The following is a 143,827-nucleotide window of genomic DNA, read 5'->3' as shown; positions in this document are numbered from 1 at the left end:
CCCCACCTATTCGGCGTGTATGACCTTGAGAGCTTCAGTCAACGCTTGAATTTTGCAGGGATAACATCCGGTTTGCTCTCTCAAGACTGATCATATTTTATCTTCAAAAGAGATCAAGGGGAAAAAATATTGCCCCGGCGAAGATTCGAACTCTCGACCTCGAGACTTCGTGTCTCATGTCCTAACCACTAGGCTACTGCGCCAATTGAGAAAAAGAAGGAAAAACATTGATATAAATTCATGTTATGTTATTCTTGAAGCAGCATGATTTATATCTCTATCCGCCCATTGTTCAGAAGTGAATACATGTATAACTATTTCTTAGATGTCTGTTTTCAACTGCACAGAGCTTTGGAGAGATTCAATTACTGTTCTTGTAATTTTTCTTGCATGTTGTAAATAGAGATATCGCAGCTATTTGCATGGCGCGAATGTCGTGTAGCATGACGGTGTAAACATGTACTGCGATTCCGTGAAACATGTTTGCAAATAAAGGCAAATTTTAATGGCAATTTTGACGTTTTTGCAACGCATGAATGGTAATTCAAGTGTAGAATGATATAAAATTAAAAAAAATTTTTTAATCTTTGACAACACTGGTGAAGTGGCCTAGCGGTTAAGACATCGGCCCCGACATTTCGAGGCCCCGAGGCCTTCGAGTTCGAATCCCTGCCAAGTCGTTTATTTTTTCTGCTCGATCCTTCTTGACAAATATGCTCAGCTCTGAGAGAGCAAACCGGATGTTACCACTGCAAAATTCAAGCGTTGACTGAAGCTCTCAAGGGCATACACGCAGTATAGTGGGGTTTCGGGTAGCATTTGCTGCACAGAATTCTGTACTTGATTTTATCCCTATTTTTCAACCTCGTAGCCCCGGAAAGTCATAAATAGACCACAGCTTTAACGGTGCAAGAAGCCCGCCCTTGGTAATATGGGGTGGGACATGGATTTTTGATCGAGACTTCATGTAAATCTCAAACACCATAGATCCTTCATAACGACCGATTTTTGAAGAATTATTCCGTAAATAAACAAATAAATAGTGACGTCATTTGAACTACACAGTCTATATGTGGTGGGTTTTAGACGACCCACTATTGAATTAAAGAAGGCATTTTACTTTGTTTATTTCTATTTGGATGGCGTGGGTTGTGTAGAAGGATACTTTTTATGTTGAATATTTCTTTAGAAAGTATGGGCCGTTCATGAGTAATATCATTGGTACTGTGAAGGTTAAGTGACGCAAAAGTGTGTACGTCATTTACTTTGGAAAGAGGCAGTAATGAGTTACTTCCCTTCGGGTCTCGTTCTATCACTGACAGCATGCGAACATGCGTTGGATGCTTACTGGATTTGCTCTGCCTGTTTGTCCGGGTTTCAGGTGTTTGTTTGTCTACCATGTCACCTTGTGTAAAGAGCTTGGTCAAATTTGTTTAATTAATTAATTATTAATTTTTATTTTTTTATTTTTTTATTAATTCTGTCTAAAATTTATTTATTTACTTTAATTTTTTTATTATAATTTATTCATTAAAAAAAAAATCTCCCTCCCTCTGTCTGTCTGTCTCCGTGTCCCACCCCCATATTACCAAGGGCGGCTTCTTGACCCCGTTAAGGTCAAAACTTGTTTGTTTTGTTTTTATATTTAGTCAAGTTTTGACTAAATATTTTAACATCGAGGGGGAATCGAAACGAGGGTCGTGGTGTATGTGCGTGTGTGTGTGTGTGTGTGTGTGTGTGTGTGTGTGTGTGTGTGTGTGTGTGTAGAGCGATTCAGACTAAACTACTGGACCGATCTTTATGAAATTTGACATGAGAGTTTCTGGGTATGAAATCCCCATACGTTTTTTTCATTTTTTTTGATAAATGTCTTTGATGACGTCATATCCGGCTTTTCGTGAAAGTTGAGGCGGCACTGTCACGCCCTCATTTTTCAACCAAATTGGTTGAAATTTTGGTCAAGTAATCTTCGACGAAGCCCGGGGTTCGGTATTGCATTTCAGCTTGGTGGCTTAAAAATTAATTAATGACTTTGGTCATTAAAAATCTGAAAATTGTAAAAAAAAATAAAAATTTATTAAACGATCCAAATTTACGTTTATCTTATTCTTCATCATTTGCTGATTCCAAAAACATATAAATATGTTATATTCGGATTAAAAACAAGCTCTGAAAATTAAATATATAAAAATTATTATCAAAATTAAATTGTCCAAATCAATTTAAAATTACTTTCATCTTATTCCTTGTCGGTTCCTGATTCCAAAAACATATAGATATGATATGTTTGGATTAAAAACACGCTCAGAAAGTTAAAACAAAGAGAGGTACAGAAAAGCGTGCTATCCTTCTTAGCGCAACTACTACCCCGCTCTTCTTGTCAATTTCACTGCCTTTGCCATGAGCGGTGGACTGACGATGCTACGAGTATACGGTCTTGCTGAAAAATGGCAGCTACTTGACTAAATATTGTATTTTCGCCTTACGCGACTTGTTTATTTTGTTTCTCTGTTTGTTTGTTTCTCTGTTTGTCTACGGATTAGACTTGTATCTCTGGGGTCAATTGAGCTCAAATTTGTTGAGTAGCTTGGAATTGTGAGGCATATAGTGGGTGCACAAAATGAGGTTCCTAATGGTAGTCAAACGGAATATATTGTCTTTACACGCCTTTACGCATCCAGCCAGGGGACAACCAAAACAAATTATAGGTTTCACATGAGGATGCGCGTCTAGTTGATTTCAAAGACGTTTTCTATTTAATGTGAACGTGTACGTCAACTCATCATTTTCACACACAAAATTGACAAATAGTAGACAACAATGTCTATCATATGGCTTTATAAACAAAGATCTTGTTTTAATGCAAAAAATATCAAATTTTTTGGAACAATTACATTCATTTATGTCATATGAACAATCGGCAACCAATGATTTTTTTGCAACGCAGTCAATGACCAATGTTTCTGTATTCCAGCAAAGGGCAGAAGCTGGGAACTACCAATTTTTAGAGATTAAATGCACCTGTCAATCCGACCTCAGCATCGCTAATTTTTACATTTAGTCAAGTTTTGACTAAATGTTTTAACGTAGAGGGGGGAATCGAGACGAGGGTCGTGGTGTATGTGCGTGTGTGTGTGTGTGTATGTGTGTGTGTGTGTGTGTGTGTGTGTGTGTGTGTGTGTGTGTGTGTGTGTGTGTGGAGCGATTCAGAGTAAACTACAGGACCGATCTTCATGAAACTTTACATGAGAGTTCCTGGGAATGATATCCTCAGACGTGTTTTTTTTCGATAAATATCTTTGATGACGTCATATCCTGTTATTTGTAAAAGTTGAGGCGGCACTGTATTGATTGAAATTTTGGCCAAGCAATCTTCGACAAAGCCCGGACTTTGGTATTGCATTTGAGCTTGGACGCTTACAAATTAATTTATGAGGTTTGGTCATTGAAAATCTGAAAAGTGTAATTAAATTGTTTTTGTTATAAAACGATTCGAAAATAATTTCATTTTATTCTTCATCTTTATCTGATTTCAAAAACATATAAATATGTCATATTCGGATTAGAAACAAGCTCAGAAAATGAAAAATATAAAAATTATGATTAAAATTAAATGTCCGAAATCGACATGAAAATAATGTCATCTTATTCTTTGTCGGTTCCTGATTCTAAAAACATATAGATAAGATATGTTTGAATTACAAACAAGCTCAGAAAGTTAAAAAGAACAGACATACAGAAAAGCGTGCTATCCAGCTCAGCGCAACCACTATCGCGCTATTCTGACTAGTTGATTTCACTGCCTTTGCCACGAGCGGTGGACTAACGATGCTACGGGTATACGGTCTTGGTGAAAAAGACATGCAGTGCGTTCAGTTTCATTGTGTGAGCACGACAGCTTGACTAAATGTTGTATTTTTGCCTTACGCGACTTGTTTTCTTTGATCTTCCCCTCGATCTCTGTCGGTGACTCTCTCTCTCTCTCTGTCTCTGTCTCTCTCTGTCTCTCTCTGTCTCTCTCTCTGTCTCTCTCTCTCTCTGGAAGAACAAAATTTCTTCCATCAGTTTCAATCCGGTTTTCGGTCCAAGCATTCTTGCCACACAGCTCTTACGTCTCCCTGTGAAGCTTGGCTGTCAGCAATGAATAAGTCTGAAGTTACAGGAGCATTGTTTTTGGATTTTAAGAAAGCATTTGACTTAGTCGATCATTCCATATTGTTGAAAAAATTACACTATTATTTGAGAAACGATTCGGTCTGTGACTTCTTTAAATCGTATCTTGCTGACCGGACACAATATGTCACTCTACAATGCCAGAATTCGTCTACTGCACTAGTAAAACATGGCGTCCCTCAAGGGTCTGTATTAGGACCTATTCTCTTTTGTATTTACGTTAATGATTTGCCTTTACATGTATCGGATGATAAAGTCAAATGCGAGTTTTTTTGCAGACGATTCGTCTATTCATACCAGTAACACCTCGTTGGAATCAGTAAATTCTTCCCTGAAGAACACTTTGGACGAAGTTGCGAAATGGTGCACATCAAATGCCATGATACTGCACCCAGAAAAAACTAAAAACATTGTTATTACCACAAGACAAAAGCATCAGATAAGTCCTCTTAAATTACAACTATCCTTAGGTACAACTCAAATACAGCAAGTTAAAGAACATCGCATAGATGAAGAAATGAAATGGCAAACACACATAAGCAACCTCTGCAAAGTGTTATCAAGGAATTTGTATTTGTTGTCAAAACTCAAACATTATGCGAAGTCTGAAACATTAAAAATGTTCGTTCATGCTCATATAATGCCTCATATTAATTTTGCTTCCACATTGTGGGATGGCTGCAGTGATGTTCACTTATTGAAACTCAATTCTTTGTACTGTCGTGCTGCAAAACTTATCCTGTATGAATCGCACATGTCTACAGAAATGAAGTTAAACAGCCTTAATTTCCTTCCCCTAAAAACCCACCTTGCATACAATAAGGCTGTCTTTATGTATAAATTAGTTCATGGTGATGTGCCCAGTTATGTGCAATCCTATTTTACACATGTTACGAAGAGGTATGGGTCTCAAAATTTACTTCCTCCAATTCCTCGTATAGATCTTTATAAATCCAGCTTAGCTTTTTCAGGATCATCTCTGTGGAATTCTTTGCCAATAGAAATCAAACGATCCGCATCCTTAAAGGCCTTTAAAAGGCAGTTGCACACACATTTGATCACACTATAAACTGCCCCTGATGTTTAGTTTCCATTGTGTACTCGGATAATGTATGCAATGCTCTTAAGTGTTTGTTTGTTTTTTAAATATTGTATATGTAGTTAATCTGAATGTGTAATCCCTCGTCCCCCTCCCCCTTCTTCTTGAAACTTTAGCTGCCTGTATATGGCCCTGTTCGGCAATACATTGCTGTACTTTTTTAAGAAATTAAAAAAAACATTTACGTTTGTTTGTGTCTGGTTTTGTTTTATATGACTTTGTGAGTCCAATATTTTTACATTTAGTCAAGTTTTGACTAAATATTTTAACATCGAGGGGGAATCGAAACGAGGGTCGTGGTGTATGTGCGTGCGTGTGTGCGTGTGTGCGTGCGTGTGTGTGTGTGTGTAGAGCGATTCAGACTAAACTACTGGACCGATCTTTATGAAATTTGACATGAGAGTTCCTGGGTATGAAATCCCCGAACGTTTTTTTCATTTTTTTGATAAATGTCTTTGATGACGTCATATCCGGCTTTTCGTGAAAGTTGAGGCGGCACTGTCACGCCCTCATTTTTCAACCAAATTGGTTCAAATTTTGGTCAAGTAATCTTCGACGAAGCCCGGGATTCGGTATTGCATTTCAGCTTGGTGGCTTAAAAATTAATTAATAACTTTGGTCATTAAAAATCTGAAAATTGTAAAAAAAAATTAAAATTTATAAAACGATCCAAATTTACGTTTATCTTATTCTCCATCATTTGCTGATTCCAAAAACATATAAATATGTTATATTTGGATTAAAAACAAGCTCTGAAAATTAAATATATAAAAATTATTATCAAAATTAAATTGTCGAAATCAATTTAAAAACACTTTCATCTTATTCCTTGTCGGTTCCTGATTCCAAAAACATATAGATATGATATGTTTGGATTAAAAACACGCTCAGAAAGTTCAAACAAAGAGAGGTACAGAAAAGCGTGCTATCCTTCTTAGCGCAACTACTACCCCGCTCTTCTTGTCAATTTCACTGCCTTTGCCATGAGCGGTGGCCTGACGATGCTACGAGTAAAATGGCATTGCGTTCAGTTTCATTCTGTGAGTTCGACAGCTACTTGTATTTTCGCCTTACGCGACTTGTTTTTAATTCTAACTGTGCACAGGATGCGGTCAAAAAGTAGACTCAAAAACAAAGAGACTGCCAACGTTCCAAAATATATTGTATTTTATCAAATATATTATGAAATATCAAATATATTGTGAATGTATTGTTTTGTCAATAACAAACGTTCCAACAACCTACCTGTCTTGTTTTATTTATTCAAAAAGTAGATTGTTTTTCTATGTAGCCATACAAGTAGGGGGATGGTCTTATCCCAAATAAAAGACTGGGCAGATATAAGATAATAAGCACAGCAGTTTTCACGGGAAAGACTGTGTCTTTAAGACGTTTCTGTCACTGACGCCTGTAAGGGGCTCCGCTCCCCTATGTAACTTCAGCAGGACCGACGACGCACTGCAGATTATCCCAGCCCGCTACACGTTGCATTAAAGGAAAACAGGCCAAGTATTCATCATAATCCCTAAGAATAGGCCGTGCGTCGTCTGTGCCGCTGAAACTGCGCAGGTATATTCTGCCCATAAGCTGACTGAGGTTAATGCCACATGATATCGATCTCAAGTCATCATGCAGTATTTGCCGTCTAAAACGGACTCGTTTCTGCCCACAGCCCAAGCTATTATCACACAAAAATTGCTATTTATGACAGCTAAGACCGTATTTGTTACATTTTAGCAGTTTTGTTCCGGAGTTTCTACTGCAAACAAAAAATAATTGCACAGTTTCTTTCCCCATCACCCTGTGTGCGTTCCTCCGCCCTCTTCCTATGATTGTCTATGTCCCTCCCTGTCCTTAGCGATAAACTTTTAGTATAATTGGATTGTGTGTTTGTGTGTGTGTGTGTGTGAGTGTTTGGTTGTGTGTGTGTGTGTGTGGGTGTGTGTGTGTGTGTGTGTGTGTGTGTGTTCAAGAACAGATTGTAAGAAAAGGCCAAGCCTTAAATTTCTCTGTGGTTTTTATATTCAGTCAAGTTTTGACAAAATATTTTAACATCGAGGGGGAATCGAAACGAGGGTCGTGGTGTATGTGCGTGTGTGTGTCTGTCTGTCTGTCTGTGTGTGTGCGTAGAGCGATTCAGACTAAACTACTGGACCGATCTTTATGAAATTTGACATGAAAGTTCCTGGGTATGAAATCCCCGAACGTTTTTTTCATTTTTTTGATAAATGTCTTTGATGACGTCATATCCGGCTTTTCGTGAAAGTTGAGGCGGCACTGTCACGCCCTCATTTTTCAACCAAATTGGTTCAAATTTTGGTCAAGTACCGGTAATCTTCGACGAAGCCCGGGGTTCGGTATTGCATTTCAGCTTGGTGGCTTAAAAATTAATTAATGACTTTGGTCATTAAAAATCTGAAAATTGGAGAAAAAAAATTAAAATTTATAAAACGATCCAAATTTACGTTTATCTTATTCTCCATCATTTGCTGATTCCAAAAACATATAAATATGTTATATTCGGATTAAAAACAAGCTCTGAAAATTAAATATATAAAAATTATTATCAAAATTAAATTGTCCAAATCAATTTAAAAACACTTTCATCTTATTCCTTGTCGGTTCCTGATTCCAAAACCATATAGATATGATATGTTTGGATTAAAAACACGCTCAGAAAGTTAAAACAAAGAGAGGTACAGAAAAGCGTGCTATCCTTCTTAGCGCAACTACTACCCCGCTCTTCTTGTCAATTTCACTGCCTTTGCCATGAGCGGTGGACTGACGATGCTACGAAACGAGGGTCGTGGTGTATGTGCGTGCTGAAAAATGGCAGCTACTTGACTAAATATTGTATTTTCGCCTTACGCGACTTGTTTATGTTTATACTCGACCATTATTTTGATGTTTTATTAGTTTAATACTTTGATGAGGTATGTGCGCAGTCTTTGCTTTTGTTTACAATTATTCTCTGTATATGTTCCAAGGACAGGTTGGAAGATTAGGCTAAGCCTAAAACCTTTATCCTTATGTAATAAAGTTCTGAGTTTTGAGTTCTGAACTCTCCCTATCTTTATTATCTCTCTCTGTCTCTCTGTCTCTCTCTGTCTCTCTCTCTCACTTTCTCTCTCTCTCTCACAGTATGGTTTGAAACAGTTTTGCGTGACTTAAGGTCGCGGATTGGAATCCGGCCGGGTTGGACACGGGTCAACTGTTTGTGCAGATCCAGAGACGGTATCCATGTCTCACACCCGTGTCACCACGAGACGGCTTTCTTGAACACCGTTTAAGGTCAATGCTTGTTTAATATTTAGTTTTCATAGATACCCATTCTTCAAAGCAGATTAAAACCGTTCGAATGAGGCGGGGCTAAAACGCTTCGCATAACAGACAAGGAACTTAGTCGATAAATATCGACAGGGGGCGGACAAATGGTTTACATGTGAAATGTGTGTATATGGGTGTGGGTCTGAAACAAACAAACAAACAAACAAACCATGTGAACCCCCCCCCCCCTCCCACCGCTCGCGGGCTGAACGACTGACGTCACATGTCGCTTCGGTCTTTTCCAGAAGAACACCGCGTGTACATAATACACAATTCGATCGCGTAGCACTGCCATGCCCTTTTTCGCAACGAAAACCGTGCTGCTGTTTCTTGTGTGTTAAATCTGAAAGCAATATAAGTGAACGAACAATTGAAAACTGATATCACGTTACTAAACTCCCAAAAGTAATAAATTACTTCTGACTGCGGTACACAATACATTTTCAAAGCAATTTTTATTATTTTCAAGACATAAAAAATACAACGGAAGAAAAATGCAAGCAATAACAATTTTTTTAAAGTACAGAAATACTGAAGCTCTCTATTTCTCTTTAGTATGTTGGATTCAGGTGTACTTACTCACAGTTGCAGACAGATACAGATTCAAACACGTGTCGAGCGTGAAACAAAAAGTGAAACTAGAGAATAACATGAACCTGAACACTTTTAAAATATTTGTACCCAGCACCAAATGAGATTATTGTAAAAAAACCATGTAATACAAAGTGTGTGTGTTCTACATAAGACAGGAGAATTTACATAGCAACAGAAAACATGCTTGTAAATCACTGAGCACCAATGTAGCTAACTTTGTCCGTCTCACACCTTGTTAATGTTAGTGTCACTGGCACGCAACCTGTTCTTCATGCTCTACTCTTTCCACCCGCGGTGCACTTTGTCCATCATTGACATTGTCCTCAGCTTGTGGTGAACTCGGATTTAAAAAACAAGTCGCGTAAGGCGAAAATACAATATTTAGTCAAGTAGCTGCCATTTTTCAGCACGCACATACACCACGACCCTCGTTTCGTAGCATCGTCAGTCCACCGCTCATGGCAAAGGCAGTGAAATTGACAAGAAGAGCGGGGTAGTAGTTGCGCTAAGAAGGATAGCACGCTTTTCTGTACCTCTCTTTGTTTTAACTTTCTGAGCGTGTTTTTAATCCAAACATATCATATCTATATGGTTTTGGAATCAGGAACCGACAAGGAATAAGATGAAAGTGTTTTTAAATTGATTTGGACAATTTAATTTTGATAATAATTTTTATATATTTAATTTTCAGAGCTTGTTTTTAATCCGAATATAACATATTTATATGTTTTTGGAATCAGCAAATGATGGAGAATAAGATAAACGTAAATTTGGATCGTTTTATAAATTTTAAGTTTTTTTTTACAATTTTCAGATTTTTAATGACCAAAGTCATTAATTAAATTTTAAGCCACCAAGCTAAAATGCAATACCGAACCCCGGGCTTCGTTGAAGATTACTTGACCAAAATTTGAACCAATTTGGTTGAAAAATGAGGGCGTGACAGTGCCGCCTCAACTTTCACGAAAAGCCGGATATGACGTCATCAAAGACATTTATCAAAAAAATGAAAAAAACGTTCGGGGATTTCATACCCAGGAACTTTCATGTCAAATTTCATAAAGATCGGTCCAGTAGTTTAGTCTGAATCGCTCTACGCACACACACAGACAGACAGACAGACACACACACGCACATACACCACGACCCTCGTTTCGATTCCCCCTCGATGTTAAAATATTTAGTCAAAACTTGACTAAATATAAAAACCACAGAGAAATTTAAGGCTTGGCCTTTTCTTACAATCTGTTCTTGAACACACACACACACACACACACACACACACACACACACACACACACACACACACACACACACACACACACACAAACACACAATCCAATTATACTAAAAGTTTATCACTAAGGACAGGGAGGGACATAGACAATCATAGGAAGAGGGCGGAGGAACGCACACAGGGTGATGGGGAAAGAAACTGTGCAATTATTTTTTGTTTGCAGTAGAAACTCCGGAACAAAACTGCTAAAATGTAACAAATACGGTCTTAGCTGTCATAAATAGCAATTTTTGTGTGATAATAGCTTGGGCTGTGGGCAGAAACGAGTCCGTTTTAGACGGCAAATACTGCATGATGACTTGAGATCGATATATGTGGCATTAACCTCAGTCAGCTTATGGGCAGAATATACCTGCGCAGTTTCCGCGGCACAGACGACGCACGGCCTATTATTTATGCCGCGATATGGATTATGATGAATACTTGGCCTGTTTTCCTTTCATGCAACGTGTAGCGGGCAGGGATAAGCTGCAGTGCGTCGTCGGTCCTGCTGAAGTTACATAGGTGAGCGGAGCCCCTTACAGGCGTCAGTGACAGAAACGTCTTAAAGACACAGTCTTTCCCATGAAAACTGCTGTGCTTATTATCTTATATCTGCCCAGTCTTTTATTTGGGATAAGACCATCCCCCTACTTGTATGGCTACATAGAAAAACAATCTACTTTTTGAATAAAAAAAACAAGACAGGTAGGTTGTTGGAACGTTTGTTATTGACAAAACAATACATTCACAATATATTTGATATTTCATAATATATTTGATAAAATGCAATATATTTTGGAACGTTGGCAGTCTCTTTGTTTTTGAGTCTACTTTTTGACCGCATCCTGTGCACAGTTTGAATTAAAAACAAGTCGCGTAAGGCGAAAATACAAGTAGCTGTCGAACTCACAGAATGAAACTGAACGCAATGCCATTTTACTCGTAGCATCGTCAGGCCACCGCTCATGGCAAAGGCAGTGAAATTGACAAGAAGAGCGGGGTAGTAGTTGCGCTAAGAAGGATAGCACGCTTTTCTGTACCTCTCTTTGTTTGAACTTTCTGAGCGTGTTTTTAATCCAAACATATCATATCTATATGTTTTTGGAATCAGGAACCGACAAGGAATAAGATGAAAGTGTTTTTAAATTGATTTCGACAATTTAATTTTGATAATAATTTTTATATATTTAATTTTCAGAGCTTGTTTTTAATCCAAATATAACATATTTATATGTTTTTGGAATCAGCAAATGATGGAGAATAAGATAAACGTAAATTTGGATCGTTTTATAAATTTTAATTTTTTTTTACAATTTTAAGATTTTTAATGACCAAAGTTATTAATTAATTTTTAAGCCACCAAGCTGAAATGCAATACCGAATCCCGGGCTTCGTCGAAGATTACTTGACCAAAATTTGAACCAATTTGGTTGAAAAATGAGGGCGTGACAGTGCCGCCTCAACTTTCACGAAAAGCCGGATATGACGTCATCAAAGACATTTATCAAAAAAATGAAAAAAACGTTCGGGGATTTCATACCCAGGAACTCTCATGTCAAATTTCATAAAGATCGGTCCAGTAGTTTAGTCTGAATCGCTCTACACACACACACACACGCACGCACACACGCACACACGCACGCACATACACCACGACCCTCGTCTCGATTCCCCCCTCGATGTTAAAACATTTAGTCATAACTTGACTAAATGTAAAAAGCAGGACAGCATTTTCGAAAACATCTTCTTGCACTTTCAAAGAAATGTCAAATGCATAAACTGTGTCATAAAAAAGCACAGGCACTGTATCATTGGTTTGGCACTGTTGCAGAAAGTCCTTGTCATCAGCTTTCATTTTGGCAGAGCAAGCGACACCCACAGTCCGACGAAAAATGTCCTGCATGTCAAGGAACATTTGCACAATGTTGTCTTTGACAAATGTCAGTCCTCCTCGGTTAAGCACCGTTGTCATGTCAGTTGAAGAATCACAATCACTTTCTGACAGCTCACTGAACCTCAGTGCTTCTAAACAGCGCAGTTTCTCGTATCTGTATGCACCTTTCTTGAGGCCCCAAACTTTCTTTTTTAGTTTCTTCACCACACTCCCAGCAACATACCTGATCACATCCTTCCTCACACACTGGCACCGGTCGGTCATTCGCGTTGTCTTCCTGTTTGCACCCATAGGTTGCTTCGACCAGCCTTTCAAACATCCTGAGGCAAATGGAAGCTGATGCATGAGTCGACTTGGTGACCTCTGTAATGCTTGCATGGCTTGCGTAGTACAATGAGTGAGCCTTTTCCTTGGCCGCGTTCCGGAACTTCCCTCGTAGACCAAGGCATGACTCAAACACCTGAAGTTTGTCCCGAAGAACAGCACCTGTCAAACAGACCACAAAGTCTTACACTTGAACACATACAATAGAACCACCTTTGTATTACCTCAAACAATCTGAGAAAGCGGGTCTTTAAAAGGAGGCAGTCTTAAAATGAAGGAAAATTTACAGAAGTTATGCACAGACAAACCGACAAAATAAGGTCTTAAAAAGGGAGGGATTATCAAATTGGGGGGGGGGGGGGGTGGTCCACTGTATATATATATATATATATACAATAAGATTTTTATTAGTCCATATCTTGGGATAATTCCCTGCCTTGTATAACACAAAGGCAAACACACACACCATTGTATCCAAAAAGAACACTTGCACATTGACAAGCTTCATATTGATTGATTGAAGTCTGGAATGTGTACGCGAATGATCAACAATAATTACACGTATGCCATACAGGGAGCACTGCTTACTATATATGACAGCTTATTCTCAGCGTAACTGAATAACTTGAAATTTAAACTTGAAATTGTTTTACATTATAAGCAAAAGTGAAAACACTACTCCAACAAAATTGTATTCATTCTAAACACTTACAGTCCAAGGTTTTAACATGGCTTCACAGATCAGCTGACAGGCATTCATTTTCTGCAATCTCACTGCACACCTCTTCCAAAAGTGGAACTGTCACCTGTTGACATTTAAAAACACATGTAAATGTACACACAGTGACACAATAAAAAATCATGCGTAATGAGAATTATCCAAAAATATTATATGATGCACTGGTGTCAAATGTGTTATGGTATTTTATGTTATCACAGAATCTAAGTCTTGAAAAATACACATGTTCACACAAAAATATGGCAAATACCACATGAGACTGAAATATACACAAATCTGCAGTAACTTGACTGAGAAATCACAAGCGGGTGTAGTTGTAGGCATCACAATCACAAGACAAACACATTCTGCCTTTATGTTTAATATTTTTTAACAATAAATGTTGCAAATGTAACGAATAACTTCTCACCTTTTGTGAAATAGTACTTTGAGCTTGACACACTTCTGACAAAAGTGGTGCTTGCTTCCTGAAACAAAATTATTCAATGATGAAAAGAACTGAATGTGGCAGTGTTCAAAGTGATATTCAAACTTGTATGTAACTATCAGTACCTATACTGTAAAACGAGAAGGCTATTGGCATGCTCGTCAATCAGTATGTGTCATTCAGTGTTTTGTGCTGTAACAATGAAATGCAATCAATGCAAGTTCGTGCAGTCTAGAAATAAATACAACAATAATTTCAATTGAAACCACAAACTAGTCAAATAAATTGTGTAAATAGTTGGACAAAGAGATGCTTATTAACCCAGGGAAATAACAGGATTTCTTAGCAAAACTTTCCCAACCCATTTACCTGATTCAGTCCGGCTTTTCTGCTTTTAACACTTACTTTCAGTTTCACTAGAATATATCACAACTACAAGAATAACAATGGAACAGGAATGAGATTTTGTTTTGTTTTTGTAAACTACATCAGGATTTAACTAGTTTGGAAGCTCTGCTTACATACAAAATACAGACAGTGACGTTCAATCGTGGTGGCTGATCATGCAGTGCACTGACTGAGACGGACGATTCGATTTGATCGCTTCACCACGCCTTTCCAACTATGTGCTCCCATACACACACCCCTGACTCTCTTCCCACACTGTGTTAAGAAAATTTTCTTCCCGACGCTTCCGTCATCTGCTTCAGGGGAAATTCAAAGAGGTTGGTGAAGCTATTTATCTCTATAAATGAAGTATTACGAAGTGTTGCACATCGAGATAGGTCAGGTTAGTTCTGTTAGTGTCTATACTTAATGCCAATGGGTTTTTCGGGTTTGTATTTCGCGTATTTTACCCGTGAATCGGCCGAATGACGGACCCGTCGCTGCACAGCTGCAAAGTTTGTCGCTTCGAGCGCAAAATCGTGAGGAAAACGCGTCTTGTAAGTAATGCTAATACATTCTACCAAAACCTAAACATGTCTGCACCAATCCTGCCAAGTGTCGTAGTTGTAGTCCCCCGCAAACAGCTGTAATCGTAAGAAGAATGTGATCATTCCTGCAGATTTGTGTGTCGTGCACCCGATTTGACCGAATTTTAGCGTGTCGTACACCCGCTGTGACGTTTTTCACGTCGTGACGTCCACCCGATGCTCACGTTCTGTGTCGTCTCTCCGATCGTGCACTAACCTTTTGCACATGACCTTTCTCACTTGTTACATTGTGTCATCCCCCATACATAAACACGAATTACATGTATAGCTTTGTTCTTTTGTATTCTGACTGGCATGGAGTCATTTTCAGACACAGTCATGGAGATGACAATAGCCGGATCTTACCACCAATGTGGATAAAGACACCTTGGTAAGTACTCTTAGTCTCGCTTACCTTTCAACCATTGCAAAGGGGTGTTGGGGCAGGAATAAAGTTATCTTCCATCACAGTACAGAACATAGAAGAACAACTGGCTTGAATTTGTTTTTTTAATGCTCTAACAATGTACAAACAAATAAAAAAAACTGGAAACATGAAACTGTATATAGTGAACAAAATAACCATTTATTTATGTAATCTCTGTATCCGCAAGCTGCTTTTGCAGTATAATCATAAACTCACGATGACCACGTCGGAAAATCAGCAACAAAAGGGAATCTGGGGTTTAAAATTCGCAACTTTGTATAGGCATAAAAACTGTATGTACTCTCTATCTGCAAGCTGCTTTTGCAGTACAATCATAAACTGTTGATGAACACTGACGTCGGAAAATCAGCAACAGATTTTTTTGGAGGGGGCGGGGGGGGGGGGGGGGAGGTAACATTTGCAACTTTGCATCTAGGCATATGTCACACTTGGGGCAGTATGTGTGTGCATACTCAAGTAGATGCAGACATTGGACAGCCTTTCGCCACATGGCGGCGTAGCTGTTCACGGTGCTTGAAGTGTGCAAAACACACCTTACAAGAACACCCTGCCCGTGTGTGATGGTAACGGACATGGTCACTCAGAAACCTTTTTAGTGCAAAGGTCTTGCCACACTGGGTGCAGGCCACCTCTTTTGGTTTCCCTTTGCACACATGCTTTGAGGGGTACAAGCTTTTAGGACTTGCATAAGATCTGCCGCATGAATCACATGAATAAGGCTTAATCTTGTCATGCTTCACGTTGCGGTGTGACGTCAGATCATTTTTTTGTGTGAACTTTTTGTCACATATGGTGCATTCATGATTTGTTTTTCCTTCACCAGGATCAAAGCGCTGATGAGCCCACAAGGTGCAGTAATGCTTGTACGTTTTACCACACTCGTGGCACTGGTGCACTGACTTGTCAGCCGAGGCCTCCATCTTCTTCTACAATACAATACAATACAGTACAATACAATAACTTTATTAATCTCTAAAAGAGAAATTGCATTGCTGAGCTTCTTCATGGGTGTCTTCTTCTTCTTGGGCGACTTTGGCTTCTCTGTCGAAGGCCCAGCACCATCGTCAGCAGCTGTCCACATACAACAAGATACAAAAAGCTTGTGTTAGTCTAACCAGATCGAATGTATATAAACATTATTCAGGTACAATAGTCCGTTGTTGCATTGTAAAACTATAACTATAACATGATCAGTACGCTTTCATATTATCATAATCAAGCGTTGCCAATACCTTCACACGGACAACAGCTACAGTCAACTGGTGGTAATGGATGGCTCACACGTTAATCCTTATTGTCAAAAAACGATAACAATGTTGTAGCTATAACCTATTGACATGAGGTGCAGCCAATCGCTGCTTTCAGCTGTCAGTTCAATAGGTTTACAGCTACATCATTGTTGTCGCTAAACCTGAATCGACGTGTGCAAGAATCCACGTGTGAGCGGCCCATAAACATGATCCTGCACAGGCTTACATAATAATAAAATATAACTTACATGTCGATTTCTCTTTGGGTGTCGATGTTTCTTTGGGTGTCACCTTTGCCTCCTTTTCTGGAGTTTGGACTATGTCCAGGTAACTATCCATAAATTCAGCGGATAACTCCGCTTCTTCTTCTTCCACAACTTCCATGACCTGATCCATGTTGTCCCTGAAAAATCACTCCAAGACGATCAGAATACAAACAAACAAGGTCATGTGCAAAAGGTAAGTGCACGATCGGAGAGACGACACAGAACGTGAGCATCGGGTGGACGTCACGACGTGCAAAACGCCACAGCGGGTGTACGACACGCTAAAATTCGGTCAAATCGGGTGCACGACACACAAATCTGCAGGAATGATCACATTCTTCTTACGATTACAGCTGTTTGCGGGGGACTACAACTACGACACTTGGCAGGATTGGTGCAGACATGTTTAGGTTTTGGTAGAATGTATTAGCATTACTTACAAGACGCGTTTTCCTCACGATTTTGCGCTCGAAGCGACAAACTTTGCAGCTGTGCAGCGACGGGCCCGTCATTCGGCCGATTCACGGGTAAAATACGCGAAATACAAACCCGAAAAACCCATTGGCATTAAGTATAGACACTAACAGAACTAACCTGACCTATCTCGATGTGCAACACTTCGTAATACTTCATTGATAGAGATAAATAGCTTCACCAACCTCTTTGAATTTCCCCTGAAGCAGATGACGGAAGCGTCGGGAAGAAAATTTTCTTAACACAGTGTGGGAAGAGAGTCAGGGGTGTGATACAGTTTTGGTAGATACATGCTTGTGCAAGTATGTTATTAGTATTACCAATATGAATCTTATTTTCCTTTCGATGGTCAGTTTTACTCACCTCTGTAACGGCAGTCACCTCTGCGAATGCTGTCGAAGAATCTAACCGAAAGTAAACATTCTGGGAATCTACGCGCATCGGCCTTGACGCAAGTCAATGAGCGCGGCGCGGCGAAGTTGACCTCAATCTTCCCGCACCGTAGACCAGATTAGTAGGTGCTTGATTTTGGTATTTTGATTTTACATAACATTAAACCTTTCTTGGGGTTCATGGTCATGGCAACAGCCATAATAATATTATATCATGTATAATATTACATTTCAGCATATTTGAATTACATGTCATCATACCAAACTGTCATACATTTTTATTCCCACATCATTCTGATTGATCTTCTTCTGCGTTCGTGGGCTGAAACTCCCACGTACACTCGTGTTTTTGCACGAGTGGAATTTTACGTGTATGACCGTTTTTACCTCGCCATTTAGGCAGCCATACGCCGCTTTCGGAGGAAGCATGCTGGGTATTTTCGTGTTTCTATAACCCACCGAACTCTGACATGGATTACAGGATCTTTTCCGTGCGCACTTGGTCTTGTGCTTGCGTGTACACACGAAGGGGGTTAAGTCACTAGCAGGTCTGCACATAAGTTGACCTGGGAGATCGGAAAAATCTCCACTCTTAACCCACCAGGCGGCAGCGACCGGGATTCGAACTCACGACCTTCCGATTAGGAGGCCGACGTCTTACCACCACGCCACTACGCCCGTCATTCTGATTGATCACAACCAAACCTACTATCAGTGAGGGCCCCAAAGGGGGGGTTTCATCACGATCACGGGAAGGGAAATTTTAGCTTTCACGATCACAGTTACCTTGATTTTTGTTTTCACGATCACGAACACCAGTGGCAAATCACGGTCACGGTAAAAGTTGCAGGTACAGAAAGCACGTGTCAAAGTAAACACAACCACACAGTTATTCGCTCCTCTGGATCTATTGTTTATTCAACACAAAGTGACAACTGTTGCACTTTTTTATTATTTTTTTTTAATTCTGTTTCATTCACATACATATCATGATTTGTAATCAGTAACAATTACAAGAATGTTGTTTTCATTGTTTTTTCTCTCGCTCTCTCTCTCTCTCTCATACAGACACTCACAGGAATATACACTCCAGGGGCGGAGCAGTTAAGCAGGGGGGGGGGGGTTACAACCTGGGGTCCAGGGGTAGACCTTGTGAGGTACATGGGCAAGGCTCCGTTTGGGGGGTCTGGGGGGCTCCCAGAAGCTGAAGAGTTTATTTTATGAACAATTTATGGCTTATCCTTTATTTTAAACATGATCAACTGGTGTCAGCAGCCACTCGTTATTTCTTTTAAAGTTAGTATTAATTTTTTTATTTGACAGCCAGGGGGGGGGGGGCGGTTCCGGAACCCCTGTAACCCCTCCCCCCTAATCCGCCCCTGCACTTATACACATTCAACTCCCACACCCTCACTCACACACATGAATATATATACTTGCACAATTTCACATTTCCAGAGCTAAATCTTTTAAACCCATTTTCTCAAAAACTATTGGGTGGATTGAAATTAAAGTACATGTATGTGTGATGGTAGAGTCTATAATCCTGACTAACGGTCAGTCTAGGGATCATGAAGGTGGGTGAAGGAATATACACTCATACACATTCAACTCCCACACCCTCACTCACACACATGAATATATACTTGCACAATTTCACATCTCCAGAGCTAAATCTTTTAAACCCATTTTCTCAAAAAGTATTGGGTGGATTGAAATTAAAGTACATGTATGTGTGATGGTAGAGTCTATGATAACAAAATCCCCAACGAACATGACTTTGATCGACTTTGACATGAGGATCAAGTGACCCAAACTGGCACGTCTCCCCGCCATAGTTCCTGAATTTAACCCATTGTTGATAAGTTTACAGCCGCTAAAATAAATCCAAGCTTAATGCAAAGAAGCGACAATTAGAATCTATGCCAAGCGTGTCCACGTTGCTGCATCTGGATCATCATCAAATCCGAGGAGAAATCGCACCTCTCACCCCCTTTCGAAAGACATTTTTCTTCAACGATTTTTGTGATGAAAAGTATGAGTCCTTACAATCTCAATTCTTCTTCATTGCCTATACAGCTTGCTGTCGAATTTACCTTTTTCGTTCAAGGAGAGGCTTCCTTTCCCTCCAGAAACATCAAAAAACGTTCAGCTTCAAGGGGGCTTTGCCCCCTTGCAACCCCCACCAAGGGGGCTTCACCCCCTGGACCCCCACCAAGGGGCTTCGCCCCCTGGACCTCCATCTGTAACCCCCCACCTTGTACTTACCTAGTCCGGCCCTGAATAGATCAACATACCTTGACATTTCGTCTTCGGAAAGACGGACCCGTAGCCGGACCTTTCCATCAAGGAAGGCATTCTCGCCGCATGCTTTGGTCTGGCTTGAATCCATAAAATATAACAGAAGTTTGATGACAGTACCGCTGCACGCCATTTTTGATCTTCGAATTCGAATTTGACTGAATGCACTCAAAACTTTAGTACGAAGCCCTTCCATTGGATGAAGTTTGGGAGACTTTTGCAATTCGCCTTCTGATTGGATCTCTTTTTGTGTGTGATTGGTTCTCTTAAAGGGAAGCAATCGCTGTCAAAATCATATTTCTGAATGTGTTGTTGCTTCCCTTCAATCGGGATTGGCTCCTTGACGAATAGAGGATCATAGAGTGATACAGCTGTGAAAAATGTACTTTGAAAATAAAATGCTTTGCAATAATGCCCATCACGATCACGAAAACAAATGACGATCACGATCACGAGACTTGATTTTTTTTGTCATCACGGATCACGAGCAAAGTCCCATCGCGATCACAGAAATGGAAATTTCGGCAATCACGGTCACAGAAAGGTCAAAAAACGCCAATCACGATCACGATTTTAAACCCTTTGGGGCCCTCATCAGTGGACACATCCAAATGTAAGCGCCTGTTCTTGACAACTTTTAATCGATCTAAAAATAGCAACTTGCTGGGTCATTTGCCGCCAACAGACACTGTTTGGCCTGTAGGTAAAATGTACAATGTATTTTCTGATTTGTGCACAAAAGCTTTTTTTCTTTTTTCTTTTTTTTTAACATAACAATGTTTAATGTCACTGTATGTTTAAAAGACCATGGTCATATTTGTAAAAAAAATTTTAAATTAGAAAATAAATAACATTTTGGTTCATGATTTTTCCTACACCTGTGCTGAAAATAAGAAATAAAAATGTCGGTATATAAGTCGCTCAAATACAACTAGGTATGAATGGCTCGGTTTGAGTTTGTTGCAGTTGACCCTGCACAATACGACCTATCATGTTTTTGCGATTTTGCCGTCACCCCTCCCATAGGGTGACGTATTTCACAACTTCCTGTGTTACACAAACTCTGTGGTGACCAAATTTGCCTTCACTCCTCCCATAGGGTGACGGATTTCACAACTTTCTACAGATGAACAATGTTGCCTCCACCCCTCCCATAGGGTGACGGATGTCACAACTTCCTGTGTACACAAACTGATGACGTATTTCACAACAAAATGGCGCTGCCCATGGTCAACCTCGAAACTATCCGTATAGAATGGGGGCGTCCTCGCCCCCATAAAAACAAGTCGCGTAAGGCAAAAATACAACATTTAGTCAAGCTGTCGAACTCACAGAATGAAACTGAACGCAATGCAATTTTTCAGCAAGACCGTATACTCGTATAAGGGCGGATCAATTAACTTTGGAGGGGGGGGGGGGTTACCAAATGACTGCGAAGATACAAGTTGACGGCGCCGAAGGCGCCTAAGCCTTTAGGGGGGTCCGGGGGCATGCCCCCCCGGAATTTTTTTTATCCAAAGAAGCAAAATAGAGCTATCTGGTGCATCCTGAGCCAATAAATTACCTCTTTTTTTGGGGGGTGGGGGGTGGTTACGTAACCCGTGTAACCACCCCCCCCCCCAGATCCGCCCTTGTCGTAGCATCGTCAGTCCACCGCTAATGGCAAAGGCAGTGAAATTGACAAGAAGAGCGGTTTAGCAGTTGCGCTGAGAAGGATAGCACGCCTTTCTGTACCTCTCTTCGTTTTAACTTTCTGAGCGTGTTTTTAATCCAAACATATCATATCTATATGTTTTTGGAATCAGAAACCGACAAGGAATAAGATGAAAGTGTTTTTAAATTGATTTCGAAAATTTAATTTTGATTATAATTTTTATATTTTTAATTTTCAGAGCTTGTTTTTAATCCAAATATAACATATTTATATGTTTTTGGAATCAGAAAATGATGAAGAATAAGATGAACGTAAATTTGGATCGTTTAAAAAAAACATTTTTTTTTTTACAATTTTCAGATTTTTAATGACCAAAGTCATTAATTAATTTTTAAGCCACCAAGCTGAAATGCAATACCAAAGTCCGGCCTTTGTCGAAGATTGCTTGGCCAAAATGTCAATCAATTTGATTGAAAAATGAGGGTGTGACAGTGCCGCCTCAACTTTTACAAAAAGCCGGATATGACGTCATCAAAGGTATTTATCGAAAAAAAGAAAAAAACGTCCGGGGATATCATTCCCAGAAACTCTCATGTAAAATTTCATAAAGATCGGTCCAGTAGTTTGGTCTGAATCGCTCTACACACACACACACGCACACACACACACACACACACACACACACACACACACACACACACACACACACACACACACACACACATACACACACCACGACCCTCGTCTCGATTCCCTTCTATGTTAAAACATTTAGTCAAAACTTGACTAAATGTAAAAACCATAAAGACCGTTGAAGAATATCACGGTCTGAAATGACTACCAAACACAGCCTTCAGATTTAAAAAATAGAACGCTCAAACACTCATTCTCAGACTTTTCTCGTGTGTGTTGTCATGTATTCAACACCCAAAACAAACTCTGTAGCTCTCGGCTCAATTTCAAATATGTATCTCCAGGAATTGCGCATGAAATACTCATGCAGGGTCGAAAGGTAGGACGAAGATTATGACTGGCGCAAAGAGAAGTCACAATGAGAATTACAGTCTGGGATTCCCACTCAAAACACAGGCGTTTTTGATTTGAGTAACTCAGCCCTGAAACTTTTATTTTAATGCATTCCCTGTGTGTGGTTACATAATTGCAGCCACAGCTTTAACTGTTTAGCTCTTGGGGCGATGAGAGTCAGTTTTCTTGTCAGATATAATCACTTTAATTTATACCTACGAATTTATCTTAGTTTCCTCTCCTTCTGTACTGAAGAGATCAATATGCTATATACATTAGATATACCCAGTGGGTTGAAAAAGAATCGATATGATAAAAATAAACAGTTATGTCGAGAACAATTGTGTAATCTTAACATTTTCAAGACTACATGTTTTCGAGAAATCTGTTGAACAAAATATTGTTCATTGACCTATTTCCGTGCTACACGTGCTAAGTATAAGTAGTAACTTCCGTGTTAGTTGCCGATTGACTAGTCGCTTTCAATAAATACAGTACACATTCAATACAGCTGAATGCTGAATCCTTCAGCTAAATTTCTGATAAAAATGAAAGAGACTGGCTTCTATGTGCACAGCTAAAGTGCAAAATCCATCCAAGCCAAAATCTTTGAAAATAATCACTATCCTTTTCCTGTGAGGCAATAAGATCACAGGGAAGGGGTTCAAGAGGGTTGTCCTCTGCTACACAGCGTGCTTTTCCGGTAACAGGAAATACCGTCGTTGAGTGATTGTGCTTTTGTATTTAACACACACAAAATGCTCTGCGAACAATACCAAAAGGGTGACAGTTGTTAGAACGTCGATTGAAAACTTCTGGGCCCGTATGCTTATGGGGGAAGTTCGCGACAACTCCCGAAGTTTTGAGTGACATCGGAAGTACTTGCCTCACTTTCGTATGCATGGGCCGGAAAAAGGGTTTACCTCGAAGCAAAGCGAGGAAGTAACTCAGGGTATTTTGCGACTACTTCTAAAGTTTTGAGTGACATCGGAAGTACATCCTCACTTTCGCATGCATGGGACGAAAAAAGAGTTTACTTTGGAAGCTAACGAGGAAGTAAATGAGGGTAAATGTACTACAGCCAGACCCAGTAGTAAACACGCTACTTCCACAGTTTCTCAGTGCAAAAAGGCAGGGCTTTTCTTCAGTTTTTCATGTCAAACCGAGCTGACGCTCCCAAAGAGAGAAAATAGAGGGAAAAGTCGTATCTTCTGCATGCATTTCGTGCAAATTTCCCAGAATACAAACCTGAGTTGCCAGCTTTGACTTTTGTTTGTTCTGGGTCATTGGCCACCACTCTTTCATTCCCGCTTATACGAGGGGGTTACTGTGTTTCTATGAAAATGGGCGTCGTTGTGTGCATGTGTGAGTGTGTGTGTGTGTGTGTTTGTGTGCGTGCGTGCGTGTGTTTGTGTGCGTGTGCGTGTGTGTGTGTGTGTGTGTGTGTGTGTGTGTGTGTGTGTTCGAGTGTTGAAGTGTAAGTTTCTGCTATTTTTTTTGTCATTGCTTTATCTGTGTGTGTGTGTGTGTGTGTGTGTGTGTGTGTGTGTGTGTGTGTGTGTGTGTGTGTGTGTGTGTATGTATTTGTGCGAGTGCCTGTCTGCCTGTGTGTGCGTGCGTGCGGGTATAATTGTGCGTCTGTTCCTTCATACGTTTGTTTGCGTGTTCGCGCGTGCCGTGTGTGTGTGTGTGTGTGTGTTTGTGTGTGTGTTTGTGTGTGTGTGTGTGTGTTTGTGTGTGTGTGTGTGTGTGTGTGTGTGTGTTTTTTCGATGTTATGTGTGTGTTCGACGGTGTGTGTGTGTTCGACGGTGTGTGTGTGTGTGTGTGTGTGTGTGTGTGTGTGTGTGTGTGTGTGTGTGTGTGTGTGTGTGTTCGACGTTATGTGTGTGTTCGACGGTGTGTGTGTGTGTGTGTGTGTATGTGTGTGTGTGTGTGTGTGTGTGTGTGTGTACCCACTCCCCACACTATGATGAGCTGACTATATTTGCGCCTTGATATTTTATTCATGTTCTTACGTTTTATCCTGTTTATTGTGATTCACCACACCCGAGTTTATCGTAATTGAGATAATAAAGTGTTCTTTGTCTATGTATTATGTCTAATACACATGTACACATGCACGTAGGCTACAAAAATCCAATCTTGACTTTGAACTTTATATAAACATACATCCTCTTCACAATTAACGAGGACAAACGTAATTTACAAACACCTAAGTACAACAATTTTTCTGTTTTAAAAATCCGGACACACATTTTCTCAAATAAAATGAAATTCGCTGAACTTATCTTCTTTTCACTACACCTTATATCTTGATTCCCAAAAAATGGAGTTCTGCCTTTTTAAATTTACCAGTAACACAAACATTCGCTCTGACCAAACTATTTTTGTCCAGCAGTTTTACCGATACACAATCATTAAAAAAACACTACAAAAAGAGTTTTAAGTTAACCGACTTCGCTACCACATAAACAACCTTTTTTTTATTGTCCCCAACATTCTGATCAACGAAATCATTATTATAGACAGTCATTCTATTTAAGGACAATTATCATAGCTTTCGTTCAACCAGTTAAAAACAACAATTATAGTAAAAGCTACAGCGCGATCAACGTTTGCCCATTTACGAACTCGCGATGAGATTTGTTTCTTCTGGTCACCAAGCCTACCGTTTACAAACGCATGCGCACTAATTGGGATTCCCCCAATTTTCTCGACCTTGACCTCAGAACTCTCGAAGCCACTACTTCGGCGTTCAATTTAGCTCGTGCATACCGAGTAGCTGGCAACTTTGCTTTCGAAGTTCCCACTTCCAATGTCAAGGGCCTCTCGCTTGACATAATTATACGACGATATCGCATCTCAAGGGTCCTTACCCATCCAAAAGAAACCTCCAGCGCATACTACAATTGCAGGACATTCCGTTTTTAAAGGCAGCTCATTGGGAAATTATCTCAGACACAATATCGAAGACGTGAAATGCGTCAATCGAGCAACTGTCGTAACTTGGCTACCTTGCACCATAGACACGGACTGTGACATTCTTGTTTAATTTAGGTGAAATGCTTAAAACAGAGTGACTCAAAAGCGACAGTTCGATCAGTTACTGACCGAAAAAAACGTGCTCGAGTCATTCGGCGAAGGTGGCGAGCTTTCAAACCAGCACGACTGAATAACTCAGAATGCCTTTTTTCATCATGCCTCTATTCTACACGAGTAACATAGTGCAGTGGTAACGGTTCCGGACTCTCGTTCATTTGCTCCGGGTTTAAAGGCAGAGTAAGCCTCCCGTAAACCATCACAGATACGGTCAGGCTTTTACACACAGTACAAACACCATTTCATTTAAACACTCACCAATTGAGAACATCCTAGGTGCCCTCCGTAAAGAGCGAACAATTTTCAAAGAATTTATTTTTGCGTGGTTTATCTTACCCCTGAGCCATCGTGAACCCGTGTGATCCAGTTTTCCCTTTTCACAATGCAGTCGTCATAGTTAGTCATTTGAATGCCACTCGACGTGAGCTTATCTACAATAGCACGTTTTTTTTATGCACGAAACAACGGCTGTGGTTCACAAGAACTCTAGCGATGGCTTTTGACTGTTGAGAGGAACGGCGATTTGCACTGATAAACCGGCCGTCGTCTGCTACGACCCTTGCGTGACCCTGCTTCCGGGCTTTTCTTTTTTTAAACTTTCACAACTTCGAATTGTTCTGATCTTGTCTTGATGAAAAACGAATTCTTTTATGATTAAAGAATGTTTGTGTAACAAGCTGTCAATTTATTATTTAGATTTTAAAAGTTAGGTCTAGCGCAAAAACGAGGCGCCGTTGTTGTTAACGGAACAAGTCTACGAAAATAAATTCTTTGAAAATGTCTCACGCTCGACAGAAAGCAGCCAGGATGTTCCCGTTCGGTGAGCGTTCAAATGGAAGTATGCTTGTACTGTATTTAGACGCTCGGGGAGCTCTGTGATGGTTTACGGGAGGCTTACTGTGCCTTTAAGTTCCGCCGGGAGCTATATATTTTTTTATTAATCTTTTCCTTTTTAGGCCTCGGCAATTGCATTCCGGCTGCAAAAACCGGGTTTTGCCTCTGTGTTAATTTTATTCATTTGCAAAAGAAACCTTCCTATGCTTTGAAAAAATAATATCATGTCTTGACTTTCAACTGTACGCGCGTGTGTATATGTGTGTCACTACGGTGAGTATGTGTGTGTGTGTGTGTGTGTGTATGTGTGTGTGTGTGTGTGTGTGTGTGTGTGTGTGTGTGACTTGTCACTTGTGTCATCATAGTTTCAGTGTGTGTATGAGTGTAGATTGAGAGAGAATGAGAGAAAGTGAGAGAGAGTGAGTGTGTGGTTATTTGTTTGTGACTGTGTGCGTGCGTGTATGGGTGCGTGTGTGTGTATATGTGTGCGCGCGAGCGCGCGCGTGTGTGTGTGTGGTGTGTGTGTGTCGGTTTATGTGTGCCGTCAGTGTCAGTCACTTGTGTCATAGTGTCAGTATGTGCATGAGTGTACGTTTGTCTGTGTGTGCGTGTGTCGTAAGAGAGAGAGAGAGAGAGAGAGAGAGAGAGAGAGAGAGAGAGAGAGAGAGAGAGAGAGAGAGAGAGAGAGAGAGCGACACTTCTTTGGCAATTTTGGACCAGACAGCGTCTTTATGTTTAACAGTTAGACTGTTCTGAAATTTGGACAGAATAACCGTTCTTTCGTAAAACACTTCTGTCAAGAGTACAGCAATTTCACCATCTGAAAAAGGCGCAGAACGCCCCTCTGTGTCTACTTTCTTTTTGAGCGGCACACGTGCCTTGCCATTTTCGTTGACTGCCATGTTGATAGAAACGTGCGCATGCGTATTAGTAGGGATTCCCCCAATTTCCCCGACCTTGACCTTAATACTCTCGCTGTCACTACTTTGGCGTTCAAGTCAGTTCATGCATTGTGAACAGTTAGAAAGTTGACTTCGGGAGTTCCCACTTCGAAAAGAGGCCTCTACTTCCAGTGTTTCTTACTTCTAGTTCATGCATACGGGCCCTGGTGTAAACCCCTAGCGGAAAATGAACACTTGAGTGCAAATTGCCGATATAATGACAATAATCATGAAAGCTTACAAATCGCGATAACCACAGAATAATGTCATGCTCTTCGCGCTTTACAATATTACTACTAACTATACACCATTACAATACTTATCTTTATTAACAGCTATTGTGTTTTCAGCGTAGCAATAGGGTCCGATATTTAGACGAGACAAGTATAATGCCCACGAGTCAAAGATGAAAACACAATAGCGTTTATGTATTGCTATTCTGACATAATATTCTGTGTTGAAAACATATTTTTGTCAGCAACAACTGCCAGAATGGTCCATGTTGTTTATTGCAGACGACGGTTTAATGCGCATATCCTTTGCGCATGTATCAACGGAAATCACCGAACATTGAAAAACTCACGGAATTGTATTACGGAGAAGACACGAGATAACCGGATGTTTGGCATAACGTCAATATACCAGGTTCCATATAACGTCACGTAGCATGCTTGCTTATGTATAAGTCTATTTATTGTTCGAAAGTCCACGAAGTCCAACTCCTGCTGCGGATAGTGATTGTGCGTATGATGACTGTGGTAAATCTATGGATGGTAAGAGAACAAGGATTGTTTTAGAAGGAAGTCAACGACTAAAGGTTTCAGACTGGTAACTTAATTTCTGGATTTTTACACGGAATGTATTTCATGTACGGTAGGAAAAACAAATGTGCAAATTGCATCGTCTGTCGACCAGTCACAGAAGTCACAGAAGCAAACTTGGTCAGGTTTGCGTGTACTTCATACAAGTCGAAGAAACCGGAAACATGCGTCTTTGTTTTTGCAAATATGAAAAGGATATTCAGCAACTTCCTGCGGAATTACAAATCCAAATCCGCGATGGTTCCACACATCAAACAATCAGCCTGATTGGCTTTTACTTTGACAATCCACGTTTCGCCTGAAAGCTCAAACCACATCACCACCTCGATTTGTTACATGGAGAACAGTATGAGTTGTTTGATGGGTTGTTGACAGACCAGCTTTTTTGTCTGTCCGAGGGGGAGCATATCGTCTTTTGTTTCATATTTATTGACCAAGGCCGAAGGCCGCGGTCAATAAATATGAAACAAAAGTCGATATGCCCCCCGAGGACCGACAAAAAAGCTGGTCTGTCAACAAACCATCAAACATCGTTTTTGTCATCATTTTGGTAGTGAGAAAACAAGTGCACAATCAACCCAGGGAGCCATGCTTTGAAACACGGGTCCCGTGCTGATAACCACACGGGTCCCGGTTTGATAACCACTGGCAATCAAAGATGGCGTGTGAAAGCAACTTTCTGTGTTTTTGAGTTCATTAAATGAGTTGGGATGAATATGTCAGGTTTGAGGATGCACATTTCTGTAGGTTCATCTCGGTATTCCACCCCTCGGCTTTCTGTTGTAAATATTAAGCTGAGCACGGTGATCGAATGTGGAAGCTACGTTTGGTCAAAGGTCACAGAAGATTTGCGTCGTGCAGCGAAGGAAAGAATCGCGATCTTGTTTCCGACTCGGTACCTCTTTGTTTTTCATTAGACCTGTCATTCTGCTTGCTCGGCTTTGTTAGATGTTTGCATATCGTGTTGTTATTTTCTTTGCTTTTATTATTGTTTCTTACTTGTGCTTCGTTTATCGATACAACGTCTTGTGCACGGGTCAAAATGTGTGTGTCAGGTGTCGTTTTACTTGAACTTGACGTTCGTGTTTCTCCGAACGTCTGTGTATCGAAACACAGATACACACACTCCGTGACTTTGTAAGAAGACATAACATATCGGTAGGTTTCATTTGTTTGTGACGAATTTATTGAAGTAGTTTTGTTTTTTTGTTTACTTTTGCCAGTTTGCCAGTTGGTTTTTGGAACTTTGCAAAGCAGTGTCTTGTCGTCTGTTTAGGTCTGGGGAAACGCCAATGAAAAGAGCCGAAGAATCCTCGAGCGTTTCTATTGGGTTTGCTTTTGATTATCCATGTAATAGGGTTTCCTGCAACTATGGTAACCGGGGATTTATTCCCCGGGGAACATGAGATTTATTTCCCAGGTGCTTGTGAATGAAAACTCGTGAAAATGATGACAATATTATTTATTCCCCAGCTGGTTATGAATGAAAATTCGTGAAAATAATGACAAATATATTTATTTATTTTTGTACTTTATCAAGCCCATGACCGTGGGGCGTTTAAGACAATTTCATATTTCACATCGCAGTCCTTGATCCAGATCGTTTTGTCTTTAGGTATATTTCGTTTTCCTACACGAAGAAAGTTTTTTTTTGTTCTCAGCAGTTGAGGGGTGTTTTCGTTTATCGTTCAAATCCACCCTTAAATAATTGTGCACGGAAGTAGTTTCGCCCAATGTGTATCAACTGGTATAGTAATAGGCCCAACCGACCGGTCGCTGGTTTAGGCTTACTTCCCTGTATTTTCATACTTAAAACGATAAGATAATAACAGAACAAAGCTGTTTGAGAACACAATCCCTGGTTATAATCTTACAGTTAAACAGCTTTGGTCTTTTTGTAACTAACTGACAGTCGCTGATTTTATGTGATAATGAACGCCTTCTTACAAATGAAACCTTATGGCGTTTTGAAATTAAATCTTATGGCGTATTGAAATTAAACCGTATGGCGTAAATATGCCATAAAAAAAAGAACTGACACGCAAGCAAAAAGCACTGATAGTTATTACATTTTGTTATACTACCTTCGCTTGACGGACGCGGCGGAGGGAGCACTAGATTAGTTTCAGCTGTAGCCATCTTCAGGTCTTTCCACCATACGACACGACACAGTAGACAGCTGTTGCTTTTGGTGGCTTGTTTGTGTGTACTTAAAGGCACAGTAAGCCTCCCGTAAACCATTAAAGTTAATAGCGAGTGCTCTGGATATTTTCCCAGTTTGTGTGGAGTTAGACAAGGGGAAAACCTGTCACCGCTGTTTTTTGCTCTATTTTTAAATGATCTAAAGCCTTTTCTGTTGGAAAAGAATAATGGTCTACAATCCATGTCAAGAGAGGCTATTGTGATTGGAATGGATGATACTGATGTAAATGCTTTGTTTCAAATGTTTTTATTACTGTATGCGGATGATACTGTGATCTGCTCAGAGTCAGAAAAAAACCTGCAAGAATGTTTAAACAAAATGCACGAATACTGTTTAAAATGGCGTCTAAATATTAATGTAAACAAAACGAAAGTTATAGTTTTTTCCAGAGGTAAAATTAGAAATAAACCATTGTTTACGTATAATGGCAATTTAATCGAAGTAGTGTTTGATGTAATGTACTTGGGCATTAAGATTAATTATAATAATACATTTTCAGTCGCACAGAAGAATCTATATGATCGTGCCTCAAGGGCAATGTTTGTTCTTTTGCGTACTTGTAGACAATTGTCACTGCCTGTGGACATACAAGTTGACCTGTTTGATAAAATGATTGCTCCAATTTTATTATACGGATGTGAAGTATGGGGTTTTGGTTCCTGTGAACTTGCTATTAAACTTCAATTGCGTTTTTATAAAATTGTTTTCAAACTAAAAAAATCAACTCCAAATGCTATGATATTTGGTGAACTTGGAAGATATCCACTAGATGTTAATATGAAATGTAGAATGCTTTGCTATTGGTATAAACTGATTAGTCCTATTCATAAAAATAAATTTTCAAGTATTGTGTATTGCTTTACTTATAAATTGTATATCAACAAGATGATTGAATCTAATTATTTATGTTTTATTGAAAAAACCTTAAATGAAATTGGTCTCTCTGGCCTTTGGACTTTTCAAGAAAATGTTCAATACTCAAGCGCATGGTTTAAACAGAAAGTAACAAGTCGCGTAAGGCGAAAATACAACATTTAGTCAAGTAGCTGTCGAACTCACAGAATGAAACTGAACGCAATGCCATTTTTCAGCAAGACCGTATACTCGTAGCATCGTCAGTTCACCGCTCATGGCAAAGGCAGTGAAATTGACAAGAAGAGCGGGGTAGTAGTTGCGCTAAGAAGGATAGCACGCTTTTCTGTACCTCTCTTTGTTTTAACTTTCTGAGCGTGTTTTTAATCCAAACATATCATATCTATATGTTTTTGGAATCAGGAACCGACAAGGAATAAGATGAAAGTGTTTTTAAATTGATTTTGATAATTTAATTTTGATAGTAATTTTTATATATATTTAATTTTCAGAGCTTGTTTTTAATCCAAATATAACATATTTATATGTTTTTGGAATCAGAATATGATGAAAAATAAGATGAACGTAAATTTGGATCGTTTTATAAAAATAATTTTTTTTTTTTACATTTTTCAGATTTTTAATGACCAAAGTCATAAATTAATTTTTAAGCCACCAAGCTGAAATGCAATACCGAAGTCCGGGCTTCGTCGAACAGTACTTGACCAAAATTTCAACCAATTTGGTTGAAAAATGAGGGCGTGACAGTGCCGCCTCAACTTTTACGAAAAGCCGGATATGACGTCATCAAAGACATTTATCAAAAAAATGAAAAAAACGTCTGGGGATTTCATACCCAGGAACTCTCATGTCAAATTTCATAAAGATCGGTCCAGTAGTTTAGTCTGAATCGCTCTACACACACACAGAGACAGACACACACACACACACACACACACACACACACATACACACACACACACACACACACACGCACATACACCTCGACTCTCGTCTCGATTCCCCCCTCTACGTTAATACATTTAGTCAAAACTTGACTAAATGTAAAAAGAAGCTTGTATGACCAGTATATCCATAAATGGTTCACAGAAATTGGAACAAAAAATATGTTTTGGAATTATCGAATGTTTAAAGATACTTTTGCATGTGAAGACTATGTCACACTCCTGCCATATCACCAATGTGTTTCAATGATGAAGTTTAGAACATTAAACAACAATTTGCCTGTACAGAAAGAACGTTATCTTAACATCCCGAGATCAGAAAGAACTTGCACCAAATGTGTATCACAAGACATAGGTGATGAATTCCATTATTTATTTGTCTGTGATTTTTTCAAAGAAGAAAGAGCTGAGTTGTTACCACCTTACTATTGGAAAAAACCTAATGCACTTAAAATTTAAAAAGTTGTTTGCTACGAAGAAAAAGAAATTGCTAAAGAATATTTTGGACTTTGTTGATAGAATTTGTAACAGCTTTTCATAATTTTTTTTATTTTTTTTTATTTTTTATTTTTTTATTTACTACATTAGCATATATTGATTGTATTGATTGTATTTATTGTTCAAAATGCCCCCATGGGTTATGGACCAATAAAACTTTGAACTTTGTAAAAGCCTGACCGTATCTGTGATGGTTTACGGGAGGCTTACTGTGCCTTTAATGTCACGGGTTATTATCGCAGTGGAATCGACGAACTGCTGATCACGACAATCTGACATCAGTAATAAGCGATTGGATCGATTGTTTTTGATTGGCTGATCGCTTGTTCGCTCCTATCGACCGAACGATATGCAGACTAAACCTGATTGGCTGTCGTTGCGATAGCTGCGATCGTTACCAGTAGTATCCCCTGGGGGGTAGGGTGTGTTGCTGAACCTGCTGCGCAGCAGGAGATAGTTACGAGTTGACTCCGACAGTAGCGGTGTGCAATGCAGGGCCGGACCAAATGAGTTGTAAGGGGGGGGGGGGGGGTTCCTCCTTTTTGGGGGGGGGGCAAATCAACGAAGTGGCGAAGCCACAAGCGCGCGCCTGAACTAGGGGGGTCCGGGGGCATGCTCCCCCCGGAAATTTTTTGAAAAACGGTTAAAATCTGTGCAATCTGGTGCATTCTGGGCCTTGTTGTGAGGGTTAAGAGCAGCATTGTTTTGGTTGTTAGAGACACACACACAATTTATTAAAAAAAAAAAACCAAAAAAAAAATCACTCAAAGCAAGGTACATGCTTTTTCCAGGGGTGGGGTTCCGGAACCCCTGGAACCCCCCCCCCCCCCCCCCCCCCCCTGGGTCCGGGGGAAGTGAATGTTGTAAGTTAAAGGCACAGTACGCCTCCCGTAAACCATCACAGATACTGTCAGGCTTTTACACACAGTACAAACACCTTTCCATTTGAACACGCACCGAACGGGAACATCCTAGGTGCCCTACGTAAAGAGCGAGCAATTTTCAAAGAATTAATTTTTCGGATTGAGACCATATCAATCGGACCCATCCTGAACTCAGGTCAAAAATGAGTTACTTCCCTTCAACTGGCGATAGCCGTTGAGCGCTGATTGTGCATTTTGGCGCTAGACCTAACTTTTAAAATCTAAATAATAAATTGACAGCTTGTTACACAAACATTATTATATCATAAAAGAATTATTTTTTCATCAAGACAAGATCAGTACAATTCGAAGTTTTGAAAGTTTGAAAAAAGAAAAGCCCGGACGTCACGCAAGGTCGTGGTTTTCGTAGCAGACGATGGTTTATAGGCAGTCAAAAGCCATCGCTCGAGTTCTTATGAACCACATTCGTTTGTTTCGTGAAAAGTCAGAGGTACATAATAACGTGTTATTGAAGATAAGCTCACAGCGAGCCGCATTCAAATTACAAACTGACGACTGCATTGTGAAAAAGGGAAAATGGATCACACGGGTTCACGATGGCTCAGGGGTAAGATAAACCACGCAAAAATAAATTCTTTGAAAATTGCTCGCTCTTTACGTAGGGCACCTAGGATGTTCCCGTTTGGTGAGCGTTCAAATGGAAGGGTGTTTGTACTGTGTGTAAAAGCCTGACAGTACCTGTGATGGTTTACGGGAGGCTTACTGTGCCTTTAATGTTAATGGTTTATTTTTTCCTCTGTTGATTTCTTCCTTCTGAGTTGATCGCTTATCATTCAAACAAGACCATCAGATAGCAAGGGTGGATCCAGGAAAGGGGGGCACACCCAAACTGTTTTTCACGAACTTGAAGGCGCGAAGCCTGAATTGAGGGTGCAAAGCGCCCGAAAATGCCAGGGTGGGTCGGGTGCATGACCCCCCCCCCCCCTGAATCTCTCTCTCTTTCCCTATAGGGGGGGGGGGGGTCCGGGCCCCCTTCCCCGCCCCCCTCCTAAATCCACCACTGGAGAGTACCTCAGTTGCTTCTCAAAATGGACTGTGAATAGTGTGTTGACTGTGTTGACCGTCAGAATTCTTTTAAGAACCAGTCAGTTGACATGTTTGCATAATGTAGGATTCCCATGCATGCTGCATAGGTAAAGTAGCTTGTATAACCCGACTATTCAGTATCAAAACACTGTTTTTATTTGTGTAGGTTGTAGTCATCACAACTAATCGTATTTTGCCTTTTATTTCAGAAAGGAGGATAAGCTACAACAAGATCGACGCTATGTCAGATATGCCTCAGCCACATGACGACTTCTGAATTTAGATCCACTCGGCATGGTGACAAGTCTTGATGAAAAGTATATGACTGAGGACAGCAGTGGAAAAAGTGACCACATGGCAGGTACCTATTGCTTAGTGTATATTTCCAAATGAACACAGCACCCGCAGATCTACTGCTGATTTACGACGGGCAAGCTACAATCCAGGGCAGAGAACACTGCAGCGTTGTAATCCAACTCTTCATTTGTTTCAGGAAAGCACGTCCTTACAAATGAACATTACAACTCTCTGATACAAAGACATAGTGTACAGGAACATTCCGATAATTGAGTGGGACAGGATTAAACAAATTCCCAGGGCTGCAATGAGTAAGCACACGGTTTTTCTGTCATTGACCTTAATAGCTTTCACACAGCCAGTATATAATGGTTTTCTTGGTGACCGTTCATGCCCAAGCACGTGGAGCTGGTTGCCAGCAGGACAATGTGTCACTGAATAATATCAGAGACTTCGGAGTGCGAGGACCAGGGCAAATAACCTCATGTGAACCTGTCTGAGTGTGACCATCGTGACGCCCATATCATTAAATCTTAGTCGTATGACAATTCCAAGAATATATACACAAGCTCTAGAGTAAGTTAATGAGTGTAGATAAGCTTTGCCATGATAATTATGATGCAGTTTAAAAGTGTGTGTGTGTGTGTGTGTGTGTGTGTGTGTGTGTGTGTGTGTGCAGGGCCGGACTACCGGGGGGGGGGGGGGGTATTGGGGTTGCGCAACCCCCTCCCCCCCCCTAGCCTAAACATGTACCTCACTTATTTAAAACATTTTTTATTATTGTTTATTTTATGCCGTTTCATGCAAGGAGCGACCATTTTCCTATCTCAGATATTATGACCTGCCCATCAGCTTCAGGGGGCGAAGCCCCCTGACCCCCACCCTTAACCCCGCCAGGAGAACATCCCCCTGGACCACCACTGGCAACCCCCCCTCCTCTTAGCCTAGTCCGGCCCTGGGGTGTGTGTGTGTGTGTGTGTGTGTGTGTGTGTGTGAGAGAGAGAGACTGAGAGAGGATTGCACAAGATCTCCTTCAGGGACAACTACACCAACAACAAATACACAGTCATTTTATCTGTTTGACTTCTTTTAAAATATACATGGAGTAAATATGATGCGTTAGTTTTAACTCTGAGTGTGTGGTGTGTGTGTGTTGTGTGTGTGCATGTGCGTGTGACGGAGTGATTTGAGCTTGTGTTACTGTTTGTCGATTTCATAAGGCCCGTCCATACACTCCCGTCCGACCCTGTCCACATTTGACTTATGCTCAAAACGGCCCACGTGGGAGCGCCGTAGCGTGCTATGATCGCGAAGCGTTATTTGCAGAAGAATAGCGCGTGTTCTAATTTCTATGACACAGACATAGAACGACGGAAATTTGACCAATCAGAGCAAACCAGAGCGATGACGTCAGCTGCTCGCGGCGCGGCAGTCGAATGCAACTGAACTTTCTTGTCAGGAGACCCGCTCCACTGTGATACCGCGTTGTGAAAAAAATCGTCGATGTGTGGCCACTCGGCAATTCCCGCGCGACGCACAAAACGGCCTGCGGCGCATAGAGCGTAAAACGGCGTCCAAATGTGGTCCCCGCTTTACGGGAGCCTTGAAGGCTTCGCCTCTTGTCGACGAAAATACAGTTTAACGACCTCTCTGCTTAGAGCAATTTGGGTCAAAGATATCAGAGCCGAAGCTCTACGATGTGTGCCTGGGTGAAGATGAGCAACAACAACAACAAAAAACAAAAAACAAAAAAAACCTTTTACTTTCCGTAATGGAAATGCTGGAAGAACAGGATTTAAAATCAATTCCTTGCAGGAGATACACGATTGTAGAGTTTTATTCTTTCATTCCGAGGCAGAAATGCTTTTGTATTCAAGAAACGTGGAACGTTGCTATTCCGGAAGGGAATTGATTTGATTTGTTGGTACTTTAGAATAAAATTGTGAAAAGTGGCATCCGACTGATCATGGCAAAGGAGTGAGTGTCAGACCAAGGAGGGTCGTGGTGGAGAAGCTGAGGCACCCTCTACGTACTTGTGGATTCGGCGGCTAGTCAACTGGCGAAAAGCCAACCCGGTCCTCCCTAGGACCTATACTGGCCGGTTAAAAACATATGTACAGGGCTGCGACTTTATGTCGGTTTATTCATCAACGCCTTTATGGCACCCTCTGTCTACAGAGGCATGGGAAGGGGATCAGGTGAGGAGGCCAGAGATGTGTCTCTGTAACCCCCTCTGGGGTGGGGGTGAGAAAAAGAGGATAGGCTATTTACACTGTCATACACAGTCGTCCGCATACTCTCGCACAGCTACAAAGGCCACCCTCTTCCTCCCAAAAGAGACGGACGTCTCAGATATGGTAGGCAGAGGCTGGCTGTCTAATCTAATATATACACCTAAGGTGACACATGGAATATATGAATGTAACGTGGCATTAACTGTAAGCCTAGCGCACGGGACACACGCGACCTCGGCCCCGCCGGCGGAAACACGGCAGGTGGGCGAGTGCAGCGAAGGAAATGATTTGTTCATAATAAAAATAATAGTAATAACAATAATAATAATAATAGTAAATAATTAAAGAGTAAGGAATAACTTACAAGTGCACGGGCCACACGCGATTTCGGCCCCGTCGGCGGAAAACACGGCAGGTGGGCAGGTGCAGCGAAGGAAGTGGTTGGTTCATAATAATAATAATAATAATAGCAATAATAATAGTAATAGCAAATAATTTGTAGCTTAATGAAGTAAGATGTGCTATGCCGAGATCATCCAGCTAGATTAATATGTAGACCTAAGATACACTCATAATACATGTAACGTAGAACATTTACTAACAATAAACACATAGACATTTACTATTGATATAAACATAGATACACATAGTTTAATATGGGGAACCTTAGATGGTTGTGGTACGAGGGAGAAGAAGAAAAAAAAAAAAAAAAAAAAAAAAAAAAAAAACATGGGGCACAGGGCCGGGAACCTTCCCCCTTCCATGGACACGGCTCAACTGGCAGGTTGCCAGGTTCCGTGCCTGTCCAGAGGCTAGGCTCGACCGGCCTGTGCAAGATAGAGGGTCGGGAACCCTGTCCTTTCCTGGGCCAAGGCTCTACCAACAGACCTCTGGGTTCCTTGTCCTTTCGACGGTTGGCAGCAGGAGGGAGGATTGGGGGGAGGTCCTTCTAAAGTCTGAACTGGATCTGGCTGGGCCTATGCCTCCAGCAACCTCAGAGCCATTTGGCCACAGACGATTTCAGGAATGGGGGTGGGCCTGACAGGATGGGGTGTTTGGGGGTATCCTTCGAAAGTCTGAACTGGTTCTGGCTGGGCCTGCATCTCCAGCATCCTCAGAACCATTTGGCAACAGACGATTTCAGGATGGAACGGGTCAAGGTTCTCATCGGTATCAGGCCGAGGGACTGATGAGGTCGGAGGAAGTCGTGTAGACTTAGTCCGTGGGAAGTCCTGTACTGGGAGAGTGTTGCCATCTCCGGGGTCAGAGGTTGGCAACCTGCGAAGAGGTGGTGGAAGTCTAGGGCCATTCCACATTCGCAGCGGGGGAAGGTGAAGGAGTAGTAGGAGCTCACGGTGCGAATGCGCCGGAGCAACTGCATCTCCTTCAGGGGGAACGGGTGATGGTGGCCCTTTCTGTCCGGAGGCAGCGCTAGCCATCCGTGCTTTGCGCATCTTTCCTTGAGGGTCTCGCCATACCCTTTTCTCACAGCCTTAGCCAGTTTGCCTTTCGCTTCTGTGACCGAATATTTCAGGTCTAGGACCGGGCCCTCGGAGAGGGCCGCGGCTTTTGCTGCCCTGTCAGCCAGGTCATTGCCCCTGATGCCTGTGTGGGATGGTAACCACATGAGAACGAGGTCGGTGCCCCGAACCATAATTTGGTGACATAGAGCCTGGATTTCCATGCGGAGTTCTGGTCTGTTGCCTGTCTCGCTTGCCAGCGCTTGCAAGGAGGATTTCGAGTCTGAGAGGATTGCCACTCCCATGGGTATGGCCATGTTGTCGTTCACGTGGGAGCAGGCCATGAGAATGGCATACATCTCCGCCGTGAAGATACTGACCCCCTCGTTTAGTTTATATTTTCGCACCAAGTTGAACTCTGGGATCGCAAAAGCACAACCCACCTCGCCGTTGTCCAGGACAGAGCCGTCCGTGTAGACTTTGAGGTAGTTGCGGAGCCTGCCGTCCAGAATCTCCCTGGCCATGGTCGCTAGGAGGAGTGGGTTCTCCTTTTTTTTTTTTTTTTTTTTTCGCCTCTTGTTATTCAGTTACAACTTTATATAGCTATTCTGATGAACACGTGGGGGAATTCGGGGGCTGTGATTGGCTGGTCTCTTCCGATCATCAAAGCATAATGCGGCGGAAGTCGGCCATTTTACTCAATACACCAGTTAACAGTTCCGCGGCCATTTTAGATCTCGCACATGCGCACTTCTCTTATTGCGAGTTCCGGGTGATGCGCACATCGTTTTTCGGCATGTTTATGTCTTTTTCCTTTTCCAGTTGATTTCACCGCATGCGCAGATCGTGTTATTCGCCCACGTTTCTACGCAAGGGACACTACTCCGGCGCACTACTCCACCCGTTGAAAGGGGGAAACATTTTCTTCAGTACAAGTGGTCTTTATGAATAAACAATTAACAAGAAGGACGTTGTAAATTCATTCAATGCAGATAAAATAAGAAATATGTTTGACGAAATTGTTCTGTTCTTATTCACATGGCAAAATATGTGAAGATCGAGAGATGTTATTAAAAAACCGTGTTCCAGGCAACTCGCAAACAGATAACCGCTGTGTAATTCACCACAACCCAACGCAAAGGAAACATGACAAACTACTATTTGGCATACCTTTTTGCATTCATTGACTGGTACCTGCGTAATCTGCCTGTGTTTGTGTTCGTGTGTGTGTGTCGCTGTGCATGTAGATGTCGAGCATAATTGTTGGTTCCAGACCAGTGCCAATAGCGTAATTCTTAAGTGAGAATGGTGGTTCCAGATCGGTGCCGGAGTGAGAATGGTGCCAGAGTGACAGTGGTGCAGCAAGAGTTAATGTGGTGGTTCCAGACCGGCGCCAGAGTGGAAATGGTGGTGCCAGAGTTAGTGGTAATGGAAGAGTGAGAGTGGGGGTGCCAGAGTGAGAAAGAGTGAGAATGAGGTGCCACAGTGACAGTGACAGTGATGATGCCAGAGTGAGTTCCCGACCGGTGTTAGAATGAGAGTGGTGGTGCGATAGTGACAGTGGTGAATGCATGAGTGACATCAGTCGTAGCCTTTGTGTGTGTGTGTGTGTGTGTGTGTGTGTGTGTGTGTGTGTCACGTGTGTGTGAGTGTGAGAGAGAGAGTGAGTTCTAGTGCCAGACCGGTGCTGGATAAAAATTGGTTGTGTGTGTGTGTGTGTGTGTGTGTGTGTGTGTGTGTGTGTGTGAGAGAGAGAGAGATCTAGTGCCTGACCGGTGCTAAATAGAGATTGGTTGCGTGTGTGTGTGCGTGTGTGTGTGTGTGTTCTAGTGCCGGACCGGTGCTAGATAGAGATTGACAGGTACCAAGGTGAAAATGGTGGTGCCAGAGTGACAGTGGTGATGCCAGAGTGAGAGTGGGTGTACCAGAGTGAGAAAGAGTGAGAATGAGGTGCCACAGTGACAGTGACAGTGATGATGCCAGAGTGAGTTCCCGACCGGTGTTAGCATGAGAGTGGTGGTGCGATAGTGACAGTGGTGAATGCATGAGTGACATCAGTCGTAGCCTCTGTGTGTGTGTGTGTGTGTGTGTGTGTGTGTGTGTGTGTGTGTGTGTGTGAGAGTGAGTTCTAGTGCCAGACCGGTGCTGGATAAAAATTGGTTGTGTGTGTGTGTGTGTGTGTGAGAGACAGAGATCTAGTGCCTGACCGGTGCTAAATAGAGATTGGTTGTGTGTGTGTGTTGTAGTGCCAGACCGGTGCTAGATAGAGATTGGTTGTGTGTGTGTGTGTGTGTGTGTGAGTCAGTTCTAGTGCCAGACCGGTGCTTGGAGGGTGTGTGTGTGTGTGTGTGTGTACATGACTGTGTAAAGCAGTTCGCAGAAAACTACAAGACAGATCTTTCATGAAACTTTACATATGAAATTTGTGTCATGCTATCTCATATCCGCCCGTTTAAAGAAGTTAAAGGCAGAGTAAGCCTCCCGTAAACCATCACAGATACGGTCAGGCTTTTACACACAGTACAAACACCATTTCATTTAAACACTCACCAATTGAGAACATCCTAGGTGCCCTCCGTAAAGAGCGAACAATTTTCAAAGAATTTATTTTTGCGTGGTTTATCTTACCCCTGAGCCATCGTGAACCCGTGTGATCCAGTTTTCCCTTTTCACAATGCAGTCGTCATAGTTAGTCATTTGAATGCGACTCGACGTGAGCTTATCTACAATAGCACGTTTTTTTTTATGCACGAAACAACGGCTGTGGTTCACAAGAACTCTAGCGATGGCTTTTGACTGTTGAGAGGAACGGCGATTTGCACTGATAAACCGGCCGTCGTCTGCTACGACCCTTGCGTGACCCTGCTTCCGGGCTTTTCTTTTTTTTAAACTTTCACAACTTCGAATTGTTCTGATCTTGTCTTGATGAAAAACGAATTCTTTTATGATTAAAGAATGTTTGTGTAACAAGCTGTCAATATATTATTTAGATTTTAAAAGTTAGGTCTAGCGCAAAAACGAGGCGCCGTTGTTGTTAACGGAACAAGTCTACGAAAATAAATTCTTTGAAAATGTCTCACGCTCGACAGAAAGCAGCCAGGATGTTCCCGTTCGGTGAGCGTTCAAATGGAAGTATGCTTGTACTGTATTTAGACGCTCGGGGAGCTCTGTGATGGTTTACGGGAGGCTTACTGTGCCTTTAAGGCCGAACTGTGGCGACTATTTTTTCAAGAAATTCCATTGTCAAACTATCCTTGACCCCGTTCGGACTATGGAATTGCATTTTAGACTTGAAGCTTAAAAAAAAAAAAAAAGCAAACTGTTTTGGTACATCCCTGTTGGGGTTTGTTTTGTGTGCAACGGTCCATATAAAGTGTTATTGTTTCTTTTTTTCCAAATTGCAGATATAAGATTCATAATTATAAGAACTTTGGCCACTTCAGTCATGGCTAGAGAAACATTGGTTGCTCGATGAATTCATATTTTACTTTCTCATTTTTTTTTCAGCGGGTTCTGGATAGTCCAAATATAAAACTCTTAGTTCACTGCTCTGGACTCTTCCGTCTCTGGGGGACTTTGATTTCGTTTGCGCGCGCACACACACGCACACACACAGAGAAACACGCTCGCGCTCTCGCACGCACGTACGTACGCTCATCATCACTAAACAAAAAAGAGAAGAAACAAGTCGCGTAAGGCGAAAATACAACATTTAGTCAAGTAGCTGTCGAACTCACAGAATGAAACTGAACGCAATGCAATGTTTCAGCAAGACCGTATACTCGTAGCATCGTCAGTCCACCGCTCATGGCGATGGCAGTGAAATTGACAAGAAGAGCGGGGTAGTAGTTGCGCTGAGAAGGATAGCACGCTTTTCTGTACCTCTCTTCGTTTTAACTTTCTGAGCGTGTTTTGAATCCAAACATATCATATCTATATGTTTTTGGAATCAGGAACCGACAAGGAATAAGATGAAAGTGTTTTTAAATTGATTTCGAAAAAAAAAATTTGATAATAATTTTTATATATTTAATTTTCAGAGCTTGTTTTTAATCCAAATATAACATATGTATATGTTTTTGGAATCAGCAAATGATGGAGAATAAGATGAATGTAAATTTGGATTGTTCTAGAAATTTTTTTTTTTTTTTACAATTTTCAGATTTTTAATGACCAAAGTCATTAATTAATTTGTAAGCCACCAAGCTGAAATGCAATACCGAAGTCCGGGCTTCGTCGAAGACTACCTGACAAAATTTCAACCAATTTAGTTGAAAAATGAGAGCGTGACAGTGCCGCCTCAACTTTCACGAAAAGCCGGATATGACGTCATCAAAGACATTTATCAAAAAAATGAAAAAAACGTTCGGGGATATCATACCCAGGAACTCTCATGTCAAATTTCATAAAGATCGGTCCAGTAGTTTGGTCTGAATCGCTCTACACGCACGCACGCACGCACGCACACACGCACGCACACACGCACACACATACACCACGACCCTCGTTTCGATTCCCCCTCGATGTTAAAACATTTAGTCAAAACTTGACTAAATGTAAAAAGTACGTATAAGATAAAATTACGGTGAACCCGGAAAACAAAATTCCGCAGTTTGTACATGTACCCCAGCAATGGTTGAATTTAATGACAATAGGATGTAAAGACAAAGACCATGTTTTAAAGTCGCAGAATATACATCAGATGTGAGAACTGCATAAACGAATTTGCGATAGTGGCACTGCTTTTATTGTATCCGCTGCACACGCACGCAGACACACAGACACAAACAAACACTACTTTGATGACGCCTCAAATTACCTGGCCGAAGTCGACATCGCAAAGTCTATTCTGCGAAGCTTGCTGCACGAAGCTTTTGCACTGCATGCATGTACTGACATTCTTGGTAAAAAAAACACTTCGCGAAGTCTTCGCAAAGTCTTCGCGAAGTCGACTTCGGGTTCAAATAAGGATCGCAAAACAGAAAATGGAGGTTGTCAAACTGCAACCGACTTCCCTGATACAGTGAAAAAAAAACAAAAAAAACTAAAATCCACTTTTAAAAGTAAACACCGGCACAATACCATCAACAAACGTAGGTACAGACAAATCAATCAAGCATTTACAAAGACAAGAGGCGAAGCCTTCAAGGCTCACGTAAGAAATAGACAAACAGTAACACAAACTCAATCATTCCGTCACACATACACACCCACACACACAGTAAGCTTAGGTGACCCTGTGCAAGAAAGAGAGACACTAGATCTAGATCTGTCTGTCTGCATGTAGCCTACTTACAGGGACACGACTGCCAAATAGTCTCGGCCCGCTCAAAATAACAATGACCGAGACCACACACACCACGCGAGAGAGAAAGACTACAGGGAGGCATGCCGTCATGATGCATTAATTGACGTCAAACACTTTTGACCGTGACGTAATCTTATGCGAGCTTTATCCATAGTCTTGGATAACCACTCACACATAGACTCGGAAATGTTAAAGTTTCTACCACAGACATACACACGCACACACACACACACACACACACACGCACAAACGCACAGACAGACAAAGTTACGATCGCATAGGCTACACTTCGTGAGCCAAAAAGCACACACCTCACCACCCATACGGTAACTCAAGGTTTAAAAGTAAACACATGCACGGCGCCTTCAGTGTACGCAGGAACGAACACTTCATTGTAGCCATCACCATCAACGTCGGCACACGATATTCCGCCCACTGTGCCCGTCCCTACGTCAAGGAACTTGGACTGCTGGTAGGACCAATCAGAAACGCCGTTACTTGCGGGCTTGATGAGATACGCCTGGCCATCGTCATCACCTGAGACGAGTATGAGGGGTTTCCTGAAATGAAAGAGAGAACGGTAATGATCAAAACGTTATCAATAGTGGGGGTGGAAGGATGGAGGGAAGAAGGGATGGGTGGAAGGATGGAGAAAGAGGTTGACAGGCAAACATATTTTTATGTAAATAATGCGTTGTTGTTTTTCTCTTGTTTGGAAAGAGTAACAATAAAGAAGTTAATAATTCCAATGTCACTGTTTTATCACAAACAGCCCAGTAACTTTTGCATTCGTGCCAGTGTCTGAGTGCGCCACAGCGTGCCCTTCGCGGCTCGCTATGGAGGCCGAAGATAATCGCTGCTGTCAAAGCTACAAGTGACAGTCTTGTCAGTTACGAAACAGGTCAAATAAATTATATGGCGGAACCCTCCGACAACCACCCCCCACCACCACCAACACCGTCAAAAGGTAATCAATCGTTGTGGAAGGAGCGATTTGCACTCTGAGAGGAATCCAGTTACACGTCATACGCCAGATCTATACATGTTGTCATTAATATCTATGACGTAATACTCACTGTGACGCAGTGTGTGACGATTTAGGATAGACGACGACAGCAGAGCCGGGAGCACCGTGCCCTTGACCGCTGGTACGACTTGTGAAGCCGGTGGCTAGCGTACGTCGTGGGAAATGATCTTTCCTGTGATATGGAAATGGAAGAAATAAATTCATCGCCACCATTTGCAGCAGAAAAGCAGCGATGTAGGGGAAGGGCTCCTAATATGGACCGGCTCCTAATATGGACCACCTTCTGTTCTGACAAACTAACGACGCTAGAGCGCTCAAAAAAGTTTTATTCGCTGTATTCACCCTCTGTGGATAACTTGCACATGTCAAAACAGTTGCAGAAACAGAAATCTCAAAACCGTTAGGCTTTTTCTCTTTTTTTCACTTTTGGCAGCGTTCACTCTAAATTTGCCGCCTAAAACGGACTCGTTTCTGTCCACAGCCAAAGCTTTTATCACACAAAAATTGCTATATATGACAGCTAAGACCGTATTTGTTACATGTTAGCAGTTTTGACCCCGAGTTTCTTCTGCAAACAAAAGATAATAGCAAAATCTCAAAGTATGTGTGAGTCCCCTAATATGGACCACCTTCAACAAATCGAAGAAAATAAAAGCTAAAGGCTATTATCATTAATTCATTAGGAAGCTTGCTGAAAATAATCTATAACTAGCCCTCGAGATTTTTGTGGAAGTTGATAATTTCACTTATTTTTACTCTGTTTTTGATATGCTTCTTTAGTTTCCTGGTGTGCTTCAAATAATGGTCTCATCAACCCGAAACAGATAAATCTAAAGCATATTTGAATTTGTCTGACTTGCACACTAAGTTGTATCATGTTATTTTGAAGTATAGGGGGCTTTTGACAGTGATTCGTGAAGGCCGCTTCACTGGTCCATATTAGGAGCCTGGGCGCCTAATATGGACCATTTGTGATTTTTTCTGTATTTAATTTTTGCTGAATGTCTATCATAGCTTCTTCTTCTTCTTCTTGGCGTTCGCAGAGGTTACACAATCAGTCCAGCACTGGTGATAAATGTTGTCGTTTTCTCCAACTCCTGTCGACTGCCGTATAGTTTGGTCTGCAAGGGAGTTGGTGACGGCCACACTTCTTTTCGTTCCTCATCTAGTAAGGGACATCGCTGTAAGATGTGTTCCGCTGTTTGGTCCTCTTGACCGCAGACACAGGTTGGTGATGGCGCCAGCTTGAACTTTCGGTTCATGTGAGCATTGAGCCTGTTGTGGCCAGTACGCAGCCTAATGAGGTTGACTTGCTGCTCTCTGGACATTGTGTGGTAGTCATCTCTGTTTGTCCTTGGCCTCATCAATGCCTTGATGATTGTCTTCTGCTCACTAAAGCTGACACTGTTTTCAGGTTGGTCTTCCACGGCTCCTTCTTTTGCCAGCTCATCTGCCCTTTCATTTCCTGGTATCCCACAGTGTGCTGGTATCCACTGGAGGACAACTCTTCTGGTTTGTCTGACCATCTGTAATGCTTTGGCCAGCTGTGGGAGTTTGTCGTTCTCTAGGGCCTGAAGGACTGAAAGGGCGTCCGAGAGGAAGACAACTTGGTAGCAAGGGTCTGCGGAGTCCTGAACGAAGGAGGCGGCCTGCATGAGAGCTTCTGCTTCTGCTTTATAGTTTGTGCAGTGTTTGCCAGTGGCAACGCTGGATGTAGCTGTATGTCCCCCAGGGAACTGGATGAGAATGCCTGCACCTCCATTGAGCACGGCGTTAGTTGCTGATCCATCGGTGTATACATGGATCCACGCCTCTTTTGGGTACTGTTCGTCGATCAGGGCTAAGGTGAGTGCCTGTCGAGCTGTGTCATTCTGATCTTCTCCTGAGGTAACATGTGGAACACTGGTGCAGATCTGGATGCCTGGTTTCTCTGTTGCCTTGGGGGTTTCCTCTTCTTCTTGAGTCAGAGGTAGAGTGTTCTGTGGAAGGACTTCCCTGTACTGTCGAGAAAGTCTCTTGCTCTCGTGTACAAAACTGCTCCGTTTAAGCCGGTTCTTGGTGAGGTTGCTCAGTCTGTGCTTCATGGGGTGGTCGGGTAGGCACTTGAGCTTCTCGGCCTGTACCATTGTCTTGGCTTCTCTTCTCTGACAGAGGGGTTGGATGGTGGTAAGCTTCTCCATTTCCTTGATGGGCGTGGATTTCATTGCACCGGTGATGAGTCGGAGGGCCTGGTTTTGCACACGGTCAAGGGTCTGCAGGTTTGTCTTGGCTGAGGTTGACCACGCTGTGGAGCCGTACTCGAGGTGGGGTCTGATTGTTCCCTGGTATACTGTCTTCAGTATCTTCTCGTTCGCTCCCCAGGTGGTACCTGCCAGCTTCCTGAGTATGGCTAGCTTGCGCCGGGCCTTTGTCTCTGCCTGTGCAATGTGTGGTTTCCAGGTCTGCCGTCTATCAAAGGTGACACCAAGGTACGTTGCTTCTTCATCCTCTCTCAGAGGAGTTCCACCAAGCCTAATGGTTCCGGCTTTCTGCTTTGGCGACAGTGTGAATAGGGTGGTGGAGGATTTCTCCTTGTTGATGGAGACGCACCAATCTTCTGCCCATGCGTTCAGCCTATCTGCCGCTTGCTGCATTCTGTAGGTGGCAGTACTTGCGTGCTCCTCCTTGCACCAGATCACAAGGTCGTCTGCGTAGAGAGCAGCTTTGATCCCCTTGGGCATCTCAGACACCAGATCGTCGATGAAGAGAAGGAAGAGTGTGGGGGAGAGGACTCCGCCCTGAGGGACGCCATGACGAAGGAGGAACTTCTTGCTTTTGGTCTGGTCGACGTTAACTCTTGCCCTGCGGTTATAGAGGTAAGAGCGAATCCACTGGTACATGTTGCTGGACACGCCTTTCCTCAGCAGTTTTACAAGGAGTCCATCTTTCCAGACCTTGTCAAAGGCTTTCTGAAGATCTATCCAGGTGACGAAGACCAGCTTCTGTTCCTGAAAGGCATCTTCAACTTCTTGCGCCAGGTAAGTGACCTGATCTTCAGTGCTGCGGAACTGTCGGAATCCAGCTTGTTCAGGGGCGAGGAGGTTCCTGGATTCCAGGTACCACCTGAGGCGCTCGTTCACAATTCTCTCCAGGGTCTTCACAACACAGCTGGTGAGGCTGATTGGGCGATAGCTGGTGGCCTTCTTTGGATCCTTCCCTTTTTTTAAGATGGGGATCATGATCGCTTCTCGCCAGAGTTGTGGTAGCGATCCTTCTTGCCAGCTGCTGTTGAAGACCTCGAGTAGCTTGTTCTCTGCTGCACTACCAAGGTGGGTTAGCATCTCGTTGGTGATGCCGTCTGGGCCAGGGGACTTCTTCGCCTTTGACTTTTTCAGAGCTGAGTGCAGCTCGTGGAGTGTGAGTAGTTGACTCATGGCGTCCACTGTCGACTGTCTGGCAGGTCTCTCTCTTTTCTCTCTTCTTGCTTCTCTCTGTTTCTCGGGGCTAACATGGAGGTTGCTCTCAGCTGCATAGCTTTCAGCAAATTGGTTGGCAGCATGCTTTCCAGTTAGCACCTTCCCGTTCTCTTCTAATGTGATCTTTCCTCTGCTGGTGTTCTCATCATTCAACTGCTTGGTGAGCCTCCAGAGCTTTCTGCCATCCTTCTCAAGGTTCAGAGAGCTTGTTTTCTCTTGCCAGCTTCTCCGTCTTGCCTGTAGCTTCTTTTTGAGAAATTTGGCTTTGGCTTCCTGGAGGCGGATGTTGTTGTTTTGTGACGGGTTGACTTCTGCTTCCCTTCTGGCGTCTGCCAGATCATCATCCAGTTCCTGCAATTCATTGCTCCAGTAGGGCTTATAGTCTCTCCTGGCACCCCTGGGAATGGACTCACGCGCTGCTCTGAGGATGCTCATGTTGAAGTCCTTCGCCACCATGTTGATGTCTCGACCCTCGACTCTGATGTCTTTGGTGAGTTCGCTGGTGCGGTGTCTAAAGAGGAACCAGTTCGCTCTTTTGTAGTTCCACCGAGGGAAGGAAGCTTCAGTGCAGGACTCCATGCCCAGGGTCAAAAAGACTGGCCGATGGTCACTTCCACCTAGCTGTTCTCCGACCTCTCTGCTGGTTAGCTGGTGCATGTCTTCCGTGCAGAAGGCTAGGTCAGGAGTTGATGTAGTGTGCCATCTTCTGGAGTAGAATGTAGGGCAGTCAAAGGGACTGTTCAAAAGGATGAGACCTTTGTCGTCCTGCCAGTTCTCCACCTCTTCTCCTCTCCGATCCAGGTGGTCATATCCCCAACTCTGTGAATGACTGTTGAAGTCACCCACCACGATGAAGTTGGAGGCCTTTGCGGGGATCGTGTCAAGGGCGAGATGTCTATCATTGGGGCAGTAGAAGTTGACAAGATGGAATTCTGATGTCTTCGTCTGGATTCGAATCACCTGATATTCGGAGTCCTCCATGTGCGTTTCTATCAAACAGGCATTGATGTTGTTCCTGATGAGGGTCAGGATTCCTCCTTTGCTTCGGTCTGTTCTGTCGGACCTAAGGCATTGGTAGCCTCTCACTTTGAAGGACTTTTGGGGTGTCAGGTGCGTCTCCTGAATACAGCAGATGTTGATGTTCTTCTCATGCAGGATATGCTCCAACTCTGTCTTCTTGTTCAGGATACTTTCTGCGTTCCAGTGCATGACCTGGAAAGGTCGCTGCTGACTGGGTTTCTTCCTAGTTGTGGTGGTGCCAGTCACTTTCCTCCCGCGTCCCCTGGCGTGACAAGACGGACGGGAGGGACCTCCAGTAGTTGGGGCTGGGTCCCTTTGAGGCATGGGACCCGACGCTGCTCCACCCTGCTCCTCAATGGGCGAGCGCCATTTCCGTCTGTGCTGGTTGATTGTGTCATCATTTGCGTAAGTGCGTGTACCCGTGGTTTGTTAGAATGCGCCGTGCGGCCCGGGTCCTCCGTCTTCAGCATTCGGGGTTTTCTGTCGGGGTTACCTCACCCTTAGCTCATGGCCCGTACGTCCTACCCTGAGAGCACAGGGGGGAGGATTTTCCGGGATCCCACCCGGAGCCAGTTTGGTCCGCGGCCGCAAGCGGCTGATCTCCATATCTGAAGACCGTTCCCCTATCCGCCACCCGGGGACGCGCTGGGTTGGGGGTGGTCGCCCCACTGAAAATCCCACACTGGGTTAAGAAAGATCAGCCTGTCCCAGCTATCAAAGCTATTTCACGCTAATTTGGCCTAACGATTAACCTAAGAGAGAAGGACTACCAAACACAAAATGAAACTTCTTCGCAAGAAAACAAGCTAGTTATCACCATGAAACAAAAATTGGTCCATATTAGGAGCCCTTTCCCTACAGAATTTTGCCGACGGAAAGGTTTCTATTATTGCAAAACATTGTGGATACGTCATTGTGTACATTTTGCGGTAGAGATGAAGAAACCCTTATACATATGTTTTGGAAGTGTGATGAAGTGCAGACTTTTTGGATATAATATGTAAATTGGTTAAAGGTGAACTGCACCCTTTGTGTCAAGGTAAAACTTTCCAAATAACTGGTTCTGTTTGGAGTGGCGAGCAATGTAGTCATCGATAAAGTTTTTGATGTGTTAGTAATGTGTGCCAAATATCACATCTATATTTTCAAAACAAAACAAAAAGGTCCCATTTTCAGACATTTAGTAGAAATATTAAGCAAAGATTTGTTTGTGAAAAGTATAACGCAGCTAGAAATAATTTGTTGGAGAAATTGAATAAGGACTGGCGCTTGTATATATGCATTTTTTTTTTATATATATAACCCTTAGATGATCATATGACATATAATATGACAACTAATATGAGAAACTGAAGATCGGGTCTGTATGGCAGGAAGCAACATTTTCTTCATGTTCACTGTTGCTGTTTTCTTTTCTTCTTGTGGACAATACTCTTGATACTAGGTGGTGGGTTCAAGTGCTAGTCTTTCGGATGAGACGAAAAACCGAGGTCCCTTCGTGTACACTACATTGGGGTGTGCACGTTAAAGATCCCACGATTGACAAAAGGATCTTTCCTGGCAAAATTGTATAGGCATAGATAAAAATGTCCACCAAAATACCCGTGTGACTTGGAATAATAGGCCGTGAAAAGTAGGATATGCGCCGAAATGGCTGCGATCTGCTGGCCGATGTGAATGCGTGATGTATTGTGTAAAACATTCCATCTCACACGGCATAAATAAATCCCTGCGCCTTGAATATGTGCGCGATATAAATTGCATAAAAAAAAATTTTTTAAAAAAATTAAATCCCTGCGCTGAGAACTGTACCCACGGAATACGCGCGATATAAGCCTCATATTGATTGATACTGCGACCACCGAGCCATGACCACCACCCCACCCTCCCCACCCTCTGTGTGGTGTAATTGTCCAACGTGTGTTTTCTTTTGTGTTTTGCTCCCATGTCTGTGCCCTGTAATGCAAAGCCTTTACTTGTGTAAAAATACAAAATGAAGAACAGAAGAAAAAAAGGAAAAAAGAGCGGGTCCCAAGACACACTAAATATCCTATCTAACATCATGCATACCATGATTTCTGTTTTCAAAAAACGTTCTGCCAGATCTTTACTGATGCAAGTTTAGGGAGGTAATCTAACCCATATGAGCACAATAATTATTTTTGTAAAGGCTCAGAGTTTTTTGTTTTTTTTAAAGTCGGTATTACTTTGACATGAGCACTTTCAGGTGGGTCATGTGTCGGCGAAGAATGTGCCTTCCAAAAGCTCCTTGAAACTCCTTGTCTTCGGACCTTCTAAAGTTCCCCTGGGGGGGTGGGGGGTGTCCTTGCACCCCCTACAAATTAAAATGTGGGGTCCTCTGGGCTGAGCGTCCGTGGGGAACCCTATTAAATAACACATGCAGCCAATGGATTGACATAACTTGGTACAAATGGCCGCCGTGTGAACAGACAAGCGCGGCTTCAAAAATTCAAAACAATGTAGGCTAATGTCAACCTAGAAAAAGGAATGAAATAGTTGTTTCCACGCGGCCGCCAGTCGGTCTGATTGTACACAATCATTATATGTTTGTTTCAATATTCTGTATGCCCCCCAAAAATTGAATACAGTGGCGAAACGAACGACAACAAACAATGTTCTTGTCCAACTGAGCGTTCAGAAAACAAGATGCCGGCTGCATATGAATCTCCTTGGTCTCGGCCATGTTACCTTAAACCACAACTGTTGTTGTTGTTTTGTTGTTGTTGTTGTTGCTGTTTTTGTTGTTGTTGTTGCTGTTGTTGTTGTTATTGTTATTGTTGTTGTTGTTGCTGTTGCTGTTTTTGTTGTTGTTGTTGTTGTTGTTGTTGTTGTTGTTGTTGTTGTTGTTGTTGTTGCTGTTTTGTTGTTGCCGTTGCTGTTTTTGTTGTTGTTGTTGCTGTTGTTGTTGTTATTGTTGTTGTTGTTGCTGTTGCTGTTTTTGTTGTTGTTATTGTTGTTATTGTTATTGTTGTTGTTTTGTTGTTGCTGTTGCTGTTTTTGTTGTTGTTGTTGTTGCTGTTGTTGTTGTTATTGTTATTGTTGTTGTTGTTGCTGTTGCTGTTTTTGTTGTTGTTGTTGTTGTTATTGTTGTTGTTGCTGTTGTTGTTGTTGTTGGCCTAAGCAAGTGATGTGCACTACTGACCTGAAATCTGAGGGCACAGTGTAAGCAAAGAGAGACGCGTCCTTCAAGGCGTTGTTGGTGACCAGCAGGTCCAGCGTCCCGTCCTGGTTGAGGTCCACCACTGATACGTCAAACACGTTGCCAATTGTGTTGTCGATCACTCGTTTTTCGATCTGATAATAAAAATTGAATGAAGCTAATAAATGCCGTTTTCGTTCTTAAAGTGACTGCTGGCTCATGTTGATATTCATTTTTGTTGGACGTGGCTGTTGTTATTTGCTGACAGTGAGTATATCATAAATATTTCATAATTGTGAATGGCATACATGCGCTTGCTGCTGGTTCATGTTGATATTCTTCTTTTTTTTTTTTACATGTCTGTTGTCATGTGTTAACAGTGAGGATATTATAAATATTTTATAATAGCGAATGGCATACATGTGCTTGCTTCGGGTGTCCATCAAACATGTTTGGCAAAAGCCGAAAACGAAAGGAAGAATAAAACATTTATCCATATGATATGGCAGGAAAAAAACCGTCCCTGTCTAAAACCCTCAAGTTAAAACGCAGGGTGCAAAATAAGCGTCGGCCGTTGAGGGTTCTTCACTCGCAGAGTCTTGATAAAAGTCATCAAAATGAATATCCTTGCACATGTCAAGGTTTTTACTATACAGTAGAACCCCCTTTTTAAGACCTTGCTTTTAAAGACTTTCTGTTCATAACCTCTGGAAATTTACCTCCATTTTAAGACTCCCTCCTTTTTAAGACTCCCTCCATTTTAAGACTCCCTCCATTTTAAGACTCCCTCCTTTTTAAGACCTCATTTTCTCAGAATTTTGGAGTTCTTAAAAGGGGGTTCCACTGTACCCATATTTCAACTGAAAATGAAGTGACAGAGAACTGACCTTTGAAGCGTCATCCCATCGCCCCTGTGTCTGAGTGCTCCAGTACACGTTGAGACTGGTGGAGAAATAGCCAGCAGTGATGATGCAGTCCACCTTACCGTGAGGCGTAGGCAATGACGTCACGATGAAAAAAGAGTCCGGGCCGTTGGCAGCGATGACGTGTGAGTTCCAGGTAGAGGAGAGAGCGTTTTGCTTGGGGTGCTCAAACCACACAAGCTGCCCTTGTGCGGATCCTGAATAAAAGTAGGTCGGAGTTATACGTGACTTGAGGGTGATCACGAATCTGTTTGCGCTAAATAATAGTACAAACAAAGCTAAAAGCGGCCTATTTAAGTTTTGGAAAAGATCTGTGGTCAATACATTAGGCATTACAATATTCAATAATAAAACAAAGCACTTTCCAGGAAAGGCGGAGTTAAATAAACATCACTGCGTCCAGTTCGATATATCTGAGCTACCAAACCACCCATTCGCCCTCTCTCCCGTGGGATGTGGTGCACGAAGCGAAACTGGGTGTCACCCAACTGAGTGGGAACAAGCCGTAGAGTATAAATGGTTGAAATCACACCAAATCTGACGTTCATCCAATCCGACCCCGCACCCAATTCTGCTTTGTACATCAGTCTCAGCCCAGGACTCAACTCTCACCAAAAATGTGTTTCTGAGCACGACACGTCACAGCGTCCAGCAACCCGTCTCCATTCATGTCCTTCCATTCCACACGGTGGTAGAACCACTTGGCGTCTGCGCTGTTGTCCGTCAGCGCGTGCTTCACTGGAGGTGAAAAGTCAAGGTCGAACAAGGTCAAGCTCCCATGATCCTTTGTCGGCACGAGGAATCCTCCAGCTGCTACGACGAAACTGCTTTTGTGGAACACGTTGTCTGCAAACAAAATGGAGGAATAAATACTCGATTAAATGAATCCATTTTTCTTAGACGAGACATGGTGCCTACCCAGCTTTACTGTTGCAAGTAAGGGTCCGTTTTGCTACAAAGTTAGTATTGCAGTGTTTAAGCAACTAAGCGGCTCACGCTGCATCTTTCCTTATGCTACTCTTACACTGTGCAGAATTGCCTTTGCGAATAGAATTTTCCAATAATTCGCAATGATCGGACATGGTCGCAAGACATTCGTAAATGTTCTTAACCATTCGCCACCATTCGTCTCTTGTTTCGAACATAGCAACAATGTTCCTAACTATTCGCAAGGTAGTCATATTTTTTAATTTGTTGCAACGTACTCGTAAGTATTCGCAAGACATTTGTAATCATCGCAATGTATTCGTAACGCTCGCAAGGCATTCGCAAACATTCGTTATGCCTGTCTTACACTGTGCCGAATATCCTTGCGAATATAGATTCGTATATGCATTCGCAGTGATCGGTGGACATTCGCAAGCACTCGCAACCATTCGTAAGACATTCGCAAGCACTCATACGGCTTCGAATGGTCAATATTGTTCGTGTCCATTCGTCTCTTTTTGTGTGTCGAATACAACATGTTCATATACACATTTCTTGCGAATGTCTTACGAATGGTTGCGAGTGCTTGCGAATGTGTACCGATCATTGCGAATGCCTTGCGAGCGCTACGAATGCCTTTACGATGATTACGAATGGCTTGCGAATGCTTACGAGTACGTTGCGAATTATTGGCGAATTCTATTCGCAAGGGCAATTCGGCACAGTGTAAAGAGCAGTATAATGTATTACGAACAATGCGAATTGCATAATCGCTTTATTCGTAAAATGTTTGCGAGCACTCGCAACACTCACAAGACCACTCGCAACGTTCGTAATACATCCGCAAGACATTCGTATATGGATTTGTATGCATTCGCAATGATCGGTAAGGCTTCGAATTTTCAATATTTGTTCCTGTCCATTCGTCTCTTTTTTTGTGCCGAATACAACATGTTCATATTCGCAAGGATATTCGGCACAGTGTAAGACAGGCATTAGAGACTACATTTCTTGCACTTGTCTAGATTTTGATTCAATTCTAATTAAGGATGATTGCTCCATAAGAAAACTGGTATTCAGCCATGCACGACCGAAGATGACGATACATTGCTCTGCAAAACCTTGACACTTTGTCGTCATATGAATAGAAATGCTTTTTTTTTTTAAAGTAGACTTAGAAAATAAAAATAGGGCCAGAACCTTGGTCATTGTTCTTTATCAAACAGATAAAAAAATTAAGAAAATCGGGACTTTGTAGCTGACAGAGCGATAGGAAATTCAGGGCAAGGAGTGTGCGACACACACGACATACAGTACTGCATAAAAATACAAACAGATAACAAACGGATGGAAGTAGTCTACTTTGTTATTGACCGTGAGTACAAAAAGATAACGAACGGATGGAAATAGTCTACTTTTGTATTGACTGTGGATCGCCGAAACCTCTTGTCGCGGAAGCAGACAACATGCCATTCACAATGTAGACAAAAAAATTGGTTGATTAAAATCAACATGGCCGAAGCAATGGAGCGGCCATCAATCAACTAAAATGCAGGCCACAGATTCTACCATGGACATTTACATTTTGATGGACAATATAGATCTCTGGCTTTAATTCGTTTATTTTCTTCTTTGGATATGTATGTGCTGTTGTTAATAAATGTTTGTGATACTGAATCATTGTTGACTTCGTTATACCGTTCGGTCGAAATATTCATAATCAGTATATAATCAAATTCTTCTTCTCAAATACCAGTTGGCAGCAACACGCACTCACGCAAGCACACACACACACACACACACACACACACACATGCACACTTGCGCTTTTGTCTTGGCTGTTCTTGTTCTGCCCATATTATGACGGCTTACTAGTGCCAAAACCTGGGGTTACCCATTATCACGTGATAATTACTAATTAACGCTGTCAGTTACTGTTTTCACTCGTTATATGACGGCTTACTAGTGCCAAAACCTCATAATTGTAATTATCAAGAGAAAATTAGTAATTTTCCCTTGATAATTACCATTTTCACGTGTTTATTACTAATATTACTAATATGGTTTACTTTGAGCAGGTCGGTTTCAGTTTTAATAAACAATTCTAGAAAATTGTGTATCTTATATTTGAGTCTTTCGTGTTTTAGACATTGATGCATTTAATAGTTTTAACGAGTTGCCTTTTGTTTTATCATTCTGGTGTTTAGCTAGATGTGCTGTGTATCTTATAAGAAGTTCTTAAAAGTTCGAAGTTATTTTAGCATATAGGTTTTTTTTATGGTCTTAACAGTTAAACATGTATTACGTTATCATTAAGATTCATGCTTTGTTAGCACTAAGCAGTTGTTTTAACCAGTCTGGTTTTCTCTTGTTTTCATCTTATGAATATTCTAAATGTTAGACTAACTTATTGTCTTGTACAGAATAACAACTGTGTGAATGGTGCTATACTGAATGAAAGAGTGTGACATGAAGTTCTTGTACATCATTGTAAAGAGTGTGAATGACGTTTTAGTTTAGATGTCAAGCGCTTAGAGCAAGCCTTTTTAACGAAAGTTTTTTGATTTAGCGCTATATAAATGTTCTTCTTATTATTATTATTATTATTCCATGGAAAATTACTAATTTTCCCGGAATAATTACTAACTTTCACCTGTTAATTACTAATTTTTAGTTTTGGCTCACTTCCTGACGGATTGCTAGTGCCAAAACTAACAAGAGGCAAAGCCTTCAAGGCTCACGTAAGACATCGACAAACAGTAACACAAACTCAATCACTCCGTCACACATACACACACACACACACACACACACACACACACACACACACACACACACACACACACACACACACACACACACACACACACACACACACAGTAAGCATAGGTGAAACTGTGCAAGAAAGCGAGACCCTGGATCTGCCAAGTAGTCTCGGCCCGCTCACAATAACAATGACCGAGACTTTCAGTAATTCCTTTGCGTGACGTCTAACCCTCTTACGTCATAATGTGACGTCTTCAAATAGTTTCTATCACACACGTCAAACAATTTTGACCGAGACGTAATCTTCTTATGCGAGCTTTATCCATAGACTCGGAAATGTTAAAGTTTCTATCACACACACACACACGCACGCACGCACGCACGCACGCACGCACGCACAGACAGACAAAGTTTATCATCGCATAGGCTACACTTACGTGAGCCAAAAAAAATTAGTCATTTTACAGGTGAAAACAGTAACTGACAGCGTTAATTAGTAATTATCACGTGATAATGGGTAACCCCAGGTTTTGGCACTAGTAAGTCGTCATAGGGCTTACTAGTGCCAAAACCTCATAATTGTAATTGTCACGAGAAAATTACTAATTTTCCCTTGATAATTACCATTTTCACGTGTTAATTATCCCGTGAAAATGAGTAACTAACGAGTGAAAACAGTAACTGACAGCGTTAATTAGTAATTATCACGTGATAATGGGTAACCCCAGGTTTTGGCACTAGTAAGCCGTCATATCGTTAGTTACTCATTTTCACGGGATAATTAGTAATTTTCACAGGAAAATGACTAATTTTTAGTTTTGTCAGGAAGTGAGCCAAAACTAAAAATTAGTAATTAACAGGTGAAAGTTAGTAATTATTCCGGGATAGTTAAAATTAGTAATAAAGTAAAATTATACTAAAAGTATAATAGATACTAAAATTAGTAATAAACACGTGAAAATGGTATTTATCAAGGGAAAATTACTAATTTTCCCTTGATTATTACAATTATGAGGTTTTGGCACTAGTAAGCCGTCATACCATATTCAACGCAACTTTCTTTCAGTCTTTCCTGGCTTCGAGTTATGTAGGGTGCCAACGAAGATCGGCCACTCTTTGTGTCAGTCGTGTTTACTACTTGCCAACGACCTCGTCACAAGAGGCTCTCGATGTCTGTTTGAGCGTCTTCATACAGATCCTGCAGCAGCTGGAATGCTGCCCATACACCTCTGGCTTGAAGCAGTCCCACTTTATATCTTGCGCGCAACATCGTAGGAGAGGTGTGCTTCTGCAATCGGCAGTTCTGATAGGCGGTTGGGATACAGAGCAATGCAGGACGGGGGACACCCCAGGTAGTCCCTTGCGGAACACTTTCATATCCCAAATTTAGTGTCCCCGGTGCACATTTCCAGGCGGGATACAGAACTCTGACCCCGCACACGCACACAACCACACACAAACACATACACACGCACACACACAAACACTCACGCACACACACGGCAAACACACACACGCACGCAAGCACATACACACTGACGCGCAAGCGCACACACAACCACACGCACACTCACAGACACACATATCGACACACACATTGACACACACACACACACACACACACACACACACACTGACACACACACACTGACACGAGACACTCATTTTCCATCACCCCCATATCTTCAAAAGCTGAAACCCTAAACAAAAAAACATAAGAAAAGCAAAAACAAATGTACCCACCAGGAACTTTGCGCACCTCATTGGGCCACGTGACGCCCCGCGTCACTTCCGTTACGTGGACGCTGTGGAGGTTGCTCAGATGTTGACCAATCTCAGGAACCTGGTAAATGGTGTCGTGGAACAGTGGAATGGGGTTGAAGCCAGAAATGATGAGAGTGGATTTAGCAGATTGCCCTGTGGCGTGCTCTTTGTTCACAATGCTCGTGAACGCCGCGTGAGGGGCGGAGATCTTGCCGATTTGTCTCAGTGATTGACAGCTAGTTGAGACGATGGCGAAAGCCAGACAGAGAAGCATGGCGGGTGTGTTGAATTGCGTGAAGGCCATTTTGGTGAAACGATCGCGATAGAGCTTATAGTTTTGTGTGTGTGGTAAGATGTTCGAAAATCACAATTGGTATTTTCGAAGATTCTTCGGTATCTTCTGGAGAAGAAAAAAATTGCAAAGACTGCAAAACAATCCGCTTGCTTGTACGGTTCTTTACGTCAAAACAGCGGTCAAAATCAGTATCACAACAGTTGCTTTACTACAAAATTAAATGTAGATTTTCTTAGTCTAGGGCTTTCACCACAGCGGCAGGCCAAGTTAGATAGTTCAGTCAGTTGTTCCCTCTGAGCATGCACACTAAAAGTGAACGCTGGAAGCTCTCTCACAAAATGGGCCACCGTCCATAAAACAAGACATGTTGATGGTCTTATCTTTTATAGCTGGTCAGAAAACGGGTATATGATACATCATTATCGTGCTACATAGTACAAGTCATGGCTCTCGTAACGCCCTTTACAGAGATAAGAAACATGGCACATTTTGTCGTGACGAAACCGTTTCTGCCTTACATTGGCGAGTTTGTTTTTGCCTGCCTACGCGTATGTCTATCTGCCTCTAAATGTGTATATGTTTTCCTACGTTTTTGTCAGGTCGACTTTGGAGGAACCCTTAACTGAGTGGCGGTCACGTGGCTCCTGTAAGTGTGCCAAATAGCCAAGGTGAATGCATTTAAGGGCATAACAAGTTTGAATGAAATTATATGGGAGCGAATGTTTTTGTTGCCCAACAAATGGTTGTGTGATGCGTCCAAAGGGTGTTGGCGTACATATGTGCTTGTTACATCTCGCCTTCACCGCTAGCTAGCCTAGCTGCACGCAGCACCGGTGAAAAAGAGAGCAGCCCTGCCATTTAAGCCTCAACACAAGTCCTAAGCAAGCTATTAAGCAACCCTCCATGAGGTGTTGGGTGGTAACTGGGGGCCTTATGCTCCCAGGCAGAGTGGACGATTTTCGGAAATAACTCCGTCGGGTTTGTATAGATTGTGGAAGAGTGATTTACCCTTGCCAAAACCTCTGACAAACATTGGAGGGGCCCAATCACTAGCGAGGGATATGTCCGAACACGTGGACATGAACACGTGTTTCTGATATACACCCCTCGCTATGGGTGATTGGCGCTTCCGATGTTTATCAGAGGTTTTGGCAAGGGTAATCACTCTTCCACAATCTATACAAATCCAACGGAATTATTTTCGGAACTGATTCGTCTATGGCGAGGGCGCGGAGGAGGTTTGGCCTCAAAAACGGATGCGGCACGCAGGCCCACCGGTGCGTGGACACGCACTGGTGCCCATGAACCTAACCCCAATGTCACGTGTATGGGCAACCTACAAAAAGACCAGACGTCCCAACGGCTGTGAACTGGGGGCCCGGGTAGCTCAGGTGGTAGAGCACTGGACTTGTGATCGAATCCGGACACGGGTCAACTTTATGTGCAGACCCGAAGACGGTATCCATCTCCCACCCCCGTGTCACCACAATGACACGTTAAAGATCTTGGTCATTCTACCACAAGTGTAGATGGCTGATACCACCTAAACACGCAAACATCAAAAAGCCGTGAGGGCGTAAAACTCGAATCGTATAAACCAATTCATGTCCAATAGAGGCAATTAAGACCTGACGGACAAAAAGCCCCTTAAAATTTACTTTTTACGGCTGTGAAGGCGGAGGAGGAGAGCATACTCCCAACAGCAATGACAATGACAATTCTTTATTTTACGAGGGTAACAGAATAAGCATTGGTATACTTTTTTGCATCTGGCCCTCGCCCTAAAGAGGGACTAAATCTACTATAATAACTACTACTACATACTTACATAATTAGTAAAACAGTATAGGTTTATGTACATAAGTGCATTATATGAAACATTGTAGTTTATAAATGTTCATGACAAGGTGCAAAGCAAAAATTTGCAAGTCAATTAGAGTCAGAATACTATGCAATAGAACATCAACTCTGCAACACAATGGATAGTATGCAGAACATCATAATTTCGTGAACAAAACAATAAATCAAAAGTGAGTGACTGTGTCCCAAAGGACATAACAATCAAGAATATACACTATTTTCATTAAATGGGATATATATTTGTTTTTGAAAGAATCTGTGCTGGTAGCTTCCCGTAAGGCATTCGGAAGAGCGTTCCAGAGACGGCCACCTGAATAAACTAGTACTAGACGAGGAGAGCATATTCCCAACGGCTGTGAAGGCGGAAGAGGACCTATACTCCCACATCCAAACGGTCAAACTGGCAGACGAGGAGCTTGCTCCCAGTTTTGCTGCTTGCACAAGCGCCGGGTTGGAAAGACTCGTCAGCCCCGATAGGCAGCTTTCCTAGGAGAAAGACACGCGGAAGTCAAACCCGGCCAGATTAGGGTCGTTAACTGTGTCAGGAAACTCGTCTAGGACAAGGAATAGTTCAAAATCACACCCACGAAGGCCTACCGAGGACGGGAAGATACTGACCTCAGGGTGAGGTGAGAACCAATAAAAATGGTTGTGACGACATCAGTGAAACGTGATGGTGTCATCTATGTGGGCAGCCAGGCAGAAACTGTGCCCCCCACCCCCCCCCCCCCCCCTTCCCCCAGCCTCAAAGGGGCCCACCCTCAGAATGCTTTAGTTTGGATACCGGCAAGGACTACTACTAAAGTTAGTAGTAGTCCTTGGATACCGGGAAAAGGGTGCAATAATTTTACACGGAATCGGGAGAGACATTTGCTGTGAGCGATCCGTAAATTTCTCTTGTTTGAGCAAATTCTTACGCAAAAATCATGATGTCGAAAAATATATAAAACAGAACAACGTTCACCGAATAGCCTAGCTTTATAAACAAAGAACCCGTTTCAATGCGAAAAATGTCAAAACATCTGAAACAAAATTAGTTTTTTTTTTCTAATGCTCAATTAATCAATCAATCAATATGAGGCTTATATCGCGCGTATTCCGTGGGTACAGTTCTAAGCGCAGGGATTTATTTATTGTTTTTATTTTTATTTTTATGCAATTTATATCGCGCACATATTCAAGGCGCAGGGATTTATTTATGCCGTGTGAGATGGAATTTTTTTTACACAATACATCACGCATTCACATCGGCAAGCAGATCGCAGCCATTTCGGTGCATATCCTACTTTTCACGGCCTATTATTCCAAGTCACACGGGTATTTTGGTGGACATTTTTATCTATGCCTATACAATTTTGCCAGGAAAGACCCTTTTGTCAATCGTGGGATCTTTAACGTGCACACCCCAATGTAGTGTACACGAAGGGACCTCGGTTTTTCGTCTCATCCGAAAGACTAGCACTTGAATCCACCACCTAGGTTAGGAAAGGGGGGAGAAAATTGCAAACGCCCTGACCCAGGGTCGAACTCGCAACCTCTCGCTTCCGAGCGCAAGTGCGTTACCACTCGGCCACCCAGTCCACATTAGTTTTTCATAACGCGTTCAATGGCCAATGTATCAGTAGGAGAGGATGTATCATGTGGCTAATCGACCATGAACCGGATTAGTAAGTTTTGTGTACACCCTGAGGTCATTGCATCCTCACTCACGCTTAGCGGCGGCGTATACCATCGGGCTTTGATCTTCCCGGCACCGTACTACTGTTCTGGGTATTCCTCTCTCAAAGTCACAGTCCGTGCGCCCTCTTTTTCTCTCTCCATCTCGTTCGCTCGCTCTCTCGCTCTCTTTCTGGTGCTTGCTAGACCTCTGTCTGTCTGTCCGTACGTCCGTCCGCCACTCTCTCTCTCTCTCTCTCTCTTACTCTTTCTCTACCTCTCTCTCTCTCTCTCTCTCTCTCAGGCTTTGTTTCCTTCCTGAAAGGTAAAGTCTGTGTGTCTGTGTGTCTGTTCGTGTGTGTGTGTTTTGTGCGTGCGTCCACTGTGCGCGCTCATGTTTGTGTGTGTGTGTGTGTATGTATGTGTGCCCACATGCGTGCGTGCGTGTCAGTGTGCGGCGCACGCGCGTGTCTGTCCGTCCGTCTCAGACGGTCTTTCTGTCTTCGGCTTTCTCTCTCTCTTTTCTCTCTCTCAGTCTCTGTTTCCTTTCTTAAAGATATACTGTATTGTCTAAGCCGCCATCTTGGAAAGTTTTCTGACGGTTTGGACCTTAAAAAGTTCATCGGACATTCGCTGTATTGTAATTTAGAAACACCTTCAATGATTTGCTCATAACTGCTCAAAAACTATGCCAAATAATTAAATGAAGTTTAATCAGCGAGCGGTTTGCAGTGTCCCCTGTCAGGAGTCCGGTCGTCATCATTATTTATTTAGTTTTCATAGATACCCATTCGTCAAAGCAGATCAAGACCGTTGGATTGAGGAAGTCAAACCCACAGTATAGCTGACGCATGTACATTTCACCGTGCCGGGCCATGCAGGGCTAAAACGATTCGAATAACAAACACAACAAAATGTAGTGCTCAAACGTTTATTTTAAGGTATTCCTGGTGGGTGGTCAAACAATAACCCCCAAGCTGAACTGTACATATAACTCTTGGGGCGATTTGACACAATTTTTTTGTTAGAACTGAAGGTAAAGTGAGTAACTTGACATTCTTCTAGATAGGGACTGGCGGTGTCTTGGTCCCCGTTTAGGGTCAACACTTGTTTTTGTACAGTTTATATATGTTCTTAGTACATTTAGTACCGACTGTACGGACCCAATCTTTATATTAAATATTGAAAGTGGACCAACTTCGTGTCCATCAGTATAACTCGTACAGCGATAGATCAATAGAGAGAGAGAGAGAGAGAGAGAGAGAGAGAGAGACACACACACACACACACACACACACACAACACACACACACACGTACACACACACACACACAAACGTGAAAATCTACGAAATCTAGAAAATCAGGAGTAGGGGATACATCGGCCCATACTACTCCCAGCCGAACCTCGACATTGTACGCCTCCCCCCTCCCACACTCAATCCCACCTTGCACCCCGCTTCAACAACAACAACGGAGTTATCTCCCGCGCTGCGTTGTTTACCTTCGAAACGATTTTTATTTACTAGAATTAATTTTTTCACCCTTTCATACTTGCTGGATGACTTGTGTCATCCTCTTAATCGATTCTTTGTACTTTTATGTGCAATTGCTGAGAAAACTACAATTTGTTCAACGATTTGCAGTATTGTGGTGTATTCTTGCCACGAGTCCCCAGACTACAACATCAACAACAACAATCATGGTACGACGTGTTCCTCACACCAAAGTTGATAAACATAGGAGGTCTCATAACTTCGGACAGAATAACAAACAGACAGAGAGACTGACAGGGTATAACCTACGCTGGCACGGGGATGGGGGTTGGGGGGGGGGGGGGGGGGGGGGGGGTAATAAACTGGGTTCCTGCGCTTGAACGGTGGAAGTGTTGAGTTGACGGACAAGTCAAATGACAACAGTGCAAGTATTTATCTTTTACGTGTTGCCACTGAGTGTCACCAAGCTGTTCAGTTGTACCACCGTTACATTAAGGCTGGTGGTCTACCCCTTTAAAGGTGATAAGAAATTTTTAAAAACACGGATTTTAAAGTGAGTTCAAAGAAAAAAAGGCAAAAAATAACAAAGGACTTAACACTATGGCCTATAATATCTTCTTCTTCTTCTTCTTCTTCTTCTTCTTCCTCCGATTCATGAGTCTTTTTGGACGTTTTACGTTCAAACATATTTATGCTAATTTCTACAATAACCTGAATATGGAGAACAAGACTTTGTCACACACAATAACAATACTCAGCCTGTGAAGAAATTACTAAGATTTTCTATTGTGTTTTTTTTTAGGCATAACATTTTTAAATTTTAGCTCGTTAAAAGTTATTTTTATTTGAACTGAGGTTAAATCTTGGAGTAGAAAGTTTCAGAATTTGTTTTATCACTTTTACACGGTTTAATTTCATGTTAATTTGTGTTTCTAGTAAACTTCAATGCTTGAAATACAGTTTCAAAAGTGGGTGGAAATGTGTTCTTTTGTCCAATTGACCCGTAAAGTAACTGTTTTTGGTGTTCTATTTAGTTCCTTAGTCAGGGTTCTTCACGGATATTATCATTTGATTGTTGCCGATTTGTTTACATCACAGGTATCATGTGCTTGTGTTTACTGACCTGTATCCAAAGACAAAGTAGAATCTTAGTATACTACGGTGATTTGTATTTTCGTGAAAAGTGTGATACCCCATATTCAAGTTTCTGTCGTTATTATGTAGCACGTTATATTCTATTATATTTGTTATTTCTGGCCTTATCACTACTCCGTAGACTTTGAAAATGTCACGTCTAAAAGTAAAACATTAACACTTTTACACGGGGTATACACCCCAGCCTTAAAATTCAGCTGGCAGCTGAGTCACTCCGAGTCACATAACCTAACTCCGCTATTTATGTCTTCGATGATTGAAGTCTTTAGTTTTGCTGATCCCCCCCCCCCCCCCCCCCCCAAAATGCCATCAACCCTACTAGCCAACAGTTCGCGTTCCTACAAATTCAATCAATTAACAAATCGGACAAGGGAGGTAACTTTGCAAACGAAAGTCAGAGAAATATACCTATTTAGCATAATAAATCCAATTCATCCAATTTTTTTTAGACAGGCTTGCAACAGCATTTGATTTTATGATTACATTATTTCGTTTTCAAGGAATTAAAATATTTTCCAAATAACACTAAAATGCGGAAAATATTGACATGAGAAGCAATTTCCCGGAATCCTTTGCGACTAGGCCGCCATCTTCGCACGCGTACCTGGGAGCAAGGCGGGAGTTGATTTTGGAAGGAAAACACACTGTTGTGCAGGAACCTTGTGTTCCTTGTGCGTCAGAACGATGATCCACTATATCAAGGTTGTTGCAGAAGATGGCGATGAGCCATTGGAACTGCCAACTGAGGAGGACGGGACCATCTTGCTCACCACCCTGTCTGCTCAGTTCCCAGGATCGTGTGGATTGAAGTACCGTAACCCAGACTCCGGCACTATGCGAGGGATCCGACTTTCAGATGGTCGCCTATATCCTCCCGATAACGACTGGGGAAAACAAGTGTTTGTTAGTGTGTTTCCGAAAGGTATGTTCAGTTTGCAACTTTTATTTCTTGTTTTGTGTCCGTGTTATGACAACCGAATGTTTGGCCATTTTTCCTCTCGTATGGACGCGCCCCCTAACGAGAAAAGTCACTATGGCCCAAGAGCTGTAAAATGTGCAAATTTGTGCATTTTCAACAGTGCAGATGAACCATCTTACGTGTAAACCGCTGCCATAGGGCACCTAAAATGTCATGAAACTGACTATTTGGATGTTTTGTGTGTGGCTAATCCGAAAGTGTGAAAAAGGGGAGGGGAGGGTTGGCGAGCAATCATTTAAGTCAAGGGAGGTAACTCCATGTGCTTAGTAGACTTCCTACTTTCGGATTCACGTGGGCGCTTCTTGGAATTTGTATTTTTGTTTCTGTTAAGTGTTCATTTTGTTTGCTTCTTTCTAGTCTTTCTATTTAACAGCTATGGGTTCTTTGAGATGTGTTGATTGAGTTAACCGATAGTAACAGCTTGATTACTGAAAGACTGAAACTTTGTTCTTTTCACTCACTCATGGTTTATGCAGCTATTGTTTTAGCTTTAACTTTTCTCTGGTAATGCACCTGTTATGAGGTTTAACTAACGAGTAATAATATTATTTCACATTTTGTTAGGCCAGATATTATCTTTTCGTTTTCTGTGCATTTGTCACCACCCAATGCATGTTCTCATTGTGCTTTATGAGTGTATTGATTGCTATAATTGTCTGGTCTATGTCTATGAGATTAGTGTATCCCACTTCCTCAGTTTCTCTCTATTTCTCATTTGTGAATTAGTAGCTAAACCGCTGTCCCCATTTCCATCCGCAGGGCTCTTGCTTAGTAGTTAACTTTCTCAAAACATTGCATATCAATGACATTCAGTGCACCAAAGTGTGAAGACAGCTGCTAGCTCTTAACACCAACAGAAAAATCTGCTTGAAGGTTAACAAGCATGTTATTGTTAAAGGTGGATACTTAATCAATGATTTTTTTCTTGTACGGATACCTTAGGCCTAAAAAAATATAGGTGTGGTTACGGTAACCCGACCTACCCTATTTTTAGGGGCCGACCCTATAACTTTTTATTACATTTGTCAACAAAAACAAAAAAAACTAGTGCAGAAAACGCAATGAAAGCAAAATCGCCCGAGTCGCACACTTATTTCCCTGTCAAGTAGGTTTAATTTGTGAACATTAGAAAAAAAAGTGATTGCCTACCTTCCTTCCTACCCTATTTTTTTGAGTCACTTGAGAAAAAGTGACTCTATGTAATCGGTCAGTGTTAGTCTGTCCGGCCGGCCGTCCGTAGACACCACCTTAACGTTGGACTTTTCTCGGAAACTATCAAAGCGATCGGGCTCATATTTTGTTTAGTCGTGACCTCCAATGACCTCTACACTTTAACAATGGTTTCGTTGACCTTTGACCTTTTTCAAGGTCACAGGTCAGCGTCAAAGGAAAAATTAGACATTTTATATCTTTGACAAAGTTCATCGGATGTGATTGAAACTTTGTAGGATTATTCTTTACATCAAAGTATTTACATCTGTAGCCTTTTACGAACGTTATCAGAAAAACAAGGGAGATAACTAGCCTTTTCTGTTCGGCAACACACAACTTAACGTTGGGCTTTTCTCGGAAACTATAAAAGTGACCGGGCTCAAATTTTATGTGAACGTGACTCATTGTGTTGTGAATAGCAATTTCTTCCTGTCCATCTGATGCCTCATATAATATTCAGAACTGCGAAAGTGACTCGATCGAGCGTTTGCTCTTCTTGTTTGGCTATGTTACCGTAACCACACCTATTTTGTTGTTTTTTTTTGGCCTTAAAGGCATATGTACGCGCTCCCGTGTTTACAAAGTGTAGTTTGCCCATAATCGATGTCAAACGCACCATAAGACCATGTAATGACGATATGTCGCCATGCGCGGACCATATACATGCATTACAGCTTGTTTTAGAGTCTCAAAAACTTTGGATGTAAACAAAGACGCGGAGTTATTTCCCTTGCGTCAACGCTACCTCTGTTGGCAAATCTATAAATAGGACGATCCAGATCAAAATGAAAATTAACATATCTCAACATTGAAGGGGTCCTAGACCACAATATTTTGCAGGGAACTTAATTTAGCATGTCTCCAGCTGTTGGTAAAGCAATTAGCGTGTATAGTCATCGAGTACATATGGCTTTAAGGTATTTGCTTCCTAGATGTAACAGTGTTTTTATCAAAGAAACTAAAAAAAAGTAATATGTGCACTGACATTGGTGCATATGAATCATGATCATGTCTCTTTTTCTTTGGGGCCAGATGTAGCATGTAATTTAGGTCCAAAAACTTGTTAGGGGTTCTCAGCATTATTATGTACTTTAAGCACAGTAGAGTCACTGTGCAATGTAATTTTGCATTGCCATCCTCTTCGTTGCATTAAAGTGATCATTTTCTTTTCCAAGCGGTTTCTTAACATTTGACATCATTATGAAGGCTGTAGACACTGTTTTCTCAGAATTGTTTTTGAGCATAAGTGCCATCATAACACGTGTAACACCATCTTCTGTTAGATTTTGTTCTAACCAACAGTTCAGATTCAATCTTCTTACTTGTATTTTTGTTAAAATTGATGTCTTAATGCAATTACATTAACAGCACCTTTCTATAAATTACTGAGGAATCATTTTAGAAATTCTGTCATCAAAGTTCAAAAATTTACTTTATGTTTAAAAAAAAAAAAAGTTCTGCTTATGTCTGCCCAGGGAACAAAATCTGTTCAGAAATATGAAGAATATGCTCTGTAAATGCATGGTGGAACCTGGTTCGAGTGACATAAAACATACTTTAAACTTCATTATTCAAATTATTGTTATTGAACTTGAAGATGGAAACTGCTATGCCATGATGTAGCTGTCATTTTCGGGCGAAATCTAACAGTTTTGACAGGAAGTTGACCCGACATTTGTTCGTGACCTTTTCTTGGTGAATTGTAGAACCATGTTTTTTTGTATCTTATCCGCTGTACTACTTGTAGTTGTAGTTGTATACCCACTTTCTGGCTTCGTTTTCAGCGGAAGGAAAAAGCACACCAGCATCTGATCCTGTTCCGAAGCCGGTGAAGAGTAGCAGTCGACAAAAGTGCAGTGACCTCATTGTCCTTGGTTTACCATGGAAAAGCACGGAGGATGATCTTCGAAATTACTTTTCTCAGTTTGGTGACCTTCTCATGGTGCAGGTGCGTCCTTTTAATCTTTTAATATTTTGTTGATCTGTCAGTCATTGAATTATTCTGTAACTTCCTTAGTTATGTGAATCTGTAGAGATGGTAGGAATTATGAAAGATTCAATATCTGTGTGTGTGTGTTTTTTTTTAAGATTTTGTAATTAAGTGTATATTGTTTTGTTGAGAACATTATCATGGTAGAGTTGGTGATAAGCCTCAGCATTTCTGTTACAAATGCTGGTTAAGTTACAGTCTTAAGGCTGGAGCCGGCGTGTTTTAGTTATTGCACCTGCATTAACTGCTGTATGTTTGTTTGTTTTTCTCAGGTGAAGAAGGACCCCAAAACTGGTCAGTCTAAAGGTTTCGGTTTTGTCCGCTTTGCGGAGTACGAGTCACAGATGAAGTGCATGGCCCAGCGACACATGATTGATGGCAGATGGTGTGATGTGCGCATTCCGAACTCAAAGGTGCGAGACAAAACTTTTTCAGTACTAAAATGAAGTCATGGTCATGTATATATTTAGAGTAGTATGTCTTTTATTCATGATTTGTTGCTTCAACTGCTATGTACTGGTCTGGACATTCAGCAGAAACATTTTACACTGGAATTGCAATTGGATGGCATTTGAATAGCAAAGCCTGGAACGCTGAAGAAGAAGAATAGCAAAGCACTTGGTCATTGGGAACAAGATGCAGTTACTTTTGTTGAATTGACATGTTTCCGATAGTTGTTTGTGTGTTTTCTACATTGCTTACATTTCTTCTTTTCGTGTCATGTCAGCTCTAAAACATTAGATTTATGGCTGGTTGGTGCAGTAGGGTTGTTCAAAAAGTATTCAAAGGTAGCATTTTATATGATTTTGTTGATAAGCAAAAAAATGTTATTACTTTAAAATCCTTTATGGTGTTGCTCATGGGCCTCTAGTGTTTGTTTTTATATGACACGTTGTTTTGACCATTAACTGGTCAACTGTCCAATAGTAAGCATTTCTGACTGGACTAGGGTCAGAACATTTGAACCCGCAGATTTTCAGTCCAGGTCCAACTGACCTATTGTTCTCTGGGTCTGGAAACAAAGCTGACTTTCATATGTTTTAATAAATAAAAAAAATTGGAATAATTTGATCCAGTTGTGTTTTATCTTTATTTCCTTCTATGCCAGAGTACAGCTGCCTTTGTGGTGGTGGGGTAACTAGAAGGGTTTTACATGTAATGGATGACAAGAGTCATGTTCTCAGTTCTGCATGGGTAAGCTCAACAGCATAGATATTATTTACTTATTGTGGGGATGCTGTTGTTGACACTTGGTTGTGTGTCCACCAGGAGGGAGCCCAGCAGATGATGAACCGCAAGGTGTTTGTGGGCCGATGTACAGAGGACATGACCGCTGAGGACCTGCGTGCGTACTTCACAAAGTTTGGTGAGGTGGTGGATGTCTTCATCCCCAAGCCTTTCCGGGCGTTCGCTTTTGTCAGCTTCGCAGACCCAGACATCGCCCAGTCGCTGTGCGGTGAGGACCACATCATCAAAGGGGCCTCTGTGCACATCAGCGGCGCGGCGCCCAAGTCAAACGAGAAGCAGGGCGGGGGCTACGGAGGGGGTATGGGGGTGGGCGGGGGAGGTGACCGTCGCCTGGCCGGCTCCAACCACAGCCACCTGGGTTACTCCCCCAATTATTCTCAGGGCTCGTGGGGCCATGTAGCTCGCCCCGGCTCCAGCTCCAACCCAGGCAGTTCCTACGGCAACAACCTGGGCTTAGGTAACCTGGGGCTGGGTGCCTTGCAGCTGAACCACGCCATGCTGGCTGCAGCCCAGGCCGTCTTAAGCGGCCAGGGAGGCTGGGGCCCGTTGGGTCTGACCAATCAGGGTGGGGCCGGCATGCAGCAGGGGGTGGTGCAGGGGGGGCAGGCCGGGGGTCAAGGTGGCCAGGCGGTTATTCAGCCTAGCATGACCGGCCCCGGGGGCTCTGGCGCTAGCAACGGTGACCAGCCCGTTAGCAACACCACCCCTGCCCCAGCCACCTTCGGGTCGGTAGGGAACGGGACGAGTGGGGCCGGGGGCTTCCTGGGGTGGGGCGGGACACAGGCTTCTGACACCACCACCCACAGCCCCAGTCAGATGGCTGGGTGGGGGAGCACCCACTCCAAAGCTCCCACAGGGTGGAATTGAGGTCTGTCTTGTCTGTCTGCCTGTGTGAGATACATGTGGGTGTTGTGTGTGTTATTGATCAGCCGTGCTCTTTTGTGCTTGAGTGTGGGGTGCAAGACACGTTCTTCTTTTCTGTTTCTCCTTTAGGCTTGGAATCAAAGTGTAGTAAACCACATTTTGTTTTGATCTTCTTGGATTTTGTAGTCTTATTATGTCTTTGGGCTTCCCTTTGTATTTGATCTGTGTTGTTCATTCTGACATTGAGAGTAACTTATTTTTATACAGAAACTTGCAGCTTATGAAAGAAGCACTTTTCTTTCTTTGTTTTACCTTATTTTCCCCTTCGACATAAATTTGTGGTTCTCTGTTGCTGTTGGTCTTGGCTAAAATTTTACTTTGTGAGAAAATTTGCTTTGGTCAGATGTAGGTTCAAAAGGATTTATAGTTCAAACCAACACAGTCCACAAATATTTTTGTTGCGATATTTTGATTAAGTTGGAAGAGTGTTTGCACCCACATGTTTGTATGATTTGAGGAAAGTGGAAGATGATGATTGTGAATCGGGCGTGACAAAAATGTTGAGACAAAAAGAGAATGTTGCATGATGCTAACTTGGACAAGAAACGACACTATTTGGCTGTGTAGAAGGTATCTTTGTGAAAGAACACAAGTGATGATGCTCAAGCTGAGAAAAGATTCAAGTCTAAAAGGCCTTGATCGGACTTAAGTTTCACTTTCATGCTGCTTGTTTTTCCATTTGAAACAAGTGTACTCGGAAATGGATAGAATATTGTGGAAATGTATACAGGCAATGTGTGGTGGTTCGACTTTCAGAGAATGTTTTTCTTCCTGTTTGGTTTTCTAATTATGTTAAATGTGGTGAACCTCAAGGCTAATTCCTGAACCCACCTGTACAACCTTTTCAGTCACACCCTCTAAGATCTTTGTTTAACGGAGTAGGCAAGACAAGTTTATCTGGCGTTATCAATATAATTAATGTCCTATTTTCTATCCACGGGAGATGCATTAAGAAAAACCTGAGTCTGCTTCTTATATGGGTGTCTTACTCATGGTATGCTAAATTGATTGCATTATGGTACAGGCCTGGATTTGATTTATCTGGATGGGTCTTTTAGGGGTTTGCGATAAAGTAGATCTGTTGTTGTAGACACTACGTCTGAGGAGTAATGTGCTTTTCCTCTTATTTTGGTCAGCGTGATCTTGAAAGAAAGAATTGCCCAGTGCGCAAAAGACACGAAAACAAAAGTTGAACCCAAAGTTATTTATTTTTTAAACATAAATCATTTGCTTGAAAGTTTCATTGAAGTTGAAAGTTTGCTTGATCCTTGTGAAGGAGTCTGTGTGGCTGTTTTTGATAGAGCTGAATCCCATAGATCGCATGCCTGAGTGGCAGAGTGTTTGACGAGGTTTTAATGGCGAGTGTGCTGACTGCCGTTTGCCAAGGATTCTTGAAGGGAGAATGGAAAATCTCAAATAAGTACTTCGTACCACAAGAGAGTGTAGTATAGTGATTTGTTTATTTCGAACATCATTTGTGGTAATTGATACACTAAAAACAACAACCCAAGGGCAGCAACCGTTTTCATTGTCTGTGTCAGTGAGCGGCGTTTGGTTGGTGTGTCAGTGACGATGATGTATTTATCGGTTGTTAGTGATGATTACCTATTTATCGGTGCTCCAGCTTTTTCGGTTGTCATTGGAAGGAAGGCCACGCAGTCTTGGGTATGTGCTGAAAAAATCTATTTTATGGAAGCGGTTTGATTGGCCAAATTATATGGGTAGTGAAACTTGTTTGGTGTACTTCAGTCAGTTCTGAAAAAGGGAAAAGCTTGAATGATTGATTTTTCTTTTCTTCTTCTTCTTCTTTTTTTTCCCCTTCATCCACACACATGTAACACACACATGTACACGGGTATGTCATAACTGTACCCTTGAATTGCTTGGTTGGTTTGGCGAGTGGAATGAGATCGGTGGTTTGAAGTAACAATGGAATTACACTTTTTTTTTCTCTTGACTGCCTGTGTTGTACTCTTTTCTTTGCCCCCACCCCATTTTTTTGCCTGTACCCTTTTGACTGATATTTTTTTTCTTATCTTCTTTTTAATGGACATGGCTAAAAGTGTGTTTGTGAGTGTTTGCTGTGTTGGCCTTCTTAACTGAAATGATTGGTGTATTGGTACTATGTACTGTACATTACAGATTCAAGAACTTTGACTGGAAAGTGGCTTGCTCTTGAGTCAGCTGTTGAAGGGTCTATTTTTCTTCTGTTGAAAATGGTCGTGCGTTGTACAGATAAGCTCAAAAGTCAATCTATAAGCCAATTCTTTTTGTTCTCTGGGAAGCCAAATTTGCATGGATACTGAGTGCAGAGAACTGTGTCTTTTTCTTCTTATTCTTATTATCATAATATGGTTCATGTTCTGATATGGTGTGTTGATTGTGCAGGTGATGACTCTATATTATTATTGGAAATTAATTAACTCTTGTTAACAGTGTTGAAGTCGTGTCTGAAAGGAAGTTCAGTGCATGAGCTGAGCACATTGAAGCAACAATTGTTTTTTGGTTTTTTTTTTTTTACAATAAACACAGATAACATTGAGGTTAACATCTGTGACTGAGTTTTGCTAAGCACAGAGAAGAAAAGTGCAAACCAACTGAAAACGCCATCTGTTCAACCTCTGAAACTGAAAGCAATGTCACATGTTCAGTTTACGGAAGCAGGATTTGTTTGAAGTACTAAGTTTGCAAGTAAGAAAGAAAAATGGCCAAAGCTTGTCGGATATTGCTGTCACGAAACAGTGTGCTCGGCTCATGCAATGCATTGTTCCTTTTACTCAGTGGCTATTATGAATATGTGTTGCAGATGAGTGAACCATATTTTAAGAAATGTGTTAAATGTATTCATGATTCTGTTGTTGTGGTATGCATTGCACATATAAACTTTGGTTTTTTAATTTGCTTGTTAACGTCATTTGACTGTGAGGGTGAAGTAAAAAATGAAGCTAAATTTTCGTATATAAAAGGATGAGTGGGAGTGTTGATTTTTATGTAGAAAGATTTAATGGCTGGCTTCGAGCTTATGGCATCACCTGCCGTTTCAACGCATAATAAAGCTGCCACTACATAAAGGAAGGATTGTGGTCTATTGGTTTGGGTCTTTTTAGATAACAGGTTTGTCATGTACATCCTATTCAAGCCTGAATGATTCTTGATAAGTATTGTTCAACAGATATATTTTTAACAGAAACATTCAGGTTCTTTCATACCCGGTTGTTGGGTCTTGTTTTCAATCAAAAAAACATACTTTTGAAACAAAATATTTCAAACAAATGAACAGAATTTGTTAACTGTGTAAGGAATGAATACTTGCCACAAAAAAGGAATGGAATTGGCACTAAACGAGGACTCGCAAAATATAAACGTTATCAAAAAATGCCAGTTTTGATTTGAACATTCTTCAAGGACACTCCATCTTTCAATGACTAGTGGGGATTTCACCTTGAGATTTCATACTTTGCGTGTGAAATTTGCCAGAATAGACCCATGCTTCACTGTCTAATATGATGCTTCAGTGGTTTGGCCCCTTTAGAATTGTAATACGTTCATTCTAGTGAATGTATCTGCTTGGCCCTCAAAAATAGAAATGAGCATCTACATGATGTGTACATTTCTGAGGCCCATCCTAGCTGGCTCGCTTTCTCTCCTTTGTGTAGTGTGACCACTCCCAGGCAAAAATCATTTTGTGTACGTGTCATTTTACATTTCTAGCATGCACAAGTTCTGTGTACGGAAAAAAAATTTAAAAAGTGTTTCGTGGTTATTTATTGTGTGTGTCTGCATGTAAATAAGTAAGTACCTGTAATCAACTTAGCAAGTTTTTAGTCTTGACTGTATATGCATTCTCTGCCCCCTCCTGGAATCATTGTGACTGAATGTGCTGTGAAGTGGTTTTGTGGCTGATCGTTTCCATATTTTCTTCGTGTGACCTCAGAGCTGGGATGAATAAGAGAACCCAGATGCTGAAATAGTATTCTATAATTAACCGGCCATATCTTGCAGTTGCAAGTAAAATAACATTCAATGGAAAATAACAAACGTAGGAAGAAAGCAGCAAAAGAGTACATGTTAATTTTGAAGTTTTGGGAATGACTTTTGCAGCTGAAATTTAAGATTGAGCAAACTAAAAGGTCAGAAGACATACAAAGAAAACTTTAAAAAAACAGAAAGAAAGACACACACACAAATATTTTGAGATATGACAAGGAAACACCTTTTCAGTACACAGAATGCATTAACTTCAAGACATGACCCGTCTCAGTTACGCTTTGAAAATGTCTTCAGGAATCTTTGCTTGAAAATGTCTTCAGGAATCTTTGCGCTGATTCAGAGTAGAGTTTTGGCACAATTAACTTTGTGTAGCTTTTCTCTGTATTATCAAAGTGGATAAGGAAAAATTGTACCACTGTGAGCACTGCATGTAACAATTTTCAAAAATTGTGTACTCAAAAAAGAAAAAATACACTACATTTGTATTTAATTTGGAGAAAAAACCCAATTGTGGTTCTGACTGCAAGATGTGCAGTTTTGTTAATGACTTTGTTCCCGAGCTGAAATAATGGATGTTACATGTTTCAAACTCCTTGCAGTTTTGTTTGTAACTTTGCGCTGGTTTGGAGTAGGGCTGTGTCTGCATAAAGTGCAGCTTTACTAGGTACCATCAAAGTTAACTTCCTATTAAAAAACATAAAGATTAAAAGAGAACATTTGTATAAGAACATTTGTTTGGATAAACATCCTCCAGAAGTAAAGTCTACACTGGAATCAGTCTTACTCTTAAGGCTTCACAAATTCAAGTGTTGCTGTTAACCACTGACATTTTTCAAAAGATGTTGCATGTGGCTTCAGAGTTTCTGCAAGGGTGTACTTTGACAACAACAATAAGCACGGTTTCTTCTCTCATCCCAGCTCATGTGTAAATAGACTGTGTGAAACTATCTGAAAGAATGGTTTAAGTTTAACATATAAACACTTGGTAGTCTTGCTTTTTTTCATTTTATATTGTAGATCTGTTATTCTAGTGACTCCAGTTTGTGTACCTTTGTCTCTCTCTATAGTTATGTTCTGCAGAGAGCTCAGATATATTAAACTCAATTAGTTTTGAAATTGTAACAAAGAAATTATTCAGAGGAGAAAATTTTAGTTTACAGGAAACTTCTTTTGGTTGTTGCAAGCATGGTAAGCAGAGCATTATGTATTTCTTTTGGTTATGATGTTTATTTTCTCTGGAATTTGCTTCCTTTCTCAATTGCTCCCATCTACCCATTAATAGGTGCATGGGGCACTACGTCTAGCAGATGGAACAAAAAGTAGTAGTTCTGAGTGAGTGTGAGAGAGAGAGTCGGTGTTGAATTCAATCATTTACGCCATTGGGTTGTATCGTGCAAGGTGGCCGGAAGGAGAGTTTTTTTCTTCATTTTTACTTGTTCTGTTCTTAGCTGCTGATTGGGTTGTATGCGTCCTTTATTCTTGTAATCTGGTTTTATTACTATGGTTGTAGCCTGTAGCCAGGGAAATTGTTATGTGTCAGGCTAAAGCTCAGAACTACCAGTGCTGCAGCTTGGAAAGTATGTTCATTGAAAAGTAGTAGATTTTCAAAAACTGAAATGAAAAATATAAAAAGAAAAAACTTTTAAGTAAAAGAAATTGAGCCAAATTTGAACTCCGTAACATGTTTTATTTGTCCATCTTCTCAGTGCTCCTATTCGCAAAGACTATTTCTCTGTTGTCTTTTGTGGCGTTTTGGGATCTAGTGAGCTTTTAGTGTGTCTGATGAACGTTGACTGGGCAACATTACTTAAAATGTGAAACTTTTGACGTTTTGGTTGGAAAATTGAGGGATGTTGTTTTCTTTGTCCATTCATTTTCATTTCACAATTTGATTTGTTGATGAAGCTTGCACCATTGGCTTTAGAGTTGTGTAGCATGAGTTCTGAACTAAGTGTGAAGCTGTTGTATTCTGGCGTGCATGGCAGTAATGACGTTTTATGAGTAAATTTGCCATTGAAATCACATTCTTTTGTGTGCTGAGGGCCGATTTTGTTGTCTGGATGCAAGATTGCTCTGTGTGTGTGTGTCTCTCCCTCTCCCTCTCCCTCCCTCCGTCTCTCTCTCTCTCTCCGTCTCTCTCTCTCTCTCTCTCTCTCTCTCTCTCTCTCTCTCTCTCTCTCTCTCTCTCTCTGTTTTTCTGTGTCTTGATTGCTGTTCTCCTGTACGGCTGTGCATTTTTACAATTTGTTTTGCCACAAGCAAATCACAGACGTTTCAAAACCTAATGGATGGATCAAGCTCACAATCATTTCATTATTTTAAAAGGTTTTCCATCTCAGTCAATTAGTTATCACACTTCTGACATCTCAAACAGGTAGAAACTTTGAAATGCTATTGTCAATAAAAACCTTTTTATATATTCACCGCCAAGTAGAAGTCTCAGGACAGCACAAATTCATGTATCACAAAAACAACATTGGACATTAACACTCAACATTTTGGCCATTACAATGAATCATGGACAGCATGCCAAAATAAACTGCACCCACACCGAAGAAAAAGCCATAACAATGAATCATGGACAGCATGCCTAAATAAACTGCACCCACACAGAAGAAAAAGCCATAACAATGAATCATGGACCTAAATAAACTGCACCCACACAGAAAGGATTCAATGCTTACCTGTTTACACCGAGTTCTTGTTTTTATTGTCTACATTGCGCGGTACACGATTTTTATTTTTGTTGTAATTCTTATTGTGAAAATCAAGGCAATATCAATTACAGGTATGGACGATCCTGACAGGGAACAAGGCATTATCAATAACAGGTATGAACGATCCTGACAGGGAACAAGGCAATATCAATTACAGGTATATGGACGATCCTGACAGGGGAGCAGGAGATCCTGAAATGGAACTGGAAGACATTTGCTCTTAGCATATCCTGAATTTTCACAATACAGCAGAATCCCCTGATGAACCCTTCATGTTTAAGACCGTTTTCTCAAGGATTTCTTTTTATAACCTGTAAATTTACCCACATTTTAAGACTTTAATGATTGTTGAATGGGGGTTCCACTATATATTCTATAGGGAGGGGGGGGGGGGGGGGGGCGGAGTGACCATGTCAGAGCTACCTGGGTTTCTAACCATGTTTTCTAAATTGTGTTAAAGTTTTTTTTCCATCATAACGTTTACCAGAAGCTTATTATTGATGTTCAGTCTGAGGCCCCCGGCTTTTTGTTCAAGTTGAGGCGGCACTGTCACACCCTCCTTTTTTTTTTTTTTTATCAAATTGACTGAAAGTTTAGTCAAGCAATCTTCAACGAAGCCTGGACTATGGGATTGCATTTCAGCTTGGAAGCTTAAAAATTAATTAATCAATTTGGTCATTTAAAAATCTGAATATTCTAATTAAAATTCGAATGTTAGTAATCGCTCCAAAAATCATTCCATCTTATTCTTTATCATTTCCGGATTGCAAAAACATAGATATGTTATGTTTGGTTTAAAAACAAGCTCAGGAAGTTAAAAAGAATAACGAAAAGTGCGCTTTCCTGCTAAGCGCAAGCGCTATACTGGCTTGTCACGTTCTGTACGCTTTTTTCGTGAAAGAGCTTTTATGGCTCATGGCCTCGAGAAATCGACAAAGCTATATAACTATACTGTTTTGGTAAAAGCGCTTTGAACTTCGGATAAGGCGCTATATAAATAAAGAGAATTATTATTATGAAAAAAAAATGCAGTGTGTTAATTTCATTCTGTGAGTTCGACGGGTTGAACAAATGTTTAAATGTCGCTTTACACGACTTGTTTCTCTCTCATTTTCACCAGATCTGCTGGGCTGATGTTTCCTGTGGCCCTTGTCTGTGAGCCATTATTAGGAAGAAAAAGCATAGATTTCATCACACATTTTCCTATTCGTGCACAGAAACTTGCTTGAACTGCTTGACTGTAAGTGTAAGTCTAGATTCTTGGGAGCATAATGAAAAGAACATCTTCATCAGCTCCATTTTCCCAATTATGTCTATACTCTGTCTAAAAAATGATTATTATGTGTTGGGGTTTTAAGTGTTGTTGATGTACAGGTTGATTAGGTAGTCTGGTTTGTGGACATTCCAGGCTGTGTCGGAGTACAGAAGACAAAAACTGAAGTATGAAGTCGTTTTCGGGGAGATTACTCCTGTGGGCTGTCATGGCGCCTCCCAGTACGATTTTGTGCTGATCCGTGGGCATTGTGTTGACAAACGAAATGTAAGTTTTCGGCGTCGATGCTGTCGTTTTAATCTGACGAATTGTAAAGTAAATGCTATTGTTACATGAACTGACTTTGTGACTGCTGACATCATTAAAGGATAACAAAAGATCGATCAAGACAAGTACATGAAAGTTGAACAGAAAACGAAAGACTGAGACATCGATGTCGAGTGAAGAATACTGTTTCCATACAGTTTAGGGTTAAAAACCTTTCCTGTAAACTGTGGGGAGTATTTGATTGGCCACTTTAGTCCTGAAAGTCGAATATGTATGATCGAAGAAATGTTTCCCATGTACATTTCCTTCAACGGCTCCACATGTAGTTCAGATACTTCTTGAAAGTGAGGCAAAATTGACCTCATTCCATACCATCAAAGTAGGTACATTCCTGGAGTTGCACTTTCTGTGGGTGTTTTCCTGGTACCAGGAAAGGCGTGGGATTCTTTGTGGTTTCTACATGGTTTCTCATTACCGCGTTGTTGTGCTGAACAGCTAGACTTTTATTTTTATTTATGCTGGTTTTATTTTTGGTAGTGGCTGGAGGTCCGGTGTGACGATTTTATCTTTCGCCGTGGTCATATTTCGATTCTTGGCCTCGTTGATTTAGTATAAACTCCACACTGAACAAAACAAAAAAACTTTGATAGTACTGATGAGCGACTATGTGTACCTTACATTCATGGGACCAAATTTGTCCAACCAATTTGTTTGTATTTAACTTAGAAATTTGATTAATCCTAAAATGTTTCCCTTCTTATAGACCTTTTCGGTATCTGAGCAGCTCTCGCGAGACACGCTCTTTGTTATGCTTTGAACATCGCGAGAACTTCAAACCTTGGCTTGTGCTGCTCGCACGAGATCGCTGTACCACATGCTTTGCTATAGTGCTCTGAAGTTTGCGAGAGATTACGAGAGCTTGGAATACCGATAGGGTCTATTCAAGGGACGTATCCACTCAATACACGTTTTCGAAGAAATCGATTTTGGGGGTGAAATCTATAAAATTTCACCACCAATTTTCTTCACATGCAAAAAACTGACATGCTTTTCGTCCATAAATAATTTCACTTCTTAATTTTACCAGGAAACAACATTTCAGTCTTGAGTATATATCGAGGGGGAAATATGAACACGGGCGAAAGATGAAATCGTCACACCGGCGAGTCGGTTCCCAAGCCTTTGGGCTCAAGCACCGGCGAGTCAGTGCTTGAGCCCCTAGTCTCGGGAACCAGCACTCACATGACTGCTCACCCTGTAAATCGTGATTTTGTGTTTGTGTAGGAGTTTCTAATCGCTGTTCAATTCAAATAACTGTGGAGAAAGATTAATAATAATCAGTTTTGGATTCAGAAAGACATGTATTTCAGCAATAGGTGGATGCAGCGCCTAAAGGCAGTCGATCTACTGGCCGATGTGAATGCGTGATATATTGTGTAAAAAATTCCATCTCACACGGCATTAATAGGTAACATGCGCCTTGAGTCGCCTTGTGTGGTGAGATACGTGCGCGATATAAATCCTCGTAAATAAATAAATAAATAAATAAATAAACAGCGCGATCACTGATGAGTGAATGACCGTAGCAAGATATGTGGTTCGTTCGCAGGTGTCAGAGATTCTGTCGAAGTATCTCGATGCGAAGTAGATTTATGTTTTGCCATAAATGAAACATGTTTTCTTTTTTGTTGTTGGTCAGTTTCCATGTTATTTATTTATTTACTGCATTTTGTTTAACTAATGGTAGTAATGCTGCTTCAGTCTAGCCTCAGGACCAGTGACACACGTTGCTTGGTTCGCGGACGAATTCAGTGTGAGTGATCTGGGCAATGCCGAATCACTGAGTGACTCGTAAGCTACTTTGTTGTTGCAATCTCAGTTCGATCACCATAATGCTTAGGAATAAAGATAAATAGAGCAAAGTAAAAGTAAGGAAAGTTAAGAGGGGGGAAAATAAGTAAAAAAAGATTTTTGAAAAATAAAAATTAAAAAAATTAAAAAAGACTCCGGCAATGCTCGAACTTGCGACCTCATGAACTCTAGCGCATTTCGCTACCGATTGAGCTAAGAAGGCAGCATGACAGGTAGGGGGAAAATAGCAAGGTCTATTTTGTGAGATACTGGTGACTGCCGGTTCCCGAGCCACTCCATTTATTTTTATTTGCTTAAATTAAATGATCTTCAATAACGTTATTTACTCATTTAGGAAAACCTCCAGAATTGTCACTAATGTGATTGGTGCAGTATGCAACAAATATATAACCACTTGACCAACATCAGTCTCAGGCAGGGCAGAAAATATGCACCTAGCGCTTTCCCTGACATCATGATAAAAGCCGCCAGGAAATGCAAATTAATCAACTTCTTTGTTTCAAAATTAGACCCCTTTTGCTCAAGTAAGGGTAACACTAGCTCAAATTTTTTAGAGTTCTTAAAGTGGGATTCGTGATCGACAACAAAAGGGGATTCCACTGAGCACAGTTTCAATCAGGTCTAAAAATAGATGGCACGTTTGGCCAACTGTTAATTTGATGGTTGGTAATTTCAGGGTGGAGTCTGAGGCAATGAAAGCAGCCTTGAGCTGTGTGCGACCTCTGTGCATGCAGCTGGTGCAATCACCCAGCACCAAGCATGTCCAGGCCATCACCGTGGAAATGAGATCATTTGACGATGAGGTCGTACAAGGGCTTCAACAGTTTCTCATTTTCCCTCTCAGAACTGTGCTTATGCAGTGTACCAGCCAGTCCCTGTAAGTGAACATCATTTTGACAAAGACTGTTTTAAAATTTGATTTGAATTAAACATATTCCATAAATCACTCGTTTCTTTTTTGTTGTTTTTGTGTAAGTCTTAGATTTGAAATGTCGGCAGTCCACCGATTTCCAATTTGTCTGTAGGTATAATAAAAAAAGATGAAAATGCATGTCATTGTGAAGCTGTTTTAGATGATTGTTGTTATTTAATTGAGCACATTAATGTTATCCCGTTGTTATTTGCATTGTACTTGAACATGTAATATTGCGTCTTGAATTTGAATTTGAATCGGTCGAGGTCTTGAAGACATACATGAGGAATACTGTACAATCATCGTTCGCTGTATTCATTTTCAGACCAGAGCAGGTGCTGATAGAAACCTGCCAAGCATTGAACGTTCTTCTCAGCAAGTCACTTCTGCACAATAAAGCTGTCTTTATGGATCTCTTCTCTATCCTGACAAACCTCATGTTCTTTGATAAAACAAGTAAGTTGTTTTGATGACTTTCGTCTAAGTCAGCAAAGTGGACCCCCCTTTTAAGACCCCCAATTTAAGACTCCCTCCTTTAAGACCCTGTTTTCTCAGACTTTCTGTTCATAACCTCTGTAAAACCACCCCCATTTTAAGACTCCCTCTTTTTTATATTTAGTCAAGTTTTGACTAAATATTTTAACATCGAGGGGGAATCGAAACGAGGGTCGTGGTGTATGTGCGTGTGTGTGTGTGTCTGTCTGTGTGTGTGTGTAGAGCGATTCAGACTAAACTACTGGACCGATCTTTATGAAATTTGACATGAGAGTTCCTGGGTATGAAATCCCCGAACGTTTTTTTCATTTTTTTGATAAATGTCTTTGATGACGTCATATCCGGCTTTTCGTGAAAGTTGAGGCGGCACTGTCACGCCCTCATTTTTCAACCAAATTGGTTGAAATTTTGGTCAAGTAATCTTCGACGAAGCCCGGGGTTCGGTATTGCATTTCAGCTTGGTGGCTTAAAAATTAATTAATGACTTTGGTCATTAAAAATCTGAAAATTGTAAAAAAAAATAAAAATTTATAAAACGATCCAAATTTACGTTTATCTTATTCTCCATCATTTGCTGATTCCAAAAACATATAAATATGTTATATTCGGATTAAAAACAAGCTCTGAAAATTAAATATATAAAAATTATTATCAAAATTAAATTGTCCAAATCAATTTAAAAACACTTTCATCTTATTCCTTGTCGGTTCCTGATTCCAAAAACATATAGATATGATATGTTTGGATTAAAAACACGCTCAGAAAGTTAAAACAAAGAGAGGTACAGAAAAGCGTGCTATCCTTCTTAGCGCAACTACTACCCCGCTCTTCTTGTCAATTTCACTGCCTTTGCCATGAGCGGTGGACTGACGATGCTACGAGTATACGGTCTTGCTGAAAAATGGCAGCTACTTGACTAAATATTGTATTTTCGCCTTACGCGACTTGTTTCAAATTTCAAAACAGTTATCATGCTTTGCATGCACGTGTTTCATGTAATTATCTTCAAAGTCATTTTTCTTGGGATTAGGCCACAAAAAAAAATTGTCTGTTTCTGGTCACCCGACCGACCCTAAATTTCGGCGCCGACCCTAAACTTTTTTTTCCAAACTCAAAAATTTTTTTTTTTTTTTTTGACAGGGTGAGAAAATGAACAACAAAAACGTGTGAAAACGAAAGTCCGCTGACGATTTGTAAATGTGTTGAGTGTCTTGTCTCTATGTATAGTGAATCCAGTCTCTTTGCGCGATTTTTAAAGTTAGTTTTATTGGTCTACATTTGGGGTAAAAAAAAATATTAAAAAATCCCTACCTACCGACCCTATTTTTTTTAGCCATGTTACCAGAAACAGACAATTTTTTTTTTTGGCCTTACATCTTCACTTATTCCATCAAACTGATTTCAATCAAGTCTTCAATATGGAAGCAGGGAACATGTATGCAATTCTACCTCTGGACTGCAGAACACGACACAGCATACTGGTTGATCAGATAAACAGACAGACAGACTCCCACACACCTTCATGCATACTGACAAAATGAATCGTTTACATCCCTTCTTCTTCTTCTTCATTCATGGGCTTTAACTCCCACGTTCACTCACGAGTGGATTTTTACGTGTATGACCATTTTTACCCTGCCATTCAGGCAGCATACGCCGAATTCGGGGGAGCTTACTTCACGTAATTCGGATGTTTTGTTGTTTTAGATAGCATGGCACCAAGATGTTTGTCGGAGGAGGAGAAGATGGCAGTAGTTCAGGCGCTCTGTACACTGATCACAAAATCTTCTGATGAGTAAGCTCATGGTTTCATTTATAAACCTTTGATTTCCATTGCTCCTATACAACAGCACCAATTAGCCTTTTGTGTTGTCAGTTTCTATGTACTTCATTAGTGCATGTATTATTTATCCTTACTTGTTCATTATAATGCTTGTTATTCTCTCAGGTGCTATGAGATTGGTGACGCTTAACTCTCACTAACTCTTGTAGCACATGTTGTGTGCATTTAGAGCGCTTACGTCCCTTTGTTTCTCAGATCTCACTATGGCAGACAACAAGGACTATGAGGGAGAAAGCATTGTAAGAATTCCTTCCAATTTTAGTACAGTGAAACGCCCCTTTTACCACCTCCAAAATTGCACAAATCTGAGAAAATCAGGTTTTAAAAAGGAGGGCGTCTTAAAATGGGGGTAAATTTACAGAGGTTATGAACAGAAAGTCTGAGAAAACAGGGTCCTAAAAGGGAGGGAGTCTTAAATTGGGGGGTTCCCCTGTAAACACATTTCATTTTGACACACCTGTCTTCAGTCTGTAGAGTCTTGATTTCAAATATGAATAGATTTCATTTCAAAATATTGACAGTGCTGCTTGGATCTTTCAGAGTGCTGCATGAAGTATACGTTCCAAGCAACATAGCAAGACTTGGGAGCGTGGTGTCACAGCTGGTGGCCTTTGTGTCTGATACCAAGACCTCTCGCAGTCTGCGTTCTCAGGCCATGGACACTCTGCTGGTGCTGATGCAGAAACGAACTTACAGTAAGCGAGGGATTTTATGTTGCTTGATCCTCATTTTATTTGATTATTCTTCTTCTGCTTCGTTCATGGGCTGAAACTCCCTCGTTCACTCATGTTTTTTGCACAAGTGTATTTTTAAATGTACATGTATTACCATTTTTACCCCGCCATTCAGGCATCAGGCAGCATATGCGGATTTCGGGGGAGTTATTTGATTAATATGTAGGTCACACAAAATAAAATGAACAATGGCACCTGAGAGAATTACAAGTAATGAAATGATCAAGCAACTTTCATCCTCAAAAGGCATACGTACAGACACAAGATATAAGAAAAAGTACACAGAATAACTTTTGTTAAATTATTTTGTAGTTGGTTTAGTCAAGAATTACAAGAGAGAAAACAATTGAAGGGGGGGTCTAACCTCATGTCATTGTGCACATCTTTATAGGGGGGTATAACCTCATGTAGTTGTATGTATCTGTACCTATGAGTGTGTAATTGTATGTTTCAGGTGTCTGTATTCATGTTTCTATGTGTTTCTGTGTATGAGTCTATGGGAGCTTTTTGTTGATTTTTTGTACAGAAGGATGTGTCTGTGGGTGTCTGTGTCTGTACATGTGTCTCTTGAGCTAACTGTGTCTGTAGATAAATGTTTGTGGATTCTTTTGTCTTTGTGGATACCTGTGTCAGTGCTGGTGTGCCCCTTCTTTCTCTTGTATTAGTCATGTTTTTCTTTTTTTCAGAACACAAGGAGGAGTGGTGGCAACATGGAAGTCGCTTTGCCGGTTTGTTGCCAGGCATTTCCACAGCTATGCTCAAAGTCGTGATAGGAGACAGCAAGCAGGGTCATCAGTTATTCTGTGTTAGTTTTTCTTATGTCATGTGAAGATGTTCCCCCAAGCCGCCTTATTTGACTGTGCGTGAACCAGAGAACATTGTATGGTGCAGGGAGTAAACAAAAGCTCTGGCTGGAATAGAATTATGTTTTTAGAATGGGGTAGAAGCCATTGATTTTTAACAGCAACAAAGTAAAGAACATGTGTGTGGTTTTAGGGAATGAAAATATTCAAATTCCTTTTTGCTGCCCTTTTTTGTTAATTCTTTTTGTCTTCTTCTTTTCTGATCTATTTCTTTTCTTACTTTATTTATCTTATTTTTATACAGAAAGCCCTGGATGTTTGGACAGAGGTGGCTTGTCTGACCCTGGGAGATGAATCTCTCTCACGGGAACAGAATGAAGGCTTTGCTTGGATTGGTAAGATCTTCACATCATAACATAAGATTTTCACATTGTAACATTCACCTTGTTATTCGAATGAGACCAACGTGATTGAAGACGGAAGGTGTGTGTACAAATGGAGTCACACACTGTGACATGAAGATACAAAAGGTTGTAAGTTCTGTGTGAAAACGAAAGTTCCATCTGTTTGGTTTTGCCTCAATTAATACATGAAGATCAAACTGGTTTTGTCGCTGGTAGATACATTGGAGATAACATACGTTTGGTATATGACATTATTCACTACCTGGACACTAACAACAAATCAGGATTGCTAGTATCAATTGACTTTGAAAAAGCATTTGACTCGGTCAGCTGGTCATTCATGCACAAAGTATTAAAAGAATATGGGTTTAAAGAAGACATCTGTCGATGGATTTCAGCTTTCTAAAAAAATATAAAATCATCCATCACAGTTAATGGTAAAACATCTAGGCAATTTGACATTAAACGTGGCTGTCGTCAAGGGGATCCCATTTCTCCTTATTTATTCATCCTTTGTGCTGAGGTTCTTGCGTGTAAAATTAGAGAAGACACAGAAATAAAAGGAATACAGATTTCTGATACAGAGTTTAAAATAAGTCAATTTGCTGATGATACAGCATTTACTCTGAACGGAGATGAAGCTTCATTCGAAAAACTGTTCGATACTTTGAATAGTTTTGAACAAATATCAGGCTTGAAATTAAATTACGAAAAAACAATAAATGTCTGGTTGGGAAGGAGAAAAAATTCACCCAAACAATATATGTCTCACACTAACATGACTTGGAACCCACCTAAATTTAAACTCCTTGGCATTTTCTTCACTAATGACCTTAGTGAAATGGCAGATATAAACTTTAAAGAGAAAATGAGGGAAACTAAAATCTTATTCAACATATGGTCAAAACGATCAATCACACCCCTAGGGAGAGTAGCAATATTGAAATTAATATTATCCAAATTAACCTATCTTTGGTTGTTGTTACCAAACCCACCAAATGATTTAATTAAACAACTTCAAATGGAGTATTTTGATTTCGTCTGGGACCACAAACGTGATAAAATCAAACGGAATACAGCTGTGCGCCATACAAAACTAGGTGGCATTGGAATTCCATTTATTAAAGCATTTATTTTCTCATTGAAAGTGACTTGGATTAAAAAGGTTTTTCATAACAAACCTAAGTGGAGCAAAATCCTGTTAACTAATTGTCCGAATATAGATTGTTTTGAAAACTATGGTCCACAATATGTTAACAAACACAACAAAAAGTTAAATCCATTTTGGACTGACGTATTTCAGGCATATGGTCAGTTTTATGATAACGTTAAATTAGAAAAATATAGCGAACTATTGGCAGAGCCGATTTTTAATAACAACAAATTCAAAATTGGAAATAATTCTTTTTGAGTCACTTGAGAAAAAGTGACTCTATGTAATCGGTCAGTGTTAGTCTGTCCGGCCGGCCGTCCGGCCAGCCGGCCGACCACCTTAACGTTGGACTTTTCTCGGAAACTATCAAAGCGATCCGGCTCATATTTTGTTTAGTCGTGACCTCCAATGACCTCTACACTTTAACGATGGTTTCGTTGACCTTTGACCTTTTTCAAGGTCACAGGTCAGCGTCAAAGGAAAAATTAGACATTTTATATCTTTGACAAAGTTCATCGGATGTGATTGAAACTTTGTAGGATTATTCTTTACATCAAAGTATTTACATCTGTAGCCTTTTACGAACGTTATCAGAAAAACAAGGGAGATAACTAGCCTTTTCTGTTCGGCAACACACAACTTAACGTTGGGCTTTTCTCGGAAACTATAAAAGTGACCGGGCTCAAATTTTATGTGAACGTGACTCCCAGTGACCTCTACACTTTGACGTCTGCTTTGGTGACCTTTGACCTTTTTCAAGGTCACAGGTATGTCTTGAAGGAAAAAAATTGAAATATCATATCTCTGAAACTATTCATCGGATTTGATTCAAACTTTATAGGATTATTCTTTACATCAAATTATTTACATCTGTATTGTGTTGTGAATAGCAATTTCTTCCTGTCCATCTGATGCCTCATATAATATTCAGAACTGCGAAAGTGACTCGATCGAGCGTTTGCTCTTCTTGTTGTTATAATCAATGGACCAAACATAACATCCTTCTTGTTAAAGATCTGACAAATGAAGAAGGAACTTTCTACACAGTTGAAGAATTTAAACAAAAATATGATATACAAACAGTTAACTTTCTTGAATATTACAGCTGCATTTCAGCTATCAAGAAATACGTAAAAGATTCAAACATAGACATTGACAATTCACTTCCGAATACCTCCAGTAAAGCGTACAGTATGACACTAGGAAGTCCTAAAGGATCTAGACTGTTTTATGATGTTTTTGTTCAAAAAATTGATACACCTAATCCATGCAAAAAATGGGAACAAATGCTAGAGAATGAAATAGATTGGGATAAGATATTTTTCAAAACACATAAAATTAAAGAAATCCGTTTAAAATGGTTCCAGATGAAAATCACATACAGGACACTTGTAACGAATTCTATTCTAAAAGAAATGAGAATAGTAGAAAACAACAATTGCACTTTTTGCAATATGGAAAAAGATACTATTTATCATTACTTATGGTCATGTGAACATGTTCAACTATTTTGGAAAGATTTTGAAAGGTGGTTAAAATCACAATGTGATCATTGTCAAAGACTGAGAATGAATAAAGTACTTGTTCTTTTTGGTTACGATAAAAAAACGAGAACTGATGATGGTTTTGATTTCTTGTTGCTACATGCCAAATATTTTCTGTACAAATGTCGTTTCAATAAATGTAAACCACGCCTTGTGGCATTTTGTAATTATATTAATTACCAATATAAAGTTGACCGATATGTACATCAAATTGAAATGAGGGAACATAATTTTACTCTAAAATGGGCAATGTATAACAATTTATTTAACCAATAATATTTTCATGTTTTGCATTTTACATTGTGTATAATTACTCTGCCAATGTATGTTATTGTGTCTAATCATATCATATATTCTGTACTTATTCATCTTCATTTTTGTCAACTTCGCCTGAAAAAATTGAAATAAAAAAAATAAAAAAAAGTTCCATCTGTTTGACTCTGAAACAGATATACATCCATGCGCTTCCATCTGCAGGCAAGCATGCACGCACACACACACACACACACACACACACACACACACACACACACACACACACACACACACACACACACACACACACACACACACACACACACACACACACACACACACACACACACACACACACACGCACGCACGCACACACACACACACACACACACACACACACACACACACACACACACACACACACACACACACACACACACACACACATTTACAGGCAAAGTAATATCAAAATCTCCATCAACAACAGCTACTTCCTAAAGATGACATACTGAAGGAAATGAGCAGGAGAAGAGAGTGTAATGAAGATGGATGTTAAGAATGAACTGAATTTGCAATTTGCATTATTTTCAGATGGACTGCAGATGCCCCAAAGATTGAAAGAATTGATCACCCGGCGAGATGAAAACTGGGTGAAATCAGTACTGCCGAGGATGGAGTTTATGATCAAAGAAATCAGCAAGCTCAAGAAACACGACAACTGGAAAGTCAGACGAGCATTTGTGAAGTGGGGCGATTGCTTGCTCTGCCAATGTGAAAAGTAGGTATTGGAGCGTGGAGGTTTGCAGGGGTACTTTTTCCATGGTTTTTTTTTCTTTCTTGAAATATGGGTAAAAAGTTACTACTTTGATGTTGCATGAAAGTAAATTTCTACCCTGGTAGTAACCTGATTTTTCAGTTGAAAGGGGATCAGCATTAAATTCATGAATACAGTGGAACCCCCCTTTTAAGACCCCCCAATTTAAGACTCCCTCCTTTTTAAGACCTTGTTTTCTCAGACTTTCTGTTCATAGCCTCTGTAAAATTACCCCCATTTTAAGACTCCCTCCTTTTTAAGACCGTATAATCTCAGATTTGTTGAGGTTCCACTGTATACAGTCGAACCCAACTATAATGACCAGCCAAGGGACGAAATAAAATTGGTCCTTATAGACAGGTGCTTGTTATGGAAAAGTGAACTATATAGCAAAGAACCTACTGTCAGGGTTTCTTTCGGGTGGTCATTATGGGCAGGTGGTTGTTATTTAGAGGTGTTTGCCAGTACAGTTTGGAGTGTACCCGTATCTGAGTGTACATGTACCTCCACATTGCTTTGAAATTGGTTTAAACATTTTATACATATATACACACATGACAATACTGCAACATGCTTACAAAGGAGCACCACAAGTTTAAAACTTACAGTAAGTGCTCACATAATCATACCTATTGTTTCATGGAGGGATATGATTAACAAAATATGAAGACGAAAGTTCTTGAATATCAGAATTGAAATTGCATTATTTATTTACAGATCACTCAGCAACTGTGCGTCTTTGATACTGGAAGTGCTAGTGCTGCTGATGACGGATAGCTACACCCAGGTGGCAGCACCAGCCAAAGCGGCACTGGAAAAATACCGAGACAGACAGAGCAGCATTGAAGGTTGTCGTCCACTGGTTGAAATACTCAAGGAGAATTTGTACTCCCTTGTGACATCGCTACCCAGAAGAATAAGAATGGAAGGTACCATTGTTATTACCGTTTCTTTTACCATGTGATAATTTCTGCTTTTGTGTGATTGGCAAACTAATTTTCAGGTTTAATTAAGGACAGCCTTTATTAAAGCTTATGTGTTTTATATACCTGGCTCAACCTTTCATAGCAAGGTTGTGGGGTTTTCCTCTGTAGCTGCAGTGATAGGCGTAGCTCAGGCATGTGTGTCTGCAAGAGTACAAATGGATAGATTTATTTATTTCCATATCTTTAAATTTTCTCTGTTTTTTGTAAAAACAGATGAAGAGGAGAAGGGTGCTGTTGTTGGACTGCTGAACGGTTATATCTCTCTCTTGGGTGAGTCGCTTTCCTGTATCAAATGTCAACATTTCTTCTCTCATACCCACGGGAAAGAGAGACTAATAACGCTATCCAGCAGAGGACAGTCTGCTCTTTTCTTCATAGCATCTGTTAGTGTGAACTTTGTTTGCTGGTATAAAACAGAGAACAAAGACCATGAGAAATAAATAAGATTCTGGTATCAGGGTAAAAGTCATGCATACACATGCCAAACAATATCAGTGCTTGAAAGGGGGATAGTCGTTTCGTAAATATTGTGTAGCAAATACAATGTCTAGCCCCCATCAAAACAAGTCACTCTGACATGCCAATGACTAGTGATTCAAAAGATGCTTTAAAATGAGTGATCTCTTGAACTTATGCAACTTGTGTGCTGCATATGTGTGTCTAAGAATTGAACTGCGAAAGGGTTGTAAGAGGTGACTTGCGCGTGAATTTTGGTGCCATGCTTGTATGGGAAAAAAGGACTGTAGTACATTTGATTTGTTTTATTTTTTCCCGTGTTTCCTGTTGATTGCTGCGTTATAATTTGATAAGATTGTGAAGAATAGATGAATTCCAAAAATAACTCTGTGGTTTGTATTGGTTAGGAAAGAGTGAATACCCTTGCTTTTTACTCGGACAAACATTGGAGGGCCAATCACTAGCAAGGGGTGTTTCGGACACACATGGACAGGAGCACGTGTGAAGTTATTTGTCAGAGGAAAAGCAAGGGAACTCACTCTTTCACAACCCATACAAACCCGACAGAGTTATTTCCAAAAATCATCTATTGTGATTGCTGCAGGCAACAACATGTCAGCTCTGCTCCTGTCTTTGCCGCATGTGACACGTCTTGCCAAGGTCCTGGTGCAGGTTCTACAACTTGACGTCACCGATCAGAAAATTCTGGAAGAAAGTGGTATGGGAGCTAAAGGCTCCACAAGTAAGTACTTTCGCTATTACTTTGTTTGTTCAGTTTTGAGCTGTGATTTTTTTCTCTGGTTGTTTGGTCACAGCATGATAATTAGTATGTTAATCAGTGTTTGTTTGATTTCGTTTTTAAGCGGTGATTTTTTCTGCTTGGTGTAACCACAGCATGGTGAGATCATCAATTTTTGTTGTTGTGTGTTTGTGTTAAAAGATGAAATAGTTACATAGACTGTTGAGCATTAAATCAGCTTTAAATTGGCCCAAAATGACAAATGTTAAAAGGTATAAAGTGGACTACATGTGTTTCTTTGACATTTGAAATGGAGTGCAAACTAGCAATATTAATATAATTTAAAGTCTACTTATCAAATAAATCAGAATTTTTGTAATCATTTTTTGTCGGGAAGGAAATTATTATTTATTATGTTATTTTTGTTTGCAGATTTATCTAACTTTTTGCAGAGAGTAAATGTGATGAAACCAAGAAAAGTGTTTGTTCACTTCAGAGATGATAATGTCAAAGCAGGATTGCTCAAAGCCTGCAGACTGCTTGGATTTTATGGTTTGTATATCTCTTATCATCTGATGTGTGTGTGTGTGTGTGTGTGTGTGTGTGTGCGTGCATGCGTGCGTGCGTGCGTGTGTGTGTGTGTGTGTGTGTGTGTGTGTGTGTGTGTGTGTGTGTGTGTGTGTGTGTGTGTGTGTGTGTGTGTGTGTGTGTGTGTGTGTGTGTGTGTGTGTGTGTGTGTGTGTGTGTGTGTGTGCGTGCATGCGTGCGTGCGTGCGTGTGTGTGTGGCAGTATCAGCATGGTGTTCAATTCTCTATGCCGCCCAGTGCTTCAATTTGATTTGGATCTATATTGATACCATATGATTTGGGGCAGGAGGGTTAATGGGTCACTTTACAGATCTAATAAACAGAGGGAAACAAGCGCTCTAAATGCATAAGTGAGGATTATGCAGAACCAGGCTCCTGGCACCTGAAAGAATAACAAGCATTGAAATGAACAAACGACTTTCATCCTCTTAAAGGCTGCCCTTTTCGTAGCGTTCATTTATTAATTCCTATTGTTTACATGTGTCAATAATGTTATAAAACTGTACCTAAGGGGATATAATAACGATTAGCTGTAGCTTTCGTACACAGAAAAAATTATTTCAGTATTGCAAAGTGGTTTTGATAGTGTCGAATGTAAACAAAACAGTCTCAAAGTGAAAGTGGATGTTTCCCGGAAATTGCGAAGTTACAAGAATACAGAAAAGCTCGCTTTCCTGCTTTGCACAATACGCTACCGCGCTAATCTGGCGTGTCAATATCACTACGTTTTGCACGTGGAATGTGAGCGGTTTCCTTCACGCGGGGATTGGCGAAGCTGTACTGTCTGTGTTGACGGTCTAAAAATAGCCCAAGTCCTGGAGAACTGTTGCTAAACATAGCAATAAAATATTAATTATTTCTCGTAATTGATAAGGACTTCAAACCTAAAACTTTGCAGGAAGCTTAATTTATACATCCCCGCAACGATGGGAAAAGCCCTGGAAGTAATTAAACTAATTAAATAGGACTATATGTCAGCCTTTAACAAAGTAACATTCAAGTTACAAAGAGCCATTCAAGTAACTTTACAGATTACACTAAAGATATCTCAGAATATTTTTTTGTGGAAACAAAAATTCAAAGAAATATTTTCAAACATTTTCTTGACTTGCAGGTGACCTGAGTATCCTTGTGGAGTGCTTTCTGGACTTGTACAGGGAGAGCGCTGCCCACCAGCTGTCTTGTGTGCTCATCATCAATGAAATTCTGGCTGGTCACGGGGAGAGAAAAGATACTGTGGAGGGCGTGTTTTCTACAGAAAGTGGCAGGGAAGACGTTGTGAGGTACGAGAATGTGGGCAGTTATTTACAAGTGCGTACATTGGAACCCCTTTTCTAAGACACTCCAATTTAAGACTTTTGCCCCCTTTTGAGACTCTGGTTTGTTCATAACTTCTGTAAATGTTCCCCGTGTGTAACTGTAAGACAACTTCCCTTTTAGTACCCCCCGCGGGTTAGGGGGAAGAATTTACCTGATGCTCCCCAGCATGTCGTAAGAGGCGACTAACGGATTCTGTTTCTCCTTTTACCCTTGTTAAGTGTTTCTTGTATAGAATATAGTCAATGTTTGTAAAGATTTGAGTCAAGCAGTATGTAAGAAATGTTAAGTCCTTTGTACTGGAAACTTGCATTCTCCCAGTAAGGTCATACATTGTACTACGTTGCAAGCCCCTGGAGCAATTTTTTTATTAATGCTTTTGTGAACAAGAAACAATTAACAAGTGGCTCTATCCCCTCTCCCCCCTTTCCGCGATATAACCTTGAACGGTTGAAAACGACGTTAAACTACATTGGGGTGTGCACGTTAAAGATCCCACGATTGACAAAAGGGTCTTTCCTGGCAAAATTGTATAGGCATAGATAAAAATGTCCACCAAAATACTCGTGTGACTTGGAATAATAGGCCGTGAAAAGTAGGATATGCGCCGAAATGGCTACGATCTGCTGGCCGATGTGAATGCATGATGTATTGTGTAAAAAAATTTCATCTCACGCGGTATAAATAAATCCCTGCGCCTTGAATATGTGCGCGATATAAATTGCATAAAATAAAAATTTAAAAAATTCAATAAATCCCTGCGCTTAGAACTGTACCCACGGAATACACGCGATATAAGCCTCATATTGATTGATTGATTGATTAAACACCAAATAAAGAAAGAAAGACTTTATTTTCTCAGATTTTTTACGGTCTTAAAAGGGGGTGGGGGTCCACTGTATTTAGACTAGCATAGACTCTAGATAATGTTCTGCGTGACTCTTTCTTGCTGTTGTCATTATTTCTGTTGAAAGTTCATGTGATTCATTTATTTGATTGGTTTTTTTTTGTTTAAATATGTTATCACTAACTTTTCTTTTCCATGTTAGTATTATCCTTATCTGAGATTAGTGTTTTATCAAACATACATCAATGTATCGATTGGACATTGGATTTCCCTTCTTTGAGCCATGTGACGTCAGAGGCCTACAAAACTTCATATTTGGGCGTTTCAGGTTGACCGAAACTTCAAAGGAACTACAAAACACACGTCATGTGTTTGATTGCATGTGTGTATGCTCGTTCAATCGTCAAAACAACAACAAAATCAGTACATGACGTGTGTTTTGTAGTTCCTTTGAAGTTTCGGCCAACCTGAAACGCCCAAATATGAAGCTTATGTGTTTGATTGCATGTGTGTGTACTCGTTCAATCGTCAAAACAACAACAAAGTCAGTACCTGAAAGGAATTCGATCGATACATAAATGTTATTTGCGTTTTTGACCAAAATATGACATTTCACACAGATCTCGACAGTCATTGTTCACCTCGACCGCGATATTGAGAAATGATCGAAACACAAGTTAAAGTTTAGAACCACATTTTCATGACAAACACCTCCTTCACAAGTACAGTACGCTCAAGATATCACCAATCATACATACATTCTTCCTCACACCCATGAATCAAAGGTAAAGTAACCATAACATTAACAACATATGCACAGAGAAGTGGATCAGCAGTCACGTGACTTGTGACTGCTGAGAACTAAAGGGAAATAATTCAAATCATTTCTGATTCTTCTTCTTCTTCTGCGTTCGTGGGCTGAAACTCCCGTGTTTTTTGCACGAGTGGAATTTTACGTGTATGACCGTTTTTTACCCCGCCATTTAGACAGCCATACGCCGTTTTCGGAGGAAGCATGCTGAATATTTTCGTGTTTCTATAACCCACCGAACTCTGACATGGATTACAGGATCTTTTTCGTGCGCACTTGGTCTTGTGCTTGCGTGTACACACGGGGGTGTTCGGACACCGAGGAGAGTCTGCACACAAAGTTGACTCTGAGAAATAAATCTCTCGCTGAACGTGGGGACGAACTCACGCTGACAGCGGCCAACTGGATACAAATCCAGCGCGCTACCGACTGAGCTACATCCCCGCCCATCATTTCTGATGATAACTATGTCAGGATATGTTAATCTTCTCCAACACTTTTCAGGATGCTCCTGGAAGAGTACCTCTCTTATGACAACATGACGTTGTGTGAGACGAAGCCTCAGACACAACTTGTGCCTGTGTCATCATCATCGTCATCGTCATCACCGTCAGTGTCACTGTACCTGATGGATGATTGTGACGCGGAGGCCCAGCAGACTGCGACGACACGCAACAAAGCCATCATGCTGACCTGCTTGTTTTTGGAAGGAGTTGCTGTGTGCGCTAAGGTTGGTGGAGTTTGGAAATAGAATATTTGAATTATCTTAGCACAGAATGGGAAGTCATTGGTGAATTCAATTCTAAAACAAAACCTGGCAGTTACATAAGCATACACACAAAAATCAAAAGTTTGGTGCAAGGAAGCATTATAAAAGGAAAACCAGTTGTATTTCTAGCCGTACATCTCACATCTAAAAGCTTTGAGAACTGGATCACAATTCAAGGAGAAACCATTCAGTAAATGTTTGTTAAGTAAGTTAATTTGCTATTCAGGTATGTGTGTTGCACAGCAGCAGTGCCTGCTCTAAAAGGACAATCTTGGGACTAACCTGTAAATCTTTTGGTTGTTTTTTAGTGTAAAGGGTACTTTGGTTGAAATACCAGCCAAGAGCAGGGATGTTGCTACAATTTGTTGTGAATCAGACAAATGTCCTGGCCTCAACAACATGAATAGGACATTAATTTGACCGGCTTCATGAATTTGAATTGGACATTTTAAGTTTTACCGACATTGTGGTAATACATACACATTATCGGCTGCTTGCAACTGTTCTCTCTCTGTTTTCTTTTTTCTCTCTCCTTAAAAGCTCTGCAGTATAAAGTAAATGCAGTGCTACAAGAACTTTAACCGATGCAGGCGCAGTTTAATCGGACTCTGTCCGCCCTCTACGAAGTATGATAGGACATCCGACTGACACCTGACCATATGAATCGGACATTTGAGGCAGTTAATCAGTCTATGTCTGATGTCTGACGCCCAACAACATCCTTGCATGAGGACTAGAAATTGTGTATTTTATTTCAGGGGATCCCTGTCGTTGAAAGGGCCTCACACCAGAGTAATTGCCACAAAAGTTGCCTTTTATTTAGATGTGTCATCACATTAGGGGGCACTGACTTTTCGGGTACTTGTGTGTTGCAGGTTACCGGCAAGAAGTTGCGACTGATGTTGACAGACGCTCTGTATCCTGTGGCGGAGAAGATGGGCAGTGAAGTGTCTGCCGTCAGCAGCACAGCATACCTCACTCTCTGCCACATGGCGGAGGCTTGTCAGTACAGGTGAGCTTCTACAGTGGAACTTGAAGACACGAACACTCTGAGAAAATCAGATCTTATTAAGGAAAGAGTCTTAGAATTGAGCTAAATTTACAGATGTTATGGACAGAACATTTGAAGAAGTAAAAACAAGATCTTACAGGTGGGAGGAGGGGGGGGGGGGGGCATGTCTTAAAAGGGGGGTAACACTGTATCACAAATTTGAGAAAAGCATAAAGTTTAAACCTAATTTTCAGATCTTCAAGCACAAGCACTGTAATGTCTTTTTGTTTTTGTTTTTCAGCAGTGTGGATGAACTGATCCAGTCAAACGCAGACTATCTTGTCAACTCAATATCACTGCGGCTGCGTCATTTTCATCGCCATGCAAGGGCTCCCAGCGTGTTGTCGGTTATGTTGCAACTGTGTACCACCAACATCCTGTCTCTGGTGTGGGACAGTATTGTAGAGGTAACAGCACTACTTTAATGACAGATTGGGGACGACAGGCGCAGTGCCCTTGTGGATAAGACACCAGGCTTCCCACATGGAAGGTCGTGGGCTCGAATCCCTGTCGCGCCTGGTGGGTTAAGAGTGGAGATTTTTCCAATCTCCTAGGTCAACTTATGTGCAAACGTGCTAGTGCCTTCTCCCCCTTCATGTGCACAAGCAAGCACAAGACCAAGTACGCACAGAGTTAGGTGGGCTACAGAAACACAAATTTACCTAGCATGCATCCTTCGAAATCGGCGTATGGCTGCCCAAATGGCAGGGTAAAAACGGTCATAATGTAAAAAACCCGAGTGTACATGGGAGTTTCAGCTCATGAACGAACAAGAAGAAGAAGACAGATTGGTTGAAGTTCAAGTGAGAGTTTTGTTTTGCCAAAAGTTCAATGCTACCTTTTTTGTATTTTGAGTCTTGAGTTTGGAACATCTGTTGTGTATTAGTTTTGGATAACAGTACTGCGTTAACAGTACTAAGAAGTTCAGTCTGAGAAAAATCTACTCTACAAAAACGGAAGAAATCTGCGTTTGGAGCTTACTGTTTGTTCCGTGATTCTGGCCCTTCAATTGTTATTTCTGCTTTTCTTCATTCATAGGTTGAAACTCCCACGTACACTCGTGGTTTTGCAGAAGTGGGTTTTTATATGTACGACCGTTTTTACCCCACCATTTAGGCAGCCATTCGCCGCTTTTGGGGGGAAATTGTTATTTCTAAATCATAATAGAGTGTGTCATAAACTGGAGAGAAAATCAGCGTTATGGTTTCTTTCGTGACATGAAGAAATGTATGCTGTGCAGATTCTGGAGACTCTTGATGAACACCATGCAGAACAGGCAGTGGTCTTCCTCCCTGTGTTGTATCAACTGACACTGGCTGTAGCTCGCTGGTTCCCTGTACAGGTAAGAAGAGTACATATGTGTGTGTGTGTGTGTGTGTGTGTGTGTGTGTGTGTGTGTGTGTGTGTGTGTGTGTGTGTGTGCTGTTTTGCAGGTTAATCATTTATGTGTGAGTGTGTGTGTGCATGTGTGTGGGTGTTTGTGTGTGTGTTTGTGTGCATGCGCGTATGTGTGTGTGTGCAAGGGTGTGTGTGTGTGTGTGTGTGTGCATGCACGCGTGTGTGTGTTTGTGTGCGTGCATGCGTGCGTGTGCATACGTGTGTGTTTGTGTGTGCATGCGTATGTGTGAGCATGTATATGCTATATGGAAGGTTATTATATGCCAAACTAGCGACCGTGTCAGGTTTCTCATTTCTCACCCCCAGTCCCATCCCCGTGACTTGTCTTTAGTCTTGATCCAACCTTTGGGGCGGGGATGTAGCTCAGTCGGTAGCGCGCTGGATTTGTGTCCAGTTGGCCGCTGTCAGCGTGAGTTCGTCCCCACGTTCGGCGAGAGATTTATTTCTCAGAGTCAACTTTGTGTGCAGACTCTCCTCGGTGTCCGAACACCCCCGTGTGTACACGCAAGCACAAGACCAAGTGCGCACGAAAAAGATCCTGTAATCCATGTCAGAGTTCGGTGGGTTATAGAAACACGAAAATACCCAGCATGCTTCCTCCAAAAACGGCGTATGGCTGCCTAAATGGCGGGGTAAAAAACGGTCATACACGTAAAATTCCACTCGTGTAAAAAACACGAGTGTACGTGGGAGTTTCAGCCCACGAACGCAGAAGAAGAAGAAGAAGATCCAACCTTTGAACTTCCATGGCACCTGTTTCCTTGTTCTCTATCAGCACACACCTCAACAAGCCAAGCCAACCAGCCCAAAAGCCAAAGCAGATCCAGCTGAGATAGTCCAACTTCTGGTGGAGCGACACCGCACAAGACTGCAAGCAGAAGCCTACGAAGAAGAAGCCGCTGCAGAAGATCCACATACTGTTGAGGAGGAAGCAGCCAAGATGGCGGAAGAAGGGGAGCTGGAGGAGAAGGCGGAGGAAAAGAAGGAACCCCCTTTGCATGTGAAGGCTGTGAAGGAGGTATGTCATGCAGGGATGTTGCAAGAATTGATTTTCTTCTGTGAAGGCGGTATTTCACACAGGGATGATGCAAGATGTTTTTCTTCTGTTAAGGGAGTTGTCAGCTTGGGACAGTCACGATCTCTGTCATTGCTGAAGTCGTTTTGAGGAAATGATAGATTGACACGCATTTAGCTTATTTTTACACATGCTTATTTTGTGAGAAGCTTTAATACGTTGCAAAAGATTTTTTGACAAAACGGGAGAGGGGAATGAAAAGAGGCGGTGGTGGTGAATGATGTGCTTTGCCATAGCAAATCCCATAACCTTTATTCAATTCTTTGTGATTCTTGTTTCAGGTTTTGTCGAGAACAAAGCACTTGGTATCCTCCAGTGACCCTCGTCTGACTTTACTTGCCCTTGACATCATTCAGCAGGGATGCCTTGACCTTGCCGATCATCAAAGTAAGAAAAATAGTATCTTGTCTTGTAGTACAGTGTCATGAACTGATCTATTGGGCAATAGGAACAGATAAACAACAACGTTTATGGCAGCAGACGTCCGTTGCCTGATATTGTTTTTCTCAGCAATGTTTCGTAAACTTGAAGTCCAGAATATTGTTAACAAACATAATGCTTGTACAAAGTAATTTTCTTTACAGGTGGCCCTAGTAGGATATTTTTGCTTTCGCTTGTTGAATTGTTTTCTGAACAAGAGGGACAAGAATGTGTTAAGTCTGGCAGCGGAACGCAATTCAAATGTAGATGGAGCAGTGGATACTGGAAAGGAGTGGAGTGAGAGCACGCCGGGACATGGAACAGGTGTTAGGACAGCAACAGCAAAAAAAGAAAAAGGAAATGTGTTGCCTGTTTCCTAGGGGAAATGTTGAACCGTTAAATTTTGAACTTTTGCAGACGAGTTGCTTCCCATGGTGCATCAGCTGTGGCAGTCTTTCAAACAGAGGTTTCAGGACACGGAAAAGTTGGTGGTGATCAAGGTATGCCTGTGCATTTGTTAAGTTCTGTTAAGATAAATGAATAGATACATGAATGATAAATATAAATAAATAACTTGAGAAAGACAAGTATTTGAATAGCTAAATACACAAGTGAATGGATAAATAAATCGATACATGAATGAATGACTGAAAGAGTGGATGCATGAATGACTCCAAACATGTAAGCACCCTTCCAGTTCATCAGAGCCCCTCACACACACTGTACTCCCTCTCCCTCCTCCCAGGTAAGTAGGATGTCTGTTTTTACACCCCCGGTATAGGGGTGTGTATAGGTTTCGGTCGATGTGTTTGTTTGTTTGTTTGTGTGTTTGTGTTCGCATATAGATCTCAAGAATGAACGGACCGATCGTCACCAAACTTGGTGAACAGGTTCTATACATTCCTGAGACGGTCCTTACAAAAATTGGGACCAGTCAAACACACGGTTAGGGAGTTATTGGTGGATTAAGATTCTACAAGGACTTATAGAGAAACATATTCATGGTCAAAGGGAAATAACCTTCTCAGTTGGTGGCAGTGAGAATGGGTGCAGTGAGAATGGTTATTTCCCTTTGACCAACGGGGGTGTTTTTCCTACCTCGAAGGAATTTCTTGTTTTGTGTGGGGTTTTGTGTATGTGTGTGTGTGTGTGTGTGTGTGTGTGTGTGTGTGTGTGTGTGTGTGTGTGTGTGTGTGTGTGTGTGTGTGTGTGTCCAGTTATCTGATATTTCAGAGCTATAATTGGGTTGATCTGTATTTGTGTTGTGGGTTTCATAGACTTGAAAACGTTCTTTTATTTTGATTTTTTTAACATTTTCAACTTATCTGTTGTAACAGGCAGTGAAGACTCTGCACAGACTGTGTTCCTGTTGTGGAGACTTCATCAGGCAACGTGTGGAGAAAGACGTCTTGCCCTCCCTCAAATCCTGCCTTGAAAAGCAGGCACAGATCAGGTAGGGACATTTTGGATCATGTTGGAATACACGTTCGTTATGTCAACTTTTTATGATTACCTCGCCAGCATTTTGCAAGCGAGCCACACGATCTTCAGATAACTTCTGTACATGTTTTATAAGTGTTTGTCTATCTGTCTTCTTCGAAGACCTTTGTTTTGTTAATAATAAATGTTTCGATCACTTACCATTCTTGTTTTTTTTATTCACTTTTTATGTATCATTTGGACCATAGACCATTTATCCTGGACCGCCAACTAGCTCTCTCTCCGCTCTTTCTCTCTATTATGAGGTAGCGGCCTCTCGCATTTAGGAACCTACGCTTACATGCCTTTCAGAAATCAGGGGGATGTCATATCCGGTGTCGATTGTAAACATGGACGAAGTTGCCGAGGTAAGTTCTGAAAATGCTAAAATAAACTCAGCAAAAGTGCATATGGAACATGTTTTTCGATGAGTTTTGTTAAGTTTAGTTTGGAGTTTTGGAAAATCCAGTTCATTGTCACCTCCCATTGTTACAAATAACTGGAGCGTGCTTTCTTTTCACTGTCTTCGAATCGCTGGCCTTTCAAACCGGACGTCACGCGCCCCTGAAAGTCGAGAGTCGTAACCTGGAAGGGTCACGTGACGAGTTGGCGGTCCAGGCTATTTGGTCTATGTTTGGACTGAAGAACAGGTGGTGACAGGTGGTGACAGGATGAAATAAGGGGGTTGTGGTTTCATTGTTTTGGGGTTGATTTATTTGATTTTTGTTATTGCTGAAATTGCAGCTTTCTTGATAGTGACACTCCCCCACCCATTTTAAGATCTAGATTATCTGAGAACATCCGATCTTTGATGGTCGTGTTAAAATGAGGGTAAAGTTACAGATGTCTTGAACAAACTGTCTGAGAAAGCAGTCTTAAAAAGGGGAAAAGTTTGAAATTGTGAGTCTTAAAATGGGGTTACACTGTAATCATTTATTCTTCACACCTGTAGTAATTTCAGGCCTGGTTTCCTTTCCTTTCAGCATTGCTTTTATCTTTCAGAGGTCTTTGTGACAAATGGCCATGTTGGGTTTGATGCGTGCATGCCTGGTTTTCTCCTGTAGATGGGTGTCGGCACAGGAGGTCTGCCCGCTGTCCTCAGCCAACATGCTCCGTCTTCATGGCAGCTCAGGTTTTTTATCGAGGTTCTCTCCTCTAGATCCGCCGTGTTTCGCCTAGGGGCTTGCGCTGCCTAGTTGATAGGGTCACCTCGTAGAGGATGTGGTCATAGACCACGCACGGTCGGTCTTGGGATAGGGAAACGTTATGCTAGTCCGGAGGGATTACGCCACAAAGGCCACCTCGCGAAGACCCAGGGTCCTAGACTAGGGAGGTCCAAGGGGAAGCACCGGGAGGGCTACCCCTCTACCCGCACCTCCAACACAATCCCTTCCCCTGGTAGCTTCATCCCCAAGGAGGAGACAGAGCTACCTGCAACACCCCCTTTGTGACAAAATAGTCACGCTCTGCTTCCAGCTAGACAGTCACTTGGTACTTTTACTTTTCAGTCGACAGTGTGGCAGCAGCTACCATTACACAGTCAACTTCAAGCTACAGCTAACTTTGCTGAGTACACTGGGAGAAATGGCGCTCCAGGTAAGAATGTTTTGTGGTTAGAGATTTAATGAGCGCTTCTGGGGTGATAACGCGAGACAACTCCTGTGATCTTGGCGCGAGGTGGCGCCAGTTACTAGCCGAAAGAAAGAAGGGACCTCACCAGAACCGAACATTGTCTGTTTACTGTATAAAATGCACGACTTACACATGAGCTGTTACCAAACCGATATGCTATTTGGGACCAAAGCAAGCTTTTTTCCTTTCTTGTGTGATCTTGCCGCGAGGTGGCGCCAGTTACCAGCCGAAAGAAAGAGGGGGCATAACCTCACCAGAACCGAACATTGCACCGTACCTCACTACCTCACTTATTGTCTGACAGTCCTCGCGCCCCCTAATTGGCGTAGAGGCGCGTCCCCCGGGTGGTGGATGGGGGAGCCTTCTCTACTAACTTCTGAGAGAAGGTCGCATCACTCTCGATGCCGTGAACCTAATTAGGATCTTTTTCTTGTTTCTTCTCTATTTCTGCCTCCCCAAAGTCCTTTTACTTTCCTTTTCTCACCCATAAAATTCTTCACTTTTTACCCTTGTTGAGTGGTTCTTGTATAGAATATAGTCAATGTTTGTAAAGATTTTAGTCAAGCAGTATGTAAGAAATGTTTAGTCCTTTGTACTGGAAACTTGCATTCTCCCAGTAAGGTCATATATTGTACAGTAAAACCTGAGTCTAGCGGACCCTTATTGTAACGGCCACCTGCTACATACGGACAGTTTATCATGGCACGAACACGATTTCAACAATAACTAACCTTTAACGGGCGGACACCTGCCACTTACGGACGCGGACACGATTTTTCGGACCGTAGGAAGTGTAAACACTGTCACAAACGGACACAACGTACATAAAAACGCAACTTCGAAAACTCGACTGTTATGCAGACAGTGCTCGGCAGCCGTAGCCGTAGCACAAATGGTTGTTGATTGGTTGTCCTGTCCCTTTTCTGACCAATCAGTGGCTTGTTTAGATGGAGACCCACTTTCGCTCACTCACTTTCGCTTCGCTCACTTTCGCTTTTCCGCATTGTGGATACAGTCACAACCAAAAGCAACAGTAGACTACTGTGTTTGAAAATGGAATCTCCAGCAGGAAAAAGAAAAGCGTTGACTTTAGAGCAGCGTGTCGCTGCCTTGAAAAAACTAGATAGCGGCCAATCATGCCGAGATGTGGCGAAGGAGATGGGATGTGGTAAAACACAGATCGCGAGGATCAAATCGGAAAAAGAAGACGTGATGATCTCTCTATCTTTGTAAGCAATCGTTCGAAGGAAACAATAGTTAACACAGCTAAATTTTTGGTCCATGCATTTATGCTGAGACTAGAAAAACTGAATGAAACAAGAGCTGACCCAATTTGGTCGAGACACACTGCGGAATTTCCCGTTGAATGACTGATGAAGAGTCAGCTATTTTTAGCTTTGTGACGTCCGACTTGCGTAAGTTTGAATGCACAGTGTGTGTAGGGAACGGGGTAGGTGGGGGGATGTTGTTGTTGTTGTTTGCTACATGTATCATTTGTTTACTCACATTTTCAGTGAGTCTCATGTTCAATCCAATAAATACATACTACTAGTAGGACTGACAAAAAGTGTCTTGTTCATTTTACGTGCTCTTTGTAAAATATTGCCCCGGCCCCTCCACCTGTGAAGAAGGGACACCTGTCTAATAGGGACACTATTACCATTCCCCAAGGGTGTCCGTTAGAGACAGGTTTTACTGTACTACGTTGCAAGCCCCTGGAGCAATTTTTTGATTAGTGCTTTTGTAAACAAGAAACATTTAACAAGTGGCTCTATCCCATCTCCCCCCTTTCCCCTATCCCATCTCCCCCCTTTCCCTCGTCGCGATATAACCTTCGTGGTTGAAAACGACGTTAAACACCAAATAAAGAAAGTCTGGCAGTCAGATTGCACCCAAATATCTCAAATTTCACCATGTTTGGGTATGTGCGTAATTAAGTACGTCATTTCAGGTGACATACGCCATGCGTGATATCGCCCTTGTACGGAGGAACACTGGCAGTCTTCTTCTTCTTCTGCGTTCGTGGGCTACAACTCCCACGTACACACCGTGTTTTTTGCACGAGTGGAATTTTACGTGTATGACCGTTTTTTACCCCGCCATTTAGGCAGCCATACGCCGCTTTCGGAGGAAGCATGCTGGGTATGTTCGTGTTTCTATAACCCATCGAACTCTGACATGGATTACAGGATTTTTTTCGTGCGCACTTGGTCTTGTGCTTGCGTGTACACACGGGGGTGTTCGGACACCGAGGAGAGTCTGCACACAAAGTTGACTCTGAGAAATAAATCTCTCGCCGAACGTGGGGACGAACTCACGCTGACAGCGGCCAACTGGATACAAATCCAACGCGCTACCGACTGAGCTACATCCCCGCCCACACTGGCAGTCTATTTTGAGAGGTGGGAGAGGGGACGGGGTTGCACACTGAAAATATATCTATGAGGGATTTAAAAAAAGTAAGAAACACACCCAAACAACAGCAGCTATATTTCAAAGTTCAAAATAGTGTTGCGGCAAGGATTTGTTCTGCACAAACAGAATTGATCCTGACAGTCATTGACGTACATGTGAAAGGTGTTCAATGAAAGAAAAATGTGTACAAAGATAACTTGCAGTTGGAAATCACTCTTGTGTCATATGTGTTATGAACAGAGAACTTCTTTATGTTCAGTGGTCAGTATTGCTATCTTTTAACAGTCTTCAGGGGGTTGAGACTTATGTATACACAAATGTATATGCATACCCACATATCACAAATGTATTATTATCTGACAGATGGGTCTGGATGGAGCGGGTTTGGAGCAAGTGCTTTATTGTTGTCTCCCCTACCTCAGTCAGCACCAGCCTGCAAAACTGCAACAGGTAAACCATGCTTTTAGTTGGAGACATTACCAGTGGACCCCCCCACCCGCACCCCTCCCTCCAGCCCCTTTTGAGACTCCCAACTTATCCCCCCGCGGGTTAGGGGGAAGAATTTACCCGATGCTCCCCAGCATGTCGTAAGAGGCGACTAACGGATTCTGTTTCTCCTTTTACCCTAGTTAAGTGTTTCTTGTATAGAATATAGTCAATGTTTGTAAAGATTTTTGTCAAGCAGTATGTAAGAAATGTTAAGTCCTTTGTACTGGAAACTTGCATTCTCCCAGTAAGGTCATATATTGTACTACGTTGCAAGCCCCTGGAGCAATTTTTTGATTAGCGCTTTTGTGAACAGGAAACAATTAACAAGTGGCTCTATCCCATCTCCCCCCCCCCCCCCCCCCTTTCCCCTGTCGCGATATAACCTTGAACCGTTGAAAACAACGTTAAACACCAAATAAAGAAAGAAAGAAAGAAAGTCCCAACTTAAGACTGCCTCCTTTTTAAGACCCTGCTTTCTCCAATGTTCTGTTCATAGCCTCTGTAAATTAACCACCATAGACCCTGCTTCCTAGAATATCTGTTCATTGACTCTGTACATTTACCTCCCTTTTGAGACTCCCTCCCCTCACAGATTTGATTTTCTCAGATCTTGAAAGGAGGGTTTGACTGTACCAGACTACCAGTGGTGTTTGTCATCTACCTGACATTTTTTCTTCATAATTTTGTGCATTCAGTCTTTTTACACCCGTTTTCACAGGCTGGGGTAATGGAGCTTTGTCATACGCATCAGCCGTTCTTTTTCATGGAGTGTGCATTATTCTGTTTTCCAGGCCTGTGTGGAGAGTGTGAAACAGTTGATGATGTGTGATGCTGACATCGTGTGGCTGGCTCTGTCAGGACTTTACATGCCTGCAGTGCCGGCCCCTCCCTCTCACCACTTCCAACCTGTCACGGTAAGTCAGGTGTGTGTGTGTGTGTGTTTGTTTGTGTGTCTCTGTGTGTGTGTGTGTGTGTGTTGTTTGTTTGTGTGGAGAGTATGAAACTGTTGATGATTTGTGATGCTGACATTTTGTGGCTGGCACTGTCAGGACTTTACACGCCTGCAGTGCCGGCCCCTCCCTCTCTACACTTTCAACCTGTCACAGTAAGCCAGATGTGTGTGTGTGTGTTTGGGTTCGTTTGTGTGTGGTGTCTGTGTGTGTGTGTTTGGGTTCGTTTGTGTGTGTGTGTGTGTGGAGAGTGTGAAAGAGTTGATGATGTGTGATGCAGATATTGTGTGGTTGGCACTGACAGGACTTTACAAAACAGTGTCCACCCTTCACTCCACTCTCAACACTCTAAACCTGTCACTGGAAGTCATGTGTGTGTGTGAGTGTGTGTGTGTGTGTGTGTGTGTGTGTGTGTGTGTGTGTGTGTGCGCATGTGTGTGATAGAGACAAAGAAGTCAGATGGCCAATGTGGTATGAAATCTATAAAGAAAGAAGGGAATGGGGGGGTTGGTAAGTGATTTCTATGATTGGGCGATTGAGTATGACTTTTAAAAAGAAAATAATCATACACAGGAAGGTGTCAGTGGTTTTCTATTTATACGTACTTATGATTTTGTAGTTATTTATTTATTTCTACATTTATTTATGTTTTATTTTTTGCTCAGGTTTTCAAGGGAGTTGGAGAAAACAATGAATACTCCACCAGCGTGACAATGCTTTTTCAGCATATGGACAGCAGCTCAAAACCAGACACATGAAGAAGAAAAAAACACCACAACTGCCTAGACTCTGAAGACGGTTCACACTTAACTGCAGTAGCACAGATTATGTGTTGTGCTTCAGGGCTCTCCATACTGTGCATTCCTGCGCCCCATAGGCACTAGAAGTCGACAAAATGTACTAAGCATTCATGGAGGGGGTCCGGGGACGCGATAATCCGAAGAAGAGCCGTTCCCGGGACGCAGTAAATTTACGGTAGTGTGCATACCCTAGAGTACTGTTTTGAGACTGTATTCGTCAGCTAAGTCTATCGCAAGCACCAATTCCAATTTCACCCGGCAACAACATTGGAAAGGAGGCTAAAGCCGACGCAGATGTAGCTGCGCCTGGTCAATGCATCATTAGTAGGCTCTTTGAGACTACCCTGGACTCTTGGGACCCTCTAAAACTTCAAAGTGGGGGTCCCAGGACCCTCTAAAACTTCAAAGTGGGGGTCCCAGGACCCTCTAAAACTTCAAAGTGGGGGTCCCAGGACCCTCTAAAACTTCAAAGTGGGGGTCCCAGGACCCTCTAAAACTTCAAAGTGGGGGTCCCAGGACCCTCTAAAACTTCAAAGTGGGGGTCCCAGGACCCTCTAAAACTTCAAAGTGGGGGTCCCAGGACCCTCTAAAACTTCAAAGTGGGGGTCCCAGGACCCTCTGGGTTGGGCGTCAGTGGGAAGCCCTGTGCTTGCTCCAATAGAACAACAATCGACGAACTAGCATCAGTGAAGAAGTTTGTCCTTTTCATGGAGAAAAATAATACATCCCTACTGCCTAGACTCTGAAGATGTTCACAATTCACAGCAGAAGCAGAGAATATACACTGTGCATGTTCTAGCAGTATAATAATCAAACAATTTGCATCAGTGAAGACATTTTGTGAATGTACTTGTTCAGGAGTTAAAGATGCTAGCCTATATTGTTGGTAGAACAGTGTGGAAAAGCAGAGTAACATAAATTTGTGAAATGTTTCCAGGATATGTATAATTCAAGACTCTTGCAAAATTCTTCATCACCTGACTTTGTATTGACGCAGGAAGTGTTTTTTTCATTGAAAATCATGCCAGCAAATGTTCGGCCTTTAGACTCTCAAGACATGGTGCTTTGGGATTTTTCACATTGTGTGATAATTTGCCTCAGAATGAGCGAGTTTTTATGTGTGTGTATATGTACATGTGTATGAGTATGTCTGTGAGTGTGCGAGTGTCTACGCAAAGGCATAGTGCTGCTTGAATATATGGATTGAAGCTTTCCTGCATTGGAAGCAAATGTGTACAATATGATTAATAAAGTCTACAAAGACCCTTAGTTTTGTTTTATTGTTGTATGAACAGCTTTTTTGTTGTTGTTTACTTTTAGATGTTAACCCGGACTTTGGTATGCAGTTTGTTTCTGCTTCTCTTCATTTGGCTTCTTGTCTCTATGGTTGTTTGTGGTGTGGATGGAGGGGGGGGGTGGGGAAGTATAACACTAATGGCACATTCTTGACAAGAGAGGTCAGCCTATAGTTTCCACTTTCTTGATCTTCTTCACATGCTTCTTTAAACCAACACATAATCACTTGTTTAACGCAGGTTTTATACACATTTATAAAAGTACAAACCATATGTTCATAACATGCAAGTATAAAATGGTAGACTAGAGCAAAGGCAACCAAAGAATATATATTAAAAAAAAAGGTATGTCTGATATGTTACAAATCTGATATGTTTTCATAAAACTGCATATTATATTCCATTAAATTACCCTGAGTAAAAACAACATACAAATTGCCATAAAAGCAAGTATCAAATTCATTCTGAATGCAGTACATGTAAACTGTTCAGCTTGCAAAATACAGGTCATGGAATGTTAAAGATCCTGGAACAAATCAAAAACAACATTAATAAACATCTTCAAGCATATTCAAGAGAACAAAATGTTCATGTTTTACAAATCACAGCCGTAAGCATTTGCAAAAAAGTTTTTTTTTCTTTTCTTTTTTCTTAATAAAAACTGAATAAGGAAAGACAAGCTGAGGTACAATGTATGTGCATGTGCAGAGGCACAAGTGTAACATCTGTTTAAATATTTTTACCATAAAGCCTGCCCAAATCTCAAAATTACTACTGGCCATATGAAACTGTAACAAATCCTCATTGAACTGTCATTAACAGCAATACAAAATTGTGAACAGCTTAATTCAATTCCACATGAAGAATGCCATCACTGGGACAGAGATCATGTCAACTGTACATTTTTGGTATTTTGCCGGAACAAAAATTCAACATGCTGGAAATAAAATCCACAACCGGTCACACATACCAAACATTTTGTTTGAAAATGTTGTGCCCATGATAAGTAACTACAATGTAACTACTGTATTTAAAGGCTGTCCTCAATTCAACCAGAAGTCAACTTCGCGAAGTTATTTTTAACTAAAAATGTAGTGCTATAGCTTCATGCAGCAGGCTTCCCAAAGTATACTTCACGTAGCTGCCTTCGCCCCATTAATGACAGGCTTTAGACTTGATTTGAGTAACAGAGTTACCAGTTTCTGTGAGATTGAGAGGCAGGATTCGCACTTGTAAAAAAATAACCGGATCTGAACATGGCTAGCACGATCACTGCTCTGATGTGCATTCTTTACAGCTGTATATTGGAAGTCAAGAGGAAGGCCCACAATAGCAAGAACTCTAGTGAAAAAGTTCTGCCTGTGGTGAGGGTCTGGCCATCAGAGGTACCTTCACAGTTGTTCTTGCAAGGTGTCTGGGGGGTTGTCTGGAGAGCTGCACAAGGAAATCATTGAGATTCTTACTGTATAACATGAAGACCATGACTATGATGACGTCGGTAATACTATATTTGCAACACTGGAACCATGACTATGATGATGTCTGTAATACTGTATTTGCAACACTGAAACCATGACTATGATGATGCCTGCAATACTGTATTTGCAACATGAAAACCATGACTGATGATGTCTGTAATACTGTATTTGCAACACTGAAACCATGACTATGATGATGTCGGTAATACTGTATTTGCAACATGAAAACCATGACTATGATGACATCGGTACGGTAATGCTGTATTTGCAACATGAAAACCATGACTATGATGATGCCTGTAATACTGTATTTGCAACATGAAAACCATGACTATGATGATGCCTGTAATACTGTATTTGCAACATGAAAACCATGACTATGATGATGCCTGTAATACTGTATTTGCAACATGAAAACCATGACTATGATGATGCTTGTAATACTGTATTTGCAACATGAAAACCATGACTATGATGATGCCTGTAATACTGTATTTGCAACATGAAGACCATGACTATGATGACGTCGGTAATACTATATTTGCAACACTGGAACCATGACTATGATGATGTCTGTAATACTGTATTTGCAACACTGAAACCATGACTATGATGATGCCTGCAATACTGTATTTGCAACATGAAAACCATGACTGATGATGTCTGTAATTTGACAAACCTATTACAGTGGTACCCCCCTTTCTGTGCACCAAAAATCTGAGAAAATCAGGACTTAAAATGGAGGTCATTTTACAAAGGTTACGAATAGAAGATCTCAAGAAAGCAAGGTCTTCTTCTTCTTCTTCTTCGTTCATGGGCTTAGACTCCCACATTCACTCATGTTTTTAGCAGGAGTGGATTTTTACGTGTATGACCGTTTTTACCCCGCCATTCAGGCAGCATACGCCGATTTCGGGGGAGGCGTGCTGGGTATTTTCGTGTTTCTATAACCCACCGAACTCTGACATGGATTACAGGATCGTTTCCGTGCGCACTTGGTCTTGTGCTTGCGTGTACACACGAAGGGGGTTAAGTCACTAACAGGTCTGCACATAAGTTGACCCGGGAGATCGGAAAAATCTCCACTCTTAACCAGACCTGTTTACCCCCATAAGTGTTTTGGAGTAATGCTCAGCCCCAAAAATAGTAATCCTGGCACAAAAATAGTAATCATCCAGCATTCGTCGCCAATTACAACGCACATGACAACTGTGTCTGCGAAACGCAATCATGCACATTATATCCATCATTCACAAACAAAACACATCAGTCAGTTTTTGTAGTCATCATAATTTCAACGAAGATCACATCAAAAGCACATGCATCACTGATTCTTTTTCTTTTGCTCGTAGTAGGCCTTTTTCAGTGTGTCAAGCGCTTCTCTACTGCTTGCCGAATGAGTGAGGGCGAGACTTCACCACTAGAATAAGGCTCTCCAGCGTCTTATCAGACAGACATGATCTCTGGTCAGTCCTGTGCTTTTTCACCCCATTTTGCCATTGAAAAAACAATGCCAAACATGTGAATTGATTAAAAAAAAAAATGTAAAAAAAATTATTTTTTTTATTTACATTTTTTTTTATTTATGAAAATCGTAGTCTTGACACGGATAGCGGAATGGCGTATTTTTTGCAGAAAATCGTAATAAATTACGCCAAAATCGTAAGGGTAAACAGGTCTGCTTAACCCACCAGGCGGCAGCGACCGGGATTCGAACTCACGACCTCCCGATTAGGAGGCCGACGTCTTACCACCACGCCACTGCGCCCGCAAAGCAAAGTCTTAAAATGAGGGATCTTAACATCGCTAGGTTTAACTGATTATATGCTCCAATCCCATCTATGATATCTGGTTCAAGATATTTGTCATCAAGAAGTGCATTTTTTTTCTTCTTCTAAACATTCATGTTCTACAGTTCAAAAACTGTTCTTTAGTTAACTCTCTTTGTACAAGACTTAGCTGAAATGGTAAACAATTAAATATTGAATCTTCATATTAAAAATTAGCTCAACAAACGTAACAAGCTTAGTGAGTGTGATATTCAAGAACAAGTCCACATTAAATTATCTGAGACTTACGTTCTTCACAGAAGGCGCCTGTGTAACCTGGAAGACACTGACAGGTTCTTATGTCACACACCCCGCCATTCCAACAATCTGGCATGCACCCTGCCTCTGTTGTAGAATAAAACCACAGAAAAAAAACCCAGATGCATTAAAAAACAAACTTATGAGTTATTACAGACAGTAAAGAAACCAAACAAAAATGACAGCACTGTGGAAAGACTTTTCACTTAGAAATGCACTCTACCTTTGTTACATGAAAACAAGTCGCGTAAGGCGAAAATACAACATTTAGTCAAGCTGTTGTACTCACAGAATGAAACTGAACGCAATGCATTTTTTTTCTCATCAAGACCGTATACTCGTAGCATTGTCAGTCCACCGCTCGTGGCAAAGGCAGTGAAATTGACTATCCAGAGTAGTGCGGTAGTGGTTGCGCTGAGCAGGATAGCACGCTTTTCTGTATCTCTGTTCGTTTTAACTTTCTGATCTTGTTTTTAATTCAAATATATCATATCTTTATGTTTTTGGAATCAGGAACCGACAAGGAATAAGGTGAAATTGTTTTTAAATCGATGGCAGAAATTTAATTTTTATCATAATTTTCAGATATCTAATTTTCAGAGCTGGTTATTAATCCAAATATGACATATTTATGTTTATTGAATCAGAAAATGATGACAAATAAAATGAAATTATTTTTGGATCGTTTTATAAAAAAATAATTTTAATAACAATTTTCTGATTTTTAATGACCAAACTCATTGATTAATTTTTGAGTCACTTGAGAAAAAGTGACTATGTAATCGGTCAGTGTTAGTCTGTCCGGCCGGCCGGCCGTCCGTAGACACCACCTTAACGTTGGACTTTTCTCGGAAACTATCAAAGCGATCGGGCTCATATTTTGTTTAGTCGTGACCTCCAATGACCTCTACACTTTAACGATGGTTTCGTTGACCTTTGACCTTTTTCAAGGTCACAGGTCAGCGTCAAAGGAAAAATTAGACATTTTATATCTTTGACAAAGTTCATCGGATGTGATTGAAACTTTGTAGGATTATTCTTTACATCAAAGTATTTACATCTGTAGCCTTTTACGAACGTTATCAGAAAAACAAGGGAGATAACTAGCCTTTTCTGTTCGGCAACACACAACTTAACGTTGGGCTTTTCTCGGAAACTATAAAAGTGACCGGGCTCAAATTGTATGTGAACGTGACTCATTGTGTTGTGAATAGCAATTTCTTCCTGTCCATCTGATGCCTCATATAATATTCAGAACTGCGAAAGTGACTCGATCGAGCGTTTGCTCTTCTTGTTAAGCCTCCAAGTTGAAATGCAATACCAAAGTCCAGCCTTTGTCTAAGATTGCTTGACCAGAATTTTAATCCATTTGATCGAAAAATGAGGGCGTGACAGTGCGGCCTCAACTTTTACAAAAAGCCGGATATGACATCATCAAAGACATTTATCCAAAAAAAAGAAAAAAAGGTCCAGGGATATCATACCCAGAAACTCTCATGTAAAGTTTCATGAAGATCGGTCCAGTAGTTTTCTCTGAATCGCTCTACACATACATACACACACACACACAGACATACATACACCACGACCCTCGTTTCGATTCCCCATATGTTAAAACATTTAGTCAAAACTTGACTAAATGTAAAAAAGAAGAAAAAAACCACAGATACAATAGGCAAAGAAACAAAATCAAAAGATTGCGTGGATACCAAATAACGGGATACATATATATACATGTATGTGTCTCCACATACACACACAAAATTTCACATACATGAAGATAAATAAAAACACGCATACACTCGGCCCTCACTTCCCCATGGAGACAGGCAAACAAAAATCACCTTTGACTTTGAAGGTAAAGGTGGCACTTAAGTTATACGGTGTCCAACCCTGGACAGGCAAACACCGGATTTCCACACCATCTAGGTTCAGGTCTGCCCTGAGCCATAAGGTGCTTGAACGGAAGTTCCTGCAAAACATAAAACACAGACATTGGAATTTCTGTAGGTAGTTTATACACCACTCTATTTTTGTTATCAGTCAAACCATCAGGAAGAACACACACACACACACACACACACACACACACACACACACACACACACACACTCAAACCATCAAGAAGAACACACACACACATACACACACACACATACATTCACTCAAACCATCAAGAACAACACACACACACACACACATACACTCACTCAAACCACCAAGAACACACACACACACACACACACACACACACACACACACACACACTACTGAAACCGACAAGAACGAGAGATACTGTACAGTGCAAAAGGTACACCAAAATGAATAAATCAGAAATACATAAAAGATTCCTCTTTCATACTTGCAGAATCCTTGTGGGAAGGGTCCTTCAGATTCAGTGACGCCAAACGTTAACGGTTGAAACTCCTGCAAAGTAACAACAACAACAAAAGCAGGATGATATCATCTTTAATCATGCAGGAATTCATAATGATTTTTGGAGATAACTCTGTCTGGGTTTTCAACTGCTGTGAAAGACTCATGTAATTAGTTGGAATAGCCAATATAGCGCTACAGTGCCACCAAAATGCAGTGTCCGCTCAATAACAATGTGATACCTTTTTCTTTTGCAAATATGCAGATCGGAGCTTAATTTGTTCACTGTGATGCTATTGGTGTCTCTACACATTGGCTAACTTCAAGGAATATCATTTTTCCACAGCGCATAAAAGCCGGGAATAGTTAAACCTGGAGAATATGTAATTGTTATGCATCATATTATCTTGTTATGCATGAAGTACTGACCAAACGCACTCACACGCATGCATGCACGTACACGCACACACATGCATACACACACACACACACACACACTTTGAAATATGCACAGAATTGTCTTAACACATGCCTGTAAGGAAATCTCTCAGCTTATAGCGTTACTAGTCACACACACACACACACATTGATATCTGCACAGAATTGTCTTATGACATGCCTGTGAGGAAATAGCATCTCTCACCTTATAGCATTACTAGTCACAATTATGAACAAAAAGGACACACCATAAAACACATGCACAGAGAGTACAACTTCAAACTAATCCCACATACCAAAACGTTCTCAGTGGTGGAACTGACGCGCCTGTACTGCCACCTGAAGTAGGCAGGTGGGGCGCCCACCTGAGCAGAGCAGTGGAGCTCAATGCTTTGGTTCACCACAAACGAGTCATAGGCTGGCCTCTGCATAAGCCGCACTTGTTCAGGACGAGCTGAGAACATACATTGATATAGACCAGTGAAGTTACAGTCCATTAACAGGGCTAGCACACACACACAAAATATTTAGCCTTCTAGCTGTGTATAAAGTCACCCGAATGGGGCTAATTCTGGAGTCTTATCTGTATAGTAGTTTCAAAGAGAGCTATTCAAATGAACTGTTAACCATCACTGGATCCCGCTTTGGACTACATAGTCCGGATGATGTGGGTCATGTACGACCCATACTTTAGAAGAAGGATTCTACTTGAAAAGTATGGGTCGTACATGACCCACGTCATCTGAATATGGATAAACTCTTTACCGTCTCTTTGCAGATTATGGGTTGTACATGACCCACACCATCCGAATAGGAATAAACATCGTAAAATCCTTCTTTAATTCCATATGGGTTGCCCCCGACCCACATCATCTGGACTGTCCAGTTCAAATTACATCATTGTTTATTTGTTTGTTTACAAAGATATAATCCTTCAAAAAGCCCATATAGTGTTTGAAAAACTCCATATACTTTCAGAGATACAAACACTTTTGTGAGGCTCTAGCTGGGTCCACCCATCCACGACCCAGGTAGGAAGCACGTGAAGGTTTGACACATATATCTTCCCACAGTACTAAGTTGTGCTGTGCTCTGTGAGAGGTGTTTTCTTTGTGCTTAATATTATTTTGTTTGGACCTAGCTATTGATGTGTACATTGTTGTTAAACAGTTGTTTGTTTACCAGGGTTTGCTAGTGTGTGATAGGGTTCGTGTCCGTCTGAAGATGTTAGTTTCTTTGTTAGTCCTGTGTTGACAACTCTTCGACAAGCGCTTAGAACTGTACCCACGGAATACGCGCTATATAAGCTTCATATTGATTGATTGATTGATTGATATTACAATGTCATGCATCTTCTGTATCAAGCTATGAAGAGTAGTATTACAAGAACAAAATGCTTACTGTTGGTCATAACAGTGGCAGAGTAAATCTGAACCTCTGTTTTTCTAGCACCATCTCTGTAGATGTGAACACGGCACTCAAAATACCCTTCATCTGTGCATGAACCGTCCTCAAACTCCACTCGCAGAAATGATTCTGTTGGACTTTCAGCATCAATCTCCCCATTGAGCCTGTATTTTCGACTTGCCAGCCCTACATCTCTGTCCAGAAAGCCACCCCTCGCGTCTGGTGTGAGTGTCACAATCGTTGTACCACTGTCCTCGTGTTTTCTGTACTTGACCAGCTGGACGAAGGTGACACCTTGAATGGTGTCTTCTCGTGAAGGCTTGCACACAATGGTCAGGTTGTTTGATGGATGTCCGTTCTGGTCAAACAGTACTGTGAAGTTCTGTGGGATGACTGTGATGTCTGCATTACCTGAAAACATGGGTGCATGCATGTATGTAAATCCATATTAGAAAGATTGGTGCGTGCAGTACACTAGCTGGCTATATTATATATAATATGTTACTATGAGGATATAAATGCATTCATGTGTGGATCATGTGTTTTTCTTCACCTGCATACAAGTATACTTTTCCCCTGTGATAACAAGCAATATTGAATAAAAAGAAGAGCAGAATACTAAATATGAGAAAAAGGCAACGCACCAAATTGAAGAGACAGACTATGAAGAAACAGCAATGTTGCAGAACGTACAAAACACATCGTAGTTTTCACGTCAGCTGCTGCGTTAACACCGCCATCTGCGAATCTAGTGTGTAACCATCCTTGTCACCAGTGTGTTCCTATGTTTCTTTTTATCAGCTACCTGCAGAGAAGCTATGTCAAGCTCAAAACAATTCAGGAAGCAGACGCACTTTGTTTTCAGCAAAAAGCTAACATGTTAGGTAACTCAACGCCTCGCTCAAGTTTAGAGAGTGGTCTACCTTGTGTCGTTTTCCGGCTCTTGGTAGGGCGCTTGTTTTACAAGAAAACATACAAATTCTGCCTATTATTGGAATCTTTGCGTGACCAAGAAATGCTTTCTGACAGTCTGTGGTTTCGGTTGGGCAATAGTTACTGTTTTGTGGCAAGGTTTTTGAGCGATGACTAAACTCTAATTTTAGCCGCAAGTTCCACAAATGCAGTGAGCGTATTTGCAGAATTTCACCACATTTTGATCGTGGTACATGTAGCAGACGAATGTTTGCTCATTTCGTTTGCAGAGCTCACAGGTAAAATATTTCCGTGTAATATGTATTCTCTGTTAAACCTTTTATTTGTATAGTAAGCTATGTTTGACCTGAACGACAATTTTTGACAAAAACTATCCAAAGCTAGGCTAGTTTAAATAAATTAATTTGTGTATGCTTGCATTCAAATTCCAGCATGGATTTTTAGTGCAAAACTGATTCTGACTATTAAAATAGCTCAGTTTAGTTATAATATGAGTGTGTTATCAGTAAATAGGTATATGGGGGGTTTAATCTTTTGCCTGTTATATTCCTTTTAATGTGTGCGTTAGGTATTGTTTGTGTGTGTGTGTGCAAGTGTCATATGAGTGTGTGTGAGTGTACGAGTATGTGTGGTTGTATGTGTGTATAATAAATAGAGAAAGAGAGAGAGAGGTACACTGGGTAACAGACATGCAGGCAAGTACCGTATTTTCCGGGTTACAAGGCGCTACAGCGCATAAGGTGCACCCCCTTCTTTTTAAAAAAAATTGTAATCCAGTCACCCATTGGGCGCAGGGGGCCGATAAGGCTCACCAAAATTGAAAAATTTGGGGGCTCGTCCGGGATCCTAGCACCTGTTGCTAGAAATTTCAGTCACCTCAACTCAGGCAAAGTCCTTTGTCCTTTTCCCTCAGCAAGTTCGATCGCTTTCAACTTGTATTCTGCATCGTAAGCAAGTCGCTTCGTCTTCGGCATTGTTGCTGTGTGCCTGTGTGAGGGTGTGTCATGAAATCAAACTGCCGAGAAATGTGACGATCAGTGTGAGTTGTGTAATGGTATTCGAGATGGAGGTGAGTTCTTGTCACGTTTTGTTCCCCATGATTTTTTCCCAAATTTTTTTTTTTCGTATTTCACACACGGATTAGGCGCTTTGTTATACAAGGCGCAGGGGTCAAACTCGAGGAAAAAAGTCGCGCCTTATGACCTGGAAAATACGGTACACATGATTAATACTGAGTTGCATAATGCTTTCTTTTCTTTCAACAGAGTGAAACTTCTCCATGTCCGGATACCAGACGACACATTAAACCACAAATGAGCGTTGGATGTCTCTAAGACTGTGGCAGACAGTTGTCAAAGTTCATCACATTCCATTCTGTTCTTCTGCATCACATAGAACCAGTTTCAGTACCTCTCACGTTTTTGTTAAGGAAGTGAGACTTTCGCAGGCACCCTTTCGCTTAATTCACCATAATTCTCAGGACAGTGTTTACAATTTTATCCCAGTTGAAAGAAGAAGTTTGAGTGGAATCCAGTGCTGTACATATTCAAAACTTCCATTAGCTGGCAGAAAAGTCGTACAACCTTTGTTTGCCGAACCCAAGAGATTTTGCACAAGTATGGCTGAGAACAGATATTGTGTTGGTTATGCAAAACTTGGAACCTCCAGCTGTAAAAAATGCAAGCAAAAGATTGAGAAAGGGGCACTGAGAATCGGCAAAGTGGTGACAAATCCTTTTGGAGACGATGGAGGGGATATGAAACAATGGTTCCACCCAAGCTGCATCTTCGAGATGTTACAGAGGGCCAGAGCAACCACCAAGAAAATAGAGGATCCGGATGATCTTGAAGGCTTCGGTGACTTGAAACAGGAGGATAAAGACTCAGTTAATCAACTGATTGATGGTAAGTGCCGTCTTCTCTGTGTTTTGAAAAACCTGACTGATAATTCTTATTCTTCCTCGTTCTTGGGCTGCATGAAACTCTCACATTCACTCATGTTTTTGCACGAGTGGATATTAACATGTATTGCCGTTTTTACCCCGCTATTCAAGGCAGTGTACGCTGATTGGAAGAAAAAAGTGATGAGACATATCGTCGCTGTCGTCCGCTAACCGTGCAATTGCAGAATCAGTGATTTTACAGGAGCCTCAAAAAACGCGTTGTCGACGGCTGCAACGTCATCCCACATTTGACATGAACTTGTTTCTTATGCTTTACCTATGTGTAAACATGTGATGTAATAAAAAAAATGCAAAATATCTAAAATGTTCGTATTATTTCAGTTACACGCTTGACGACAGAAAATCTGACTGAAGTTACACGGTTAGAGTCAAGAGAGAGAGAGCTAACCGTGTAAGTGGTACATAATATGTCAAGAGAGAGAGAAGATAGAGAGAGCCTAACCGTGTACTCCGTCCCCTAACCGTGTACTCCGTCCCGCCTGCTCGCGTCTCTCATGCACATACACGGTTAGCGTTTACAACATGTGACAAATTAGAGCATTTCCATTGGTCGCAGACACAAGATATTTATAGAAGACATGTGTGAAGTCTGTGATTAGGGTTTGAGATGGAAAAAAAAAATCATATTTTGTCGGTTACACGGTTAGCTGACGACAGCGACGATATATATATTATTATTAGTGTACCAAGTGTGATGTTTGATCATGATGATGGGATAAATGTGGAGGTTAAAGCATTGGCCAGGCAATGGTCATGGGTCATTTATACATTAAAAGGCTGATCCTTCTGGCTTTGGGTCTGTCAGGAGACCCCTGGATTTTGTGATAAATTAGTCCAGTGACCCGTTTTGTGGACTGTGTCCTATTCTATGACTCTGGCAAATAATGCTCTGTCTGTCTGTATGTCTGTCCATCTGATTTTCTTTATGTGTTTGGTAGGTGAACAATACCTGCAAGATTTTTCAATCAGTGCCTCACTCCCAGTCAATCAGTTGCAAGAAGTACATTTACAAGTATTGAACATATGAAGCTCACATGTACCTTTTAAGCTTTCTGTTCAACAGACTTTCTCTCAAAAAGCAACAGCTCAACGCCTAAGAAGAAGAAAGCCACAGTCCAAGCAAAGCTACCATTCTCGCCACCCAAAGCAAAACCATCTCCCAAGAAAGAGCCAGAAGTTGATGGTAGGTGCATGTGTGTGTGTCGGTGGTGTGTGTGTGTGTGTGTGTGTTTTATCTCTCTGTGTGTTATCATGCATTCTCTGTGTGTAAGGTTTAAAGTAAATTACAGTGACTCTGCACATGAGAAAAAAACCCACAACAACCTGAAGTGACAGTAGCTACTTTTGATACTTACATGAGGATCCAACTTGCTGATCAATGTTGTTGTGAGACGTGAGACACAGACACAAATCTCATCATCACACAACCTTATACATGTATAAGGCAAAAAAAATAAAAAATAGGTGTGGTTACGGTAACATAGCCAAAAAAAGTAGGGTAGGAAGGTTAGGCAATCACTTTTTTTTTTGTTAACTTTTTTTTCTAATATGTACAAATTAAACCTACTTGACAGGGAAATAAGTGTGCGACTCGGGCGATTTCGCTTTCATTGCGTTTTCTGCACTGGGTTTTTTTTTTGTTTTTGTTTTTTTTGTTGACAAATGTAATAAAAAGTTATAGGGTCGGCCCCTAAAAATAGGGTAGGTCGGGTTACCGTAACCACACCTATTTTTTTTTTTAGGCCTAACCGCAAAGCATTTCCCTAATTCCAGAATCGAGCACCAGCACATCAGGAGCAGCTTTTGACAGCGATGACCCCAATGTTGAGAAAGACAACTCTTTCCGGCAGTTCAGAAGACTGTGTGCCGACATTGCTGATGAGAACAGCTACACAGGGAAAACACAGCTTGTCCATAACTACATTAGCAAAGGACATAGTGGCAGTAAGTGTTGTGCTTATCACAGAACGGATGTGTGAAAAGATATTTTGATGAAGCAGGCAGTTGTGGGTGTGTGTGGTGTGTGTGTTGATGAAGCAGGCAGCTGTGTGTGTGTGTGTGTGTGTGTGTGGAAGGAAGGGGGAGGAGAATGTCTGTGGGTGGGTGTTTTTCTATTCAAATTAATTCTGCATGTAGTGGAAAGTTTCCTCTCTGAATCCATCAGTACCTGTAAGTAGCCCAAAGGGCTATATATAACTTTATTTGTTTTCCTTGTTTATTTTCAGAGGGTTTCCAAGGTGATTTGTACCTGTTGCTGAAGCTGCTGTTACCTGGTGTGGTGAAAACAGTGTACAACCTGCACAGCAAGCAGCTCGTTAAGCTCTTCAGCCAGGTAATGTTCAGTCTTCTTTCTTCTTCTTTCTTCATGGGCTTAGACTCCGACGTTCACTCATGTTTTTAGCACGAGTGGATTTTTACGTGTATGACCGTTTTTACCCCTGCCATTCTGGCAGCACACGCCGATTTCGGGGGAGGCATGCTGGGTATTTTCGTGTTTCTATAACCCACCGACATGGACTACAGGATCTTTTCCGTGCGCACTTGGTCTTGTGCTTGCGTGTAATGTTCAGTGAAAGAAAACTTTACTGACTATGTTGGCTCTGTTGATGTCTCTGTTGATATTAGAATGTTCTTTTCTTTCACTCATTCATCCTGTTCATGCTTACCGCATTATTCTTTCTATTCTATTTGTCTTCCTATTGCCACTTATTTACATTTGCCTGTGTGTTTTTCTTGCATTAATACATAAATTGTTATATTTAAAAAAAAAAAAATTGGGGGGGGGGGGGGGTGTCTACAGAATGGAGGAGGCGAGGTTGATATTATATTTGCAGATTTCTTTTTTTTATTGAAGGAGTGTAGAGTCCGCTCAAATATTTTCTTTTGTTCTTCTCTATGTTTTTACGCATTTGATTTCTTTGTTTCAGATTTTTGGAACTGACTTGCAAGAGATGGTCGAAGATCTTGACCAGGTAGGCAGAGGTTTTGTTATAATTTTTTGTCTCAGTTCATTTAGTTTTTACGTTGTAGTTTCAGTACAGTGCTGCTGGGGAAATTTGATGTGCAGATAACACAAGGAGCGAACAAATCAATGTAGAAATATTTTACAATAACAAAGTTACCTCCATAAAGGAAGGTGTTTTCATAAAGGTATGGATGAAAATGAACATGTGTTTCGTCTCAGTTAATTATTGATGGAAATTCATTTAGAGTCTAATACAGCAAAACATCTATTTTAACTTGAAGACAGTACATTTCTTTTGATCCATTTTTCTCAGATACTCTCCTCATAAAGTCAGTTAAAATCACCTCCTCTTCCTCTCAGAATTTTCTTTCAAAAAAAGACGTTGCTTAACATGTTTTGGGTATCTGCAGGGTGATGTGGCCGAGACAATCAAAGTGGCCTTTGAGAAGAGCAAGCTTCTCATGCCTGCAAAGAAAAGCACCCTCAGTCTGCAAGAGGTAAGTGTGGTGTGCATCAGCTAAATTTGCACCAGCTGCTCAAAGGCTTGGCCAGGTATATTAGGCGTCTTTGCTTTCACCACTATTTTACTGGTCTGGCAGTGGTCAAACATCGCTCTCATTCTTTTTCAAATATCTTTCGACAGAAGTCCTAGATAATAAGCAGGCATATGTTATTCATGATTCTCTACCACAGTAATCACCTAAAATGTCTCCTGAGCATCTGAGTAAAGAACTGTCAGATTGAAAAGGTTTGAATTGAGAAAAACGTCATTGTGTGTGCGTCCTAAAAATTAATCGTCAGTTTTTGTGGCTATGAACATTATGTCAACAGAATTAATATGAATGATAGAGCTGAAGAAAAAAAATGGAGAGAAAAAAAAAATATATATATAAACGATAGAACTGTTCAATGTTTATCTTCAGGTTTCTGTGGCTTTAAATGTGAAGCGTAGATAATGACTATAAATAATAGATGTGTTGACCGGTCCAGGTGGATGCCTTGCTGGCCAAGCTGTCTCAGTTCACCAAGGAGGAAGACCAGCAGAGAGTTCTAACCAAGATTGCAGTCAAGTGAGTTCACTGCTTTAGGGATAAGGATAATTAAGATTTCATACAGTCCTGGGAGGTTGCCCTCATGAAAATTTGGGCTTCTTTCTCACTGGGGAAAGCCAGCTGCCATACAGTACGGGGCTTTCCATTTAAAACAAATAATTTGGCTTGCGTTTATTCAGGTTTCCAAGCCCTGAGACTTTCGCTGTGAACTTGGGTTCTTTATTGTGTGCATGTGTGCACACGGGGGTGTTCTGACGCCGAGGTGAGTCTGCGCAAAGTTGACTGGAAAATAAACCCTTCGCCTAGATGAATTTCTTTTCCATAAACATTCTTTATGAGTCTTTTTTCACTTTCGTTTGTTTTGCTTGATAACCAGGTATCATAATGAATATAGGAGCACATTCTCCATATAACCTGCTGCACTTTTGATAAGTCATCTTTAAAGTTTTTGTTTATTAACATTATTACCATGGACTTGGGTCAATGTTGATTAAATTACATATCTTATCACAACTCACATTTAGCAATTTACTTCAATTTAGTGCTAGAACGCTGTACTACGCATCACCTTGGTAACAATGTTGATTATGGTACCTGTCTTTCATTTGAGGTTCCAAAATATTCACCTGTATTTACATGTTTCAGATGCACTGCCAATGACCTGAAAATGGTCATACGTCTGATCAAGCACGACTTGCGCATTAACTCTGGAGCCAAACACATGTAAATATTGTGATAGAGAAGCAGTTGCTTGTGTATTGTTTCCGTTTCTTTTTTACTCCTATTGTTTTTTTCTTCTGTTTTCTTATTTCTTCCTGTTAAAGTAGGGCGATGGGGCAACAAGAAAGTTGAGCAAATCCGTGTGCAACTGAAAGCATTTATTTTAAATCAGATTATGTCTTCAAGAAGAAGGAGACATGTTGGGGAAAACGTCACCCAAATTTAAAGTAACTAAAAGTGTACAAAATGTAGAGAGGATGTATGATCACCTTTTTCTTATATCAATGGTTTACATTTATATCCACCTGGGATTGCCTATTTATAAAGTATGTGTGCACATCTACTTTACTCAAAACCTACAGTGGGACATGGAAACCATAACCCACGCTATTGGTACCATCTCAGTTTTGCAATAGTATAGAAAATGGTGACCTAGATCATTTGACTGTATGCACTAGCAACAGGAGTATGTCAATTCTTTTCCTGGTTTTTTTTTAAACAAATAACCAGAAAAACAAGGGTTATGTGGAAACTTGTTCCCAAAACCGTAGATGTCCACATGTAGTTCATGAACTGACAGATGAGCAGACAAGGACCATTTCATTGCATGTATCCTGACATCCTTGTGTGTGTTTGCAGTCTGGACGGCCTAGATCCAAACGCCTACGCAGCATTCCAGGCGTCGCGTAACCTGAAGGATGTGGTTGATCGTGTCCAGCAGAACAAGCAGGATGCACAGGAGAATGGAAAACCTGGACTGGCCAAGAAACTCAGCGTCAAAGCCTCCCTGATGACTCCTGTGCTTCCTATGTTGGTGAGTGAACCGGTGGTGACATTGATGGGGTAGAATTTGATCAGTTATATCTGTGATGTGCGACCATGTAAAGAGCCATGCCAAGTTGTTGTTGTTGTTTACAATTCAAGGGGGTACATTAAGTTTTATATGTTTCAAATTTGTACAAACAAACAATACAATGTTCTGTTGACAAATCATTCTTCTAATTAAAAATGTACTACAGCAAGTTTGACTTGAACGTTTATTCGTCCTCCGCGTTTTTTGGGTTGTTGCTGCTGATTTATTTACTTCAAGTGTGTTCTTGGGGTTTGAATTCTGTTACCTACCATTTGGCAGGCGGAAGCTTGCAAGTCAGTGGAGTATGCTTTCAAGAAATGTCCGAACGGAATCTTTGCGGAGATCAAGTATGACGGAGAGAGGGTCCAAGTTCACAAGAAGGGTCACGAGTTCCGGTACTTCAGTCGCAGTCTCAAGCCCGTTCTACCTCACAAGGTGAAATAACTTTCGTTTCAACTGCTTGCAGTTTTCTTTCTTAGGATAGGGAAATAGACCTGCCCATTGCTGCTTTTGTCTTCTGCATACTTATGATCAATTGAGGTGTTATATTTGTGTGTATGTACTTTTTTTGTTTTTTTGGGGGGAGGCACTGTCACAAAATAGGAGATAAACAACAATGCTTTTCAAATGTTGCCTTCAAAGAGGTAAAGACTGCAATTCAGCTGGTGTTAAATCCACACTGTTTTTCGAAGGTTGAAATGTCCTCATGTTTCAGGATGAGTATATGTAACAGGTTAATGGATTTGTTCATGTGTGCAGTGTCTTCACTTGGAGCTAATAAAGTGTTTCTTGACTCTACTTGACGTGCTGGTGAAAAGCCTTGTAACCACAATCTTTTTCTTTCCCCAGGTGGCTCACTTCAAAGACTTCATCCCCAAAGCTTTCCCCACAGGCAACGATCTCATTCTGGACGCTGAAGTTTTGCTGGTTGACACAAAGACGGGCAACCCACTGCCTTTTGGTACCCTGGGGGTACACAAAGTAAGTGGCTATCTTATAACAGGATGGGTTAAAGATACAATTCTCTATTGGGTCAACGATCAAGCAAAACACCTCAGGTCTGCTCAGGATTGTATGTTGGATAAAAGCCTCCATCCACCCTGTGCAGATTGGACATTTTGTGAATTGAGATTGGTGTCACTTTCGAAATCAAATCAACAACAACTACAAACCACAGGAAGACCAAATCAACAAACTTGACAGAAGAAGCCAAACCACCATTCTTCGTCTGCGCACTGGTCACTGTGGACTGAAAAAACACCTGAAGAGACTTTCTTTCTTTCTTTGTTTGGTGTTTATCGTCGTTTTCAACCACGAAGGTTATATCGCGACGGGGAAAGGGGGGAGATGGGATAGAGCCTCTTGTCAATTGTTTCTTGTTCACAAAAGCACTAATCAAAAATTTGCTCCAGGGGCTTGCAACAGAGTACAATATATTACCTTACTGGGAGAATGCAAGTTTCCAGTACAAAGGACTTAATATTTCTTACATACTGCTTGACTAAAATCTGTACAAACATTGACTATATTCTACCTGAAGAGACTGGGACTTAGCGACACAGCCAAATGTGAGTGCGGCTCAGAGGAACAAACCCCTGAGCACGTTCTACAAACATTCCCACACCTGGAGACAGCACGCCAGCACTACTGGCCAGAAGACACCAGCCTAGGCACCAAGCTCTGGGGACCCGCTGCCGATCTACAGAAGACTGCGGACTTCTTGGCAGCCACCGAACTGAGGATTTAAGGGCCATAACATAGAACGCAGAAGAAGAAGAAAAAATCAATTCACTGAAAAAATCCCACTTTGCACAGAAAACAGTAAGACTATGGATGTTTAATATGACTGTTTCTTACAAAAATCATGATTGTATGAATTTTAGACATGACTGTGCACAGGCATATTCACCAAGATTCATCCATAAAGAAGTGTTTTCCTGAAATTATGCTAGTAATAGACCTCTTTTTTACAAAGAAAATGATAACTGCTATTTTTACTCAATGCTTTATTTTTTATTCCAGAAAGCAGCCTTTTCTGATGCCAAAGTGTGCCTGTTCATTTTTGACTGCCTTCTGATCAACGATGATAATCTCATGGAAACGTAAGCCAGTTCTCTTGTTAAGTTTGGAAAACAAATTCATCTAAATATATTTATAATTTCTTGTGCATATGACAAGTAATAGAATAAAATGGAAAATAGTGTCTTTACTTTATAATAGTAGTATTTGGTTGTGCTTGAATGTCGAAGTGGGATGTGCCTAGTCTTCCTTTATAAAAAGCTGAACAATTTCCATGGAGAAAATATCACATGAAGCCAAGGTTTAAGCTTTATATGTTATGTTCATTCCAAGAATAAAAGTTGACTGATTTTTCTTTTCAGACCACTGAAAGAAAGGAGAAAGATTCTGGAGAAGAATATGACAACGGTGGAGCATCATATTCAGCTGTCTGAAGTTCATGTCATCAAAGTAAGATCTGAGAAACAAAGGGACATTAGCGCTCTAAATAGCGCTCTGTCTCATTTGAGATATTGATCAAAGTAAGAACATGAAGTTTTGGAAAACAAACACGGTTTCCTGGCATCTGTTTGGTTTCAAGCATAAGACTAAAAGACAAACTTGAGCATTGAATCTTCTTTTGTATATTTTAACAATTAGTGATTGCTAATATAAGGTGGGCGTAAAAGAGCCCACATTTGTCCTGGACTGATATGACTATGTCTACTTTGGGATCAGCAAAAGGCGTCCTTTATTGGGAGTCGTGAACATCAGAGGGACGGTATACGTCACAGGTACCACTGTACTATGGTGAATATCAGTCAGTGGAATAGTGTGTATCTGCTACGCTGAATACCAATTGGTGTGGCTTTTACAACTGGTGCTTTTGGTTCTATCGTCACTTTCGAGGAGATATCAGATTTTAGATCCGCACATGATTTATGTATTCTGCTATTAAACAAACTTGCAAGCGGTATATAATATGGAAAGTGCATTCGGTTGGTGAGAGAGTTTGTTAATTGTGCTGTTTGAATGATTTCAGAAAGGGGAGGACCTGCAGAAACTGATGATGAAAGTGTTTGATGAGGGGCTGGAAGGACTTGTACTGAAGGACACAAATGTGAGTGCTGTTACTTCCATCTGCTTCTTGCATTTTACTGGTTCATATGTCTATTATAAAGAAGTGCAACGACTAGTATCTTTACACAAGTGTGTGGGCGTGTGTCGGTGTGTGTGTGTGTGTGTGTGTTCCTTTCATTCAAAGGACTTGGGTGATAGATCTGATATAAACAGCTATTTGAATTATGCTGAACCCCCCCCCCCCCCCCCCACCCCAGAGTTTTTGACTGATTTAAATTTCTGTCTGTGCACAGTCAAGTTATGCCGGGTCATTCTGATGCGTTTTAATCCATTCCTTTACTGTACATAACCTTTTTTGAACATCATGTGATGAATGCGTGTTCATTATGATATTATTATAGTTATCATTATTACCCCTGCAGGGTACCTATGAGCCAGGCAAGCGACACTGGCTGAAGGTGAAGAAGGATTACCTGCATGAGGGAAGCATGGCGGACTCTGCAGATCTCATTGTGCTGGGGGCTTACTATGGCACTGGCAACAAAGGTATTTACATTTGAAACCCTCCCTCCCACCCCCAACCCAACGCACCTACCCCCCTCAGCAATCCCCCACCCCAACCCCACCGCTCCCTCGATTTAACCCATTATTGCCTAGCGTCCTCATATGAGGACACCTCGAATTTAGGCATGTCCAAAAGTCTGAAAAATTCAGGTCTTAAAAAGGTTGGAGTCTGAATAGAGGTAAATTTACAGAGATCATATTAACAAAAAAACTGAAAAAGCAAGGTCACGGAAAGGGGAAAGAGGACAGTGTTCTGTTGGCAAAGGGATAGGAAAACAATGTGTACCAAATAACCTCTCTGGGCAATTAATCTTTCAGGAGCCTGTATGTACCGTACAAGTGTTTGAGCTATCAAAAGCACAGTGTAATCAATTACACTCAAGGAACCATTGTTATGTCCTCATCTCCAAATGTTTCTGATTCTTTCAGGAGGCCTGATGTCGATCTTTCTCATGGGTTGCTACGACCCGGCCTCTAAGCAGTTCTGCACAGTGTCAAAATGCGGCAGTGGACTCGATGACAAGACACTGGACAAGCTTCAGACGGAGCTGGACATGGTGAAGATCAGCAAAGACCTCACAAAGGTGCCTTCATGGCTCAACGTCAAGAAACAGGTATGGGGACTGACAATGATGATTAAGTCTTGCATTGGCTAGTGAGCGAGAAAATCGTGTACCTGTGATGAAAGGACACCCTTGGGACCAACCAAAAGTGTCCCTACATTGCAGGTGGCCTGTCATGACAGGTATATTTGGTAGAGATAGAAAAAGGGATGCCAGAAGATGTCCTTTTAAGGGAGGTGTCCTTCTTCTTCTTCTGCGTTTGTGGGGTGAAACTCCCACGTACACTCGTGTTTTTTGCACGAGTGGAATTTTACGTGTATGACCGTTTTTTTACCCCACCATTTAGGCAGCCATACGCCGTTTTCGGAGGAAGCATGCTGGGTATTTTCGTGTTTCTATAACCCACCGAACTCTGACATGGATTACAGGTTCTTTTTCGTGCGCACTTGGTCTTGTGCTTGCGTGTACACACGGGGGTGTTCGGACACCGAGGAGAGTCTGCACACAAAGTTGACTCTGAGAAATAAATCTCTCGCCGAACGTGGGGACGAACTCACGCTGACAGCGGCCAACTGGATACAAATCCAGCGCGCTACCGACTGAGCTACATCCCCGCCAGGGAGGTGTCCAAGAACACCTATGGGACCAACCAAAAGCGTCTGTACATAATTGTAGTTGTCCATTTTTTTCTTTTTTTTTTTCTTTTTTGCTTAACGCCCAGCCGACTACGAAGGGCCATATCAGGGCGGTGCTGCTTTGACATATAACGTGCGCCATACACAAGACAGAAGTCGCAGCACAGGCTTCATGTCTCACCCAGTCACATTATTCTGACACCGGACCAACCAGTCCTAGCACTAACCCCATAATGCCAGACACCAGGCGGAGCAGCCACTAGATTGCCAATTTTAAAGTCTTAGGTATGACCCGGCCGGGGTTCGAACCCACGACCTCCCGATGACGGGGCGGACGCCTTACCACTAGGCCAACCATGCCGGTCGTTGTCCATTTATGACAGGTATGTTTTATTCCAGTTAATTAACAAGAAGACATCAGGTGTGCTTTATTGGGAGGTGTCTTTTCATGGGGGAGGTCTCACATCACAGGTACTACTGTATAACTTTGTGACAGGTTGTAGTTTGTTGAAACAGGAATTGAGACCTTGAAGATGAAGGAAGAATGCTATATGAAAGTGGTCCAACACCTAAAATAACCTTCTGATCTACATTATACTTGTCTTCTTCTTCTTCTGCGTTTGTGGGCTGAAACTCCCACGTACACTCGTGTTTTTTTGCACGAGTGGAATTTTACGTGTATGACCGTTTTTTACCCCGCCATTTAGGCAGCCATACGCCGTTTTTGGAGGAAGCATGCTGGGTATTTTCGTGTTTCTATAACCCAACAAACTCTGACATGGATTACAGGATCTTTTCCGTGCGCACTTGGTCTTGTGCTTGCGTGTACACACGGGGGTGTTCGGACACCGAGGAGAGTCTGCACACAAAGTTGACTCTGAGAAATAAATCTCTCGCCGAACGTGGGGACGAACTCACGCTGGCAGCGGCCAACTGGATACAAATCCAGCGCGCTACCGACTGAGCTACATCCCCGCCCCCGTTATACTTGTGATCAGCAGTTAATGTAAGAGTGTGTTATTGAGTTCATTTCCTATCAAAAAAGCTTGCCGAAAATGTTCGATCAGCTACAAAGTTATAAATGAAGGAAGGCTAGTTTTGATGTGATAGTAATTGATGTTGAACATAAATTTAACTGTACATTGTTTCATATTACCACTCAAACATAATTCCTGAACTTTAACAGGTGGTGCCAGACTTTGTGGTGAAGGACCCCACGAAGTCTCCAGTGTGGGAGATCATTGGCGCTGAGTTCAGCAAGGCCGAGATTCACACTGCTGATGGAATCTCAGTTCGATTCCCACGCATCCAGAAATTCAGGGATGACAAGACTTGGAAAGAGGCCACAGATTTGCCACGGCTTCAGGTGACAATTTTGTTTAATTTCATCTCATAATTTATCATCCCATTGCTGGGAAATTGGGGTCACTTCCTCCCTATGGAAAGCTACCAGCAACAAGACAAGAGTTGTGCTACCCAAGTGTGTCTGTGCTTAGTTTTCATCAGCCACCTGCATTTCTGGCAGAATGCCTGAGGTCTTGGCTAGAGAAGAGACTGAAGAAGAGTGAAAAGAGTAGATACGTGAATAGACCCGTTTGGGTCAGCATCTGAAGTTAATTCTTCTTACCATGAGCTTCTTCTTCTTCGTTCATGGGCTGAAACGGCAACGTACACTCGTGTTTTCTGGACGAATGTATGACTGTTTTTACCCCGCCATTTAGGCAGCTTTACGCCGATTTAGGGGGATACCATGAGATTTGCGGAAACTTATAACAACGCATGGTATTCCATTTTGTGTATTTTAGTCTCAGAAGTCTTTGATGCTGTCTATGTATGCTTCCTGTATGTGTGAACCTTTGGTTTTAATCGAGACTTGGGAGGTGAGACTGTTCTGTCTGGTATGAAAAAGACCCAATATTTTACATTATTTGTTCTCCTACAGACACTCTACAAAGAATCCAAGCGCACATCTGACTTGGAAGTTGGTCCGTCCACAAGCAAACACAATGATGAAGACGATGACGGCAATGAGAGTGATGGGGATTTGAACGGCATGTCTGAGTCAAGGGAGTCAACTCCGCGCAAGGGAGTGAAGCGAGGCGCCAGCGACACATCACCTGAAGCATCGCCAGCAAAGAAAGTGAGCCGTTTGGAAAGTAACAATTTTCTTGTGTTCTAAAACTGGAAGAAACTGATGATTTTCATTTGATTTTAGAGAGTAATTTATTGTTTTCATGTGCTCCATATAGAAAGTAGGAAAAGCATGTCAGAAAATCCTTCTTTCTGTTTGTTAATAATAATGAGTCTTCGAGCACTTGGACAGCGAAACTTGATGTTAGGATTCAAACCTCATTTTTGCACAGTAGCAGTCGTATGTGAGTTTAGAACCATTCTTTTTGTTAAGCCCATCTGGACAGCCCAGCAACTGATTCAGGGTGAAGTTTAGACTGTCTATGGCATGTGTGGTAAAAGTCCTTACTACTTTTACACTTGAACTCAGAGATGGATTAGTATTGACAACAGCATTCTGTTTCATCTTTCAGGGCAAACCCACGTGTAGGTATGGGGCAGGTTGTTACCAGACGAGCAAAACCCATCAGGAAAAGTTTTATCATCCACCCAAGTCTGAGGGCAAAGCAGCAGCATCTCCAAAGCCTTCCGCGTCTCCTGCAAAAGCCTCACCCTCTGCTAAAAATGCTGCTAGTCCAGCCTCATTGTCTTCTGGCAAGGTATGGACGTGAAACAGAGTCTGCTTTACGATTCAGATATTTTTTGTGGCGTCCTGGTTGTGAATACATAAAATTTGTGATGAAAATCCATTGAACGAAGAGCGGAAAAAGCTGAGTTCATGAAAGTTTTATGGATCAAGCCTGTTTAAAGAGGTTGCATCTTTAAAAGACTCCTGTTAAACTTCTTCAGAATCTCTTTTTACAAAGCCAAAGCCCAAACCTTAATTCCAACCTGCTGTAGTTAACTGAAAGTAAAAGATGCTTGCTCCATGCAGGTTTGAAATCTGAAACTATTATGGTTTCCGACTCTGCAGTAATTGTCATATAACTTTTTCTTCCCTGCAGAAACTACAAGACACATTCCGTGGCTGCAAAATAATTCTGCCAGACTCAACAGCAGACTACAAAAAGCTGAAACGCTACGTCATTGCCTTTGACGGAGACCTGCTGCCAGACTATGATGTTCACACTGCTACGCACATAATCGCTTCTGATAAATCAGAGGTAATCGTGAAAGTTGCTCACAAACAGTATATTGTGTGTGTGTGTGTTGCGTAGTGTTTGCCTTTAACCATGAATATCTCACACACTAGAGAAATAAATGTTTCTTTATAGGTGTGTTATGCGGGCATAGTAGATATAATTAACATGCACATCCTGTTTAATATTTGCGTGCATGCATATGTTTGTGAATGTGTGAGTGTTGGAGGAGGTGGTCTTTGTGTGCCAGTGTGCGAGTCCCGGTTCATCTTACATGTTTATGAAGCGTGTTACTAAGTCGTCCTACTCAGACTCCGCACTGGACATAACAGACTAAACCATCATATGGCCACAAAGCTGAAGGTAGTTCCCTCCCCCCTATGTCCGTGTGGCAAGAATCAGACAGCAGAGCACATCCTGCAGGCTTGTCCATACCACAGTGCTCTGAGGGACACCACCTGGCCAGAGGAGACAGTGCTACAAAAGAAGCTATACGGCCCCAAAGAGGACTTGGAGAGGACAGCACGTTTCGCCCTGCAGTCCGGACTGACGATCTAACAGCGAACGACAAGAAGAAGAAGAAGAAGCGTGTTACTTAGGCCTTACTTTTAACACAGCAGCATACAGCATTGTTTGTTGTATTTTGCAGGTGAAGGAGAAAGGCAAGTCAGCGCAGGTTGTCAAGCCAGAGTGGCTGTGGAAATGCATCAAGTCCGGAAAGCGTGTGCCTACAGAGGCCTACAGGCCTGCATAAGCCTACAGGCCTGCATGATGAGTTGAACAAAGAAAAAAAAAACATCAACAAGAGGATACATGGAAGTGTGTTTGCAGATTTGCTGTGGATAAATAAAATACATATCATGAACTGAAGTTTGACAACTCTGCTGCAAGTTGTCAGATTGTTTTTGTTGTGCAAGATGGGGACATTTTACAGAACAGGGTAGTGTTCTTTTGTGTGGGTATACATTGGGGTGTGGCTATCACTTTGTGTCAGCTTTTGCATGGGTGCGAGTGTTTGTGTGTGTGTGCATGTGAAAGCGTTACATTACGATATAATATCAGCGTGACTGCAGTTGTATTGTAATAGATAGAAGGTATACCTTAACAGCATACCATAATTTATATTTAACTACAACAATTTTAGTTTTTACAACAGTATTTGTTTGTATCTGAGTGTTTAATGGCAGCAGCATGTTGTTTGAGATTCTACATGTGTACATTTCACCAATAAAAATCTATGCATTCTAATGAGAAACTAGGAATTGTTGACAGCTGTTTGTTTGTTTTTCATCCTTCCTGAACATCTTAATATCTAATGCCGTCTCTTAGATTGTGTGCAGCTGCTGTATTTTTTGTTGACCCAAAAATAAATTTGAATTTTGTACTGTATAATCATGTCTATAATTTACTGTACCATCACAAAATGCAGTGCTTACCATATGTGGCATTATTGTTTCTTGTCAGCATCTTTCGATAAAGGAATCGGAATGTTTCAATTACTAGACAGTGTCCAGTGCCATGAAATATATTGAGAAAATCTCTATTCTATCAGATGTATTAACAAAATCTGTTGCATGTACTTCAAAATTAATAAAACCAAATTTGTACGCACGGTTTGTCAAGTCGTCTCTACAATCAGACGGAGGGGAGTTGAAGGGCGAAGTAAACTGCAAGATACAGGAAAATCCATATGTTGTAAAAATCCCCTGAAATTATCAGTTGTATAAATTTTGCAGTTTTTTATGATACAGTTTATGTATATTTAATGCATGTTCTTGTGTATTGTGAAGACTCGTCCCATCGCCTTTCCTCTTACACTTGGTGTGCAACACTCTCACTAGTAAAAGCACTTTGCACAAGTCATGTGTTTGTTTGGTTGTACATGTACTGCAGTTCTTCTTGTCTTTCTGTCCTGCATTCTCCCAGTAAGGTCATATATTGTACTACGTTGCAAGCCCCTGGAGCAATTTTTTTATTAGTGCTTTTGTGAACAAGAAACAATTAACAAGTGGCTCTATCCCATCTCCCCCTTTCCCCGTCGCGATATAACCTTGAACGGTTGAAAACGACGTTAAACACCAAATAAAGAAAGAAAGAAAGAAAGTCTTTCTGTCCGAGTAACCACCCCTCCCCTTTATAATGTGGTAAGTGTTCCAGCCCGTCGCGATACAACCTTGAATGGTTGAAAACGATATTAAACACCAAATAAAAAAAGAAAGTGTTCCAGCATGCAGTGTACTAGAAATAAAAGTTCTGCAGCAAGGAAGACTAATGATTATCTAGAATCAAAAAACAAGAAAGGTATGTTGTTGGAACATTTAATTGTTGAAAAACCAAAACGTTACGTTCACAGATATTTCGACCCAGCAGTCTTTTAAGTGCACAGACGGACAAACACTAGTTATACAGAAACACTAATAATACTTGAAAGACCGCTGGGTTAGAATATCTCTGAACATAACGTTTTGTTTTTTCAACAATTAAATGTTCCATCTACATACCAGGCATGGGAATTGAAAATTGTAAAAAAGGCTGAACATTTGTAAGTAATAACGAAGTCTACGGTGCGAAGCACCTAGCCTTACTAGGGGGGTCCAGGGGCATGGCCCCCCCCCCCCCCCCCCCGGAATTTGTTTTCTCCAAAGAACCCAAATGGTGCAATTTGGTGTCATCTTAGCTCCAAGTTTGCCATTTAATTCAGTTTTTAGAACCATTTTTGCCTCCAATTTTTTTTTTCGGTGAAAATTTCTGCTTTTTTTGCGGAACAAACAAAAAAATCGGCGGAAATTTGCCTTTCGGCGAACAATTCCCATGCCCGACATACCTTTCTTGCTTTTTGATTTTGGAACGTTGGCAGTCTATTTGTTTTTTTTATCAATGACTACATTTATATAAGGCAACAAAAAAAAAAAGTCTGTTTACAGTATTCCGACCGAGCCTATTTTTTCGCGCGACCCTAGACTTTATTTTTGGCATTTGAAAAAAAAAAAAAAAAAACTTTGTTTTTTTGGCAAAATAACTTAAAATATGTTTTTTGGGAGGAAAAAAAAATCCCGACCTACCGACCCTATTTTTTTGGCCTATGTTACCGTGAACAGACTTCTTTTCTTAGTTGGCCTAACTGTACTGGTTGCTCAAAAATCTACACACCCATTTTCTCTTTGTTTTTCTACTTTGTGTGAAACTCTCTTTTTCCGTCTCACTCTCACACACACACACACAGAGCATCAGAAGAAAAAAATGTATTAACGACTTTCATTTTATCTTTAAACATTTGAACAAATACAGAGACAGAGTCACTCGATCAGTCACACAAATCATTACTTCTAGGAGGGACATACACAGAGAAATTAAAGGCACAGTAAGCCTCCCGTAAACCATCACAGAGCTCCCCGAGCGTCTAAATACAGTACAAGCATACTTCCATTTGAACGCTCACCGAACGGGAACATCCTGGCTGCTTTCTGTCGAGCGTGAGACATTTTCAAAGAATTTATTTTCGTAGACTTGTTCCGTTAACAACAACGGCGCCTCGTTTTTGCGCTAGACCTAACTTTTAAAATCTAAATAATAAATTGACAGCTTGTTACACAAACATTCTTTAATCATAAAAGAATTCGTTTTTCATCAAGACAAGATCAGAACAATTCGAAGTTGTGAAAGTTTAAAAAAAGAAAAGCCCGGAAGTAGGGTCACGCAAGGGTCGTAGCAGACGACGGCCGGTTTATCAGTGCAAATCGCCGTTCCTCTCAACAGTCAAAAGCCATCGCTAGAGTTCTTGTGAACCACAGCCGTTGTTTCGTGCATAAAAAAAACGTGCTATTGTAGATAAGCTCACGTCGAGTCGCATTCAAATGACTAACTATGACGACTGCATTGTGAAAAGGGAAAACTGAATCACACGGGTTCACGGTGGCTCAGGGGTAAGATAAACCACGCAAAAATAAATTCTTTGAAAATTGTTCGCTCTTTACGGAGGGCACCTAGGATGTTCTCAATTGGTGAGTGTTTAAATGAAATGGTGTTTGTACTGTGTGTAAAAGCCTGACCGTATCTGTGATGGTTTACGGGAGGCTTACTCTGCCTTTAATTCTGTGAAAATTCACAATTTCTAAGCATGGCATTCTTGCTCAGTCTCCATGACACTGACCAAGCAAAAAATAGAATTAATCTGACAGTAATATTTACTGTTTCTTTGCCAGAACATTGATGTAGAAACCTCCCAACCTGGCCTTGTTCAGCTCTTCCTCAGCCCACTCTTTAGCGTCAAAGTTATCTCCCCACGCCTTAAGATTCGCAAGACGAGCCATAAAAACAGCCTCCTTCTTCCTACGTTGTTCTCGCCTGATCTTTCTCAAGGTGAAGGCCATGCGCTTGCGGAACTTTTTCAGAAGATGCCTCTTCATCTTTCTTCGTCGGATCTTCATGATATAACGGGCTTCTTTTGGTGTGTTTCGCTGCGAGTTCTCCGGCTCTGCAACTTCAGACTGGCCTGGGCGGTCCGGCGTGTCGATGATGAGAGAAATGAGGGAGGGAATTTTGGGTAGGTCGTAGGACACGGCGCCAGGGGTTTGCTCCAGGATGGTCAGATCTGGCAGAGTGGACAGTTTCTGTGATGGACAGATGTACTCTAAATGTCCCACACCCGGCCATGTTGCCAAGCTCAAGCCCTGACTGTCTGTAGTTGTTGTCTCAGCACTTGCGTTGGGCAAACTTGTCAACTTGGTGCCGATGTCAAATAAACTGTTCCCATTTTCCTTCCTGTTTGCAACTGTGTTCAAGTTGGTGTTCTCTCTCGGTGATTTCGTTTGCAAGGATGCACAGGGCAAGTGAGGCACACATTTACTTGAACCACTGTGGTAGATTGAAGCCGCTGTGCCTTTCTGACGGCCTAACCCAGGCTGTGTCACCGTCTTTCTACTGGTGCCTGCAGAAACACAGTTATTATTAATAGATAGCATAATGGGATGTAGATGGCATACATAAAGCATAAAGAGATATTCAGTTTTGAAAACATTTAAGTTTTTATCTTATTTGTCTCTGTCTGTCTCAATGGGTGATAGGTATGTTAGAAAAGAGTTCTAATTAATATATTATCCATTTACTTATCTATAGTGCCTGCACATTACCACCAAAAAAAAGAGAAATTGGTTATGTACATATTAAAAAAAACTATTTTTCGGTAATACATATATGCAATGAGGTTGTGAGTTCAATAATTTTAAACTGAATAATATAAAGATTACTTTGCGCAAGTACACAGAAAGCTGATGCCTGTTTCCATAATTTCCTCTTTGCTTTTTTAGCAACACCATTGGTATTAAAAAAATAAATAGATGAACTCGGGATATAACGTACTCCAGTTTGTATGGATTGTGAAAGAGTGAATACTTTTGCTTTTATTGTGGCAAACTTTTCACACATGCTCCGCAGGGGTGTCGTTTGGATCGGCCCTTCGGCCAATCGCCGATTTTTTTTTACTTTGTCCGAAACTTTCATGTCCTTATCGGCCAAATGTCCGAAGAGTATTCGTCTGGATCGGCCAAGTTTTGTCCGTTCTTTTTATTGGTCAGGCTTTGATTGCTAAAACTGCTGCCGATCTACTTAGTCAACTGACTGGCGTTTATTTTCTTCGCGAATACCAAAAACGAAACATAAATGTTTTGAACGGAAGCCATTGACGAAAAATATAGCTGCCAGAGTGGTTTACCTTGGACAAGGGAAACCACACTCTCAGCGTTTGCGTCCGCCGGTTTACGATAGTTTAGTTTATCAGTCAGTCAGTGCTTTCGATTTGGATTTGAACATCATGTCGCAACCAAAAACGAAAAAAAACAACTAAATTGATCAGTGGCCAAGGTTTGCTACCCTTCGCCAAGGTAGGTAATTCCGGACAAAATGATAGCAACACCGCGAATGTGGGCAGTGTCAGTGTGAGTGATAGTAGTGTTGTCGAGTCGATCGAAGCAGACGCAAGCAGACGACAGTCACCGTGAATCGAAAATAATAGCCGAACATTTTCCAAAATGTCCTAAAGCTTTCTGACAGTTTCGGCCAAATGTCCCAACATGAAAATGTCTAGCAACACCCCTGGCTCCTTGTCCACCCGTTTCAGAACCCATTGCCAGTGACTGGCCTACAACGTCACGTGAGAAAGTTTGCCTCAATAAAACCAAGAGTATCCACTCTTTCACAAGCCTGACAGTGATTTTCAAACATCATTGTCACTTCCACTTGCATACCTGAAATACTCATGCGTAAAAGGTCATGACAGATTTTGTGCAAGGCCCTCCCCTGTAAAGCCATGGTGGTCCTGCTGAAATATAATCAAAAATATTAAAAAAAACATGAATGATTCCACATGAAGACATTAATTTAGTGATAATATATTTTTCAATACCGAGGGGGTAAAAAAAAGCAAAAATACAATACTGCTTTTTTGTTATTTTCTTAAAGGCAGAGTAAGCCTCCCGTAAACCATCACAGATACGGTCAGGCTTTTACACACAGTACAAACACCATTTCATTTAAACACTCACCAATTGAGAACATCCTAGGTGCCCTCCGTAAAGAGCGAACAATTTTCAAAGAATTTATTTTTGCGTGGTTTATCTTGCCCCTGAGCCATCGTGAACCCGTGTGATCCAGTTTTCCCTTTTCACAATGCAGTCGTCATAGTTAGTCATTTGAATGCGACTCGACGTGAGCTTATCTACAATAGCACGTTTTTTTTATGCACGAAACAACGGCTGTGGTTCACAAGAACTCTAGCGATGGCTTTTGACTGTTGAGAGGAACGGCGATTTGCACTGATAAACCGGCCGTCGTCTGCTACGACCCTTGCGTGACCCTGCTTCCGGGCTTTTCTTTTTTTAAACTTTCACAACTTCGAATTGTTCTGATCTTGTCTTGATGAAAAACGAATTCTTTTATGATTAAAGAATGTTTGTGTAACAAGCTGTCAATTTATTATTTAGATTTTAAAAGTTAGGTCTAGCGCAAAAACGAGGCGCCGTTGTTGTTAACGGAACAAGTCTACGAAAATAAATTCTTTGAAAATGTCTCACGCTCGACAGAAAGCAGCCAGGATGTTCCCGTTCGGTGAGCGTTCAAATGGAAGTATGCTTGTACTGTATTTAGACGCTCGGGGAGCTCTGTGATGGTTTACGGGAGGCTTACTGTGCCTTTAAGTCACACAGCAAATGTCATGCGAGTTAAACATGCATTCCTGTTTTGTTTGTGTGCTGTTGCTGTGTACATTTCTGTTTTAGTTTTACAGTTTACGCAGTTTTACAGTATCATACTTGCATGGTTCTCGGGTCCTGGCCGGTCAAAAGTTGATAAAAGATCTTGTAAGGGGATAAGGGAATAAACTCGCTCTCTCTCTATCCTTAAACCAACTCTCTTTTTCTCCCCTGTCCCTTTTCATCCTCTAGTTTCCTTTCTCGTATATCGACAGCATGACCTCTGGCATCAGAAAAATGCGAAATTGTCGCAATTTGTGCACGTGCTTGTTGACCGATTAGCAACAGAAATATGCATGTGTATATCTAGAAACGTAGGAAATTAATAAGCAAGCATATGAAGTCTTACTTTAAAAATTATACTGGACTTTCGATGTGGTTTGTTCTTCCGATTTTCCGTCTCACCTCAACATGGCTTTCGGCAGAGTTGTGTCCCTTGTAAGTGTTAGAGAGTGACTGTCCTTGGTTAGAATGGGGTCCGCGACGGCTCAGTGGGTATCAGTGACTATCAGATCAGTATCTTTGTGCTCGGTCACAGGATAACAAACGAAAAACATTCATGAAGGTTAATCAAATTAAAATTAAAAAAGAGAAGGAACAAAAACAGGTGATACATGTTAAATTTGGTTTCAGAACAGAAGTTTCTTTTGTGAACAGGAAGACAACATTGAGAGTTCTACAAAATATTGATTATCATTGTTGACACAAAAAAAGTGTTCAAATATTAAAAGTAAGAATGAATAACACACTGAGAGAAAGAGACAATATTGCCAACATATATGAGTGTTCAAATATTAAAAATAAGAAATAATAACACACTGAAAGAAAGAGCCAATATTGCCAACAGATATAAGAAAATTTTGAGTTCAGTAGAGGAATTGGAGAATATTGTGGAGAAAATAACTGTCGTTTGTGATCTAAAAAATGCAACAAACCCCGCTTCAACCCACCATCGTGAATGGTTTGAAGGTTTCTGTTGATTGTTTTACTAAATGATTATGCTTCTTCTTGTACTGAACTAAATGTAAGAACAAACACTTGATGCTGGTAAGGCGTCCGCCCCGTGATATGGCCCTTCGTGGTCGGCTGGGCGTTAAGCAAGCAAACAAACAAACTTGATGCTGCTTCTCTGTTTCCAGACTGCCAAGCCTCTATAGAGCATATTAATAATTCTTTTTTTTTAATTTATTCAGCAGTTATATGTATTTGTTATTTCTTTTTGTTTTGAACTTGTACACAGGCCTGGGAACCCATACGATTTCGCCGTATTTTGTATGCCTGATTGTCTAAAATATGATCAGTACGGTAGGGGAAAAAAAATACGATGAGAACAATTCCTAGACTACTTTTCTTCACAAGCGCATCCCTGTCATTCCTGTATATTTACTGGGGCACTGTTTATATTAGTGATTAAAAATAACTGGATAACTCTGCATTTGATCAATGATTACAGCTTTTGAAAGATGCAATTGTTTTAAATGTATTGGTAAACTTAATTAACGGTGCACAGACGCGTGAGAAGCATGTTTGCATCATTGATGTTCAAATGTTGTGTGGAGTACACTCATTTTTCTGAAAGTACGCCAAGTTTGTTTGAGAATACTCCAAGTGCAAAACACGGGTTCCCAGGTCTCTGTACAAGAAGAGAAGATAAAGGCATCTGGTTTGAGAGACAGAGAGTGACACAG

At 41.2% G+C, this 143,827-nt stretch overlaps 6 protein-coding genes and 1 long non-coding RNA gene across 12 annotated transcripts; 3 read left to right on the top strand and 4 right to left on the bottom strand.

Annotated features, from left to right (window-relative positions):
- Window positions 1-12,190: 12,190 nt before the first annotated feature.
- On the bottom strand, window positions 12,191-17,958 carry LOC138978315 (uncharacterized). Of its 3 annotated transcripts, none has more exons than XR_011459642.1 (4): window positions 17,632-17,958; window positions 13,839-13,896; window positions 13,403-13,496; window positions 12,191-12,852 (listed from the first exon to the last, which is right to left on the bottom strand). It is a non-coding gene; the product is annotated as an uncharacterized lncRNA (long non-coding RNA). The 3 variants fall into 3 exon arrangements; XR_011459643.1 differs by lacking the exon at window positions 17,632-17,958 and adding an exon at window positions 14,378-14,459; XR_011459641.1 differs by lacking the exon at window positions 17,632-17,958 and having other exon boundaries at window positions 12,192-12,852; window positions 13,839-14,481.
- A 26,133-nt stretch (window positions 17,959-44,091) lies between these two features.
- On the bottom strand, window positions 44,092-59,825 carry LOC138978314 (uncharacterized). Its single transcript, XM_070351017.1, has 6 exons — window positions 59,146-59,825; window positions 54,322-54,555; window positions 53,674-53,906; window positions 52,790-52,941; window positions 45,201-45,323; window positions 44,092-44,684 (listed from the first exon to the last, which is right to left on the bottom strand). Exons 1-6 carry the CDS (start codon window positions 59,468-59,470, stop codon window positions 44,456-44,458), a joined length of 1,296 nt encoding a protein of 431 aa, XP_070207118.1. The 5' UTR covers window positions 59,471-59,825; the 3' UTR covers window positions 44,092-44,455.
- Window positions 59,826-66,204: 6,379 nt separating this feature from the next.
- LOC138978313 (TAR DNA-binding protein 43-like) lies at window positions 66,205-77,994 on the top strand. The gene is made up of 4 exons (XM_070351016.1): window positions 66,205-66,549; window positions 69,603-69,766; window positions 70,081-70,221; window positions 71,078-77,994. Exons 1-4 carry the CDS (start codon window positions 66,312-66,314, stop codon window positions 71,921-71,923), a joined length of 1,389 nt encoding a protein of 462 aa, XP_070207117.1. The 5' UTR covers window positions 66,205-66,311; the 3' UTR covers window positions 71,924-77,994.
- Window positions 77,995-80,125: 2,131 nt separating this feature from the next.
- LOC138978322 (TELO2-interacting protein 1 homolog) lies at window positions 80,126-110,544 on the top strand. The gene is made up of 25 exons (XM_070351031.1): window positions 80,126-80,227; window positions 82,776-82,976; window positions 83,338-83,468; window positions 85,215-85,302; window positions 85,891-86,045; window positions 86,771-86,889; window positions 87,192-87,282; window positions 90,835-91,021; window positions 91,775-91,986; window positions 92,257-92,313; window positions 93,104-93,241; window positions 93,671-93,790; window positions 94,941-95,109; window positions 97,306-97,531; window positions 98,446-98,582; window positions 98,863-99,028; window positions 99,862-99,963; window positions 100,795-101,037; window positions 101,376-101,481; window positions 101,932-102,014; window positions 102,852-102,967; window positions 104,502-104,589; window positions 107,404-107,490; window positions 108,321-108,443; window positions 109,145-110,544. Coding segments are annotated over exons 1-25 (3,240 nt in total). The 5' UTR covers window positions 80,126-80,225; the 3' UTR covers window positions 109,238-110,544.
- Window positions 110,545-110,800: 256 nt separating this feature from the next.
- Window positions 110,801-119,240, bottom strand: LOC138978325 (uncharacterized). Its single transcript, XM_070351034.1, has 7 exons — window positions 119,005-119,240; window positions 118,355-118,771; window positions 117,250-117,407; window positions 116,502-116,566; window positions 115,984-116,111; window positions 114,131-114,226; window positions 110,801-112,008 (listed from the first exon to the last, which is right to left on the bottom strand). The coding sequence occupies exons 1-7, from the start codon at window positions 119,060-119,062 to the stop codon at window positions 111,866-111,868; spliced, it is 1,065 nt and encodes a 354-aa protein (XP_070207135.1). The 5' UTR covers window positions 119,063-119,240; the 3' UTR covers window positions 110,801-111,865.
- A 111-nt stretch (window positions 119,241-119,351) lies between these two features.
- LOC138978323 (DNA ligase 3-like) lies at window positions 119,352-136,754 on the top strand. The gene is made up of 22 exons (XM_070351032.1): window positions 119,352-119,571; window positions 120,559-121,197; window positions 122,320-122,439; window positions 123,030-123,200; window positions 123,482-123,588; window positions 124,184-124,228; window positions 124,632-124,718; window positions 125,212-125,291; window positions 125,919-125,996; window positions 126,633-126,807; window positions 127,126-127,281; window positions 127,696-127,827; window positions 128,869-128,948; window positions 129,228-129,315; window positions 129,887-129,964; window positions 130,347-130,470; window positions 130,918-131,102; window positions 132,873-133,052; window positions 133,629-133,826; window positions 134,230-134,415; window positions 134,761-134,919; window positions 135,545-136,754. Exons 2-22 carry the CDS (start codon window positions 120,618-120,620, stop codon window positions 135,647-135,649), a joined length of 3,114 nt encoding a protein of 1,037 aa, XP_070207133.1. The 5' UTR covers window positions 119,352-119,571; window positions 120,559-120,617; the 3' UTR covers window positions 135,650-136,754.
- Window positions 136,755-138,140: 1,386 nt separating this feature from the next.
- Window positions 138,141-142,589, bottom strand: LOC138978326 (uncharacterized). Of its 4 annotated transcripts, none has more exons than XM_070351038.1 (3): window positions 142,489-142,589; window positions 141,138-141,211; window positions 138,141-139,822 (listed from the first exon to the last, which is right to left on the bottom strand). In XM_070351038.1, the coding sequence occupies exons 2-3, from the start codon at window positions 141,199-141,201 to the stop codon at window positions 139,080-139,082; spliced, it is 807 nt and encodes a 268-aa protein (XP_070207139.1). In that variant the 5' UTR covers window positions 141,202-141,211; window positions 142,489-142,589; the 3' UTR covers window positions 138,141-139,079. The 4 variants fall into 4 exon arrangements, with proteins under 4 accessions (XP_070207139.1, XP_070207137.1, XP_070207140.1 ...); XM_070351036.1 differs by having other exon boundaries at window positions 142,545-142,582; XM_070351039.1 differs by having other exon boundaries at window positions 141,138-141,208; window positions 142,489-142,572.
- Window positions 142,590-143,827: the final 1,238 nt, after the last annotated feature.

This window comes from Littorina saxatilis, linkage group LG10, assembly GCF_037325665.1.
Source record: "Littorina saxatilis isolate snail1 linkage group LG10, US_GU_Lsax_2.0, whole genome shotgun sequence".
In the NCBI taxonomy this organism is placed as follows: Eukaryota; Metazoa; Mollusca; class Gastropoda; order Littorinimorpha; family Littorinidae; genus Littorina; species Littorina saxatilis.
The sequence above is the reverse complement of the archived record's forward strand: the minus strand, read 5'-3'. Positions and strand labels throughout refer to the sequence as shown.

What these genes read in the sequence shown, in the direction of transcription:
- LOC138978314 (XM_070351017.1), bottom strand. Translation starts at nt 59,470, where the DNA reads ATGGCCTTCACGCAATTCAACACACCCGCCATGCTTCTCTGTCTGGCT. An exon ending in TGCTCAGAAACACATTTTTG is followed by an intron (nt 53,907 to 54,321) that starts GTGAGAGTTGAG and finishes ACTTTTATTCAG; the next exon opens with GATCCGCACAAGGGCAGCTT. An exon ending in ACTGTGCCCTCAGATTTCAG is followed by an intron (nt 45,324 to 52,789) that starts GTCAGTAGTGCA and finishes TCCATATCACAG; the next exon opens with GAAAGATCATTTCCCACGAC.
- LOC138978313 (XM_070351016.1), top strand. Translation starts at nt 66,312, where the DNA reads ATGATCCACTATATCAAGGTTGTTGCAGAAGATGGCGATGAGCCATTG. An exon ending in TGTTAGTGTGTTTCCGAAAG is followed by an intron (nt 66,550 to 69,602) that starts GTATGTTCAGTT and finishes CTTCGTTTTCAG; the next exon opens with CGGAAGGAAAAAGCACACCA. An exon ending in TGCGCATTCCGAACTCAAAG is followed by an intron (nt 70,222 to 71,077) that starts GTGCGAGACAAA and finishes TGTGTCCACCAG; the next exon opens with GAGGGAGCCCAGCAGATGAT.
- LOC138978322 (XM_070351031.1), top strand. An exon ending in TTGCTCTGCCAATGTGAAAA is followed by an intron (nt 91,022 to 91,774) that starts GTAGGTATTGGA and finishes ATTTATTTACAG; the next exon opens with ATCACTCAGCAACTGTGCGT. An exon ending in TGGGAGAAATGGCGCTCCAG is followed by an intron (nt 104,590 to 107,403) that starts GTAAGAATGTTT and finishes ATTATCTGACAG; the next exon opens with ATGGGTCTGGATGGAGCGGG.
- LOC138978325 (XM_070351034.1), bottom strand. Translation starts at nt 119,062, where the DNA reads ATGTGTTTTGTACGTTCTGCAACATTGCTGTTTCTTCATAGTCTGTCT. An exon ending in CCACCACTGAGAACGTTTTG is followed by an intron (nt 116,567 to 117,249) that starts GTATGTGGGATT and finishes GTTACTTTGCAG; the next exon opens with GAGTTTCAACCGTTAACGTT. An exon ending in CTTTACCTTCAAAGTCAAAG is followed by an intron (nt 114,227 to 115,983) that starts GTGATTTTTGTT and finishes ATTCTACAACAG; the next exon opens with AGGCAGGGTGCATGCCAGAT.
- LOC138978323 (XM_070351032.1), top strand. Translation starts at nt 120,618, where the DNA reads ATGTCTCTAAGACTGTGGCAGACAGTTGTCAAAGTTCATCACATTCCA. An exon ending in GAAAGAGCCAGAAGTTGATG is followed by an intron (nt 122,440 to 123,029) that starts GTAGGTGCATGT and finishes CCCTAATTCCAG; the next exon opens with AATCGAGCACCAGCACATCA. An exon ending in CTATGGCACTGGCAACAAAG is followed by an intron (nt 130,471 to 130,917) that starts GTATTTACATTT and finishes TGATTCTTTCAG; the next exon opens with GAGGCCTGATGTCGATCTTT.
- LOC138978326 (XM_070351036.1), bottom strand. An exon ending in TTTACGCATGAGTATTTCAG is followed by an intron (nt 139,823 to 141,137) that starts GTATGCAAGTGG and finishes GTGTTTCTGCAG; the next exon opens with GCACCAGTAGAAAGACGGTG.